Here is a 132,055-nt window from a genome sequence, read left to right as displayed (position 1 = left end):
CACTGTTCCAGGGATGCGGTTATGGGCACTGCTAAGAGGGACAATGGGCAGTGCTGGGGAGGGTATGCAGCTGGCCTCAAGCACAGTTTCATTCTCCAAAGCATTCCTGTGGCCCAGCTCCACTGCTGGCCCTAGGCAGGGACAAGTTATAGGGACATCAATAGTTCAAAAGTGCCTTCTGGTTTGTTCAATTTTTGGTAAGATTTATTATTACTCTCATAAGTATGAATGTTTTGCCTGTGCACACACATTAACTATTTGTGTGTGTGTGTGTGTGTGTGTGTGTGTGTGTGTGTGTGTGCATGCACGGGTCAGAAAACAACAACTTGTGGCATGTGGTTCTCTCCTTCTACCTTGTGGATCTCGGGACTAAATCCAGGTCACCAGGTTCTGCATCTTTACCAGCTGAGCCATCTTGCTGGTCCTCAACAAATACCTTCTCTAGCATGACAGATTTCTTTTCGTTAGAGGCAGGGATTTATGCACAGAACAAAGGCTTTGGGGCGACACTGTTGAGTTCAAGTATAAATGTGTGGCCTTAGGAAAGTTGCTTAGATTCTGGAAGGTCCAATTTCAGTAAAACAGAGTTACTGCAAAGCGCAGAGTGCCCAGCCCTCGGCGATGATCAATGGGCAGCAGACACTTGCGGTAGCAACAGCGCACAGTGGTCTTTGGCTAAAACACTCTTGAAACTCTGGAGACAAATACCCGTTCTCTGTAGGGCATCCCGTGCGTCCAGCTGCTGTGACTTGCTAATCCTCTACGATCCTGTCACACATCCCCACACCGACTCCCAGGAACTGTTCTACTCTGATCCCACACAACCAGAAAGGAGACCTGGCCCCAGCCCTACTGTTCTCGGGGGAACCCGTTCCCTCAGCCTTTTCCGGTCCCCTCATCCCCATCCCAGTACCTTGAAGATCCTGCGTCCCTGGATGCCTAAGGGGTCCTGATTGATTTTGATCATGAGTGGATTCTGAAGAATGTCTATATTCTGGGGGGAGATGGTACGCAGGTCTGTGGACATGAAGAGGGGGGCCGCCATCACTGTCCACAGGGCCATCTGGGCCTGGGATTCATCGAAGCTGAGGCCAAAGTTCCCGATGAGCAGCTGGGGACAGAGGAAAAGAGCAGTCGGTGATGGCCTCCTCAGGCAGGTGGGCTCCAGGGCTGTTGCCAAACATGTGGCCAAGGCAGGCACAGCTTAGCACAGCCAAGGGGCACTGGGACAGCAAGCCACATGCCATTTAGCATCAGCTCCCTCAGCCCTCAGTGCAGAGTGGGGGTGATGGGCCTTTTGTGGTTGACACAGACAATACGATGGGATCCTGGGGAAAGTTTGAGTCAAGAGATGCAGGCTAATAAATACAAGGGTCTGCTCTGGACTAGAGGGAATTCAGGGTTAGCCTGAGCAACTCAGTGAGATTTCTCTCAAAGTAAAAAGCTCTGCCAGAGCCTGAGGCAGAGGTGAATGCTTGCAGCTAACCATCGGACTGAGCATGGGAACCCGATGGAGGAATTAGGGGAAGGACTGAAGGAACTGAAGGGGTTTGCAACCCCATGGGAAGAACAACAGTATCAAACAATCAGACCCCTCCCCACCCCCCCAAGAGCTCCCAAGGACTAAAACACAAACCAATGAGTACACATGGAGAGACCCATGGCTCCAAGTGCATATGCAGCAGAGGATGGCATTATCTGGCATCAACAGGAGGAGAAGCCCTTAGTCCTGTAAAGGTTTGTTTTCCCAGTGTAGGGGAATGCCAGGGCGGTGGATGGGACTGGGTGGGTGGGAGTAGGAGCATCCTCATAGAAGCAGGGGGAGAGGAGGGGAGATGGGAGGGGGGAAGGGGATAATATTTGAAATGTAAATACATAAAATATCAAAAAAAAAAAAAAAAGAGTGAGTGTGTAGTCTAGTGAAGGGTGCTTGCCCAGGGTGTGTAAAGCCTGGGTCTAACCTCAGCTCTGGGGCTGGAGAGATGGTTCAGTGGTTAAGAGCACTGACCACCTTCCAGAGGTCCTGAGTTCAATTCCCAGCAATCACATGGTAGCTCACAACCATCTGTAATGGGATCCAGCGTCTTCTTCTGGTTTGTCTGAAGACAGCTACAGTGTACTCATATACATGAAATACATAAATCTTAAAAATAAAAAACTACAAAGAAAAGACAAAAACAAAAACCTCAGCACTGGGAGAAAAAAAACAACAAAACCAACCAACCAAAAACAAAACACCCAAACCAAGCAAACAACCAAACAAGAAACAGAGGAAAGGCTGGCTGGGCACTGGGGCTCCTACCTTCAAGTCCAGAACTTGAGGAAGAAGCAAGAGGTTCAGACATTCAAGGCCAACCTTGGCTACATAGAGTCTCTACTAAATGAAACTGTCTCAAAAACAAACATGAAAGCACACCTTTAACTCCAGCACTCAAGAGGAGCATGGCCTGTAAAGCCAACCAGGGCTATACATGTCTCAAACAGAACAACATAAAACAAGAGAGAGAAAGAGGGAAGGAGGGAGAGAGAGGTGGAACGGAGGAACGAAAGGAAGAAATACTAGAGAGAAGTGGTAGAAACCAGTCTTAGAGAGCTCCGGTAACTGCCACCGGCCACTCTGTGCCACCTGGACCATAGCGATTCCTGACACTGGCCACCCTTTGCCACATCCACAGCTGGAAGAATAATGGGGATTTCTGATCATAAGCAACCAAATAGTCCATAGTCAAGATGCAAGCAATTGGGGGGCTGGAGAGATGGCTCAGTGGTTAAGAGCACTGACTGCTCTTCCAGAGGTCCTGAGTTCAAATCCCAGCAACCACATGGTAGCTAACAACCATCTGTAATGGGATCAGATGCCCTCTTCTGGTGTGTCTGGAGACAGATACTGTGTATTCATGTACATAAAATAAATAATTCTTAAAAATGAAGAGGAGGAAGAAGAATAATCCAGGCCACCTAGGATTCCATAATGACAGAGACAGAGGGGGGGAGAGAGATAGAGGGAGGAGGTGGGGACAGGAGCCAGGTTTGGACCAGCAGCTCTGAAGCAGGTGACTCAGTTCTCCAGACTGACACCCCCCCCCCCCAACCCTTGTCATTCCTGGTGATGCTTGCTGACTAAATGGGCTGATAATCCACAGGAGTATTTGTATAAGCACCCAAGGCTGTGATCGAGGTCCAAGGACTGAAAGCAGGATGGAGGGCCAGCATAGTAGTGAGGGGGTGGGGCAGGGCTGGGGTGCTTGGAGAGTGGAACAGAGAGGGAAAGGGATGCAGGCAAGCTGGGTGGGTGCTACAGATTTCAGAATGTCCCAGGGAAGTGCCTCACAATGGGTATTCCCAAACCCTGCTCTTGAACATTCCGATATGAAAGAGCGGGGGGGGGGGGGGGGAGCTTAGAAGATTTCAATACATCCAGTCCAGGGACAGTTTACTGTTGATCTAGGGCCTGAAAAAATGGTTCTCTACCTGTGGGCCAGGACCCCATTGGGGATCACAGATCCGATATTTACATTACAATTCATAACTGGAGCAGAATTAGTTATGAAGAAGCAGTAAAATAATTGTATGGTTGGGGGTCAGCACAGCATGAGGAACTGTATTAAAGGGCTGCAAGCATTAGGAAGGTTGAGGACTGCTGCCCTAGAAGAAAGAGAAGCACAGGGTGATACGTTGTAAGAGCTGCAGGGATGGAATGGATGATGGGGCTAGAGACCTCCTCCCCTTTCACGCTGGTACCATGTCTGGGTCATTCCAGTGCCCAGGACCCGCCACGGGCTGCAGGATGTCCTGGTGTTTCACAAACCAGTCCAGAATGGACAGCACGCTCTTCCAGGAGTCCTGGATATCTTTATAGTTGCGCCAGAGATTGCAGGTGCTGGCAATCTCAGTGTAGTTCACCTGAATGTGGGAAAAGGCAGAAGCTAGCATCGGTCGGTCACCTTGCTGCTGGGGCCACCTACCAGCTGGGGAGGCAAACAGATGGAGACTTGGAATGAGGCAGAGAACAGGTTCTCATGAATGTATAGTCTGGGAAGGTGGCTCCACTCTGGGCATGCTCAGTTCTTTCTTCCATATAGGGGAGTGAGGGTGCCCATCACCCTCCCCACCATGTGCCACATACATGATGTGCACTCTCATTTCTTCAGTGACAGTGCCAACACCTGCCTCCTTTAGGTTTGGAGGTCGGAGCCCTTCTGAGGCTGTGCATGACTTTGGCAGCCTTCTGACCCACAGAGAACCCACCCAGGGATTCTGACCACTTGCTGAATTGTGCCTGTGGCTTGCATGCCTTGGATGCATCCCCAACAGCTTACCTGATGACCTGGTCTTAGACTCCTACACATGGGTGTGTTTGGCTAACTATGGTCAGAGCAACTCTAGCTGTGGTGGCAGCCTCCCATAGGCCTGGCACATGGGAGGTGAGGGGGGCTGGCAGTGGGAAGCCATAGCAGATAGAATGGCTTACCTTGGGGGGTAGGCCCCCTTCATAGGCGGGCCAGCTGCAAGAAAAGGCGATGGGACGGCTTGTGGCATTCAGGGCAGCAGACATCTTGGGGTACCCTGTAGAAATTCCAATTTGGTGACTGAGTAGGCACAGGCAGTGCCTCCCTGGACCTTAAGGCTTACTTTCCGGGTTCCGAGCCTTAGGAGGTAGCTATGATGCCATTGCACTGTTAGAAGGCTCTGGGAAGGTTGGAGAGATGGCTTAGTGGTTAAGAGCACTGACTGTTCTTCCAGAGGTCCCGAGTTCAAATTCCAGCAGCCACATGGTGGCTCACAACCATCTGTAATGAGATCTGATGCCCTCTTCTGGTGTGTCTGAGGACAGCTACAATGTACTTATCTGTACCACCGTGTGCACTCAGTGCTCCACAGCTGCCGATCTCTTTCTCTTCCGGCCAGATGTGAACTCACCCTTTGCACGATCTTCTGAACTGGAGAAGCAGCCATCCAGCTTCAGCATGTCCACCTTCCAGTTTGCGAAGGTTTCCGCATCCAGCTCCACTTTGTCCAGCGTGGTGCCAGGGTAACCCATGCAGGTCATGTTGCCCATGTCCGAGTAGATGCCTAGCTTCAGACCCAGAGAATGAGCCTGTGGAGATTGAAGAGACACGGTAAAGTGAGACCCTCTTCACAGGCACCTCTCACAAAGCCCATTAAAACCTTTAGTGGCAAAAAATATCCCAAACCAAACCAACAACAACACTTCTGGGGCTGGGGATGTTGATCAACTGGTAGAGTACTTGCCTAACATTCAAAAAGTCCTGAGTTCTATCCCCACCCACTGCATAAACTGTGTATGGTGGCATGCACCTAAACTCCCAGCACTGGACATGTAGACATGTTTGTTTGTTTGTTTGAGACAGGGCCTCTCTATGTAACCCAGGCTAACCTGGAACTCTCTAGGTAGACCAGGCTGGCCTCGAACTCACATAGGATCTGCCTGCCTCTGGAGCACAGGATTAAACACATGCATCACCATACCCAGCTAGCACCAGAAGTTTAAGGTTATCCTCAGCTACAGAGTGTTGGAGGTCATCCTGGGCTACACAAGACCCGGTCTCAATAAAAAAGAAGAAACTCATAGTGGCTTCCACTGACCAAAAGATAGTCCCAGCAGGCTGGTTTCTGCCAGCTGGTGGCCACTTTTTCTCCAGGTGTCTCTTGCCTTGAGGCTTTCCTATCTCTGGGATGGATTCCACCAAACGCCTCCTGCAGAGGATCTTCTTTTTTGCTAAGGCCCCTTTCCGGCTCTTTCCTCATCAGGCCTATAGATAGTATGTGCTCATTTTTCAGTTTCTGCCATCATGCTGAGTTCTCAGTGGAGACTGTGCTTTGAGTCCCAGGCGCTCACACTAAGGGGACTTACATAGTCAGCCAGGAAGGCAATCCCGTGCGGGAAGCGCTTGGCATCAGGTATCAGGCGGCCTGAGGCATCACGCCCCCCAATCCAGCAGTCATCCACGTTGAGGTAAACGTAGCCCAGGTCCCGCCATCCATCCTGAGCCAGTCTGTCAGCCATCTCCATAAAGAGACGTTCACTAGCAAGGGACGGGAGGATGGTGCTGCTCAGTAGCCCAGGCTGGCCCTCATCCCTGCTCTTTCCCTCTGCTTTGAATTCTGGCTATAAAAACCAAGCCTCTGCTGTCAGCCGAGGCTGGCCCAAGATAACAAGGGTAAGTGATCCTCCAGGAGTAGGATAGGGTGAAAGAGGAGGTCTGGCCTCCAGAGCAAAGGGCAGGATGAGGCCAAGGGAAGCATGTGAGGCCTGTCTGGCATTTTATCTTCTCTCAGTTACCTTAGAGGCCAGGTCCACCCACTGAGGCCCCGAGTAGGTCATGAGACTAGGTGTCAGATGCACCTCAAAGCACTCCAGCCTGCAGTATCTCAAGGCTTGGTGATTCTGACCCCTGCTTCCCCCCCCCCCCCCCCCCGAAGAGTGTCTTCCACCCACGGACTCACTGACCTTATCCTGCTGCCCTGGGTACGCAGACCTTACTCACCTGATGCAGTTCTTCGGGTCCTCATCACAGTCGATGTTACAGCGGAAACGTTCCCAGGCCAGCCAGCCCATGGGTGGCGTCCGCAGGAGCCCATTCTCCAGCATCAGTACCTGGGCCACCAGGGCCAGTAAGAGCACTGAGGGAGGGAGGAGGTAGATGGTGACAGGTAAATGACCCCTCCAGCCCTCCCCTCCCCACTCCAGCCCTCACTTCACTAGGCACAGCCCAGTAGGGTTAGAGTTGCCTCTGCCTGCGAGTGCAGTATGCGGGGAAGGTAAGCGGGGCAAGGTAATGTATTTAAAAAGCCGTTGCTACAAGCCTGGCAATCGACAGAACGGACCCCTGAGGTCCTGTCCTTGATCCACGTGAGACCAGGTCCCCTCTTACCTCCCTACACAGAAGTGGCAATACACTGTGGATTAGGTTTCTGAGGCCTTGGAGTATTTGCTCTCCACCTCAGAAAGCCTCAGAAGGGCCAACGCGGGGCTGGTTAGGAAGGACTCATCCCCAGCTGCTCACCTACATGAGCCCCTTCCTTCCTCTTGGATCTCAGTTTCCTTATATATGAATTACCATCCCCCCATGGCAGGGTTGCTAAGGCAGGCCAGCACCGGGGAGGGTAAGATGGGAACTTCACACAGGAGCAGAGAAAGGAAGTGGCTTCTCTGGAGGGGAAACGATTCTGGGGTGTGGAACATCTCCTTGATTTTCCTGGCTCAGCTCCAAGGAGAGGAACACTTCTCCCCACATACCCACATCAAGAAAGAGGAGGCTGGGGTTTCCTCTCCACAGTCCTCCCCTAAAAGCCACCCCAGTAGGTGAGGGTACCTGTCTTCTGCAACATTGCCTTGGATTCAAATCTCAGGACCCAATCGGATCTGCTCCTATCAGCTTTAAGTGATGAACTGTGGAAGATAACAGATGTTATGTGTCCCACCGGGCATAGTGGCACCAACCTTTACTCCCAGCACCCAAGAGGTAGAAGCAGGAGGATCTCTTTGAGTTCTAGGCCAGCCTGGTCCACATGGCCAGTTTCAGGCCAGCCAGTGCTACTAGGTAGAGAGACCCTATCTCCGAAAACAAACAAGTCGCTTTCATTACTAACACTCCTTCGCCAGCCATTACTTCCCAGAATCTAAGCTCTTCTTTTAGAACTACAAGTAGTCTAGGGCTCTGCCCGAGAGTGGTTAAGACTGGTTCCAGGAATACCAGGAAGAAGGAAGGCTACAGGCCGTGCCCGGTTCCAGATCCCCGTGTGGGCTCAGATTCTCGGTTCTTAAACATCGCAGGCTCAGCGTCCCCCACTTGGTTCTTACCCTCGCGCTCGCTCAGTCCGCAGTACCGTTAAGCCCTGGAAGCCCCCGCCGCGGCTGCAAGTACCTAAAGTGAATGGGGAGGCGGAATGTCACGGGACAACCCTCCCTGAACAACCAATCAGAATCCCCTAGCAACGCAGTGCCCTCCCTCTATGCCCTGCTCCCAGCCTCCATAAGCTCCGCCCATCTAAGCTCACGTTCTGCGCGCCCCTGAGGCGCGCTCTCGTGGGAAGTCGGCTTGGGCGCCCTCTGCGCGCTGTGCCACGGGTCTGGTTGGTGTCCTTCGCGCCCCGCCCCAGAGGGTGCGGATGGTGGCCCCGCAACGCCAGCGCTCAGTAAGTGGCTGTGCAGTGAATTCCCACAGAGGACGAACCGATACAGCCCAGAACCTTGCTCTTAACCGCTCAAAAAAAAAAAAAAAAAAAAAAAAAAAAAAAACGGTAGTGAGAGAGGCTGGGTGGGATTTCAGCTCGCTAAAGGTCAGGAGGCTGCTTCCTCTGCCTGACACCCAAGGGGTTGTTCACCCACCCACTCCCCACATTTATTATTCATTATTTATTCATATGTTGAACATATGTTGGGTGCCAAACGCTATTTCTGGATGCCTTCACGCGGATGGAAATCATAGCCGTCCCGTACGCGAACTTGTGCCATCTTCCTACTATCAGGTAATGGCAAAGCTACTTCTCTGCATCCTAACTTTCTTTCCCCTTGGTCTTCACATGCAATTCTCCAAAAATCCTGTGCTCTCTGCCTTTAAATTCCACCCCTCATCACACACAACATGGCTGGGCTGCATTATTCAGAGACGCTCCTCAAGGGCCTCCTCTTCCCACCTTTACTTTTTCCACAGCAGCCAAGGCAAATCTGAAAACTCAGCCCTATGGGCTGGTAAGATGGCTCCACTCTTGCAGAACACAGAGGTCCAGTCTCCAGACTCACATGGTGTCTCACAACCACCCCTACTCCAGTTCCAGGGGATCTGATGCCCTCTTCTGAACTCTGGGGCCAACAGGCGTTCACATGGTGCACATGCATGCAGATACACGCACACACACTTAAATAATCTAAAAAAACGAACCCAACCCAGCCCTGGTCACACCTCTCTCAAGTCTATGCGATGGCCACTTTTGGAGAAATGGTGTTTCTAAGCCCCACCCTCTACCTTTTCACCTTATCCCCTGCTGTCATCTTCCTCGTTGCCCTCCTTGTGGCCCCTCAAACAGTCTTTGGACCTGCTGTTCCTCTGCCTAGAATGCACTTCTAGATATGGGCATAGCTGACACGCTCATTTCCTTTAATTACATGTCCAAGCGAGGTCTACTCTGCCTGTTCTATTTAAAACAGCAAGTTCTCCCCTCCCCTCCCAGTTCTATTTCCCCAGGCGACCTTCACCTTGTAACATATTTACTCTAGCGGATACTATTAGATGAAGAAAAGTTAGCAAACACTACCACCACCACCCACTGCACCCCCCAGAAAACCATCCAGCAAAACTCAGAATGTAGGGTATGCTTCTCTACATTGTGAAGTCAGGGAGGGAAACTCAGAGCTTAGACCTAAATGTCAAGGAGCTCTAAGTGGGGGTAGGGTGAAAGGGAAGGGCTGTTTGGGCTTCAGGAACTACAAAGCAAGGGTTGAGATGGGAACCCACAAAGCCCTTGGGCAGGCATTTGAACACATTGGCTTTCAGGGCGATGACGGGGAATCCTGGTTTCCTGCCTTAGTGTTTGTTTTCTTGCAGTCTTTCCTGCAAGCCTATGGACAGACTCCAGGTAGAGAGCCTCAGGGCCAAAAGTAGTCTGAAGACCCGCATCGGCGGATGATAGAAGCCGAAATGGCCAATCTCTAGAGGCAGAGATAGGGCTAAGCCAAGGACTTGGCTGAGAACCTTGGCAGGGTTTTGCAGGCTGTGTAGGAGCTTGCTTTAGGAAGCGCCCTATCGGCTGGCTCTGCGCGCGCGGGAGGCGGGGGGTGGGGGGGGGGGGACGGTCGGAGAGAGACAGGATGGGCTGTAAGGGGAAACTTTTTTGGGGAAAAAGCAACCCAAATTTTCCTTCGTGCTGAGCTGGAGTCCCGTGGGGAGCCTGAGGTTGTTTGGGCTCTGGGTTCGAGATCATCCCTCACGGACGAGTCCTGTAGGTCAGGCGGGTCCCCACCTCCAGGGCCTCAGTTTCCCTCCAGTGTGCAAGCCGAGGCTACTTTGCGGATCCGGAGGCCTGGTGGGTACTGGGCGGGGAGCGGCCGGGGCGGTACCCCGAGCCTCCCGGGCGGGGTCTCCCAGCTCCTGCGGCCACGTTCGCGACCTTGGGTGGAGGCGCAGGGTTTGGAGCGAGAGAGCCCAGGGGGCGACGGCATCGCACCCGACCGGCGAGGCCCTCGGGCGCGGGAGGTGAGAGAGCAGGCCAGGCGGGCTCCGGGAAGAGGTGACCAGGAGGGCGTGGCCGTGGACGTGGCTGGAGAGCCCGGGCGGGATCCAGGGACCCGGGCACCAGCAGGGCCGCTCCAGGGAGAGGCCGAGGCCGCAGGCTTGCGCGGACTCAGCCCCTCCTTGGGGCCCACAAAGGGCTGCGGCTAGAACGGCCTTTATCTATTCCAGGCCTGCTTGCTTCCCTCTTTTGGAGCTCTTCTTCTCCTCCCTCCTCCGGGCTGCGATTTCATCATTTACTATTTGATTAATTCATTATTTATTTAGTTGTATCGGCTTATGGCGCGTCTCTCTTGCTGGAAAGTAGATTTCAGGAGGACGGGTACCTAGTTTTCTCTACTGATGCTTTCTCACGAATTCAGCAAGTCTACACAGGGCCGTTACTGGGCAGTCAAACTTAGCCCATTCTAGATGTCCTGCAAATGGGGGTAGTGCTAAATAAAAACATTGGGGCGGGGTGGGAAGGTGGGATCCAAAGGGAAAGCCAGGAAACCTTGGCTGGCAAGTAACTGACCTACCTAGCTAGCCCAAGGATACCCAGAATTACAGTCAAGAAAGAGTCAGTGGGTCCAGACACACAGAGAAGTTCATTTGCCCTAGGGGATGAGCGGGTGATGAAAATGGGGAGGCAGCGCTTCCTGCAAGAGGCTGCCTGTTCACCTGGGGCCCTAAAGTTCGGACAGTTCTCACATTCTTTGAGAACTGTTTCGCAGGCTCTCTGGAAACCATGTAGCTGAGCTGTGTGGTTAGATAAGAGGCCACCCTGTCCCCTTCTGTGGATACTGCTGATAAGTGTGTGTCACCAACAAGGCCCCAACTAGAAGGTTTAAGAACAAGTGCTGACTCTTCATCACATGACCCTGGCCAGTTCAGCTGTATATGAACCTTGGGGCACCAGAATTTAGTGGGTAGGTCTTCAGTGCCCCAGGACACACCACTGGAGTTTACAGAGCAAGTCCCCTGCGCCCCTGGTCACTTCCTCCTGGAGCCCGCCCAGATCACTCTCACCTCCGGTGCTGGTCGGGTGTGATGTAGTTACCCCTGGGCTTTCTCCCTCACTGGTCTGTCCCTCCCCTGACTCCATCTGGCTCTGGAATCATAGGTTCTTATTAAGGTGGGCTGGATACCACTGAGGCTAGTAGGGGCTCAGGAAGGTCATGGGATCCCTGGAGGTTGAGCTCAGGCTAGCAGTGTGTGTGTGTGTGTGTGTGTTCATGTTTGGGATGGTTGAAGCACAAAAGTGTCTTTGGGCTTGAGTTTCTTCATCCATCCCGGGTGTTATTTCATTGGGTTAAAAAAATTTTTGAACGGGAATATCCAGGTTAGCCAGGTATATGGTGAGACCCAGTTTGAAAGCTATGATAGAGAACAGAAAGGCTGGGGGTCAGGGTGCTCATGGCCCCCCCCCCTCCGTCTTCAAAGCCTAGAATAACATAAACTGAGCATTGGGGGTAGGCCTGCTGTCCCAGCAACTGGGGAGATGGGAACAGTCAGCTCATCCATCCTTGGTTACATAGTGAGTTCAGGAGCAGCCTGGGCTACGAGACTCAGTCTTCAAACAAACACCATGCCTGCTACTACTCCTGATACAATTATTATCTTTTCTGTTACAGTTTTTTTTTGATGTCCAGTTTTTTTTTTTTGTTGTTTTTGTTTTGTCTTTTGTTTTTGCGACCCTTATATGACTTTTGAGATGAAAGGCAAGGAAGAATAGTCCTTCAGCTGAAGTCTGAGAGCTGCGGGAACACAGTTCGTAGGAGCCACAGGACTGGGCTGCAGGTCTTCTGAGCTGGGTCCTCCCTGCGGGTGCTACCGTCTCTCTTCCCCACTATTCTTGTGGAAGGCATGAAGCTGAACAAAAGGAGTGTGGCCCACTACGCGCTGAGTGATTCTCCAGCAGACCACACTGGCTTCCTGCGTAGTTGGGGAGGACTGGGTTCCCCACCCACACCCAGTGGCACTGGCTGAAGATACTGGTTTGTTCTCAAGGGCAATCTGCTCTTCTCTTTCGAGAGTAGGGAAAGCCGGGTCCCGCTGAGTCTCGTGGTATTGGAAGGCTGCACGGTGGAGCTGGCCGAGGCTCCTGTACCCGAGGAATTTGCCTTCGCCATTCGATTTGATGCCCCTGGAGTGCACCCACACCTGCTGGCAGCAGATGGGCAGGTTGCCCAAGAGGCCTGGGTGAAGGCCCTGTCCCGAGCCAGCTTTGGCTACATGCGACTTGTGGTGCGAGAATTGGAGAGCCAGTTGCGGGATGCCCGTCAGAGCCTGGCCTTGCATCGCCACACATCCCAGAGGGCTGTTGCCAGCTGCAGTAAATCTCAGGCTCCTGGCCATCGGGCTCTGGGCCCTGAGAATGGGCATTTTATCTCCAGGGACCGCCATTCCACTGGTCCTGTGGAAGAAAGGGCAATCCGGCCAACAGGACAGGATTTGACTGAGTGGGAGTTACAGGGCCCTGCTAGCCTCCTCCTAAGCATGGGACAGAGCCCCGTGTCCCCTGAAACCTCCTGTTTCTCTACCCTGCATGACTGGTATGGGAAGGAGATCATGGAGCTGAAGCGAGGGTGGCAGCAAAGGGCCAAGGGGAGCCAGCCAGAGAGCAAGTCACAGAATAGGCTGTGAGCCAGGGCCCTCTAAACTATGGCCCTGTCCTGCTGGTCAGGATGCCAGGGTCAGAACTTCAAGGGTTAAATTTTGATGTATTTACCAAGTTGCTGTGTGTGGGTGTGTGTCTTGTCCCTGTTGCTCTGTAGACTTTCTCCAGTTTCCAGATCCTCCCTGTCATTGGCGTGAACTGAAAAGTCTCAACTTCCAACCTAGTTTCTGAGGCCTAGAAAGGCCAGGTGGCTGATGGGAAGATAATCTAATGCAGGGAGGTGGTTGTGCTCTCTTGCCCCTGCAGGGCACTCTACCAACACAAGAAGTCCTGGGCATCTCGGTGCCAGAGGTGACAGGATGGGGCTCGAAGAATGACATCCATGTAGCGTGGGCAGGGCTGTCTGTAGAAGGGCTTCGGGTACTAAGGAGGGATTTCTTCCCTCCCCCATGCCCTGTTAATGTACCGTGCTGGGCATTGCCGGCAGAGAGACAGGCAGCTTTTCATACAGGAGAAACTCTCCCTGACCTGTTGGCGTGGCCTCTTGTATGGGCTCTTCTCACCTATTCTGCTTGTTCCTAAGGCTTGTCTGCGGAGGGCTGTCATAGCTACTCTCTCCTGTATCATCCCCAAGTATCTCTTTTTTTCTAAGGCCAAATAGGTGTACAGGGCATCTCTAGATGTAGGGACAGTGGCTGTGGCTCAATAGAGGTACACCCCGTTCCCAAAACAAAATCTGCCTCTTCCTGACCTCCCTTCTTTCCCTATCTGGGGCCTTGGGGCAGCCTGACCAAAACCCGTCGAGGTCTCAAGGCCAGACTTTGCCTCCAGGAGACTGAGTTTCATCGTCTCCCTGGCCAGGGCCAATTCCTGGGATGCTAGCCATGTTTCTCACGCTTGCTTGTGACATCATAGCTGCCGCCCTCGACCTTACACACAAGTACCACAGGCCTTTGCTAATTTTTTTGCCACAGTTGTTAGTGTTTGCTCTATAAATGGTTTTGGTTTTTGGAGACCAGGTCTTTCTTTGTTTGCAAGTGTTGGGTTTATATATAGGAGCACCATGCCTCACTGGTTTTGTTTGTTTTGCAGCAGGACCTGGTGGTGGGAAGGCCTGCTAGCCTCTTCCTTTCCCCTTTGAACCAGAACAGTGAAGTTTGCAGGGTTGGTAGCAAAAAGGTAGAGGAGGATTAGGAGTTCAAGGACATCCTTGACTACACCATGAGGTTTAGGCTAGACTGGGCTATGCGTGAGACCCTCTCACAAAGTTAATATTCATTTTGGTTATTATATTCAGTGTGTTTACAAATGAAGAATCAGGAGTCAGAGCTGCAAAGCCGGTGTCTGAGGCTAGCAACTGAGTTCGAGAACCTGGCTTGGTAGTCTGTATGTGAAGCCCGCTGTCCACTGTACCCGCTGCACCAATGCTCACGGACACTATGGGCTATTTATTGTTAACTCCCCCCCCCTCCCCCCCCCCCCCCCCGCTACACCTTGTAGCTCTGGCTGTCCTGGAACTTATGTAGATCAGACTGGACTTACTGAAATCCTCCTGCCTCTGCATCCCAAGTGTGTGCCACTTCGCCTAGCTTTTTGTTAACTTTTTATTGTTACAGTGTTCTTTTAAATTTTTGTAAGTTTAGATATCAAGTAAAGTTTCTCATTACACATTCCGGGTCCTTAATTAATTCAAGTCTTCCAGAAGTGAGGGGCCCGAACACCTAAAAAGGGAAATCCCTAAAGGTCCCCGCCCTCTGGAGCCCAGGAGGGGCGTCAATCTCATGACGTCAACACGTCAGCCGGACGATAAGGGCTTTCCCACCGCTAAAGAAATGCGTGCTCTACGCAGGCGGGAGGGCGGCGTGGGTGTCGCGAGTCTCGCGAGTTTTGGAGACAGTTTCTGCGAGAGGCCTGCATTGGGTGTGTGGGGTGTGGCTCCCGGCGAGGGGCGGAGCTGAGGATGGCGTCCACGGTGGCTCGGCGGTTGGCCTGGGTATCAGTACGACCTGGGACTCTCTGGAGCGGGCCGAGGGGGAGAAGTGGCGATGTCTACACCGCACCGGGCAGCTCAGGTCTCAGTCAGGTACCGTCGAGGTCAGTCATCGTCACTCGCAGCGGCGCCATTTTGCCCAAGCCGGTGAAAGTGAGTGTCTGCCTAGAGGCGGGGCGAAGGGATTGTGGCCGATGATTGGGGGAGTGCGTGTGACCTGTCGTGATTGACAGGCGCAGAGGCCAATCATTGATATGGACTGGGCTCTGGACCTAGGACTCAATTTGCGCAGTAGGGTTTTGCTGACATTGACAGGTGGAGGAAAATGCTTCCATAAAACCCAGTGTTAAGCTGGGTTCCTGGACACAGAAGGTGGAGGGCAGCAGGGAAATGTGCAATGTCTTATCTTGAGAGACATAATGATCCATCTCTTTAGGACCAGAAGAAGGGCTTTGGGTCGATTTATACAAGTCATGCAATCTTTGCCTCAAAGGTGATGGGATAAAACGGTCCCGAGGACTGGAGAGATGGCTCAGCGACTAAGAACTCTGACTGCTTTTCCAGAAGACCCGGGTTTAACTCCCAGCACCCACAGAGCAGTTCACAACTATCTGTAACTTCAAAATCTGACATCTTCTCATAGACATACATGAGCAGGCAAAATACCGGTACATATAAAATAAAAATAAATAAATTTTTTAAATAAATGAAAGAGTGGGAAGGGAATGCGGAAGTAATATATTTAGTAAAAAGGAAACGAAGGAGAAAGGATCGGGGGCCATGGGAGCAGGACCTTCTGTCCTCTGAGTTTTGTTCAGGTTTTACAGATGAAATCAGGGCAGAGCCCTGGAGCCAGCAGGAAGGTGAAGCTGCTGTATCAAAAGGCACAGCTTGGGAAAACAGCGAATAGCAGTGAAATCCAGTCCATATCGTCTGACTTTGCATGTTTTTAAAGTTTAATGTGAAATTGCTCAGCAGCAGGAACCAATTAAAAGAGAACTGGGTGGAAGAATTCTTCAGTGCACACCTCTTAGTAACTCCATTTTTACTTTATTTATTTATGTATATGGGTGTTGTGTCTTCAGCATTGAAGTACCTAATGCCCAGAGTTCAGAAGGGACTGGAGCTTGTGAGAGGCCATGCGGGTGCTGAGAACCAGAGCTGGGTCCCATGGAAGAGTAGTCAGTGCTCCTAACCACTGGGCCATCCCTCCAACCCCTGAACTCACTTTTGCGTGTAGAGAGCTGGTTACAGCCCAGCCATCCTAATGTTCTCATCCAACTGTGTATAATTTCTTGCAAGGAATTGGCTAGTTGGACTGTGATTTTTAGTTGCTTAGTTTCCTAAATTTAGTTTAGCTTTGTGTTTTTCTTTTCTGATATCCATTTTGATGGCCATAAAACTCACTTTGTCTCTTTGTTGCTCTCAGTTTCTCCAAAGACTTTAAAAATCAAGTGGTGTCTGGGTCTGGAGTCCCTTGGAGGAAATACCCGGGAAATGCCCAAGGGCCTGGGCTTGGGGCACAGCCACCGGTCTCTGGAGCTCACTGAATTCTTTTCTCTGCAGATGTCCTTTGGTCTTCTCCGTGTGTTCTCCATTGTGATCCCCTTTCTCTATGTTGGGACACTCATTAGCAAGAACTTTGCTGCTCTACTTGAGGAGCATGACATTTTTGTCCCAGAGGATGATGACGATGATGATTAACAGGTAATACTTGCCCTTCTTGTAAATGGACAGGCATGAGTAGGTGGATCATCTGATCTGTGATAGTTTGACCATCATGTAGCAGCATTTGGACTCTTAGGGCAGAAGAAGCAGTGGGTTCACCCACTTGAGACTTAGTTTCTCCTAAGTTGGATGACTTACAGATCCACTAGGATGAGGTCTTTGGTGGCCTTTTCAGTGTCCCTGATGGACCTTCAGTCAACTGACATTCTCTTGCTGACCTAATGTGCTTTATGAAGTCATGCAATCTCTGCCTCAGAGATAAAGAGATAAAACAGAATCGTGAGGGAGGGTAAAGAAAGGGAATGCAGAAGACACCAGTAAGAAGGGGATGGGGAAAGGAGTGTCCTAGGATGGCATCCCACAGGAACTCATTTTCTACTTTACATTGTTAAAGCTGCAGAATGCCCTCTCCCCTGCTGTTTATTGAGTTACCCTCATTCTTCTCCAAGTATTGGCCCATCTTCCTTCTACCGTGTAACCCTGCCTCCTCTTCATTGTCTCTGTCATCTTCCTTTACCCTCCTATTTGAAAGTGACTAGTGCAAAAGCCTGGTGTGGGATCGGAGATTTTGTGTTCCCAGCACTGAAGTAGAGGCAGAGCTCAAAGGTAGCCTGGGTTAACAGGAGAGCTTAACACAGAAAACAGAAGGGGAATGCCCCAGGCCTGGTGGCACACACCAGTAATCCTAGCACTGGAGAGGTAGAGGCAGGAACACCAGAACTTCAAGATCATCCTTGGCTACGGTGGGTTTGAGATTACTCTGAACTGTGTGAGGCTGTCTGAAAAGTGACTGATGGATATCTTTTTTACAGGGCACAGGGAGTCCAGGAGAAAGTACTAATGAAGTGGTGGCATGCTCAGCTCCTTGTCAGCAGGAAAGCCCTCAGCCTCACCTCCTCATGGTTTGTGACAACAGACCAGAATCCTGTGCTTTGGGAGGTTCCCTCACAGCTCTCCACAGAGCACTGGAAATAACAAGCAAGCAAATTATGAGTATATAATAAAGGAGTCATGTATAATGAAAGGCTGTTCCCATTTCTCACTCCCAGCAGGCTTAGTTGCACTTTATTGTGTCTTCTGTGTCCAAGAAGCATGATTTAGAGCCAGGATATCCAGCTGCAAATGCAGTTAAGGGGGACTGAGACCTTTTTGCATTTTAAAATGATTTTTAACTATATATCTGTTTTCAGGTGCTCTCAGAGGCCAAAGGCATATGATTCCCCCTAAAGCTGGAGTTAAAGGTCATTATGAATTGTTTGGGGTGGGTGCTGGCAACTAACTCTGGTCCTTTGCAAGAGCAACAAGTGCTCTTAACCACTGAGCCATCTTTCCACACACCCCCTCCCCCAACTTGAAACTTTTTTACTTTCCCCAAGTCCAGCAGAAACTTGCCTCAAAGACACTTAGGCTAACTGAAGCCTTAAGCCTGGAGGAGTTGCATGTGTTGATCCTGCAAAGTTTTGTTACTACTTAGTAGAATATTTTGTCACACTTGGGCCCCTCAGGGAAAAGGGGGATCCCTGGTACTGTGGGGTCACTCAGTAACTAAACCCCGAGACTAAGTACCTTCCTCCAGCATTCAGGACTGTCCAGGGAAGGAGGTAGAAACAAGGAAGTCAGTAATTCAAGGTCATCCCTGGCTACACAGGGAGTTGCCAGGCTACATGAGATCCTGTTTGAACAAAAAAGTGCAGTAGTAGGACAGTTGTGTTTGTATTGAACAGTGTGCTGTGCACAGTGAGAAGGTGGTTAATCTTACTTATGGACCAGTACTCCGAAGTAGTTCTAGCCTTGGAGCAATCAGTTCTGCAGCTGTCCCACAGTGTCCCTCTGATTGGACAGCTTTGGCGCCAAGATGTCCAGTCTTGGAAGCTAAATACATAAGTACTAATACAGTAACAGAGTCCGCCAGCTTCATTCCCACTGTGGGAAGAATCTCGACAGAGCCTCATATCCCTTCCTGCTTCCCCATTCGAGGGTCTGATTCAGTCAGCAGCAAATAACATTCTCCAGGAGAGGGGAATAAACATGATGTGTACACTAAGGCCCCACACTCAGGCAAGAAGAGAGACCACAGGAAAAGGGTTCACCAGTGCAATTTTACACAACCATCAAACAATGAGTTTATTTGTACTCTAAAATACACCTAAATATTAACATGCACCTTCACATCAGGTGACCTCATGGGTCATGGCCGATATAGAACTTGGACAAGAAATCCTTTGGCCTCGGTGTTTCAGTTTCATGGAAGAACCGCATAACATGTGTCCGTTGCTTCCATACTTTAATGGTTTCCTGGAGCTCCATCTTTCCCTGTGTACACGAAGGACAAGGGAGTCAGTTCCAGCCATCAAATGAAGAACACAGCACTGAAGTTCAGTTCTGTGTTGTTTGGCATGGTCTTGCCACTCTGTCTTCCTGTGGTCGCAGACAGGTGTTCCACGGTGGCATCCACAGGAACTCATGCTTCCTACTTTACATTGTTAAAGTTGCAGTGTCCCCTCTCCCCCTGCCCCAGGCCTCCCCTTCAGTAATCTCAAGCTTATTTGGGGGCTGAGGCAGGAGAATGTCTAGTTTCAGCCCAGGCTATAAACTGAGACTCTGCCTCAAAAGTGGAGACCTCCAAGTGGGTATGGTGGTGCACACCTTTAGTCAAGGCACTTGGGAGGCAGAGGCAGGTGGATCTCAGGGCCAGCCTGGTCTACAAAGCAAATTCCAGGACAGACAGAACTAGAGATCTTGGCTTTCAAAAGAAAAAAGGGGACCTCCAAGTTGAACTTGGAAACACTGCAGCTGCTGAATCGGCAGTTGTTTTTTAATGGAGGTGGTATATACTTGAAGACTCAGAAGCACAGGACAAGCCAGCAGATCTTTTAAGTCTATCAGAGAGGGTCAGTTACCTTAATGACCAGAAGATCAACCACTCTGGGGTCTGTGACGTGGGCATTCTTCATGAACATTTCTCGGACTTTATCCCGTCCTTGTTTCACGGTGATATCCAGCTGCATTAAGTGCACTAAAGAGGAAACACAACGGTAGAAATCAGACCTTTTAAACATACTTTTAGAAGCTACGTCAGTGGGTGACCACTGGATATATACAAGTGGCTCAGTTACTTTATGCCAGAGCCCAACCCTCAGCCTGGATACATGTCTTACTAAATTGCCCAGCCTGAGCTCAATGCTCTTGAATGGGCCACTTGCTTTTTGTGTATGGGCAGAGCAGGCTGGGATAGAATTTAGGACCTTGCACATGTTAGGCAAGGGCTTGATCACTGAGGAATATTATTTTTATATGGAATATATAAAATATCACCATATTATTTCTATATGGAATAACCAGCAAAAATAAAGGCACCAGAGTTGAAATGTGTAAAGAAATGTAGTGTAGGTTGTAAAGTACTGAGTTTGGGAGCCGAGGGGTACGGCTAACGGTTTGCGCAGGGAGGGAAGGCTGTAATCAGACTACCAGACAGCCAGGAAAGGACAGACTCCAGGCCTTAACTGAGAATGGAACAGTAACCTATGACCGCAGACTGCCACCGAGGAACCACAAGCCATGTCATCCTGCACCCCCAGCCCCATATAAGGGACTGAAACTTAACACAAACTTCTCTTCCCTTAAAATGGGGGTGGGGAGGCTGGAGAGGTGGCTCAGCAGTTAAGAGCACCGACTGCATTTCCAATTCTGAGCAACCATGTCAGGCAACTCAAAAACACCTGTAATTCCAGCTCCTGGGACCCACATGTGCCTCTGGCCTCTGCCCATTCACCTGCACCCTCCCACACACATACATACACACAAACAAAGGATTTAAAATACACACACACACACACACATAAAGTCACAATATTGGCCAATCGCAGTGGCACAAACTCAAGTGACTGAACTTAAAGTGCCACATGGGTGTCCTTGGAGATTAGGTTGTAAACTGGACTTAGTAGTAACAGGTCTTGCAGACCCTACAAGGTGGAGGTTTGCCATGTGCTGTATGGTCCTATGGTTCCACAGCAAGATCTTGTTTCGAAAGAAAGAAAATGAGGTTTTAGTCACTTTCATACCCTGACACTGAGCCTTTGGCAGATTTGCTGAGGACATTAAGGATACAGAAGGACCACTAGGTGTTAGATGGAAGGAAGGTAACAGAGACAACATCAAGAGTTTACAGGCATTCTGGCTACAGAGGTCAGTATATTCATTTAATGAGGATACTTTCGCTTTGGCCATTCTTATGACATGTCCACTCTGATCTATAAATCTGCAATCAGCCAACCATGGTGGTACATGCTTTTAATCCCAGCACTGAGAACTCAGGCTGACAAATCAAAGGATTAGGCATAATCCTAACAAAACAAAAAAGCACAGAGGCAGATGGCTCTTTGAGTTCAAGGCCTGCCTGGTTTACTTAGCAAGTTCCAGGCCAGCCAATGCTACAATGTGAGACACTGTCTCAGAAAATCAAAACAGCAAAAAGTCAAAAACATACACAGGCCAAATCATGCTGTGTCTAAATCAGGCTTGAGTCTTTTGTGATTCTCAAATTCAGTGACTGCAGAGATGGTAAACACTACCTTAGGTTCTCAGAGAGCTGGTCACCAAGGTCAGCTTGTGCCACACTGAGACAAATGCAAATTGATATAGAACCCATTGTTCAGAATCTTAGTATCTGTGAAGCATCAGGACCAGAGACTCAAGTGTGCAGTGTTATAACCGCTGTCAGGTGAGCATGGGCCTGAGGCTGGCGTAGGTTTTTTCACTCCCGTCTGTGTTCTAAGAACTAGGAGGCATCTTCTCCCCATCAGTGCCTCCTCCAAGTTTTATGTCAGTTACTATAGTAACCTATTTAATACAGTAACTCCCCGAAGAAGACAGTATTATGGCCACTTCACAGATGAGCAAATACCGATGAAAAACCTTACCCATGGTCACACAGCTAATAAAGGTCAGAACCTAAGGACAGCGTGGGTGCCTCTCTGCAGTGCGGAGGTGTGCCCTGGAGCTGTCACTCACTGGAAAATGCCTTTCCCCCAGATCAGCTGTGGTGGTTCAAGTTAAACACAAGTCTACTCAACAACCAAAGATGCCTCTGACATTTGTAGGACATTTGAACTCTCGCTCACCCTCTTTTTAAAACCCACTACAGTGGCAGCCTTGAGGGAGATAACCAAGATAGCAGACTCTCACTCACCACTCAGGTGAACAGATTAGATTCTCCGCCACCTAAGGGGGAAGGGGTGTTTTGCAGCAATAGGGGTTAGACTTTAAAATTCTGGAGCAAGCTGATGTAGTGAGCAAGGTTAGGGAGACTTGAGAGGGCATTTCGTCTGGAGGATTCAAAAGGCAGCAGGAAGCTACTGCATGACCTTGGCCAAGTCTTTTCCCTCTCGTGATGCAGTTTGTTCTCCAGATTGGGTAATGGATAACTACTAAAGCCCTTCGTCACTTTAGCTACAAAATCTAAAGGGCATCTGGAACATTTTCTGGAACTGTAAAGTTGGGTTCCAGAAACACCCGGGGCTAGCTCGGGACGGCGGACGCATCAATTCGTCTCTCAGAGTCTCTGCTCGCCCCTCCCTGGGGCTCTGTAAGAAACACAGGAACAAAGGCCACCAAAGCGTCAAGGGCGCTCGGAAGCCCTGTCTCAGGGTGGGGCACTCTGGCTCGTGTGACCCCTTCCCCCGAAGCCCAGGGCTCGTTTCTGTCCTAGTAGGTGACCTCAGCTCGGCACCTAGGACAGGTGGCTCCGGGGCCCTGAATGCACCCCTGCCTCTCACCAGTGTTCGGCACCTCCCGATACCAAGCGCGGTAGAGCTCGCGCACCCTCCGCTTGGCCTCGTTCAGGTCGCGACTGAAAATGGGCTTCACCGCAGTTCCGGCTGCACCAGCAGCCTGCCGCAGGCCGCTGGCCGCCATCTTGCCAAAGGAGCACCGCCTCCTCAGCGCGCGCACGCGCGGTGCTACGGGACTCGCCGCCGCACCTTCTGCGGCACTGTGGGCGGGGAGGACTGACCGGACCGGGGCTCTCTGATTGGCTGGAAGCCTTTATACAGACGGGCTCTGCCATGCGCATGCTCTACCGCGGAAACGCTGATCCCTGGTTGGCTCCTTTGCCAGCGGCTCTGAGGAACCACCAGGGGGCGCAGCGTCGAGGCTTCCGGCAGCGTCTGAGGCTCGTCGCCCGCTTCTTTTCAAAAGTTTGTTCCTTCAGCCCCGCGTCATTGTATTTCGTTGTGGTCTGATTGCGGTTGACCTGGAACTCACTTATGTAGACCAAACAGGCTGGCTTCAGAACTTGCAGTGATTTCTCTGCCTCGGAAGGTTTGTGCCCGCCGCACTCGCGGTTGCTTTTTTGTAAATAAATGTGAATGGATGCTTTGCATGTTTGTATGGCTGTGCACTACGTGTGTTTTTGGTGTCCAAGGAGGCCAGAAGAAGGCGATGGATTCCCCAGGGACCGACGGTTTTGAGTGGAGCTGGGAATTGAGTCCAGGTCCTCTGGAAGAGCAGAGTGCTTACTCGTTCACCGAGTCCGCTCCAGCCCCTGTGGTTACATTTGGCCTTGCATTCAACAATCCCACTGCCTCAGCCTCCTTAGTACTGGGTGCTACTACACCTAGCTTAATCATTTCCATTTTAGACAAGGAATTTTACATCCCAAACCGTGGAAGCTAGAAGAATCCTTAAGTCATCCGCCTAGCTCTGGCTTTGCTGGCATGACTCACTAAGGTTCTCAGTGGACATCAAGTGCAGCAATTCTTCAGCTGAATTATATAGCATAGAATATATATATGTACATATATATCATAGAATATAGATATAGCACGGTCATATATAGAGTGTCACTGTATACACTGGGTCTGTGTCTGTGTGCATGAGGGTAAGAATCAACTTCCGATGCACTTGATGTACAAAGCAGAGTCTTATCATCCCCCAGGCCCCATCTCCCTTCCAGCCATTGGCCAACTCTCCGTGGTAGTGGCCCAAACAATTCCTTTCCCTGGTGCGTGTGAGAGGCTTTAGAATGTGGTTCACGTTCATAGCTCAGTAAGGTAGCTGGTGTGACCAGGAGGACGCCTGGCTGGGATTAGAGTCTCCTTGATGTCCTAGATACAAGAACTTGAGGCAGAACATAAACTTCAATGTGGCACTGAGAAGAAACAAGCACTAGGGGTGTGTGAGTCCCCAGGCATAAGAGGGCACTTGGTGCTCAGTACATTTTTCTCTCAGCAAGTGATCACAGGGCCCACCTGTTTGTGTTTTAGAGGCCCGGGAGCTGAGTCCTGCATTTTCTGAGCAAGTTCTGGCTGGGGTGGCTTCTAGTGCCCCCCATCCCCAAGGTGAGGTACCACAAATAAGAAAGGATCCATTAAAGTCTGTATCTGCTGCTTTTGAAACCCTAGCTGGCTTCTTTTCGGGTTCCCAAGGCTGCCTTGGGATATTCATCCCTCCCAACAGCTGCAGGGGCATACTTCCTGCTCCCTAATCTAGAGTGTACTCTTCAGTGACACACAGGGGCCCAGGCCAGCCCTTTGATGACACAGTGCTAGAGTTCAGATGTTCTGGAACATGAGTTACACACACACACACACACACACACACACACAGCATATAATTGCTAGGGCCCCCGAGGGGCAAGGTGGGGCTGGCTGCAGCTTGTTAGTAGTCCTGCTCAAAGAAGAAACTAGAAAAAAAAGAAGTTAGATTCAGAGATCTCTCTCTCCCCTCTATCCTTTCTCTCCTATCTAGTGATAGGGGGCGAAGCCAGGTGGATGAAGGGTGGGAAAAAGAAGAACCCACGAAAGCAAAGACTGGCTGGCTACAGTGTGGTACCACAACAAGGTTCAAATGGTTTCTTCTCACGTGCACAAGCCACTACCACTGTACTTTGCTCCTCTCACTGATGATGGGCCCCAAGGTTGACCCTTTCCTGTGGCAGGCCTATAGCCGTTAGGATTCAATCCCTGTCTTCCCAAATGTTAGATGATAGAGGGGGAGGGGGAGAGAAGCAGGGTAGAAAGAAAGATGTGATCTGACCATAAGCAGGACCATGTTTATTCCCAGCGAGGGACATCTTGTCAACCATATGTGTGGATAGCCAAAATGTCTACAGAAGATGGGGTTTAGTCTCTTATAGGGTGAAAATGACTTCTGTAGTCTGCTGGGAAGGCCGGAAACCATCATTTCAGACTCTGAGAGGATATAAAACACAGGGCAAGGTATTGAAGCTGTTTTCTGCTGAGGAGGGTTTTGTCGCAGGCATTGCTGCCTCTGTGCAAGTTCCCAGGCCTGAGTGGTACTTTCTTCATGATGTTGGCTGTGCTGAGGCCTGGGGGCCTGGTTCTGTGGGCATGAGTTCTATAGGGTGGGGGACAGGGCTACATTGTCTCCTTAGCATTAATAGTTTGACAGATCTTATTTTTTGTTTTTTATAGCTAGGTTGGCAGTTGGGCTATCAGGGTCCTGTAGTAAGAGCTAGAGGTAAAAGCATCAAAGGCCCAGCTATGGCCTGAAGTTAACCAGGGAGGCCAGGAGAACGCAGACTGGTACTGGCTGATTTTGATGTCTCTCCCGTCTGGTTATTTTAAGGGTATTTGTATGTTTTGATTAAAGGTCCCCTCTCTCTGTACTTGGTAGATAGGTCTCCAGAGATGACAAATCAGCTGTCTACAGTGCTGGCCAGAAGTCTAGCTGTACCCTGTTACTCATCCACCCGTTCTTTCCCATCCCCCAATCTGAACTGTTTTTATTCTTCTCTCATATATTACACCCTGACAGAAGTTTCGCCTCCCCCCCACCCCTCAAAGGTTATTTTTAACCATGGCTAAATCCTCTTAATTAGCTCCGATTGACTGCCATAGAAGCAAGAGATTTTTATTTTTTATTTTTCTTACTATTATATGCAGACTTCCTTGTCTCATAAAGAGAAAGCCCAATCCTCTTCATTTTGAAGAGAAACCTCAGCTAAAGAATCTAACCTGGCTTTCAGGCTGGGAGCAGACTTTTCCGGTGGCTCAGGTCTGTTACTTGAGTACTGATTATTAAAAAAAAAATTTCCCCTATAACTAGGGCTGAAGTTTCAACTGCAGCAGAGCCCATGATACCGCCCCCCACCAACAGGGGGATGGGGACAGCTTGTTGTGCATGGGGAAGCCTAGAGTCTAGATTTAAGAGGGCCCCAATGGTCACCATTGTCATAGCAACAGCCACTGCCCATGAGCCTGAGGGAAATTGTGGGTCATGTGGGGAGGGACAGGGGTCACGGGGATAATGGTGGGCAGAATTGTTCTGTTTCCACTTTAGGTGTTTCTCCAGTCCACAGAACTGACAGCAACACACAGAAAGATACATATAAAGACAACTCGGGATGACCACCATACACTCATACACCTGAACAGACCAGGGGAGTCTGGTAATACCTCACCTGGATCCCAGACATTGGGTCGGCCATCCTCCTTTGTGTCCTAAACAGGAGGACACAAAACCTCTGGAGGTGGCAGACCAGGCAACTTCTGAGTTTGTTTCTTTTGGGGATACAGTGTTAGATCCCTCTAAAGCTTTAGGCAGCAGTTGATCAAAGGGAGTCCTAAGGCCCTGGAAAGCCTTCAGGTCGCACACCTCCTAGAATTCCCTTGACTACCACATTCTTCTTGGCTCCAAGGGGATCTGAGATCCATGGTATCTCTAGGTCTCTGGGGATCTTGATGGAACCTTTAGAAATGTGTAGTATCTACCAGAGAAGGTTACACAGATATGGATTTAAGCCAATGGAAGGTCTTTATTACATGGTTGGTGACTACACTGGGTCTTCAGGATCCTAATGTAGTTCTGAGCTGTTCTCAGGACAAGTTTTTACCAACACCCATTCCCTGGGTTGACATTCTTCAGTTAGCAAGGACAGTTACCTAGAAAAACGACAGAAGCCAAAAAGCAAGATTAGTACTTTTAGAGACGTTCCGAGAACTATGGAATTTGATGGTTAGGTCTTTGTTTTCATTACAAGAGGAACTGCTGTCTACATGCTGAGTTTTATGGCCCAAATGGTACTTCCAACATGGAATCAGTTATGCTAAGGTCTGGGGACTTCCTAAAGTCTGGGAGCCTGTTCCAACACCAAAATTGCAGGTCCTACCAACCCTGGTTACAGAGTCACTTTCTTACTGTGGATGGCCCTGGACACCAGTATCCTTGTTGGGTCATGGAATTAGTGGTGACAAGCTTAGGTGGTAACTGGACTCCTATGAAGCCATGTAGGGAGGCATGTGGTATCCAACAGGTAACAATGTGGTACCCAACAGGTAACTTTGGGCACTTAACCTGCATATCATTTTTAGCATCCCTGACTTCTCTACAACTCTGGGATGTCACATAAGAAGTTGTGATGATGTTGGCTGAACAGTTAGCCTTGGTTGTGTAGTGGGTCTGAAATGGGGGCATCTAGGAGAAACATCTACAGTGGAAAGAGAAGAATCCTGCCCACCATTACCTCTGTTACCCTTTCCCTCATCTATGTAACTTATGCTGCCAAATCACAACAGTCCTTCTGACCCTCCTTCTACATGTTGGCACCTGTGTATAAACATTATCAATTTGGGTGAAAATGTGGGGGCAGGGGTAAAGGCAAGAATGGCTGTCATTTCTGAGGTAACAGCAATCCTTCCATTGGTGTCAAATGGTCAAGTAAGAGTAAGTAGGGGATATGGATGTCCATGGGAAGGCTGCTTAGCTTTCTCACGACTTGGAGGTCTCACGAGGATGATTTAGTTTAGAGTAAAACAATTTATTGCATGGGGACCCCAGGAAGCACAGAAAGTGAGATACTGTACCTCCTCTTAGCGGGGCAAAGCACAAAGCTGGTAGGGTCTTGGGGTCGTTAGAGCACCAAAGACACCATGGTCACTGGGCTGGGGCTGTCCTTCGGGCACGGAGAAGGTAAAGCGCTGCAGGAGGCAGGTGAAGAAGAGGAAGAGCTCCATGCGGGCCAGGGGCTCCCCCAGGCATGCTCGGCGGCCTGTGGGTGTGAGAGGGCTCAGTCAGTCTGGGGCCTGATTGGATCTCCACCCAACAGGGCAACCTGAATAGAGACAGGGAACTAGGCACCCCAAAGGTACCTGCTGAGAATGGCATGAAGGCCTCATGCTTCACAAAGTGGCCCTGGGCATCCAGGAAGTGTTCAGGATGGAAGCGGAGGGGCTTCTCCCAGACAGTCTCATCCTTCAGCACTGAGGACAGGTTGGTGATAAGGGTCGTCCCCTGGCGGGAGACACATGGTATGAACATAGACTGAGGTAGGGCCACCTAGACCCTGGTCACCAAGTTCACATACACAGTTTCTACCTCATACACCAGATCCTTTCATGTAACCCAAGCTCTAGAAAGTTCTCAGCCATCATTAATGCTATGACAGGAATATGTGACAAGTGACAGATGTGCACCTACTCTCACCTGTATTTATAGGTAGTGGCGGTTATAACTACACCTGCCATATTTTACGTTGCTTGCCTTTCTAACTGGGGATTCTAGTGTACATTTCTTGCTCTTGTTTCTCTCCCCATACTTACGCAGGGGAAGTTGGATCTGTGGGATTGAGAACTGGGTTGCCCAAATTACAGTTCTAAACTGGGCAGCTCAAGCAACTGTCTGGCTGGCAACACTGACTAGACACTGGAGAGACCCAGGCTTACCTTAGGGATAAGGAAGCCCTGCAGTTCAATGTCACGAGAAGTCTTGTGAGGCACACCCAGAGGGAGAATGTCTGCAAAGCGCTGCACCTCATGAACGACTGCATTGGTGAAGTGCATGCGTGCCTGGTCTGCCATCTCAGGAGGCCGCACCTGCCCTATGACCTCATCGATTTCCTGTTGTACTCGGCCTGGAAGGACAGTATCTCCTCAGTTAAGGATCCCAGGAGGGTGCCCCTTGTCCCTGTACTACCTCTATGGTAAGGACTGGTTCCATGGGAGAAAGATGGCCATCATCCTTACTGGAGTCTGGGTCAAACCAGTGCTGGAAGCCACAAGCATCCCAAGGAAGCTCAAGGAGGGTGCCTCTACCCTCCCCCTCCTTTCTTTCCAACCGCAGCCAGGCTCACGCTGCACATCTGGATGCAGGATCATGAGCAGAAGGGCCCAGGTCAGTGTGGTTGAGGTGGTCACCATCCCGGCCATGAACAGGTCACCCATCACCACGCGAAGGTTCTCATCATTGAAGCTGCTCTCAGGATTCCCCTTGGCCTGGGCCAGGCAGAAAGGGTGGGCTCAGGAGGGAGAGGAAGTTCTACATAGCCTCCCATTGTCCCTAGAGCATCCCAGGAGCTGAGGTACTTGGTGATACACAGGACCCTACCCTTCTGGCCTCACAGCTCACAGGACCTCAGCCCATAACCCTTTGCTACCTCTCCTGGAGCTGCCAATCACCTTCTCTATCTCTGCCAGGAAGGCATCAGTCAAATCTCGGGGAGGCTGGGAGGGGTCCCAGGTCATCTTGTGCTCGGTCAGCAGCTCATCCAGCAAGGCAACAAAGGCTTTTTTTCCAGCGAACACCTTACCAAACAGACCTGGGATGCGTAGGAGCATCGGGAACACGTTCAGGAACTGTGAGCAGCAGAGAGGGACCAATGGAGCGGCCTGGGAGCCTCCTTCACTAGTGGTAGCCCCAGTTCCAATGTCCTCTAGGGTAGACTAGTGACACAGTCCTTCCCTGCCAACCTCTGTCCTTCCTTTTTTGCCCTGAGCTTGGAGAAGAGCTATCATTCTGTGGAAATGTTACAGACATGTGTGTGTGTGTGTTTGTGTGTGTGTTTGTGTGTTCTTGTGTGTTTGTGTGTGTGCTTGTGTGTCTGCCCCATGAATGGGAAGCACAGACAATCACCATTTCCAGGACTTGACCACAGCCTACCTCCTACACTCTCACTGAAGTTTGTCCTTCTCTTCCCAGAATGCCCTCTTCCTGTCACTCGTGCATGTCTGTCATCTCTCCCCAAGAGACTCCACTGTATGAAGTCACTTGGGTCCAGTCACCCCAAAGCCCTGTACCATGGGCAGGAATCCAGATTCCTCCTCAAGAGCATCCTTCAACAAATCCAGTAGCCTGATGAAGCGAGGGTCGTCATACTCAAAGCGGCAGGCATACAGGAGGGACGCGATCACGTTACACACTGCTTTGTCCAACAGAGCAGTAGGGCTGAAAGGGCCTGGGAGTAGAAATGCCAGTCAGGGTGTAGGTTGTCTATCCCCACGTATCCCCACCAGTCTGCCACCTACCAGTATGGGCAGCGAAGGCAGCACAGAGGCATCTGGCCTCCTCAGTCACCCACTGCTCCAGTGACTTCTTGCCCAGGCCAAAGTGACGCAAGGTGGACACAGAGAATCGCCGCTGCTGACGCCAGGCAGGTCCATACCGGGCCAGGACCACACCTGGGGGGCCACACTTAGGCCTGAGACCTAGCCCTATTTGCTGCCCCTGTCCTACTTTATTGCCACCACAGCCCTTCACTACTCTGAGATCCGTTGTCCACTCTTTAGCCATTTCCCTTCACTGTCTTTTCTCTGTTCCCGCCCCTCCCCCACCTCTACCAGGTCCCAAACTGCCTCTAATTCCTGAACCATCTCTAGACCCCATTTTCTGACCCCTCCCACCACTGTCAGCATTTGCCTTGAGAGTGTGGTCCAAAGCCCAGCTGGTCGTTGAAATGCAGAGGTGGCCGGTCAGAGGTGTCCTCGCTGTGTCTCACCAGAGCCTCTCGCATGACCGTCAGCCCGTTGAGTACAATCACTGACTCAAAGGCCAGCTGTAGGCTGAACAGGTCCCCAAAGTGGCTCCGCAGCTGTAGGCAAGAGGTGAGTGCACTATGGACACGCCTAGATTCTTGCACTGAGCCAGACTGGATAGAATTGCAGGGGAGACGCAGAGTGAACCCCACAGAAGGAGGACATCTGTTATTTGTCTGGGGAACCTTGGACTCTGTCAATCACCCCATTGAGACCTTGCTGGTGTCACTCATTTGCCAGTTGGTCCCACTAGCATTCCCAAGTCTAGATAAGGAAACTAAGCCTTACAGATGTACAGGATTCTGAAAATCCCAAATATCAAAAGAATGGAAGCAGGTACTTCCTGTTTTTCAACTTTGAGTCTATGACAGAAACATGTTTAGGATCAAGTCCAGTTCCACAATTTTTAAAAAAGACTTTATGTATATGAATATGTACAGACACACCAGAAGAGAACATTAGATCTCACTACAGATGGTTACAGCCACCATGTAGGTGCTGGGAACTGAACTCAGGACCTCTGGAAGAGCAGTCAGTGCTCTTAACCACTGAGCCATCTCTCAAGCTCTTTCTCCCACATTCTTGACACAGTTCCCTCTGTGGAATGAAAAAGAATGTGAAGCCTATCTGAATTGACTTCGTGTATGTGTGTGTGTGTGTGTGTGTGTGTGTGTGTGTGTGTATGTGTGTATGTGTGTGTAACTTTGTCTTAGTATGTAGCCAGGGCTGGCTTGGAACTTTCTATATAGGTCAAGCTGGTGCTGAATTCACAGTGATCTTTGTTGGTGGCTTTTGCCACCTCTGAATGCTGGGATTAAAGGTCACCACCATTGCATTGGTCTTTTTTCCTTTTAAAATGTTAGATTTCATTTTTTTAAAACAGTTTCATTATGTATCAAGGGCCTGGAACTCAGTGTGTTAGACCAGACTGGCCTAGGACGTAAAGAAATATGCCGGCCACAGCCTCTTAAATGCTTGTCTCAGAGGCAAGCGCCTCCACAGCTGTCCCTTCAGTCTCTCTTTGAGACAGTTTCGCTCTGCAGTTTAAGATGGAATTTATAACCCACCTACTTCAGCCTCAATCACAGGCATGCTGGAATCAGAATGAACCCCAGCACTACCACTAACCACTATCCTGTTCGCTGGATCTCAAACAGGCTGCTAGATCCCACCCACCTCCTAGCTATTGCCTTTGGGAAATCCAGCATGTCCTTGGGTCCTGCACACTCTCCTCAGGGGGAGCCTCCTAACCTGCTTTCTCCTGGGGCCAGCTCTCTGTCCAGCATAGAGTTTCCCCACCACCCACTTGTTCTGATAAGGGGTCACCATGGCATTTTCTGCCCTCCAACAATTCACTTACCTTTTGAAATCCCGCTGGCATATTCTGGAAGTCCATCTGCAGCAGGTTCCCAAGCACAGGCCACGGCACAGGGCCTGGAGGATAGCGGGCAGTCCAGCGCTGGCGCCGGTGCATCAGGTCCACCAGAAACAGGAAGATGACTGTGAATATGGCTATGGGCCACAGTTCAGGCCCTGTCGGCAACCTCATGGCTACCCTGCTGCTCTTGGAGTTTCTTTGGAAACACCTCTCAGTCCTCCCTAGGACAAAGGAACAACAATATTATCAGACCCTGGGCACTTCTGGCCTGGGCTGGACTATTGTAAAGGAGCAGATACTGCCCTTTATCCACTATCTTAAGCCTACCTGCTGCAGAGTGCAAGGAAGGGTCAAGGTGGGTCAAGGACAATGGCCTTAGAGGTCCCTCTAAGTCCTGTGCATGCGTGCATGAGTGTGAGTAAGAGTGTGTGTATGTGTGTATGTGTGTGTAAGTGTGTTTTTATGTGTGTGAGTATAAGTGTGTGTGTGTGTATGTGTGTGTGTGTTTGTGTGTGTGTTTTTATGTGTGTGTGTCTAAGTGTGTGTGTTTATGTATGTGTGTGTTTGTATGTGTGTATATGTGTGAATGTGTGTGTGAGTGTTTGTGTATATGTGTGTGTGCTGCATCTCCCCAGGAGCAACATCTCTTCAGTAGGTCAAAGGCAATAGCCATTGGTGGTGTGTAGAGAATTGGAAAGCCATGATTAAGGGTTTGCCTCCCGAGCAGGAGATTCTGTCCTTGGATGTCTGTGACCTTACCTAGATCGAGGGTTTCCCCAGAATTAAGGAGAACAGGTAATATGAACCGAACCATGAGATAAGCAGCAGTCTGGCTGATATCCCTGTGGTGTCTCCGACTCTCACAGGCCCTATTTCATGTTGCCAGACACTTCTCATCCAACCGGATGGCCAAAAGCCTGCAAAGACCTGTCTCATAACCTTAAATTGTGAGCAGTTGGCAAATGCTAGCAACTGCACGCGGCTGCAGAAGGCTCCCGATCCCTCTAGCTCATCTAGCCATCAAAATTTAAAGAGAAGACTCTAGGCTTTCCCTAGTGACACAGACCAATCTCTGTCCACTGCAGTTCCATCACAGTGAAGGTCATAACTCTCTGAACCATCTGCACAAGTCTGTGAGTCAGCGAGTTTAACATTAGCTTCTTATATTACTCTAACCTAAAAACTTTGCAGCCTCTAAGCCAGACTGTGGCTGTCTGCAACCAAGATCCAGTCTATTGGCTTGTTATGAAAACGCCTTTGTTTATGGGCAAAGACCCAAACAGGAAAAAAGCATCCTTTGTTGAGTTCCAATCAACATCACTGAGTGAAAATCACAGTGCCACTGGGGAGAGCTCAAGTCTCCCTACCCATTGTGTCCCCACCCCTTCTCCTTTGTTTCCAGACAGCTGCATTATTTGGCAACTTTGAGGAAGTCACTTAGAAACTCTGGCTGCTTTCTTAGCTGGGAGAACTGTGTCTGTGCCTCAGTCTCCCTGGATGATGGGTAGGTTCAGAGCACAGGTGCACTGCACACAAATCTCATTCTGGGTCCCCTAAAGATGAAGTTGTTGTTCTTCATTCATTCTCTTGCGAAATAATAACAGGACAGAATTCTTCTGAAATCCAAATCAAGGAGAACCCACTATCTATTGTACAGATGTCACCTGCCCTGTCCTCTTTCTGTTTTAAGGGAAAACTCAAAACAGGAACTAGATTTGGCCTCAGTGGGGATTAACAGTTACAGAATACATCACACACACACACACACACACACACACACACACACACACACACACTTTTTTGTTCAAACACTTATGGTGCCTTCTTATAGTCACAATGCCTGCTGCTATACCACCCAACAGACAGACAGACAGACAGACAGACAGACAGAGAGACAGGGGCTTATGGCACTCTTATCTACGACATTCCAAAATGGTGACAAGAAATGTGTTTGGGAAGAAGATACGACATTACCAAAAGGCTTCCATGAAAAAAGTGGGAGTGTCGTTGCGTGGTTACATGGTCTCCCAATGCTGTCACTATGTTAAAGGCAGGGAATGAGTGCAGTTGGCCCAGCAAGCTCATCTCGTCCCCCCCCCCCCCCAACCATTATTCTTCACCTGTCACAGATTTGGCCAGCAAAGCTCTGGGAAGGTGCCTGCCTTGTCAGCAAGTTTCAGAGTGACAGAGTGGGGCTGCTTATGTGATCTGTGCACCCTAAATCTAGGTGGCATGGTCCCATAATCTGACTTTTTAACAGCAGAGTGTTGCCTGCTGAGTTCTGGGTCAGACAGTGAGAGGACAGGGCAGGGTGGACACAGGCTCAGTGTGGTCTGCAGCAATGGCTTCCCTGGGTCAGCAGCCCTGCCTCATTGAGGAGCTAGCTGTTCCTTCTGCTGAGCGGCACAGTATTCCAAAACTCCAGGCAAAAAGAGGCTACATCTAGGAGACCTCTGATGGGTCAGTGAAGGGGCAGAAGTCTGTGTGGTTCTTAGAAATAGGAACACGTCCTTTTGGACAATCTATTCAAGCAAGTACCCTTGTTCGAGTACAAGAAACTTCCAGGCACAACAGAACAGGCCCTCTAATGCCCACTTAGTAGGACCACAGTTTTCCATTTGGTATCCTCTTCCAGCAAGAGTTGCCTTCTCACAGCCTGTCAGGATGCAGGCAGCAGCACAAACTGCTCAAGATTCGAACTGCCACATATCCTGACTGTATATTCTGTGAATAAAAAGGTGACCCTGCCCTTTGACCAGCATTTCTGACAGTGGAGACAAATCTCCTGGGGCATGTCTCTTCTCTCCCCCTCAGACAGCTGAATAGGAAGAGGGGTGGGTGGTTTGTAGCTGAGTGAAAACAAACTCGGACCCAGCCGTCTCAAAGCCATAACCTCTAATTCATCATCAGCGTGAACTTGCCAACTGTGCCCTAGAGCTTAGAAATCACACGTGGAAATGGCAGGCTCAAACCGGGCAAGCCAGCAGTAGGAAGTCCTAACACAGCGCGGAGGCTGGTGACCCACTTCAGTCACAATACAGCCCGCTGAGGCTTTTGGAAAACATTCCATTCACTTTTTCGTGAAACATTTTGTCCCATAGGAATTATTCCAGAACATTTTGTTCTTTGAAGTGCTATTTCCGTACTCCATGTCTGTTCTTAGGATCAAGCTCATGTGGTGGACAGTGGCTTTGCAGTCCTCCTTGGGAGCCCCGGGACAACTCTTTATAGACCCTGTAGTCACTCCCTGCAGGAAGACCCTCCAGTCCTTCACACATTCAGAGCTGGGAGGTAGTAATCCTCGAAGAGCAGGTGGTAGCTACTTGTAATCCCAGCCTTAGGGAGGCAGAGGCAGCTGGAATTGCACCAAGTTCAAGGCCAGCCTGGGGTACAGTATGAAATCTGACTCAAAACCACAAAACAGCTACCAAGGAAGCCAAATCTCGGCAGTCAGTTAGTTAACAGAGGCAAGACTTGTAGGACGCTAGTTGGTGTGAGGAACACTTGGCTGGCACAGAGAGACTAGGCCATGTGTGCTGCTGCCCTGCTGAGTGAGGATAACCATGGTAGAGTACAGAAAGCCATTAACCGTACATTCTCCTTCGTGGTCTTTTGGCGATTACTGTGAAATTCCTTGTATGTGCAGTGTAGAAATTCCCTCCCCTCATCATTCCTTCATTGGTTCACTTCTTCCTTCCATCCTCCAATTCCTTCCTTCTTTCCTTCTTCCTTTCTTTCTGTTTGTTTTGAGACAGTCTCACTAGGAAACAGTGGCTGTTTTGGAACTCACTAGGTAGACATGAAGACCAGGCAGTCCTGGAATCTGACAGAGATCTTCCTGTTCCTGACTCCCAAGTGCTGGGATTTCATGCCAGCTCAGAGTAATATTTTTTCTAGTGTTTCCTGATAAGATGGGGGTGGGTCCTCTAAGATAGTCAATCACTGACAACAACATCCCAGACACAGAGAATGCAAGCAGGGCTGGCAGGGTCCAGGGTCCACTCACCCCCATCCTCTCTTCTCCACCTTCGTGAGTCCCAAAGGGCATGAGGGTTGGTCCTGGGTACTGCCTATCCCCAGGAAGCCCAGAACACATTCCAAAGGCCAGCTTATGCAAAGGTCCAGGGTCAGGCTCCACCCTGCTCTCTATAGGGCAGAGATCTTCAGGCCTGAGGCCTGGCTACAGGCTGGTTCACCAACTCTGTGACTTCTGGTGTGAGCTACCCTGAATCTGCCCTTTATCAGATGCTAGGTGGTTCTGACATGTTAGCCTTAGCCTTGAACAACCAAAAACAGCTTACTCCATCCTCCCTCAATTGTAAGAGGCCCCAGGGTTCCCCTATGTCCACTCTAGCCCCGCCCAGAGGGGAGGGACTGCCAAGGTCCAGTACTAAAGTAGCCCTGGCTCAGGGATTGGGGTTCTCAGCAAATGGGCAGACATGCAATCCTTCCCTTTACCGGTTCGTTCTGAAACTCCTTCCAGGAGAGGCAAGAGTTGTCTGGAGCCTCGCAGGACCGAGGAGGAGCTCTGAGGAAGAAGAGCTACTCAGAGGAGGATCCACTCTGAGGTGGAGGGGGAGCTGTGACAAGCAGCAACTCTGAAGAGGTTGTTAGCACATTCTGAGGAGGAGGAGGAAAATGAGGAGGAGAAGAAGGAGGAGGTAGGAGAGGTGGAGAGGAGGGGCAACTCTGAGGAGGAGGATCCACTCAGGGAGGAGGCTTCCAAGCTGAGCAGGAGGGGCAGAGCACTCTGAGGAGGCATTTCCACTTTCAGGAGGTGGGACAGATTTGAGGAGGAGGGGGAGGCCTTCCTGGAAGGGGGCTCTGAGGAGGAGGCTTTACCCCCTGATTGGTCTGAGGTCAGAATCTTGCCATCTATCTTCCTTAGGGACTTCAGCAAGCCACAGATGGTTTTTGGGGACACAGAAGCCAGAGGAAACTGCAGTGAGGATTTAAAAAGCAGTGTAGAGCATCCATTCTCCCTTTACACACAAAGGGACCATACTGAGACTAACAGTTAATTTCCCATCAGAGACCATAGAGATCGGAAGACAGAAGCATGACACATGCAAATCCCGAAGAACGTCATTCATATTTTCTTTGTTAAGAAATAAAAATGATATCCTTCAGGAATTAAATAGAAAGCAGGTCATTTCCAGATAAAAGTTGAAGGTAATTGTCTGTGGACTTGGCATAGGAGGCACAGTAGAGGGAGTTGCCCATGCTGAAATGATGGGACACTAGCCAGTTAACTCACAGCCACAGAAGAAATGAGCACAGTAACAACACAGTGCAATTGATAAAGTGCTTCGGGTTGCAAGTCCTTTCTTTTTGCCTGTATGCCTGAAAACCAAGGCATAAGACACCAAAGCCAAGTCTGTGTTCACCAGTATAAAGTGTGTGTGTGTGTGTGTTTGTGTGTGTGTGTGTGCTATCTGTGGCTTGTTATTATAGTGGAGAAAGGAGAGAGGGGAGACAAGATACGCTGTGCCTGTTTAAGACTGATGGTAACTTGTTATTTAAATAAGGGGTTTGTAAGTTTAAGGTGTTGGTTTTTGCCTGGAAGCTCCCTGGCCAGCTCTCCTGGAATGTGTCAGTAATGTGGCAGAAACAGCAAGGGAGACTCTGCCTCAGCAAAGAGGAAGATGAGAAATGAATCTCCCATATTGTCCTTTAACTTCTCCCTATGGGCTCTGTGGCATCTCCTCCAACCCCATGTACACACCCTAATGATGAGTTTTAAAAGATGTTGACTTGATCCCCAAAGGAAATAATGGAAATCAAATCCCATGTACAGATAGGAAAGGAGGGTCAAAGAGGAAGAACCATGTGAGAAAGGCAAACGCTGCTTTTTGCTTCCTATTGGTTCCTTATGGATACTTTGTGGGTTCTTCTTTTATCTGTCTCCTCACAGTATCTTTTCTGGCTCAGCTCAGCTTCTGTTGGCTCAGCTGTCACCAAGTAGCTCCTTAGTCTGCTAGCCTGATTCACTTACAGCTCTTCAAATACCTCTTCTCCTCTCTAGCCCTATTCAGTCTTCCTCCTGCCTACATCAACTGTCTTCTTTGACTCTACTTTCTGTCCTGGGCCTTCCTTCTACCTACTCCCCAGTCCTAATACTCTCTCTCCTGGGACTATTCTCTCCAGCTCCTTACTCTCTGCTCTACTGTACTTGAAATCTAGCCTCCTGTTCTCCCTAGCCACAATGGTGGCCACATGTCTTTCAATGTTTCTTTTTCCATCAAACTGCCTGCCACATTAGGTGCCAAATATAGCTTTTTGTAAATGCTTCTTTTTGTACTTTAATTCCTTTTTTTCCTTTTTGACAGCTACTCTGTGTGCTAAGAAGATCCATTCTAAAATACCATCTTCCCTCTGCATAAAGAGCCCACTAGGGGAATGAGTAAAAGGCAAAATAGCCAAAATATAGTCCAGTTTGGAATCTAGGCAATCAAAATATGAACCTTGTAATCTCTTTTCTACTAAAGTTAACCCTTTCTCTGCTTCCTTTGTTAGCTGTCATGGAGTGTCTAAGTCTGAATCTCCTTGTAATGCTTGAAACAATTTACTTAACTTATGAGTAGATAATCCAGTGGGGTGCTGTATCTAATTAACATCTCCCATTAATATTTGAAAATCATTAAGAGTTTGCAATTGAACTCTTCTGATCTGTACCTTCTGTGGTTGATTTTTATTTTTTTTTACTTATTTTATAACCTAGACAGTGGATGAAATCTCATCTCATCTCTCTCTCTCTCTCTCTCTCTCTCTCTCTCTCTCTCTCTCTCTCTCTCTCTGTCTTTTAGAAGCAATCTGCAAACCCCAACAAGGTAAAATACTTTTTGATTCACCAAACATTTTCTCTAAAGCATCTGTACATCCATGCTGTTGCACAAAATATTGATATAAATTTGGACTGTTTAACATCCTCGTGCAAGAACGTTCCACTGATATCTTTCTTAGGTTGTGTATTACATATGTAGGCACTGTGAAGACACATTTTTCATTATCCTGCTCTTGCAAAGGGACAGGAAATCAGCAATCTCAAACCACTTGTTATCATATGCCATGCCTTGGGTGGGAAAGGAGGCAAAGGAATTCCAGGCTGTAATGGACCCAGTGGTTGGATTATTCTAGTCACCACTTTCAAATCTGTTAACACCCTCCATTTTTCCGATTTCTTTTTTATAACAGACCCGGGGGGAATTCCATGGCTGGTAGACTCAATTGTTGAGCCTCCAGCTGTTCTTGTACCAACTGCTCAAGTGCCTGTAATTTTTCTTTAGTTAATGCCATTGCTCTACACACACAGGCTTGCTAGCCAACCATTTTAAAGGTAGGTTGTTGGTATAATTTGAGTAGTATCTCCCCCCTCCTATAATTTGAAAACTCAATTCCTGTTGCATCCTGAGTTTAGACAACTGCACAGTCTGGATTGTCCTGCGTCACACTTTTCAGTACCATCCACTGAAGCATCTTATATCTCACCCTTTATTCTAGGCATTGTCTCTGGGATTGAGGGATTATTAATCTGAATTTCCCACTGCTGTAATATATCTTATCCCCATAAATTTATGGGCATGTCAGCCAGTAAAGGCCTTAACCTTCCTATTGGCCTTCTGGTCTCACACATTTATCCCACCACACACTTTGTTTTACCTGAGGTAAATTCCAAGTTCTGAGAAACTGGGTAGAACCCTTTTGAAGTAGCCATTCTGAATTCCAAGATTTTTTTTTTTTTTTTTTGTGTGTGTGTGAAATTATAGTTATATTATCTCCTAAATCTAGCAAACCTTCTAATTAAATGTCATTCATGTATAACCTTAATTTTGGCCTCTGATCTTTAACAACCATTTCCCAGAACATCTTTGCCTTAGATATAGGGAAACAGTTACAGCTGAGATATTTTACCACCTGTGTTCAATCTCATCTCTCATTGCATCTCTCGCTCTCTCTCTCTCTCTCTCTCTCTCTCTCTCTCTCTCTCTCTCTCTCTCTCTCTCTCTCTCTCTCTCTCACACACACACACACACACACACAAGCCAGTATTTTGATTTCTCTTTTGAAATCTTCATATATAATTTCCGGATGCACAATAAATCCTGGGAAGTCAAACTGCTCCTTCCCAGGACCATTCCTACTGTCCCTGAGGACAAAGGACCATAATAAACTCAGTAGATATTTTATAACAGGGCTTTTGGGGCTAATGTAAGGTGTTAATCTATGGCCAAGTCCAGAGCAGCATTGGCTTTAGTAGCATGAATTAGATCTGCAATACTTAGTTGAGTATTTTTCTGCTTGTTATTTCCTGCCTGACAAGGGGGAAATGGTTCATGCTTTTTGCAGTGGGGCCTCAGGCTAGGCAACCCCATATCATTTCCTAATGGCAAGCAATTGCCTTGTATCTCTCTTTAGGATTTATGTTCATTGCCACGTTATCTGCACATTTCTAGAAGCCTGGACCTGCGTTTTGATCTATATTTTGAAGAACCATTGCTCTTAGCAAAACATGTTCACAATTTCATTCCAAATGTCCATATTTCTCACAATTAACACACGAGGCCTTCTGATATAGGGGACCTCTAGCTAGAACTTGACCTATATTAGCCTGTTATACATTAGGACCAACATCTGCATTCTTTATCCATTCATCTTTGGGCACTGCCCATGCCTTCAGTGGTTTTATGACTTGTTAATTGTGCATTTGCATTTTCAAATGCTAGGGTCTCTATCAACACCTGTCCAGCATCTGGGTCTGATATGGTCTTATCTACTGCTGAGATCAGTCTTTGTAAAAAATCAGTGAAGGCTTCTCCAGAGCCTTGTATAATTTTTGTAAATGCTGTGGACTTCTTTCCTGGCTTCTCATCGTTGTCCCAAACACTTGAAGCAGCCAAACAACATTGTTCTATGATTGTATTTTCAAAGTGAACCTGTTCTTGTATATCAGCATAACAACCTATATGATATGTTCACACAGGAAACAGGTAAGGTAGACAAAGACACCAGACATGGACTTCTGGCTCCTATGAGAAAATGTATACGTGAACTCCCATAAATGAACACATACAGATATGGACACACCAATGCACACACACATGATACCCAAAAGAGATAATTATAAACCCATAATCAGAGCAGCATCATTAACACTGGTTGAAGGAGGAAACACAAGAATCCACTGACAAATGAGTGGATCAAAAAAGAAGAAGCAAAGAAATAAAAGGAAACAAAATATGACCTTCATTTTGTGACCCCCCCCGGGGATGCTTGAAACAACCCCAAAAATCATAAAAATCCATTTAAAAAAAGATTTATTAGAGTTTAAATTATGTGTCCCTGTGTGTGTCTCACGCCATATCTGTATAGGTGCCTAGTGACCCCTGAGGCCAGAAAAGGCTGTTGGATCCCCTGTAGCTAGAGTTACCTTTGCCTAAGAGTCCCCAGTGTGGGAGATGGATCTTGGATCCTCTGGACAGCAGTAAGAGTGCTTCACCTCTATAGGCTTTAAAAATATATACACAGCTCTGACGTTCACTGTATAAATTGGGGGCATCAAGAGTTAATGGCAATGACAAATGAGAGAACAGAATACTTTCATGGAAACCTTGGAACGGGAGCCTCCTCTCAGCCACCTCGTGATTATCCACTGTAATTGGAAGCAGAGGAAGACCATTGCATTCTGGGTGAGCGGCGCTCACTCCTACCTTCCAACTATACTGAGCTAGTGTGCCGCAAGCTGAACATGAAGGAGCCTTGAAGGCTTAAGTCAACCACAGAAAGATAGTGCAGGACTGCCCTCTGTCAAGTCACAGAACAGAAGGCAGACTGATGTGTCCTGGGGCTGTGCCGAGGAGAGCAAGAGGAGCGACTGTCCTGGGTTCAGAGTGCCACCTTAGCAGACAAGGTGATCTGGGCACACTGTGGTAGTGCTGCACACTAGGGACGACTTGCAGTGAGCTGAGAGGGCTCACTGGCATTGATGCCTGAGCGGGAGCCTTGGGGTCCATTCCCAGCACCACAGGAAATACAGTGGTGATGCTCGCGAATGTTAGCAATGTCTGACCAAAATAAACCCAACAGACGCTCAGACAAACACATCAACTGGCCTGGTATGGAAGGAGGGTGGCCAGGCCATAGAGCTAGCTCGGCTTGGGGACTTCTGTCCTGCACATTCCAGGACAAGGGTTTGAGTCCTGTCAGGCGGTGGCAGACCTTGCCTGACAGCCGGAGACATGCTGGTAGCAGTGTCTCCTTACAGCTGGGGCTGAGGGCCTGTGGCAACATTTACACCAGCAACAGGGTTTGGGCCAGTGGCCTCAGACTGCCTGAGTGTGACTTGGCCTGTGTGGAGATGGGCAGACATGTGTGTGCTCCATTTCTAGGACACCTACTAGCCCCTGGACAGTGAGGCTCTGTGAGCTTCTCTGTGAGCTATGTCCTCAGCTAAGTCACTCTGGTGACTGGGAGTCCCACCCTCTGACAGGTCTGACAGACAGCTGGGAGTGTGCCTGAGTCCTGAGCTCTGCTGTCACTGTGCCCTCTGCTGCTGTTCTCTGTCACTTCTCTGCAGTCACCACTGTGAAGACAGCAGGCTTCCTGTCTCTGGGAGCTTTTCCAGTCATTCATGGCACCACAGGGTCTTGGGGACCACCATGTCATGTCCCCAGAAAGGAGCCATGGTAAGTCTTAGTGGAAGTCTGATATACCTGTCCTAGTACCCATGGAGACCTGGACTCTGACTGCAGTTTGTCAACAACCTGGTCACCACTGATGGGCCTTAGAGGTGACACCAGGTCTGCTGTCACTCCTGAATACAGCCTAACTTTTTGTTCTCTACCTCCCTCCTCTCTTTCTTCTGTCCTTCCTTCCTGTGCATCCTCTTTGTAGTTTGGCAGTAGTTTTTACCAGGCACAATCTCCAGGTTGTATAGCCCAGGCTGACTTAGTCCTTGCTGAATATCCCAGGATAGCTCCACACATAAGGGCCTCCTGATCTGGGCTCCCAAGAGCTGAAACTGCAGCCCTGTGCCCATGGTCCAGGCTCAGTACACCCTTTAATCACAGCAGTCAAGTTGTGTCTTGGAGAGGATGAGGTAGGCGGAAAGGTTGTTTGGAGACTGTTGTCTGAGGACCCAGCAGAGACAGGGTTTTGAAGCAGAAAAGAGCAGCAGCCACAAGACTTGTTTATTGTGCATGGCTCAGACTGTCCTCAGAGCAGGACTAGAGTTAGTGTCCTTGCTCTCTCATCACAACACAGAGCTGGAAAGGGGAGGGAGCAATTGGAATACCAAAGACAGGATGGTCACTGGGCTGGGGCTGTCCTTCTGGCACAGAGAAGCTAAAGCGCTGCAGGAGGCAGGTGAAGAAGAGGAAGAGCTCCATGCGGGCCAAGGGCTCCCCCAGGCATGCTCGGCGGCCTGTGGGAAGAGGGGAGACAGTTCAGTGAGCCACAGGCCTGGCTTCACAATTCAAGGCATTCTGGGAAGGGGAAGGGAAGCCAGCATCTCCCAGGCACCTGCTGAGAATGGCATGAAGGCCTCATGCTTCACGAAGTGGCCCTGGGCATCCAGGAAGTGTTCAGGATGGAAGAGGAGGGGTTTCTCCCAGACAGTCTCATCCTTCAGCACTGAGGACAGGTTGGGGATGAGGGTCGTCCCCTGGCAGGAGGCACATGGTATGAACATAGACTGAGGTAGGGCCACCTAGACCTTGGTCACCAAATTCACATGCACAGTCTCTACCTCATACACCAGATCCTTTCATCTAACCCCAGCCCTAGAAGGTTCTCAGCCATCATTAATGCTATGACAGGAATTTGTGACAAGTGGCAGATGTGTACTTACTCTCACCTGTATTTATAGGTAGTGGCGGTTATAACTACTGCCATATTTTACGTTGCTTGCCTTTCTAACTGGGGATTCTAGTGTACAGATCTTGCTCTTGTTTCTCTCCCCATACTTACGCAGGGGAAGTTGGATCTGTGGGATTGAGAACTGGGTTGCCCAAATTACAGTTCTAAACTGGGCAGCTCAAGCAACTGTCTGGCTGGCAACACTGACTAGACACTGGAGAGACCCAGGCTTACCTTAGGGATAAGGAAGCCCTGCAGTTCAATGTCACGAGAAGTCTTGTGAGGCACACCCAAAGGGAGAATGTCTGCAAAGCGCTGCACCTCATGAACGACTGCATTGGTGAAGTGCATGCGTGCCTGGTCTGCCATCTCAGGAGGCCGCACCTGCCCTATGACCTCATCGATTTCCTGTTGTACTCGGCCTGGAAGGACAGTATCTCCTCAGTTAAGGAGCCCAGGAGGGTGCCCCTTGTCCCTGTACTACCTCTATGGTAAGGACTGGTTCCATGGGAGAAAGATGGCCATCATCCTTACTGGAGTCTGGGTCAAACCAGTGCTGGAAGCCACAAGTGTCCCAAGGAAGCTTAAGGAGGGTGCCTCTACCCTCCCCCTCCTTTCTTTCCAACCGCAGCCAGGCTCACGCTGCACATCTGGATGCAGGATCATGAGCAGAAGGGCCCAGGTCAGTGTGGTTGAGGTGGTCACCATCCCGGCCATGAACAGGTCACCCATCACCACGCGAAGGTTCTCATCATTGAAGCTGCTCTCAGGATTCCCCTTGGCCTGGGCCAGGCAGAAAGGGTGGGCTCAGGAGGGAGATGAAGTTCTACATAGTCTCCCATTGTCCCTAGAGCATCCCAGGAGCTGAGGTACTTGGTGATACACAGGACCCTACCCTTCTGGCCTCACAGCTCACAGGACCTCAGCCCATAACCCTTTGCTACCTCTCCTGGAGCTGCCAATCACCTTCTCTATCTCTGCCAGGAAGGCATCCGTCAAATCTCGGGGAGGCTGGGAGGGGTCCCAGGTCATCTTGTGCTCTGTCAGCAGCTCATCCAGCAAGGCAACAAAGGCTTTTTTTCTAGTGTACACCTTACCAAGAAGCCCTGGGATGCGCAGGAGCATCGGGAACATATTCAGTAACTGTGAGCAGCAGAGAGGGACCAATGGAGCAGCCTGGGAGCCTCCTTCACTAGCAGTAGCCCCCGGTGCCAGTGTCCTCTAGGGTAGACTAGTGACACAGTCCTTCCCTGCCAACCTCTGTCCTTCCTTTTTTGCCCTGAGCTTGGAGAAGAGCTATCATTCTGTGGAAATGTTACAGACATGTGTGTGTGTGTGTGTGTGTGTGTGTGTGTTTGTGTTTGGGTGTGTGCTTGTGTGTCTGCCCCATGAATGGGAAGCACAGACAATCACCATTTCCAGGACTTGACCACAGCCTACCTCCTACCCTCTCACTGAAGTTTGTCCTTCTCTTCCCAGAATGCCCTCTTCCTGTCACTCGTGCATATCTGTCATCTCTCCCCAAGAGACTCCACTGTATGAAGTCACTTGGGTCCAGACACCCCAAAGCCCTGTACCATGGGCAGGAATCCAGATTCCTCCTCAAGAGCATCCTTCAACAAATCCAGTAGCCTGATGAAGCGAGGGTCATCATACTCAAAGCGGCAGGCATATAGGAGGGACGCGATCACGTTACACACTGCTTTGTCCAACAGAGCAGTAGGGCTGAAAGGGCCTGGGAGTAGAAATGCCAGTCAGGGTGTAGGTTGTCTATCCCCACGTATCCCCACCAGTCTGCCACCTACCAGTATGGGCAGCGAAGGCAGCACAGAGGCATCTGGCCTCCTCAGTCACCCACTGCTCCAGTGACTTCTTGCCCAGGCCAAAGTGACGCAAGGTGGACACAGAGAATCGCCGCTGCTGACGCCAGGCAGGTCCATACCGGGCTAGGACCACACCTGGGGGGCCACACTTAGGCCTGAGACCTAGCCCTCTTTCCTGCCCCTGTCCTACTTTATTGCCACCACAGCCCTTCACTACTCTGAGATCCATTGTCCACTCTTTAGCCATTTCCCTTCACTGTCTTTTCTCTGTTCCCGCCCCTCCCCCACCTCAACCAGGTCCCAAACTGCCTCTAATTCCTGAACCATCTCTAGACCCCATTTTCTGACCCCTCCCACCACTGTCAGCATTTGCCTTGAGAGCGTGGTCCAAAGCCCAAAGGGTCATTGAAATGCAGAGGTGGCCGGTCAGAGGTGTCCTCGCTGTGTCTCACCAGTGCCTCTCGCATGACCGTCAGCCCGTTGAGTACAATCACTGACTCAAAGGCCAGCTGTAGGCTGAACAGGTCCCCAAAGCGGCTCCGCAGCTGTAGGCAAGAGGTGAGTGCACTATGGACACGCCTAGATTCCTGCACTGAGCCAGACTGGATAGAATTGCAGGGGAGAAGCAGAGTGAACCCCACAGAAGGAGGACATCTGTTATTTGTCTGGGGAACCTTGGACTCTGTCAGTCACCCCATTGAGACCTTGCTGGTGTCACTCATTTGCCAGTTGGTCCCACTAGCATTCCCAAGTCTAGATAAGGAAACTAAGCCTTACAGATGTACAGGATTCTGAAAATCCCAAATATCAAAAGGATGGAAGCAGGTACTTCCTGTTTTTCAACTTTGAGTCTATGACAGAAACATGTTTAGGATCAAGTCCAGTTCCACAATTTTTAAAAAAGACTTTATGTATATGAATATGTACAGACACACCAGAAGAGAACATTAGATCTCACTACAGATGTTTACAGCCACCATGTAGGTGCTGGGAACTGAACTCAGGACCTCTGGAAGAGTCAGTGCTCTTAACCACTGAGCCATCTCTCAAGCTCTTTCTCCCAAATTCTTGACACAGTTCCCTCTGTGGAATGAAAAAGAATGTGAAGCCTATCTGAATTGACTTCGTGTATGTGTGTGTGTGTGTGTGTGTTATGTGTGTGTGTGTATGTGTGTGTGTGTGTGTAACGTTGTCTTAGTATGTAGCCAGGGCTGGCTTGGAACTTTCTATATAGGTCAAGCTGGTGCTGAATTCACAGTGATCTTTGTTGGTGGCTTTTGCCACCTCTGAATGCTGGGATTAAAGGTCACCACCATTGCATTGGTCTTTTTTCCTTTTAAAATGTTAGATTTCATTTTTTTAAACAGTTTCATTATGTATCAAGGGCCTGGAACTCAGTATGTTAGACCAGACTGGCCTAGGACGTAAAGAAATATGCCGGCCACAGCCTCTTAAATGCTTGTCTCAGAGGCAAGCTCCTCCACAGCTGTCCCTTCAGTCTCTCTGTGAGACAGTTTCGCTCTGCAGTTTAAGATGGAGTTTATAACCCACCTACTTCAGCCTCAATCACAGGCATGCTGGAATCAGAATGAACCCCAGCACTACCACTAACCACTATCCTGTTCGCTGGATCTCAAACAGGCTGCTAGATCCCACCCACCTCCTAGCTATTGCCTTTGGGAAATCCAGCATGTCCTTGGGTCCTGCACACTCTCCTCAGGGGGAGCCTCCTAACCTGCTTTCTCCTGGGGCCAGCTCTCTGTCCAGCACAGAGTTTCCCCACCACCCACTTGTTCTGATAAGGGGTCACCATGGCCTCCCCTGCCCTCCAACAATTCACTTACCTTTTGAAATCCCGCTGGCATATTCTGGAAGTCCATCTGCAGCAGGTTCCCAAGCACAGGCCACGGCACAGGGCCTGGAGGATAGCGGGCAGTCCAGCGCTGGCGCCGGTGCATCAGGTCCACCAGAAACAGGAAGATGACCGTGAATATGGCTATGGGCCACAGTTCAGGCCCTGTCGGCAACCTCATGGCTACCCTGCTGCTCTTGGAGTTTCTTTGGAAACACCTCTCAGTCCTCCCTAGGACAAAGGAACAACAATATTATCAGACCCTGGGCACTTCTGGCCTGGGCTGGACTATTGTAAAGGAGCAGATACTGCCCTTTATCCACTATCTTAAGCCAACCTGCTGCAGAGTGCATGAAGGGTCAAGGCGGGTCAGGGACAATGGCCTCAGTGGTTCTTCTAAGTCCTGTGCATGCATGGGTGAATAAGTGTGTGTGTGTATGTGTGTGTGTGTCTATGTGTGTGTGTATATGTGTGTATGTGTGTGTGAGTGTTTGTGTGTGTATGTATGTGTATATGTGTGTATGTGTGTGTGAGTGTTTGTGTGTGTGTGTGTGTGTGTGTGTGTGTATGTGTGTGTGTGTGTGTGTGTGTGTGTGTGTGTGTGTGTTGCATCTCTCCAGGAGCAACATCTCTTCAGTAGGTCCAGGGCAATAGCCACTGGTGGTGTGTAGAGAATTGGAAAGCCATGATAAAGGGCTTGCCTCCCAAGCAGGAGATTCCGTCCTTGGATGTCTGTGACCTTACCTAGAGCGAGGGTTTCCCCAGAATTAAGGAGAACAGGTAATATGAACCGAACCATGAGATAAGCAGCAGTCTGGCTGATATCCGTGTGGTGTCTCCGACTCTCACAGGCCCTATTTTACGTTGCCACAAACTTCTCACCAAATGGGATGGCCAAAAGCCAACAAAGACGTGTCTCATACCCTTAAATTGTGAGCAGTTGGCAAATGCTAGCAACTGCACGTGGCTGCAGAAGGCTCCCAAGGCCTCTAGCTCATCTAATCATCAAAATTTAAGAGAAGACTCTAGGCTTTCCCTAGTGACACAGACCAATGTCTGTCCACTGCAGGTCCCTAACTCTCTGAACCATCTGCAGAAGTCTGTGAGTCAGCAAGTTTACCATTAACTTCTTATATTACACTAACCTAAAAACTTTGCAGCCTCTAAGACAGAATGTGGCTGTCTGCAACCAAGATCCAGTCTATTGGCTTGTTATGAAAACGCCTTTGTTTATGGGCAAAGACCCAAACAGGAAAAAAGCATCCTTTGTTGAGTTCCAAAAACAGCACTGAGTGAAAATCACAGTGCCACTGGGGAGAGCTCAAGTCTCCCTACCCATTCTGTCCCCACCCCTTCTCCTTTGTTTCCAGACAGCTGAATTATTTGGCAACTTTGAGGAAGTCACTTAGAAACTCTGGCTGCTTTCTTAGCTGGAGAACTGTGTCTGTGCCTCAGTCTCCCTGGATGATGGGTAGGTTCAGAGCACAGGTGCACTGCACACAAATCTCATTCTGGGTCCCCTAAAGATGAAGTTGTTCTTCATTCACTCTCTCCACGAAATAATAACAGGACAGAATTCTTCTGAAATCCAAATCAAGGAGAACCCTCTATCTATTGTACAGATGTCACCTGCCCTGTTCTATTTCTGTTTTAAGGGAAAACTCAAAACAGGAACTAGATTTGGCCTCAGTGGGAATTAACAGTTACAGAATACATCACACACAGACACACACACACACACACACACACACACACACACACACCTTTGTTCAAACACTTATGGTGCCTCCTTATAGTCACAATGCCTGCTGCTATACCACCAAACAGACAGACAGACAGACAGACAGACAGACAGACAGACAGACAGACAGGGGCTTAGGGCACTCTTATCTACGACATTCCAAAATGGTGACCTGAAATGTGTTTGGGAAGAAGATACGACATTACCAAAAGGCTTCCATGAAAAAAGTGGGACTGTTGCTGCGTGGTTACATGGTTTCCCATTGCTGTCACTATGTCTAAAGGCAGGGAATGAGTGCAGTTGGTCCAGCAGACTCAGCTCCCCCCCCCCCACTAACCATTACTCTTCACCTGTCACAGATTTGGCCAGCAAGGCTCTGGGAAGGTGCCTGCCTTGTCAGCAAGCTTCAGAGTGACAGAGTGGGGCTGCTTATGTGATCTGTGCACCCTAAATCTAGGTGGCATGGTCCCATGATCTGACTTTTTAACAGCAGAGTGTTGCCTGCTGAGTTCTGGGTCAGACAGTGAGAGGACAGGGCAGGGTGGACACAGGCTCAGTGTGGGCTGCAGCAATGGCTTCCCTTGCTCAGCAGCCCTGCCTCATTGAGGAGCTAGCTGTTCCTTCTGCTGAGCGGCACAGTATTCCAAAACTCCAGGCAAAAAGAGGCTACATCTAGGAGACCTCTGATGGGTCAGTGAAGGGGCAGAAGTCTGTGTGGTTCTTAGAAATAGGAACACGTCCTTTTGGACAATCTATCCAAGCAAGTACCCTTGTTCGAGTACAAGAAACTTCCAGGCACAACAGAACAGGCCCTCTAATGCCCACTTAGTAGGACCACAGTTTTCCATTTGGTATTCTCTTCCAGCAAGAGTTGCCTTCTCACAGCCTGTCAGGATGCAGGCAGCAGCACAAACTGCTCAAGATTCGAACTGCCACATATCCTGACTGTATCTTCTGTGAATAAAAAGGTGACCCTGCCCTTTGACCAGCATTTCTGACAGTGGAGACAAATCTCCTGGGGCATGTCTCTTCTCTCCCCCTCAGACAGCTGAATAGGAAGAGGGGTGGGTGGTTTGTAGCTGAGTGAAAACAAACTCGGACCCAGCCGTCTCAAAGCCATAACCTCTAATTCATCATCAGCGTGAACTTGCCAACTGTGCCCTAGAGCTTAGAAATCACACGTGGAAATGGCAGGCTCAAACCGGGCAAGCCAGCAGTAGGAAGTCCTAACACAGCGCGGAGGCTGGTGACCCACTTCAGTCACAATACAGCCCGCTGAGGCTTTTGGAAAACATTCCATTCACTTTTTCTTGAAACATTTTGTCCCATAGGAATTATTCCAAAACATTTTGTTCTTTGAAGTGCTATTTCCGTACTCCATGTCTGTTCTTAGGATCAAGCTCATGTGGTGGACAGTGGCTTTGCAGTCCTCCTTGGGAGCCCCGGGACAACTCTTTATAGACCCTGTAGTCACTCCCTGCAGGAAGACCCTCCAGTCCTTCACACCTTCAGAGCTGGGAGGTAGTAATCCTCGAAGAGCAGGTGGTAGCTACTTGTAATCCCAGCCTTAGGGAGGCAGAGGCAGCTGGAATTGCACCAAGTTCAAGGCCAGCATGGGGTACAGTATGAAATCTGGCTCAAAACCACAAAACAGCTACCAAGGAAGCCAAATCTCGGCAGTCTGTTAGTTAACAGAGGCAAGACTTGTAGGAAGCTAGTTGGTGTGAGGAACACTTGGCTGGCACAGAGAGACTAGGCCGTGTGTGCTGCTGCCCTGCTGAGTGAGGATAACCACGGTAGAGTACAACAAGCCATTAACCGTACATTCTCGGCGATTACTGTGAAATTCCTTGTATGTGCAGTGTAGAAATTTCTTCCCCCCATCATTCCTTCATTGGTTCATTTCTTCCTTACATCCTCCATTTCCTTCCTTCCTTCCTTCTTCCTTTCTTTCTGTTTGTTTTGAGACAGTCTCACTAGGAAACAGTGGCTGTTTTGGAACTCCCTAGGTAGACATGTAGATCAAGCTGTCCTGGAATCTGACAGAGATCCTCCTGTTCCTGACTCCCAAGTGCTGGGATTTTATGGCAGCTCAGAGTAATATTTCTTCTAGTGTTTCCTGATAAGATGGGGGTGGGTCCTCTAAGATAGTCAATCACTGACAACAACATCCCAGACACAGAGAATGCAAGCAGGGCTGGCAGGGCCAAGGGTTCACTCACTACCCCCATCCTCTCTTCCCCACCATTGTGAGCCCCAAATGTCATGAAGGAAGGTCCTGGGTACTGTCTATCCCCAGGAAGTCCAGAACACATTCCAAAGGCCAGCTTATGCAAAGGTCCAGGGTCAGGCTCCACCCTGCCCACTGTAGGGCAGAGATCTTCAGACCTGAGGCCTGGCTACAGGCGGGTTCACCAGCTCTGTGACTTCTGGGGTGAGCTCCCCTGAATCTGCCCTTTATCAGATGCTAGGTGGTTCTGACATGTTAGCCTTAGCCTTGGACAACCAAAAACAGCTTACTCTATCCTCCCTCAATTGTAAGAGGCCCCAGGGTTCCCCTAGGCCCACTCCAGCCCCGCCCAGAGGAGAGGGACTGCCAATGTCCTGTACTAAAGTAGCCCTGGCTCAGGGATTGGGGTTCTCAGCAAATGGGCAGACATGCAATCCTTCCCTTTACCGGTTCGTTCTGAAACTCCTTCCAGGAGAGGCAAGAGTTGTCTGGAGCCTCGCAGGACCGAGGAGGAGCTCTGAGGAAGAAGAGCTACTCAGAGGAGGATCCACTCTGAGGTGGAGGGGGAGCTGTGACAAGCAGCAACTCTGAAGAGGTTGTTAGCACATTCTGAGGAGGAGGAGGAAAATGAGGAGGAGAAGAAGGAGGAGGTAGGAGAGGTGGAGAGGAGGGGCAACTCTGAGGAGGAGGATCCACTCAGGGAGAAGGCTTCCAAGCTGAGCAGGAGGGGCAGAGCACTGTGAGGAGGCAGTTCCACTTTCAGGAGGTGGGACAGATTTGAGGAGGAGGGGTAGGCCTTCCTGGAAGGGGGATCTGCAATGAGGAGGCTTTACCCCCTGATTGGTCTGAGGTCACAATCTTGCCATCTATCTTCCTTAGGGACCTCAGCTAGCCACAGATGGCTTTTGGGGACATGGAAGACAGAGGGAACTGCAGTGAGGATTTAAAAAGCAGTGTAGAGCATCCATTCTCCATTTACACACAAAGGGACCATACTTAGACTAACAGTTACTTTCCCATCAGAGACCATAGAGATCGGAAGACAGGAGCAGGACACAGGCAAATCATGAAGAATGTCACCCACATTTTCTTTGTTAAGAAAAAAATAATATCCTTCAGGAATTAAGTAGAAAGCAGGTCATTACCAGGTAAAAGTTGAAGGTAATTGTCTCCAGACTTGGCATACCAGGCCCAGTGAGGGAGTTGTCCATGCTGAAATGATGGGACACTAGCCAGTTAATTCACAGTCACAGAAGAAATGAGCACAGTAACAACACAGTGCAATTGATAAAGTGCTTCGGGTTGCAAGTCCTTTCTTTTTGCCTGTATGTCTGAAAACCAATGCATAAGACACCAAAGACAAGTCTGTGTTCACCAGTATAAAGTGTGTGTGTGTGTGTGTGTGTGTGTGTGTGTGTGTGTGTGTCTGTGTGCTATCTGTGGCTTGTTAGTATAGTGGAGAAAGAGAGATGAGACAAGATACACTGTGCCTGTGTAAGACCGACGGTAACTTGCTATTTAGATAAGGTGTTTGTAAGAATATGGTGTTGGTTTTTGCCTGGAAGCTCCCTGGCCGGCTCTCCTGGAATGTGTCAATAATGTGGCAGAAACAGCAAGGGAGACTCTGCCTCAGCAAAGAGGAAGATGAGAAATGAATCTCTCATATTGTCCTTTAACTTCTCTCTATGGGCTCTGTGGCATCTCCCCAAACCCCATGCACACACCCTAATGATGAGTTTTAAAAGATGTTGACTTGATCCCTAAAGGAAATAATGGAAATCAAATCCCATGTACAGATATGAAAAAAGGGTCAAAGAGGAAGAACCACGTGAAAAAGGCAAATGTTGCTTTTTGCTTCCTATTTGTTCCTTATGGATACTTTGTGGGTTCTTCTTTTATCTGTCTCCTCACAGTATCTTTTCCGGCTCAGTTCAGCTTCTGTTGGCTCGGCTGTCACCAAGTAGTTCTTTAGTCTGCTAGCCTGATTCACTTACAGCTCTTCATTCAAATACCTCTTCTCCTCTTCAGCCCTATTCAGTTTTTCTCCTGCCTGCATCAACTGTCTTCTTTGACTCTACTTTCTGTTCTGGACCTTCCTCTATGGGCCTTAGTGGGTGACACCAGGTCTGCTGTCACTCCTGAATACAGCCTAACTTTTTGTTCTTTACCTCCCTCCTCTCTTTCTCCTTTCCTTCCTTCCTGTGCATCCTCTTTGTAGTATGGCAGTAGTTTTTACCAGGCACAATCTCCAGGTTGTATAGCCCAGGCTGACTTAGTCCTTGCTGAATATCCCAGGATAGCTCCACACATAAGGGCCTCCTGATCTGGGCTCCCAAGAGCTGAAACTGCAGCCCTGTGCCCACGGTCCAGGCTCAGCACACCCTTTAATCACAGCAGTCAAGTTGTGTCTTGGAGAGGATGAGGTAGGCGAGAAGGTTGTTTGGAGACTGTTGTCTGAGGACCCAGCAGAGACAGGGTTTTGAAGCAGAAAAGAGCAGCAGCCACAAGACTTGTTTATTGTGCATGGCTCAGCCTGTCCTCAGAGCAGGACTAGAGTTAGTGTCCTTGCTCTCTCATCACAACACAGAGCTGGAAAGGGGAGGGAGCAATTGGAATACCAAAGACAGGATGGTCACTGGGCTGGGGCTGTCCTTCTGGCACAGAGAAGCTAAAGCACTGCAGGAGGCAGGTGAAGAAGAGGAAGAGCTCCATGCGGGCCAGGGGCTCCCAGAGGCATGCTATGCGGCCTGTGGGAAGAGGGGAGACAGTTCAGTGAGTCACAGGCCTGGTTTCACAATTCAAGGCATTCTGGGAATGGGAAGGGAAGCCAGCATCTCCCAGGCACCTGCTGAGAATGGCATGAAGGCCTCATGCTTCACAAAGTGGCCCTGGGCATCCAGGAAGTGTTCAGGATGGAAGACGAGGGGCTTCTTCCAGACAGTCTCATCCTTCAGCACTGAGGACAGGTTGGGGATGAGGGTCGTCCCCTGGCAAGAGGCACATTGTGTGAACGTGGACTGGGGTGGCGCCGCCAAGACCCTGGTCGCCACATATCACATGCATAACTTTTCCCCTACACACAGAGGATTCCCTCATTTCCTCAATTCCAGAGCCTCTTGGCACCTTGGAGGGCCCTGTAACAGATTTCCTATTGTGGTCAACCCAGCAACCAATCCTCGTTCAATGCTCTATAACATGTCCTTTGGCCATTTTCACTTGACAGTTCTTTTTTTTTTTTTTTTTTTTTTTTTTTTTTTTGAGGAATCTCAATAGCTGCAGCCTGCATGCACTCCGGTTCTTTGAGCATGTTAGGAATAGAATGTGGTGGTCTTGACCTCAGCTGTCATGATGAAATAGTAACAGGCCCAGGCTTACCTTGGGGATAAGGAAGCCCTGTACTTCAATGTCACGACTCGTGATGCGTGGCATGTTCAATGGAGCAATGTCCCCAAAGCGCTGCACCTCATGGATGATGGCATTGGTGTAGGGCATAAGGGCCTGGTCTGCCATCTCTGGATGCCACGCATGCCCTATGACCTCATCAATCTGGTCTTGGACTCTGCCTGGAGGGACAGCATTCCCTCAGTGAAACATTCACAGGGCACTTCCCTGTCTTACAGCCATGTTAAGAGTTGAATCCATGTGAGAAAGACACCAGCAAGTGGCACTGGAGTCTGGGTTAAGTTAGTCCTGGGAGCCACAAGTGTCTCAAGTCGTCTGGGGCATGGGCCTCTTCCCCCCCGCCCCCCGGACCCAGCCAGGCTCACGCTGCACATCAGATGCAGGATCATGGGCAGAAGGGCCCAGGTCAGTGTGGTTGAGGTGGTCACCATCCCTGCACCAAACAGGTCACTCACCACCATGCGCAGGTTCTCATCATTGAAGCTGCTCTCAGGATTCCCCTTGGCCTGGGCCAGGCAGAAAGGGTGGGCTCAGGAGGGAGAGGAAGTTCTACATAGCCTCCCATTGTCCCTAGAGCATCCCAGGAGCTGAGGTACTTGGTGATACACAGGACCCTACCCATCTGGCCTCACAGCTCACAGGACCTCAGCCCTTAACCCTTTTCTACCTCTCCTGGAGCTGCCAATCACCTTCTCTATCTCTGCCAGGAAGGCATCAGTCAAATCTCGGGGTGGGTGGGCACGGTTCCAGGTGGTCCTATTCTCAGTCACCAGGTTATTCACTAAGGCCATGAACGTCTTCTGAACTCGGAAGACCTTGTCACCCAGTCCTGGGATGCGCAGGAGTATCGGGAACGCGTTAAGAACCTACGAGGGACACAGAGAAAGTCTCAGAGCTTTCTCTTCATAACATTATTAGTGAATCATGTTCATGTTTGGGGTTCCCATGCCACAGTGTGTGGGAGACAGTGATAGGACAATGTGTAGAGCCCATGGTTTGTTTTCTGTATGGGTCCCAGACTTAGCTCAGGCTTGCTTGGCTGGCTCCTTATTCACTCACCATTTGTCTGGCCCCTTGGTGCTAGTGATGTTCAGTATCCAACTGGACCCAGCTCAGTTACCAGCCTCCTTGACAACGAACCCAGAGCCTCTTTGTCCCCCGCCTGTCACCTGCCTCCTTCTCAACTGTTAAATTTGCAACTGCAGCCGTAGATGACTAGAAGGAGTATTCTACCCCAGAGATAGACACAGGCTTTGCGTCTTCCATGCAAATGGAAAGCCCATGTTCTCTCCCATTCTGGAAATCCTGATCATGGTCCACTTCTCCCCTCCTGTCATCAAACAGTTGTCAACAGGCCCATACTCCTGTAGTTGAACCACAGAAGGCCTCCCCCACAGCCGTGGCACACATGTTCCCCAGGGAAACCTGGATCGCACCGATGTAGCTCTGTAAGCTGCCCTGAACCTCCTACCTCAGGAATGAAGCCAGAGACTGTTTTCAAACCTTCTTCTATTACTTTCAGCATCCTGGTGAGGTCAGGGTCTTCATATTCAAAGCGGCGGGCAAAAATGAGAGATGCAATCACATTGCACACGGCTTTGTCCAGAATGGTGTTGGGACTGATGGACTGTCCTGGAAGCAGAGATGGAGTGGAGGTGCAGGCAAATCAATGGACTGCCCATGTCTCCCTGTGCCCAATCCCTTACCCATCACCTACCGGCCTGGATGGTGAAGGCGTCACAGAGGTGGCCAGCCTCCTCTGTCACCCACTCCTTCAAAGATTTCTTGCCCAGGCCGAAGTTTCAAAGGGTGGACACAGAGAATCACCTTTGCTCTCTCCACTCAGGCCCATAAGATGCAAGGACCACACCTGCAGGCACATCTGTGTGTAGCCAAGGGTGCCTAGTGATGCTGCCTCCTGCTTTCATCAGTTCTGTTCTCCTCTGGGTTCCAGCCTGGCCGTGGATCTCTCAAACCCTTGCTACCACAATCCAACACATGACTTCTGGGTAGTCACCCTGGATTTCAGTGACTCTCCCTCAAATTGTGGGACCACATTACAACCCCACATTCATGCTTCGTGCTTACTTTGCTCATGGTCATATCTCAGAAGACATCTCCAACCCTCCACATGGCCCTTTACCTTGGGATCAGGGCTTGAAACCCAGGTACTCAAAGATGGGCACTGGAGGGCGGTCAGCAGTGTCCTCTCCACAGGTCACTAGCACTGCCTTCAGTTAGTTGATCACAACCATAGGCTTCTAGGCCATCTGCTGGCTGAATACGTCACCGTAGCGGTTTTGAAGCTAAAGTAGAGGGACAGAGCACAGAGGAAGGTGAGTACCCAGAGATCATAGAACCAGGCTCACTGCACAACCATTGTCAAAGTGTGAGTGTGCACAGTCACTTTCTGTATGTGTATGTACATTTTTATATATGTGAATGTGTGCGTGCATATGTGTATGTGTGTCCTTGTGTGTATACATGTATATTTGTGTGTATGTGTTAATTGTTATCATACCTTGGTCCTCATATATTCTGGGAAAATGTTCTTCACTGAGCTCTGTCCACAGCCTGAGCATGCCTACCACAGTGACATCTTATCTTTTACGTTCAGCAAAGGAATCACAGTAGATGTGACCACTGGTTTGTGACATTGGCAGAATCACAAAACTGTCCTGGGGTCCCTTAGCGTTTCCTCACACATGAAGAATCTCTGGTTCCTTGAGATGGGCAGTGAGGCCACAGAGCACACAGCAAGAGATTCAGGCAACCACAAACCTTCTCTCCACTTGGTATCCTGATGGACTTGGTGCAGTAAATCCCACAACAGGTCAAGATCTTGTCTTTGTCAGGATCATAAGGGACTTTGGACCTCTGTGCCCGCTGCCCTGTGCAAACAGGCTGAACCCTGCTCTCACACCCTGCTTCACCTCCTAGACTTTGTTCCCCAAAACTTTTGACATAGAAATTCACAGTGGCTGCCACCAGAACATTGCTAAGCCTGTCCCCTCTTGGGGACCCTGTCTGACCTGTGGCTCAGTCCCCACTATGTGCTGCTTCTGACACTATAACCTCAGTCACCATCCACCACTAAGGCACTCACCTTGTACAGGCTGTATGGCATGTTATATAGGTCCAGCTGCAGCAGGTTACCCAGCACAGGCCATGGCACAGGCCCTGGTGGGTAGCGAGAAGTCCAGCGCTGGTGCCGGTGCATCAGGTCCACCAGTAATATGAAGATGACTGTGAACATGGCCACAGGCCAGAGACCAGTCCCTGTCAGCAGCTCTATGGCTGCCCAGCTGCTGCCCAGGCTTCTTAATGAATAATGAACAAAACTCAATGCAACACCTAGGTTCAGGAAACCCTAAGCATGGAGCCTGCCACCTGATAAAAAGTGCCAGCGTCGTCCTTTGTTCTCTGCCTCCAGCCCCAATCCTGTGTTTTATTTGGTCAACTTCAGGCGGGGCCAGTGATGGTCAGTCCCTCCCAGAGCTGAGCATGCTAGTCTGAGCATGGTAGGCGGATGCCCAGTGGGTCCCTCTTCAAGATGGGTCATCTGCTCATTCTATGGAAAACCATCTGCTATGCTACCCATGCAAAGTGTGGGGCACTAGAGGACATTGCTTCAGAGAGGACTGAGACCTCCCAGTGCTGCATGGAACACTTTGTTGACAGGACATGAGGGGTGACTGGCATCCAGTCAGTGGCTTCTGTGGGGGTGGGAGCAGTGGTAAGATGTCTCCTGCAGTTGGAGGGAAGAGGCTGGATTCCTTGTGGGCAAAAGAAGGGTAATGGGGAAGGGAAGGTGGAGTCTCTGTGGGCGACTCAGGGGGAGTGGGGGAACGCAGCTGGAGCATGTGCCATCTTCAGGACAGGTCTGTGGTCACCCAGTTGAACAGGAAGAAACACATACAACATGGGATGTGTCAGACTCAGTCTGAGGAAGCTGGGAAATGGCCTGTGAAACTTGTGGGGGGGGGCACTAATGTGGTTCAGGAACTTGTTATATGCTGGCCTCTGTCTCTTATTCATCCTCTGTTTCTTGGTGGATCAGTCTCATCAGGAAAACGTTTTAAACATGTAATTGGGTAAAGCAGTTTTCTGCACATGCGTAGAGCTATGGCAGGGTAGGCAGCCATGAAGAAAACAGAACGATGACTCCCGAGTCTTCTAAGAAGTGGTGCTTGTGTGCTGGGCACTGCTGGGCACAGCGCACATGGCAGATCACCATCCAAAGCTTAAGGGAAGGTGTGCTCACTGTCCTTGCTGGAGACCCAGACCTCTGAGGATCTAAGGCTCAGGAGCCCTCATGGAATCTAGCCAGGTTCTCTCTGCTGCATGGTCAGTGTGGCAGAAGAGTGGCTATAGCTGAGCTGAGACCACAGCAGGCAGCCCCATCGCAAAGACTACACACAGGTCTCCTGTCAGCTGCCTGGGTTTACCCCTGTATTTACTACTTCTTAGGCCTGTGGGTGACTCCATGCTTATTGCTAGCCGGAAGCCTCCAAGTCTGCTCCTCTCTTCCTGTTCATGATTCTTGGCCCCGCCCCACCCAGCTCCCTAGAATGGAGCCAGAGTTTGGGCAGAGGTCGTTCTCAAATCCTATCTGACCTGAAAGGAGACCTGCATGGGAGTCAGGACACCAGCATGGTTCCTGGTCAGAAAGGGGATATGGGAGATAAATGCTCAGGCCAATGACAGACTCAGGCTGCTTGGTTCCTCCTGATTTGCTCCAGAAAACTTACACAGTAACTTCTGGAGCCTGGTAACTTCAGATGCTTCAATGGGCATGTCACTGTTAGGACAACACATTCAGCCTCTAGTCTCCAACTCTCTGTGTCACACTTGACATCACCAAAGAGCTTCAGCTGTGTTGATGGTGTGCTGGCCTCAGTGGGGGATGGGTTGATTCAGGTGGATTTTCCTCAGGTAAGTGAGCCCCTGTGAGGTAAGTGCACAGACAGGTGAGGGATGTCACACACTGTGTGCACTAATGTGTTCCCCTATATCTATAGCTCCTGGGAGAGACCTGGGTGTTCTGCTGACCACCTGCCTGGTGGCTCTGTCCACTGTCCCCTTCATCCTCTGTCCATGTGCTCTCAGCCATGGGAACAATTGTGGTCTGTCAGGATCATGTGACTTTAGGGGCTTTGGGGTCTGCAGATTCATGTCAGCAGCACAGTGGTGCTGTGTCAAAAACAGGAAGCTGAGTCCTGGTCATCGGGGGGCAGCTGGTCTCCCAGGATTGCAATTCTCTGAAGTCATGTGTATTGATAATTGACTGCTGTCCTTTGGACTTCCTGGAAGAGGACACAGAACCTGAGCACATTGTTCCAGTACTCTGTGCTGTGTACTGTTTATTTCCCCTTCTAGCTTTTGATATTTTTGTTTTGTTGAAATGAGGGCCAGCAGTGAGCCTCAGAGCCACATTCAGGTCTTCCATTTAGGTCAGTTCAGCTGGTAAGGAGTGTTCCAGGCTTGGAACAGATCTTAGGAAAGGAGCACCACCAGTCACTGCCAATCTCTAAGGTCAATTTTGTCAAGAGCTCTTTTGGAGTTCTATTCATCCTTTCTACTCGTCTTGAAGTCTGGGGACAATATGCATGATGCAGTTTCCAATTAATCCCCCAAATCTTAGCAAGTACCTGACTTACCTGAGATAAGAAGGCAGGCCCATTATCTGATCCCATTAACTTAGGTGCTCCAAACCCGGGAAAATATCTTCTAGAATCTTCTTTGCCACCATGGTTTGCCACCATGAGACCTGTTTGGTAAGGAAGGCCTCTAACCATCCTGAAAAGGTTTCTCCCAAAACTAGTAAGCATTTGTCACCATACTTTGTAACCACACTTGGCCTTGGTAAAGTCCACTTCCCAAAAGATACCTGTCCTGCTTCCCCTGGGTCTTTTTCTTTTCCTGACCTTGGTGTGGCAGGCATTTACGTGTTGATAAACCTGGCAACTTTCTACCACTTCTTTTGCTGGGTATCTCAGGTTTATGATGAATACTTGAAAACCTTTGCCTGCTTCCACTAGTTTCTTAGCGTACAGATGAGTCTATTGGTGCAGCTCGGTAAGGAGGTCTCTTGCTTGGACCTGAGGTAAAATAACCTTTTCCTCTTGTGTCTTTTCTAAGGTAATAGTATGGTAACCAGAGATTTGAACTACTTCCTATGGGGAGTACTGTAGAAGGGGCCAGACCTTAGTCCAGTTTTCCACCCCCTTTACTTTGTCTCTATTAGTTGGGCCGTAATGGTGGCTGGGTTTTTAGTAGCGATATCTTTCACTGTTTTATCAGCAAAGCTGTTTCCCCTAACTATGAAATTCTCTCCTTTTTGGTGGCCTGGGCAGTGGATGATCCCAAGTGTGCCTTGATCTCAGCTTTGTTCTTAATCTCCCTGCTGCTGGTTGTCAGGAGCCCCCTTTTCAGGGGTATTGCCCCATGGACATGAACAGTGGCGAAAGCATACCTGCTCTCTGTATAGATGTTGCTCTTTTTGCCAGCTCCCAGATCTAAGGTCTTGGTGACTTTGATCAGTTCTTCTTTTTGGGATGATGTTCCGTTGGTGGGGCAGTCGCCCAGAGCACTTGTTGCCTATCTGCTACAGCTGCTCCGGCCTTGTCATGCCCGTCTAGGAGATAGCTGCTGCTGTCAGCGAACCAGGTAACCTCAGTATTGGGCAGTGGTTTCTTGGAGAGATCTTTTTGCTACCCCTGTTCCTCTGCCAGACATGCAGACAGTCATGGGCAGGTACCTTGAGATCATGGTCAGTTAATAGCATAGCTGTGTTGAGGGTCACCAGAGGTTTATAAGTAATTTGTTCTGAGTCCAGCAACAAAGTCTGGTAGTGAGTTATAAAAGCATTCATGAGACACCAGTCAGGGTGTTGGCATATCACACTCTTGAGGACATGGAGGGGCTATTACAGTCAAATTCTGTCCCATGGTCAGCTTATCTGCATCCTTGACAGGATTGCCACCTCTGCCACCACTATTATCCTCAGACAGGCAGGCCGTCCAGTTCCCTCTGGGTCCAGTTTCTTCGACAGGTGTCTTTAGTCAGGGTTTCTATTCCTACACAAACATCATGACCAAGAAGGAAGTTGGGGAGGAAAGGGTTTATCCAGCTTACACTTCCATATCACTATTCATCACCAGAGGAAGTCAGGACTGGAACTTAAGCAGGTCAGGAAGCAGGAGCTTATGCAGAGGCCATGGAGGGATGTTACTTACTGGCTTGCTTTCTCTGGCTTGCTCAGCCTGCTTTCTTATAGAAGCCAGGACTACCAGCCCAGGGATGGCACCACCCACAATGGGCTGGGCCAGGGATGGCTCCACCCACAATGGGCTGGGCCCTCCCCCCTTGATCACTAGTTGAGAAAATGCCTTACAACTGCATCTCATGGAGGCATTTCCCCAACTGAAGCTCTTTTCTCTATGATAACTCCAGCTTGTGTCAAGTTGACACAAAACCAGCCAGTACAACAGGTAAGCAATGGGGTGTTTCCACGGACCCAATGGTTGGGTCAGCACCCCCTTAGTCATCTCCTGGTTTTTGGCCACAAGTAGATAAATAGGCATGCTGACATCAGGCAGCCTGAGCACTGGTGCTTCCATAAGAGCCCCCTTAATGGCATCGAATGCCTGTTTCTTTCCCCTCACCCCAATGAAATGGTTGTATGGTCTTAGTCAAGGAGTAGAGGGGTGCTCTACTAGCTTGCCAAACCTGGGAATCCATAACCTACAGAAGCCATCCATCCCCTCTCCCCAAATTCTCACACTTGCTTGGGGGATCTTCTAGGCAGGGTTATGAGGATGGTTTCTTTCCTGGCCTCTGATAATCAGTGCCTCTTGTCTTCTAACAGGTACTTCAGGTAGCTCACTTTACGCTGGCAGATTTGGGCTTTCTTGGCTGAGGCTTCATAACCCAACTTTCTCAGCTCTATCAGCAGCTTCTTAGTGCCCGTGAGACAGTCTTCCTCAGATTCTGCTGCAATTAAAAGTTCATCTACATATTGCAGAAGGGTGACCTGTGGGTTAGACTCATGATAGATGAGAGGTCATGATGTAGGGCCTCATCTCAGAGAACTGGTGAGTTCTTGAACCCCTGGGGCAGCCTGATCCAGGTGAGCTCTCCTATGATTCCCTTCTTGGGATCTTTCCATTCAAAAGCAAAGTATTCCTGGCTTTGGGAATCAAGGTTAGACATAAGAAGGCATATTAGATATCTGAAATTGTGAACCACATCCTGGCAGGTGGTAATGAGCTCAGCAGGGTATACAGATTAGATACTTGGGGCATATCTTGGCCATTCACTGATTTACCTCCTATAGGCCCTACACCGGGTCATAGTCCTGTGTGCCAGGTTTCTTGATGGGCAGGAGAAAGCCAGTACTTTACAGTTCAAATCAATCTCAACAACAACATTTAAAAAATTCTTACTAGCATAGCCCATTAAGCCCACTCAAATCATTCCACTGCTTTCCAAATCCAAAATGCCAAAATTCACATTCTCCCAGATAAAAGCGTGGTCAGGTCTATCACAGCAATGCCCCAGTCCCTGGGACTAACTTCTCTCTTAGGCTTTTACTTCTGTGAACACACAGTGACCAAGGAAACTCTTATGCAGAACAACATTTAATTGGGGCTAACTTACAGGTTCAGAAGTTTAGTCCACGGCAGTGGCTGGGCCAACATGGTGCAAGTAGAGCTGAGATTTCTTTATATGCTTTAATCTTTTTTTTTTGTTTTTATAGTCCAGGCTTTATTCTCCTCCAGATCCACCCTCTGACTGACCCTCATCCAGTTTTCTCCCTTTGTCTTCAAAATAATGTCCCCACTCACAACTTCTAGTCTACTAGTCTTCTCCACTCTCTGGGGCCTCAAGTCTCTTGAAGGTTAGGTGTATCTTCTCTCTCACTGGGTTTAGTTTAGGTATCCTCTGCTGCATATGTGCTGGGGTCATTATATTAGCTGGTGTATCCTGCCTGGTTGGTGACTCAGTCTCTGAGCAATCTCGGGGGTCCAGGTTAGTTGATACTATAGAATTTCCTTCTTCATCAACTTCTAGCTTTATCCTAATTCAACCACAAGGGTCATTGGCTTCTGTCTATTAGGTGGGTGTAAATACCTGCATCTGACTCTTTCAGCTGCTTGTTGGTGCTTTTAAAGGACAGTCAGGCTAGAATCCTGTCTGTAAGCACACCATAGCATTAGTAATAGTGCCAGGCCTTGGGTCACACCACCTTGAATTGGTTACCAATTAGGACCTGTCCCTGGACCTCCTTTATTTCAGGATCTTCTCATTTTTGTCCCTGCAGTTCTTTCAGACAGGAATAATTCTGGGTCAGAGTTTTAGACTGTGAGATGTCAACCTCATACCTCCACGTGATGAATTTCCCTGTCTCTCTACGGGAGGTGGACTATGGAGAGCTCTTGGTGACTCTTCTAGAAATTTGGCAAGCCCTTGTCACCGGACTCAAGGAAATAGGCAAAGATAAAAAATATTCACATATGAGCTAATACAAAGCTCAAGGTAAATTTAGCCTAGGAATATGTAGCATTCTTTTTATCTTGGTCATCCTAATGAGCCCCTAGAAACAGTGACTAGGGGCTTTGTTTGTTGCCTTGTTTGATCTTTTTGTTTATTACCTTGGTTGATTGTTTTGTCTTTGATCTAAGATCTGACCCTATTCTCTGCAAGAACCTAAAATGGTATAAAAGCTGACTGAAAAAAAATAAACCTGTTTCGGTTTCAGCACTGGCTGAAGTCATGTTATAAGTTGTCTAATTGTCTTTTTCTTTTCAAACCTCCCTCCCTCCCTTGATACCCTGTTGACTGACTGACCTGACTTAGTCAGATGGCACCTCAATATTGGAGCTCAAGTAAAGGGGATGCAGTGAAGGACAACTCTGGAAAAAGGAGCACAGGCAAAGGAATGAAAAGAAGATTTGAGCCAGTGGTGAATAAGCCTTGTAAACGTGGGACAAGGTGATGGTAGAAAGTTTTTTGTGCATGTGTTTATAGATATTCAAAAGTCTAGAGGAGCAAAGGTAATTCAGTTCATATAGACGGTTTCAATCTTTGGACCCTGATTAGAGAAATCTTAGACCCTAGACACAAGAGAGAATGAGTTTGAGAAAAGCAGTCCTTTTTCCTGTCCAGGATGCCTTGGTGAAAGAGAAGCTACATGATTATAAGTTGTTCCAGAGCTCTTCTTCAGACAGGAGGTCAGGAGACATCCTGCTTCCTCTCCAGCTCATGCTGTACAAATGCTCAGTTTTGCTTCTGGGTCCCTTAGGTAGGATATCTGGGTCCCTTTGCTCTTTTCCCTCTCTGTCTATTGTTTGTTGTTGGTGTGCCAATCGGTCTATGTCTTGTCAGTTTATGTCTGTGTTTTCATTTTGTCGCTTTATTGTTGCTTTGTGTTTCATGTTCAAAAGGGGAAAAAATGGTTAAAACTTTATCTGCTGGCTGTTAACTTCTATATTTAGTTTTGAATTATTTAAAAAGCAGTCTCTATTTTGCATGACAAAAATTGATAAGTTTTTTTGCACTTGTAGCTAGGAGGCAAGCACAGTTGGAGAAGTCCTGCCAGGGGCTGATTGTCTTACAAGTTGCTCTTAAAGGAGCCAGCAGCTTCTCAGTTTCTCTAGACAGGAAGCTGGTGGTTGTTTCGCCTAGGAAAATATTTGTGATCGTAATTATTGGGTTCAACAGGTGAGAAGGTGCTCCTCCCTTGAAATTACAGCTAGAAAAAAGTAAGAAAGTTTTGTCTAGTATAAATATATAAGATGTGGGTGCCCACTGACTTCATTTTTGTTTCTGACTGTTCTTAAATGTGTAAATATGTTCTGTATGTCTTAGTTACAATGATTGGTTCATAAGTTATTAGGAATGATTAAAATTTTGTAACATTGGTAACAGAAAGGTGCCTTAAAAGTGGTAACTCAATTGGAGTGTTTCTAGATAACAACACAGGGCATGAGCCAACCTAAGGAAACAGGTCTCTTAAAGATACCCTAAATTTGGATAATATTTATGTAACTCTTGTTCTAGAAACCAGACTGTTAAAAGATAGGATTTAAAGCAATCTGGCATTAGAAGCTGCACTTTCAGGCATTCATATATAAGAACTGACTTCCAAACTTTGTAACTTGAAAGTAGTGAACTTGGTATTGATTGTCAAGAGATTGGACATTGTTAACAATTGACTTTTCTTTCCAAAATTACGGTTATGCTCTGATATTGCCAGAGAAACTTAACCATTAGAGTTAAACTGACAAAGTTCCGTTCACTCCAATTTACAATTTAATCGGAAGCTCAACATTTTTAACTCGGCATTTTTATAATTAAGAAAAATATCAAGCAAGTGGGGGTTATTGCAAGATTTACAAAAGGTTAATGAAAGTAGGAACTTACGGGAGCATTACAGCCTGACTGACCTACTCCAGCTGTTTCTCCAAGAAATACATTTAACTTTATAATAGATTTAAAATATTGTTTTTATACTATTTTCTTTTTATCTTGATGCTTGTAAAAGGTCTGTATTTTGTGTGCTTGTAATTTTAAAGAGCCCAGGAAGTAATAGCTATCACTAGAAAGGTTTGCCTCCAGAAATGGCTAATAGCCATATATTATGTTGAAAATTTGTTGCTGCTTCAATATAAGAAGTTAAAACTTTGGTATCCTTATGTGTTTATTATTAATTATATTTTATTAGCTGATCCCTCTGAAGGAGTTTTACTGCAACCTTTGCTCTTATACAACAAACTTTAAAATCTTGGGGATTAGTTGTTGCTCCAGAAAAGATTCAAGGGCAACATCCTTTCCAACATTTGAGACATCAGTTATATCCTAAACAATTTGTGGCACAGAAAATAAATATTAAAAAAAGATAGTTTATTTACTTTAAATTATTTTAAAAAGCTGTTAGGGGATGTTAATTGGCTAAGACCTCACCTTAAACTCACCAGACAAGGACTTAGGCCTCTGTTTGATATTCTCAAGGGGGCATAGAAATCCTAGTTCCCCTTGAGAACTAACTGCTGAGCTTTGCAGATAGTAGAGGAAGATATTAACCAGATACATTACATAGACTATGACCAATTGCTGGCTGTTTGCTTTCTTGCTACTTCTCATGCACCCACAGTAGTTCTCCGGCAAAAGGGACACTTGATGTGGATTCATTGCCGAAGAAAGTTTTAACACCTTACAATGACACTATTGCTATATTAACTCAAAATTGTAGGATAGAATCAAGAAAGTATTTTGGGAAAGAACCTGATGAAATATTTATTCCTTATTCCAAACGGCTATTAAATTAGTTATTACAAAATAAGGATATTTAGCCCATGGCATGTGCTAACTTTTCAGAAAAATTGATACTCATTATCCAAAAAACACATTGTTACAATTTGCCTCAATGCATAGTTTTGTATTTTCTGTAAATTTATGCTTATACCCAAAAGAGACTGTGCTTACTGTATTTGCAGATGGCTTATGTAATGAGAAAACAGCATATGCAATTGTATTACATGTTTATTCTCTTGAGCTTCTACCTGCTTCAGCTCAAATAATTAGATTACATGCTGTACCCACTGTTTTTTGAAATGTTTACATATCAAGATTTGTATAGTGATAGGCAATATATATAGCTCACGGTTTGCAACTGCTTGCAACTGTTTCTTTTTAAAGATACTGTTAATTCTCAATTTTTCAATTATTTATGCAAATACAGCCCAACTTAAGAGAATGTACTGTCCTTACTTTATAAGATACTTAAGAGCTCATACTGGATTGCCCAGACCACTCAGCGAGAGCCATGCATACAAGTTTTGCATACCAGGCGGATTATAGGCCTTACACAGGAACAATTAGCCAACATTCTCATTCTTTACACCATCAAAATAGTAATAGCTTCAGACAACAATTTGGTATTTCTAGAGAATGTGCACATCACATTGTAAAGACTTGCTCGGAATGTACTCAGTTTCTTCCTTTACCACATAATGGTGTCAATCCTGGAGGACTCTAACCTAATCAGTTTTGGCAAGTAGATTCTATTCATATTTCTCATTTTGGAGAAGTAAAATATGTACATGGGCAAAAGTTTTGGATAGCAAAGTCCAGGAGGTGAAGCAGGATGTGAGAACAGGGTTCAGTCTGTTTGCACAGTGCAGCGGGTATAGACTTCCAAAGTCCCTTATGATCCACACAAAGACAATGTCTTAGCATGGTGCAAAGTCTACTATAGCATTTCAGTCAGGACACGAAGTCCAGAGAGGGACTGTGGCTGCCCGAGTCTTGCTGCTGTGTGCTCTTTGGCCTCTCTGCCCATATCAGGGAACAAGAGTTTCTTCATGTGTTCTGGGATGCTTAAAAGGACCCAGGGCAGTTTCTGACTCTTCAAAGGTCACAGATGGGTGTCACATTTACTGTGATTTCTTTGCTGCACTTAAAAGATAGGATAGCACAGTAATAGGCTGTGGATGGAGCTCAGTGAAGAACATTTTTCCACAGACACACACACACACACACACAGACAGACACACAAATGAGAACACACATACATGTGTGTACATACAAATATGCTCTCACACATGTATGCACTGGAACCTGCATGTGCACACTGAACATTTTTTTCTATGCAGAGCTGCTCCTTTCATGTCCATCTTCCCAGAGGATGCTGTAGACAGGAGATTTGGAAAGGAGACATCTAGAAATGTCAACCACAGGAATGGAGTCAACAAACCTGCAGCAATGCGAGGGGAGTCGTGGACAAGGTCAGGGCTTCTAGAAGGTGAGAACATCAACTCTCTGCCTAAATGAAAGCCACCATTGACTGTGAAATCTTCCAGGTTAAATATTCTTTTTTGTACCATGGGGCGGCAAGAGTCTGAACACTAGAACTAAGGAAGTGCCAGGTGATGGGTGGGAACAAATAGGACCTGTGTCCATCATGGAGGAGGCTGGAAACTAAGACTGGTGTCCACTACCTTGTGAATAACCCAGTGACACCCAAGTATAACCGCCTGGAGTCATCAGGAGGGTATTATAGGACATCCAGTCTCTACACTGTTTCTCTCTGATCCAGGCCAATGGGAACCCTGAGAGTAGCTTCAATGATGCAAATCTACGTCTGGTTGTCTTTGACATATTTGGTGCTGGGAATGTGACCAGTTCCATCACTCTGACCAGGGCCCTGTATTCATGATCCAACATCCAGATGTGCAGAGTCAGCCTGGCTGGGGCTGGGAAGAAAGAAGGAGGAGAGTAGAGGCCCAGGTCATATCTTGCTTGGGATACTTGTGGCTCTCTGTACGGGTTTGGTCAGACCTCAGCAAGGATTATGGCCATCTTACAGCCGTGGACCCAGCCATTAACAGAGAGGGAGCAGAGGGACAAGTAGCACTCAGTGATGTTCCTTAACTGAAAGAATCCTCTCTTGCCAGACTGAGTGCAAAAAAAAAAAAAAAAAAGAAAAAAAATTGTCAAGGTAATAGGGCAGGTGTGACGTACAAGGGATGACAAACACACATGTCCTTAACCAATGCTGTCATTCATGAGGTGAAGTGCTTTGCAGACATTATCAAAATGACCTCGCCACATAAGAATTCTCCTGACACTGAAGCACAGGGCTTCTTTATCCATAAGGTAATGCTGGGTCTCTCCAATGTCTATGACAATGTTACCAGCCACCAGTGTCCTGAGCTGCTCAGGTAAGTAGGGCTGTGATTTAGTCAACCAAATTCTCAACTCCAGAGAAGCAACTTCTCTTGGGTAACTATGGGAAAAGAAACAGTAGCAAAAACTGTACAGTAAGAACTGGAGCTCGAAAGGCAAGCGATGTAAAATGTGGGGGGGGGGGGGAGTTGTTCTAACAGCCACTACCCACAAATACAGGTGACATCCTGTGTACACATGTCACTTTTCAGATATGCACAACAAAGCATTAATGAGAGGGTTGAGGTTACAGGAAAGGATTCAGTGAGCAAGGTAGATGCCTCAGTTGCAATTAGTGCCCCAGGACTGACAGAAGTGTTTTGGAGATGCCAGCACTATGAGATGACCACCAAGAACAGCAGCAGCAGTGGAGAACAGGCAGGTGAAGCCCAGAAGACAAAGTCTGTGCTACAAAGGGCAGAGCTGGAGAAGTGACCCAAGCCCTTGGAGGAGCCCAGAAGCTCGTGAGTGGATCATAGACGTTGGATGGTTAGTTTGATTTTGCTTTTCATTGTGACCTGATATTTTTCCCTCTTGAAGGAAGACGTGGAACCCACAGTTAAGAGACTTTGAATTGAGCAAACACTTTTGAATTTTAAAAGGAATTGGGTATTTTAAAGGTATTGAAGTTTTAACATGTAAGATTTTGTAAAGACTGTGGGACACTTACAGTTATTAAGATCTTGGGGATGAATGAGAAAGTAGGGGTTGAGGCTTAATACTGATGTGTTTGTGTGTAAAGTTGACAAGGGGTCAATTGTACTGGCTGGTTTTGTGTCAACTTGACACAAGCTGGAGTTATCACAGAGAAAGGAGCCTCCCTCGAGGAAATGCCTCCATGAGATCCAGCTGTAAGGCATTTTCTCAACTAGTGATCAAGGGGGGAGGGCCTAGCCCATTGTGGGTGGTGCCATCCCTGGGCTGGGAGTCCTAGTTCTATAAGAAGCAAACTGAGCAAGCCAGGGGAAACAAGCCAGTAAGTGACATCCCTCCATGGCCTCTGCATCAGCTCCTGATTCCTGACCTGCTTCGGTTCCAGTCCTGACTTTCTTTGGTAATAAACAGCAATGTGGAAGTGTAAGCTGAATAAACCCTGTTCTCCCCAACTTGCTTCTTGGTGCAGGAATAGAAACCCTGACTAAGACACCACCTTCTAGGACATCTCAGATATGACCTGGATGCTGTGACCTTTGGAGAGTGTAGAAACTGCTGTAAGGTCTCTTAGCATCCTCCTATAAAAATGAAATCAGATGTCTTGAGGCAGCAGTGAGGTCCAAGACTACACAGCACATTTCTCCCTTTGACTTCTTGACTAAAATGCTACATTAGACCCTAATCCCTCTTTCATAGTCTCAAGACCTCATTCATTGCTGAAGCAGAAGTCAGTTGATTCTCCATCCCTTCTGCCTTGTGCAACTATAGGCAAAGTCAGCTGCCATGTTCTGCCTCACTTCCTGGTCTCTCTGTTCACACACTGCATTGAGAAAGAGGCTCCACAAGGAAACTGCTGAACCCGCTACTTGTGGGTCAGCTCCCCGTCTGTCCTGTGGCTTCAGCACCACTGTGTGTTGCTACAGGTCCAGTGATATCTTTTGCCTTTCATTACCTCCTCTCTTTGTGTGTACGAACCACACGGCATGCTCTCTAAAATCACACATGCATGTTGTCATGGTCTGGAAGAAGCTAGAATGAAAGAACTTGCATTTGTGCCTCAGGTGACCAGAAGGAGGAGGGTGTCATGAACATGAGCCCAGTTCATCTTCAGTCAGTTACCTCATGGGTACGTCACTGCTCATAGGTCTTTCTGGAAACATCTTTTATCAACCACCACAGCCAGCTAAGATGGAGACCTCTTACTGGAACCTGGCATCTGGTCCCAATAAGGGAGGAAAGGCTGTCTTTTATCCTGTGCCCTGGGTTAAGCTCCTGCTTTTTCTCTCAGTCTGGATGCTAGGAGAGGTAAGAATCCTCTGGGAAGATTTGACTCCTGAATTCCCTCCTTTTCTTGCTCCATCCTCCACCTGGTGCTTACTCACTGGAGGGCATGAGATACAGAGCAGAGTCCACAGGAGATGTGTGGACTCAGTCTTTTCACATGACACTGTGAGAAAGGGCATAAGTGTCCAGTGAACCCCTGCTCCAAAGTGAGAGTCCACAGGAGGTGTGTGGACTCAGTCTTTTCACATGACACTGTGAGAAAGGGCATAAGTGTCCAGTGAACCCCTGCTCCAAAGTGCAGGACAGTGAGCCACTCATCTGACATACTTCTTAGCTTATGCTCAATCACCAGTTCATCCACCATGGTGAGAAATAACTTTTGTACGGGGAAAGACTTTGTCAGCCAATCCTGGGATGTTCAGGAGAATTAGGAACGTCTTCAAAACTCCAGCGCCATGCTTGCCTGGGAAAGTCCTTTACACACTGACCATCTCTCTGACTCTTGGATACATGGGCTTAGTGTTGATCTCAACCAGTCTTAGTTTCCAGCCTCTTCCATGATGGACAGAGACCCATCACCTAACTCCTCCTTAGTTCTAGAATTCAGGATTTTGCAGCCCCATGGTGGAAAGACAAATACTCTACACAGAAACCAAAGAGTCAATTTGGGCAGAGAGCCCATGATCTCATCTTCTAGAAACCCTGAACTCTGTCTACCTCTCTTTTCATTGCTGCCTGCCTGTGAGGCTCCAGGCCCTTATTCCTGCAGCTGACAGTTCTAGATGTCTCCTCCTCATCTCCTGCCTACAATCTCCTCTGGCAAGGTGGACATCATGGAAGTAGATGTGTAGACTAAACTTTACCCTCCTACCTCAGGGATAAAGCCTATTCGTTCTGTTGTGCTCTTTTTCAGTATATTTAGTATCTGGACAAGGTCAGGATCTTCATACTCGATACGACGGGCATGAGTGAGAGATGCAGTCACATTGCACACGGCTTTGTCCAGGAGAGCAGAAGGACTGAGGGGGCTTCCTGGGAGTGGAGAGGCAAGTAAAAGTCGAGAGACTGTTACAGTCTTCCTGTCCCCACTTGCAGTCCACACCCATCACCCACCAGCCTTGGCCTTGAAAGCATCACAGAGGTGGCGGCTTCCTCAGTCACCCACTGCTCCAGGGATTTCTTGCCCAGGCCGAAGTTGCGCAGGGTGGGCACAGAGACTCTTCTCTGCTCTTTCCACCCTTCATTTATCTCCTCCTGTGGGGTCGGTATCCCTCATAATCATACCCTCCTCCCCAAACCTCTACCAGACTCCACAATGGACTTTATGGACTTGTTGTAGGATTGCTTAGGTCCATCTCCACCTGCGTCATTTTCCATCCTTCCTCTGCTCACTGCCCCCCTTGTCTGGCTCTGATGCTATCTCTCTCCTCACACGGTCTTTTGCCTTTAGCTTTTTGCCCATAGCCAAGCTGGGTACTTCTGGGTGGTCAGCAGTGTCCCCAGTGCTTCCTTCACAGCCTTCAGTCCATTGACCACGACCATCTGCAGACTGAACACGTCACCGTAGCGGTGTCGCAGCTGAAGTAGAGGACAGAGCACAGGGGAAGTGGAGTTCTCCAGAGATCATACAACCATGCTCACTTCGAAAACATAAGCAATGTGAGAGTGTGCACTTGTAGATTCCAGTGTGTATGTGTGTGAGAGCATTTTGGTGTGCAGGCACATACATGAGTGTGCACTTTTGTGTGCTCCTGTTGGTGCACTTTTTTGTTTGTGTGTGCGTATTGGTGTGTGTGTGTGTTTGTGTGTGTGTGTGTTTGTGCGTGTGTGTTCGTTTGTGTGTGTGTGTGTGTTTGTGTGTGTGTGTTCATGTGTGTGTGTGTTCGTGTGTGTGTGTTTGTGTGTGTGTGTTTGTGTGTGTGTGTTTGTATGTGTGTGTGTGCGTGTTCGTGTGTGTGTGTGTGTGTGTGTGTTTGTGTGTGTGTGTGTATGTGTGTGTTGCTAATTATTGTACCTTGGTCATCATAGATCCTTAAAAAAATGATCTTCTCTGAGCTCCATCCCATATATGCGAATGCTTACCACTATGGCATTGATTTTTTAAGTTTAGCAAAATAGTTACAGTAGATGTGACACCCCAGTTATAACCTCACTAGAGCCAAAAAAATGTCCTGGATCCTGTTAGCATTTCTTCACACATGAAAAAATTCTGGTTCCTTGAAATAGGCAGTAAGGCCTGAGAGCACAGGGTGACAAGTGACTCAGGCAGCCACAAACCTTCTCTCTACTCAGTGTCCTGACTGATTTTGCACCATGCTAAGACCTCATCTTTGACAGGATCATAAGGGACTTTGGACCTTATGGCTGCTGCTCTGTCCAAACAGACTGGTCCCTACTGTCATATCCTGTTTTACCTCTTGAATTTTGTCCTCCAAAACTTTTGCCCTATTAAGTCCCAGTGGCTTCCACCAAAAACTTGCTAAGCCTGTCCCCTCTTGGGGTCTCAGATCCCCATTTGACCTGTGGCTAAACCCCAGCTATGTTGGCTTTTGACACCATAACCTCAGTCACCATCCACCACTAAGGTACTCACCTTGTACAGGCTGTATGGCATGCTACATAGGTCCAGCTGCAGCAGGTTACCCAGTGCAGGCCATGGCACAGGCCCTGGTGGGTAGCGAGAAGTCCAGCGCTGGTGCCGGTGCATCAGGTCCACCAGTAATATGAAGATGACTGTGAACATGGCCACAGGCCACAGGCCAGTCCCTGTCAGCAGCTCTATGGCTGCCCTGATGCTGCCCAGGCTTCTTAATGATCAATGACCAACAGTCAATACAACACTTAGTGATCCTAAGTTTAGAGTGTGTCACCTTATAAAGGATTCCCAGAGATGTTCTTTTTCCTCTGCCTCCATCCCCAATCCAGTGTTTGGTCTGGTCAAGTATAGGGAGGGGCCAGTGATGTTCCGTCCCTCCCAGAGCCGAGCATTCTGATTCTGTTGGGCTGAGCATGGTGGGCAGATGGCCAGAGGACCCCTGCTTTAAGATGTATGATCTGCTTTTTGCGTGCAGAAAAATCCTTTGGTATGGTAAGCATGCGAAAGTTTGGGGTCTTGAGGACATGCCTCAGAGAGGAATGAGATGTTCCATACATTCATGGAGCTCTTTGTTTGTAGGCAGGACATGATGGTGGAGTGGAATCCAGTTGATGGCATGTGTAGGGGTGAGAGCAGTGGGAAGCTTTCTCCTGCAGTTGAGGAAAAGTGGCTGGAGCCCCTATTAGAGAGGGAAGGACAGTAGAGAATGCAGGTAGAGTTCATAGGGGTGGGACTCAGGCAGTTGGGGAAGGAAGCTGGAGTCCCTGTGGGAGAGTGAGGTCCAGTCGGGGAACACAGCTAGAGCAGGTGCCATCTTTGGTACAGGTCCTTGGCCATTCAGTTGACCATGTAGCAAGGCCTCATTTTACGGGGCTTTCCTCAGACTCTGACTGAGGTAGCTGAGAAATTGTCTAAAAGTTTTGGAAGACCTCTAAGTTGGGTCAGGTTTTTGTCACATGACGAGCTCTGTCTCTTGTTTACTCTGTGTTTCTGGTTGGTCAATCTCATGGCAACAGTCTTCCATATGGAGATAGGTAAGGCATTTTCCTGCTCATGGTAGATTGTTCAGAGTGACCAGCCATGAGGAAAACAGAAAGATGACTCCTTAGTCTTCCAGAAAATGGTTCTTTCGTGTTGGGCAGTGCTTTGCCAAGGTACCTTCCAGCTCACACTTCACTATGGTCAACAAAGGTCAGTTACTTTCTTTGCTGGATCCAGACCTCTGAAGATCAAAGGCACAGAATTCCCAGTGGCATCCAGGCAGGCTCTGTCTGTTGCATGTTTAGTGTTTCAGAAGAGAGTCTGGAGCTGAGCTGAGACATTGTGCAGCCACAAGGCAAGTATACACATGTGTCATCTTCTTCCTGGTGTCCATGCCACCCCTGCACTGGCCACCTCTGGGTCACTGGAACTCCATGGTTATTGCTGGCCTGACGCCTTCAAATCTGCTCCTCTCTTCCTCTTTATGATTCTTGGTCCTGCTCAAGCCAGGTCCCTAGAAAGGAAACAGGTTGAGGCAAAGACAAGGGCCTTTCCTGATCCCAATCTTGGGATTAAAGAAGGTCTGTGTGGGAGTTAGGACACTGATATGGTTCTTGTTCAGAAAGAGGTTTACGGATACAACTTGCTCAGGTCTCTAACTTACTCCAGCTCGTGGGCTCCTCCTGGCTTGCACAAGAAAACTTGCAGAGTAACTTCTGGTGCCTGATGTTTAAATCTGTGTGTCAATGGGGGGACACAAAATTTAGACTCTAGTCTTCATCTTTCCGTGTCATACATGACACTATCAAAGGAAGCAGTTGTGTTGAATGGCTGCTGGCTCCAGTGGGGGATGGGCTGACTCACACTAGTTTTTCCTGCATCAGGTAAGTGAGCCCTTCCGGGGTAAGTGCACAGACAGGTGAGGGATGTCACATACTGTCTGCTGTAATGTGTTTTCCTCTCTGTCTACAGCTCCTAAGAGAGCCCCAGGATTCTTTGCTAATGATTAGCCTGGTGGCACTGTCCACTGTTCCCTTTATCCTCAGCACATGTCCTCTCAGCCATGGGAACAACTTTGGTCTGTCAGGATCATGTGACTTTAGGGGGACTGGGCTCTGGATATTCATGTCAGAAGCACAGGTGTGCCATGTAAAAAGAAGAAAAGCCCTTCATCATCATTGTGTTCCCAGGATTGCAAAACTCTGCACACACGTGTACAGATACTTTATCACTGTCCTTTGGACTTCACTGCAGGAGGACAGATTGAGCTTGGACACATCTCTCCTGCACTCTGTCCTGTGCAGTTTACTTTCTGTCCTCCCATTGATCGGCCTCATTTCCTTGTAATGACAGCCAGCAGTGAGTCTCAGAGCCATCTGTAGTTCTTACTGCTTTCCATAAGCATTGTATGATGTGTGATGAGACTCGGCAGGATGACGGTGACTCTGGAGTGTTGTCTACTAGGACCTTGAGTGAGACCTTCTAGGACCATTACAAATGGGAAAGAGGAAGGCTGTAGAGATCACGCATTAGTGAAGAGCATTAGTGAAGCCAGAGAACGAGGCTTGACTTCCATTTCCTACAGGATGGTTTACAACTGACCACAACCAGGTCCCTGAGGATCTGATGCTCTATTTTGTCCTCTGTGCACACTGCACGAATGCAGGCAAATACCCGGGCCGATACAATAACAATGAGGTGGAGGGGGCAGAGATGGTACGAAGAAGAGTGGCCGGTAAAAACGTGTGATTATTTCTGTAGGCACAAGGTGGGGTTTGTGAATATACTTCCTCCCCACGATGCTTGGTCCTGTATATTCTCCAATGGAGTGAGTGGCTAGGGAGGAGCTGTGAGGGGAGCATCCTTAACATTCCTACAAAAATGGCCTCGTCTAAGAGAACATTTAATTTTTCCAATTAACATCCCATAATGGAATTTTAAAATAATTTAAAGTAAGTAAATTTTTTTTTAATTTTTATTTTCTGTGCCACTAATTGTTTAGGATATAACTGATGTCTCAAATATTGAAGAGGATGTTGCCTTTGAATCTTTTCTGGAGCAACAACTAATCCCCAAGATTTTAAAGCTTGTTGTATAAGAGCAAAGGTTGTAGTAAAACTCCTTCAGAGAGATCAGCTAATAAAATATAGTGAATAATAAACACAGAAAGATACAACGTTTTAACTTCTTATACTTAAGTAGCAACAAATTTTTGACATACTCTAAGGCTATTAGTCATTCCGTGAGGCAAATCTTTCCAATGATGTCTATTGCTTCATGGGATTTTTAAAATTTAAAGCACACTGAATACAAACCTTTTACAATCATGAAGATGCAAAGAGATAGTATAAAATAATACTTTAAACCTTTAATAACGTTATATATACTTATTGGAGAAACAGCTGGAGTAGGTCAGTCAGGCTGTAATGCTCCCATAAGTTCCTAGCTTCATTAACATTTTGTAAATCTTGCAATAATCCCCACTTGCATGATTTTTTTCTTATTTAAAAATATGCTTAGTAAAAATCTTGAGATTCTGATTGAATTTTAAACTGGAGAGAATGAAATATTGGTATAGAAACTTTCTACCATCCCTCCTGGTCTGGTACTGGATGGAGAACTGGAATGAGCTCCAGGGATGCTCACACTACTTTTCAGTAAACATAAAGTCAAAGAAACTTCAGACCTTGTGTGCATCTGAATGGCCAGGTTTTGGGGTCAATTGACCCCAAGAGGGGACATTCAATCTCCCCATAAGCATGACAGTCAAACTTAAAATCCTCAGACTTGTATTCAGATCTGCCGGCCACCCAGATCAGGTCCCCTATATATAACCATCTGGAAAGAGCTTATAATTACCCCCCTGCTTGGGTTCCTCCTTTTCTGCCTAGCAGAGTTCTGATTATCAAGACTCAGTCTGAGCCACCCACCATCTGTCTCAGGGAAGAAGACAGATGTTCTTCAGGAATCTGGAACTGCAGATCTTCTCCTCCTTGATCCTTGTCCCTTGTATCCACCGACACTTGCCCTAAGCGTGCCACGGGAGCCCCAAGCAGAAGCTGAGGCTCTATTGGCCCCGGATCCTGTGACCGTGCCCCACAGTGGAGGACACATGTCCTACCATGTGAACATGAAGCCTTAGGTCTGAATCTTCTCACACCATTCTGACCTTTGAGCCTGCAGACACAACAGGGAATCAGGCCATTCAATACTGGCTCCTTTCCACCTCTGATCTCTATAACTGGAAAGCTCAGCACCTGCCCTTTGCAGATGAGCCCAAGGGCCTCACTCACCTAATAGAATCCATTCTTGTCACACACCAATCTCCTTGGGATGACTGTCAGGGGAAGAAGAAAGCAAATGAAGAGAGAGAGGGAGATGGGGAGAATGAAGGAATGAAGGTAAAGCCATGGCTTCAATGGAGCCATATCAGGTGGGCTGGATTCTCCATCTATATGCAAATACACCAAGAACAATTTGGGGTCTGTGATACTGGGGACTTGACTGCAGTCTACCCCAACACCTGTGCCGCCTTCATAATGCCTCGGTCTATCTGCCCCAGGACAAGCCTTCCAGGAGAGACCAGCACAGGTGTATTTGGTGGTTGACTCCTTCTAATTGGTAAGAATCACCCAGGTGATACTGGTTTTGAAGGCATGAAGGGCTCATGAGCAGCAGCTGAGGCTTGGCCCTGTGGGAGTCCGTGGAAGGCCATTGGTGAAGGTGCAGCCTCAATTGCAGTTAATGGCCCAGGACTGAATGCAATGATGTTGAGGCTTGGCACCAGGAAGAGAGCCTATGAGAGGCTATTGGTGAAACCTAGTTGCAGCAGACGACCCCAGTGTGTTGGAGATGTCAGTACCATAGGATGATCAATAAATAGCAACAGCAGTGGCATGGGTCAACCGGAGCTTAGAGTGCTACACAGGCCAGAGCTGCAGAAATGAGGCTAGCTAACCCTTTGGAGGAGCTTCGGAGATCTTGTGTGAATCAGACACTGAAACAAGATGTAACATTGATGTTTCCTTGAAGACACCAAGATATTTGAGATGCCATAGTCAACGACTATATGCAGAATAAAGCTTCTAACTGGGAGTGGAAGCAGCCCAGGAGAAAGAGGTTTGTTGTAGTCAACAAAGGTGAAAAAACAGTTTGAAATCTGAAGACTTATTTGATAACAGACATGGAGATGTTTGGAGTTTGCCCAGCTGGTTTCTGGTCTTGCCTTTGGGATTACAGTTAAGTGATTGGATGAATCTCAGAAGAGACTTTGACCTTTGGACTTTTAACCTTGTTGAGACTGCTATATACTATGGAGAATTTGTAGGTCGGATTTATTGTATATATTTATGCTATGTTTAGGTATGGCTTCCATAGACTCATTAGTTTTAACAAGCTTATGAGGTCCAGGAAGTGGAATGTTATGGTTTGTATATGCTTGCCAATTTTAGAAGGTGTGGCCCTGTTAAAGTAGGTTTGTCACTGTGGGTGTGGGTTTTCAAACCCTCATCCTGGCTGCCCACGAGTCAGTCTTCTGCTAGCAGCCTTCAGATGAAGGCGTAGACTTTTCAGCTCCTCCTGCACCATACCTGTCCAGATGCTGCCATGCTCTCTCCTTCAGGATAATGGAATGAACATCTGAGCCTATATACCAACCCCGATTAAATGTTCTTTATAAGAGTTGCCTTGGTCATGGTGCCTGTTCACAGCAGTAAAATGCTAACTAAGACACATGTCCACACCCTTCAGCCCCATAGGAAAAGCCACAGAGTGTTTTATAGTTTAGTTCTCTTAGCCATTTTAGAGTGGTCTTGTAGCTTACTGCTATAGAATACCATGGGAGAGGTGAAACACCACTCTCCGTTGTTTGCTTGACTGTCAGTCATTGCATACTTCTGAACCATGTAGCTATGGGCATGGATGTCTAATGACCCTTCTGGGAGCCTCTGGGATTCCTGGGTGATAGCCTCTTTAGTATCTTTTTTTTTTTTTTTTTTTTTTTTGAGAAATACCTATACAGCTGTCCACTGTGCCAACTGACTTTCTGCTGCACTGGAAGGCTGTATATCTTAGACTGTTTTGGTGAAACCACAAAGACTGGTTGTTGCCTCATTGTTCTAATAATAAGTGATGGTGAACACTGTTAATGTGCTTGTTGGCTATTTGTTGAGTTTGCACAAATACCTGTGCAAGCCTTTGGCTCATTCGATTCACCTTGTCCACCCTGTGCAACGTCCGCCTGAGCAAGATATCCTTGGAGCGGTGGGTTATGGAAAAGGCCAGCTACCTCACAGATGCCCTCACCACTAGGGCTATTGGGTGATGGGTGTGGAATGCGTGTCGGGACAAGGAGATGGGAACAGTATCTTTACTTTTACATGCATCTCCACTCCCAGGGAGTCCCCTTTATCCTTATACTTTCTATATCAAATCTTTATGCAGCGTGACTGCATCTCTCATTTATGCCTGTTCTTTGAGTATCAAGATCCCGACTCTATCAAGATGCTAGAAGTAGTGAAAGAAAGCTTCAGACAGAATATTGACTTGTTTCCTGAGGTATGATGCTAATGGCAGCCTGCACAGCTGCTTCATGTATGTCCATCTTCCCACAGGATACCGTAGACAGGTGATTTGGAAAGGCGACACTTAGAAATGTCAACCACAGGAATGAACTTGCCAAGCCTGCAGCACAGAAAGGGGAGCAGTGGACCAAGGTCAGGGCTTCTAGACGGTGAGAACCTGGGCTTTCAGCCCACATGAAAGCCAACATCGACTATGAGATCTTCCAGGTGGAATATTATTTTTATACCATGGTGCTGCAACAGCCTAAAGGCTAGAAGTAAGGATGACTCAGGTGATTGGTGGGAAGCAATAGGGGCCGCGTCCATCTTGGAAGAGGCCTGAGCCCTCTCCCACCCACGGCGTGTCCAGAATACCAAGAGGAGCCCCTGGTCTGCATGGAGCTCTTCCTCTTCTTCACCTGCCTTCTGTAGAGTTTTATCTTTTCTGTGCTTTTAGGATAGCCCCTTCCCAGTGATTATATCTACTCATTGTAAGCCCTACCTGCTCTGTGCAGTGGTTTGCTAGCAGGGGAAGGGGTTCCATCCTTCTCTACAGTTTGGCCTTATTGATGTCCAATCTGTGTCTGCAACTCAGATTCCTGGTCCAAACACCATCCTTGTCTCAAAATTTCCCTAAGACTACAGTCTACAATCCTTATTGCCCTTCTGCCTCACTCCATATATGGAGGACTTTAATGTGGTAAGAAAGTAAAATATGTACATGTGACTTTTGATACCTTCTCAATCTTTCATTTGAGAAGCAACTAAAAATGAAATTATCCATTGCCTGCATTGTTTTGTTTCTCCATGCTGGGTTTCTAAATCAAATTAAAACCAATGAGGGAACTGGTTATTGCAGTCAAGCATTTGAACGTTTGTCAACAATTTAATGTTACCTGTATTAATGGGATTCCTTATTATCCTCAAGAACAAGGAAGTGTGGAACAGGCCCATGGAACTAACTATAAAATAATATTTCATAAAATAAAAGAGGGGAGATTATATCCCCGTACACCTCAAGCATATTTAAATTGTTTTCTTTTTATTTTAAAATTTTGGTGCCAAAGAACTCTCTGCTGAGTGTTTATGGCACCGTACACACACTTGTGCCTACGGGAAATGGAGGGATCCACTCACTGGCTTATGGCATGGTCCTGACCAGGTATTAATACGGGGAAGAGAGCATGTTTGTGTTTTTTCCTCAGAATGCTGAAGGAGTGTGGTGGCTGCCAGAGTGATTGGTGACATGCTGATGCTGGGACAAACAATGATGCTGAATGTGAACTGCTGAGTGCCCTGTCAGTGGTGACAGGAAGCTGTATTGGACACATGTTCCTGATCCGCCTTTGTTTGCCTCTTTCCCAGTCTGGAAAACCTGCCTCTCCTCAAGCTTTTGGACCTTGTGGGAAAGAGAACATGAAGACTGTAGAAACTGCCCACAAAAATTGAGTCAAATAGAGAAGTTATAATGGCCCTTCTCTTTCCTTTAATATGACCAGTTATTCTGACTCAATCATGGACTGGTCTGAAAAAATCAACCCAAATTTTTAAAAAAGAAAATAACAGTCTGCATTTGAAAGGCTGGTTCTGGACATTTTCAGAGACATATTTGAAAACTGACAGCTGCCTTGTATGAGTTTACATTTGCAGTAGATGAAATTGGAACAGGATCTGAATTAAAATCTGGCATGTCTGTTAGGGTGGTCTATCAACCAGCTTTTTTTTTAGTGCCTGAGAGTATGACAGGACTTGGTATTCTGTAAAAACAGCTTATAGAAACTGGAAGAAATGAATCAGGCTTTAAAGAGATGGAAGGCATAGTGGGCTTGATTGTTGCTGGTATAGCTGCTGTAATTACATTAATAGCTGGAATCACTGCTTTGCAATGGCTATGACATAAGAAGAAAGATAGATACTTATGTTACTCATTTAGCAGAAAATGTTACTAATGCTCTGAGTCTTCAGGAAGATTTAAATAGACATTTGGTACAGTGGACTGATGCTCTTTATAATACTATTCAAATGATGGAAAGGAGGTTCAGAATTTAAGAGTAAGAAGGTATCTTGAGTGTCACATTAAATATCAATGGATTTGTTTTACTTCTAATTGGGAAATTTGTGTTACTTCTACATCTACTACAATTGAAAGAATATTGAAAAACATTTGCAGGGTATTTGATATAATTTAACACCTCTCTGGATGTTTTAACTTTGCATATTGAGATTATGAATTTATAGGATGCTGCTCTGCTGAGTTTTGATGCTGTGGATATTGCTGATAAAATTAATTATGACTTAAAGTCAGTATTTCCATCTTTGGTAAGCTTCAAGAATGGCTTATATAGCTTGATCAGGTTAGAACACCTTGTCCTGAGAATACTTTTATTCCTGCACAATGTAATAAAGATTGGATTTAACAACATCATGTTGAGGGCCGTAATACATAGCTTGAAACTAAAAAATGAATCCCCCAAAAGAGTTATTAATTTAATAGGCTGGCAGCCAAAGATGGGTAAGATTATGATGCACAGTCTTACCAACCCAAGATTGTATAGCATTTCTTTTGAAAATGCATATTCTAAGATGGGTAAGGAAGGCATGCTTGTCAGAACAACCTAAGACAGACAGTATTGTTTACAAAATAAAAAGAAGGAGATTTGGAGAACTTGGGAGACTGCTTCTATAAAATTGACCAGCACCTGTCGCTATGCTCAAAGAGGTATGCTCAGATAAGAATATTCACATTTGGGCTAATACAAAGCTCACGGTCCATGCAGCATTGGATTCTGCGGCATTCCTTTTATCTTGGTCATCCTGATAAGCTCCTAGAAAGAGTGACTAAGGTGCTTTGTTTATTGCCTTGTTTGATCTCTTTGTTTATTACCTTGGTTGATTACTTTGTATTTGATCTATGATCTGACCCTATTCTCTGTAAGTACCTAGAATGGTATAAAAGGTGAGTTGGGTAAATCAGTTTAGACTCAGTACTAGCTGGAGTCATGTTATAATGTTGTCTAAATATCTTTTTCTTTTCAATCCTCATTTCCTACCTTGAGACTGTTAGCTGACTGAGATTGTTTGGCCACTCCCTTAATTCAATTTAATATTTTTGCACACAGGATTCATCCGCACATTACTTCCTATTGACACTTTAATACTCAAAACATATATATTTTTCTTTTGTCAGATTGATAGACTAGTTTAAAATGTGTGCTCATGGTGGGATTAAAAACTGGGCTTCTAGTTTTTATCTTTTGGTGTCATACATGACATCATCAAAGTGAAGATGTGTTGACTGGGTGTTGGCTCCAGTGAAGGATGGGCTGACTCACACTGCATTTTCCTGCAACAGGAAAGTGAGTGCACAGACAGGTGAGGGATGTCACACACTGTCCATGTTCTCTCATCCATAAGACCTATTTTTCTGTCAGGATCATGTGATTTTAGGGGGACTGGAATATGGATATTCATGTCAGAAGCACAGGTGTGCTATGTCCACAATAGGGAGGCTACTCCCTGGCCATCAGTTAGCATTTGTGTTCCCAGGTTTGCGATTCTCTGCACACATGTCTACAGATACTTGATAACTGTCCTTTGGACTCCACTAGAATAGAACAGATGGAACCTGGGCACATCTCACCCAGACTCCATCTTTTCCTATTATTTGCTCCACTGGCTTGTTTTGTGTCAACTTGACACAAGCTGTAGTTATCACAGAGAAAGGCTTCAGGGTCCTCTGGCTCCCTATGTCTTGCCTTTGGGATTACAGTTAAGTGGCTGGATGAATCTCAGAGGAGACTTTTAACCTTGTTGAGCCTGCTATAGACAATGTGGACTTTAGGAGGGAGAATGATTGTATATTTTTATGCTATGCTTAGGTATGGCCCCCATAGACTCGTTTGTTTGAACAAGCCTATCGGGTCCAGGGAGTGAAATGTTATGGTTTGTATATGCTTGGCAATGTTAGAAGGTGTGGCCCTGTTAATGTAAGTGGGACACTGTGGGTGTGGGCTTTAAGACCCTCATCCTGGCTGCCCATGAGTCAGTCTTCTGCTAGCAGCCTTCAGATGAAGATGTAGAACTTTCAGCTCCTCCTGCACCATCGCTGCTCAGAAGCTGCCATGCTTCTCTCTTAACAATAATGAAATAAACCTCTGAGCCTATAAGCCAGCCCCAACTAAATGTTGTCTTTTATAAGAGTTGCCTTGGTTACAGTGTCTGTTCACAGCAGTAAAACCCTAAAAAGACACGTGTACACTCCCTTCAGCCACTTAGGAAAAGCCATGGCGTGTTTTATAGTTTGCTTGTATCAGCCATTTTAGAGTGGTCTTGGAGTTTACTTCCATAGAATACCACGGAAAAGGTGGAACACTACTGTCCAGTATTTTGACTCTCAATCATTGAACTCTTGTGAACTGTGTAACTGTGGACATGGATGTCCAATGAGCCTTCTGGGAGCTTCCTTTGCCTTCTGTACGTATTCTCAAAGGGAATTCCCGGGTGATAGCATTGTTAGTAGTTTTGTTGAGAAATCCCTGTACAGTTGTCCTCAGTGCCCATTGACATTCTGCCCCAGTGGAAGCCTGTGTATCTCAGGAACCACAAATATGGTTGTGGCCTCATTGTCCTAATAATAAGTAACAGTGGGCACTTGTTAGCTATTTGACTGTTCACTTTGCACAAATACCTGTGCAAGCCTTTGGCTCATGCTTGCTACAGGTACATGATGTATCATTTTATTTCTGGTTCTTTATGTCACGTCAGACCTTGGAATGGCCATTAGTTTCTTCCTCCCATGGTTTGTTTCTCTTCCTTTTTAACAATGTCCCTGTTACAGAACATTTGCTTTATTTATTTATTTATTTATTTATTTATTCCTTATTTATTTATTTATTATTTGGGTGAATATGGCAGTGTGTGCCGTGTGTGTATGCAGATGGAAGAGGGAGTAGGCTACACTAAAACAAGTTGGAGCACTCCTTCCACTGTGTGGCTCCAAGAGCTCCAACTCAGACTATTGGTCTAGGGGCAGATGTTTACCCACCAAGGCATGTCAGCAGCCAGCAAGTGACCTCTGACATGGATGCTTTTAACTATTGAAAAACCCAATTTTGCTTTAGTCCTTTGATGCTTGGGCTATATTCTTTGTCAACAGAAGTCTATTTGGATCTGAAAACAGTTGTACAAACCCCACCTACCTCTTCAGCGATGGAGGTGGACATGGAGGTTGTTGAGTGTGATGATCCTGCTCAGACGTCCCCTTTGTGTGCATTTTAGGGATACACAAAATACTATTCCAGGAATTATACATATTGTTGATTCTCAATAATTTACATTCCTTTACATGTCAACTGTGTTGTCTGAAGCATGAGTTCTGTGATTTGAGATTGCATAGTTTACCCACCATGGTAATGGACCACAGTCCCACTGTGGCCTTGCACCATGAGAGGTACAGTAACTATCCATGGATGGAAGTGTCACCAACCTTAGCCAACCTCGGCCATCCTTTGCCCAAACTAAGCTTCCCCAAGGCGACACTCAAGAGTCACAATCATCATAATGAGTCACTTCCCACTTCTGAGAATGCTTAGGGAAAAAAGGAAGACCTGAAAATGGCTCTGATGCTTCCTACTGGCCATCCTTTCAACAAAACAAGACATCAAAAGCTAGAAGGGGAAATAAACAGTACAGAGGACAGAGTTCAGGAGCAATGTGCTCAGGTTCTGTGTCCTCTTCCAGGAAGTCCAAAGGACAGCAGTCAATTATCTGTAGACATGACTTCAGAGAATTGCAATCCTGGGAGATCAGCTGCCCCCAATGACCAGGACTCAGCTTCCTGTTTTTGACATAGCACCACTGTGCTGCTGACATGAATCTGCAGCCCCCAAAGCCCCTAAAGTCACATGATCCTGACAGACCACAATTGTTCCCATGGCTGAGAGGACAAGTACAGAGGATGAAGGGGACAGTGGACAGAGCCACCAGGCAGGTGGTCAGCAGAACACCCAGGTCTCTCCCAGGAGCTGTAGACATAGGGGAACACATTAGTGCACACAGTGTGTGACATCCCTCAGCTGTCTGTGCACTTACCTGGTGCAGGAAAATTTAGCCTGTTTTGGCACATCCCCCACTGGGAACAACACTCAGTCAACTCAGCTGCATCTCTTTGGTGATGTCACGTATTACACAGATAAGTAGAGACTAGAGGCCAAATGTTTTGCCCCACCACTGACGTAGAGATTTAAGCATCAGACTCCAGAAATTACTCTGCAAGTTTTCATTCGCAAACCAGGATGAACCCAGCAGTCTGAGTCTGTCATTAGCCTGAGCAATTGTCTCCCTAATCCCCTTTCTGACCAGGAAACAAGCTGGTACCTGTCTCCCATGCAGGTGTCCACTCAGGTCAAATTGTACTTAACTAAGACCCTTGTGATCTGCTCCAAACTATGTTTCCATTCTAGGGAACTGGGTTGGGCCAGGACAAGAATCATTAGGTTATTGGGAAGCCTGGACAGCCATGGAGCTGCTGACAGGGACTGGTCTCTGGCCTGTGGCCATGTTCACAGTCATCTTCATATTACTGGTGGACCTGATGCACCGGCACCAGCGCTGGACTTCTCGCTACCCACCAGGCACTGTGCCATGACCTGTGCTGGGTAACCTGCTGCAGGTAAACCTGTGTAACATGCCATACAGCTTGTACAAGGTGAGTGACTTAGTGGTGGATGGTGACTGAGGTTATAGTGTCAGAAGCACATAGTGAGGATTGGGGCGCAGGTCAGACAGTGATCCAGGTCCCCAAGAGAGGATAGGATAATTAATGTTTTTGTGGCAGACACTGGGAGTTTATAGGGACAAATTTCAAAGGGCAAAGACCAAAAGTTGAAGCAAAGTATGAGAGCAAAGTTCAGTCTATTTGTACAGGGCAGCAGGTATAGACTTCCAAAGGCCTTTATGATCCTGACAAAGACGAGGTCTTAGCATGGTGTAAGGTCTACTACAGCATTTCAGTCAGTGCAGAGAGGGGCTGTGGCTGCCTGAGTCTTGCTGCTGTGTGCTCTTTGGCCTCACTGCCCATCTCAGGGAATGAGAGGTGCTTCATGTGTCCTGGGATGCTTTAAAGGACCCAGGGCAGTTTCTAAGTCTGACAAGGTCACAGCTGAGGTGTCACATCTACTGTAATTCCTTTGCTCGCTTAAAAAATAAGATGCCACAGTAATAGGCAGTGGATGAGCATTTTTACCAGAATATATGAAGACCAAGGCTCAATAACAAGCAACACAGACACACAGACACACAGACACACAGACACACACACACACAAATGAGAACACACATTCATTTGTGTACACACAAATATTTTCTCACACACGTATGCACTGGAACCTGCATGTGCACACTGAACATTCTTTTCTATGCAGAGCTGCTTCTTTCATGTCCATCTTCCCAGAGGATGCTGTAGACAGGGGATTTGGAAAGGAAACATTTAGAAGTATCAACCACAGGAATGGAGTCAACAAACCTGCAGCAATGCGAGGGGAGTAGTGGACAAGGTCAGGGCTTCTAGAAGTTAAGAACATGGACTCTCGGCCTACTTGAAAGCCACTATTGACTGTGAGATTTCTGTGCAGAATTTTTTTTTCTACTATGAGGCTACAAAAGCCTAAAGGCCAGAACTAAGGAGTCAGGGGATTGGTGGGAACAGATAGGACCTGTGTCCATCCTGGAAGAATCTGGAAACTAAGACTGGTTGAGATCAACACTAAGTCCATGTATCCAGGAGCCAGAAAGATGGTCAGACAATTTCCAGGCAATTATGGCGCTGGAGTTTCCTTTCTCGAAACACTTACTAAGGTGAGAACTGATTCTATATGTTTACCCCAGACCTGCACATCTTTGTTGTGGTAATAGCACTCCTCACATCATGCATACGGGAACACACATCGATGTTATGATGATGATGATGATTATTAGTAATCTTATCTACTCACCTCATTAAATTAAAGGCAGCAGAGAGGCCTACCACTTTATATGGCTGTTACCGGTTTTGAAAATGTTCCCAATTTGTTGCGCTCAACCTCGTCCCGCAAGGAAAAGATGCAACACGGCCAGGTTCTTCTCTCAGCGGTTTATTCAGGATTCCTTTCCTGATGCTTTGATGGGTCCGGGGAGCCCGTTACCCGGGAGGCTCTCTCCTTTTATTTTCCTCGCCCATCCGCCAGCTGATGTGTCTTATCATAATTGGTCAGTAACGTGGTGTGATACAGGTGCATGCGCTCTTGGGGTGTTTACTAATTAGAGAGGGCGGACACCGGCGCCATCTTAGGGCACGGCTCTTTGTCACAAATCCAATACAGCTCCCTATACCAATTCTCCTGTGTATCCCAGGGTTGGATGACAAAGGACATTTCTCACCATAGTGGATAAGCTGGTGACTGAGCACAAGAAGAGCTGGGACCCTGACCAGCCACCTTGAGACCTGACTGATGCCTTTCTCACTGAGATGGAGAAGGTGAGAGACTATGGGGTGTGGTGTCCACTGCATTGTGAATGACCCAGTGTCACCCAAGTCATCAGGAGGGTATTATGGGGTGTCCCAGTCTCTACACTGACTCTACTGTCACTCTCTGCTCCAGGCCAAGAGGAACCCTGAGAGTAGCTTCAGTGATGCAAATCTCTGTCTGGTTGTCTTTGAACTATTTGGTGCTGGGATTGTGACCAGTTCAATCATTCTGATCTGGACCCTGCTGCTAATGATCCTGTATCCATATGTAAGCCTGCCTTGGGCTGGGAAGAATAGAGGAAGAGGTTAGAGGCTATCTCACTTGGGACACTTGTGGCTTTCAGTACTGGTTTGACCAGATCACCAGTAAGGATTATGGGCATCTTACATCCATGTACCCACCCAAGAACATAGAGGTAGTGGAGGGACAAGGGACATCCACTGGTGTTCCTTAACTAAGAGAATACTGTCTTTTAGGCCGAGTACAACAGGAAATTGCCAAGATCATAGGCCATGTGCACTATCCAGAGATGGCGGACCAGGCCTGAATACCCCTCACCAATGCTGTCATCTCTGAAGTGCAGCACTTTGTAGACATTATCCCAATGACCTTGCCACATAACACTTCTCATGACATTGATGGTCAGGGCTTCCTTATTCCTAAGGTAAGCGTGGGTCTCTCCAATGTCTATGACAGTGGTGCCAGCCAGACAGTCTTGATCCGCTCAGGTAAGAAGGGCTACAATATAGGAGACCAAATTCTCAACCCCACAGAAGGACCTTCACCTGGGTAAGTATGGGAAGAGAAACAGTAGCAAGATCAATACATTGAGAATTCAGCTAGAAAGGAAAGCAAGGTAAAATGTGGGAGGAGTTGTCCTACCAGCCACTGTCAACAAATACAGGTGACAACCTGTGTACACATGTCACTTGTCACATAGTCATAACAAAGCATTACTGATAACTGAGAAGCTTCTAGGGTTGCGGTTACAGTAAAGGATGTGGTGTGTGAGGTAGAGATTCTGCATGTAAACTTGGCGGCCAGGGTTTAGGCAGCCCCAGTCAAGATCATGTTTACACCATGTGCTCCATGCCAGGAGATGACCCTCATCCCCAACCTGTCCTACATTCCAAAGGATGACTCTGTCTCTGAGAAGCATCCGGCTCCCGTCCTGAAAACTTCCTGAATGCCAAGGGCCACGTCGTGTACCAGGAGGCACCTATGCCACTCTCAGCAAACACCTCTGGGTTACCTGGCTCCATGTCTCTTCCCACAGTGCCTGGGAGTGTAGAGCACAAAAAAGGGGACACACTGACTGAGCCCGCTCCCACCCACTGGGTGCCGAGCATGCCTGGAGGAGCCCCTGGACTGCATAGAGCTCTTTCTCTTCTTCCTCTGCCTCCTGCAGAGCTTTAGATTCTCGGTGCCTGCATGACAGCCCCAGCTCAGCGATTATGGCATCTACACATTGCCAGTTAGTCCAGATCCCTACAAGCTCAGTGTAGAGGTTTGCTAGCAGGAGCAGGGCCCCATCCTTCTCCCCAGTTTAGCCTGACTGATGTCCAATCAATAAGTTCTGTGTCTGCAACTCAGATTCCTGTTCCAAACACCACTGTTGTCTCAAAGTTTCCCAAGACTACAGCTTACAGTTTACTGACGCCCTTCTGCCCCAGTCCATATATGAAGGACTTTAATGTGGTGAGAAAGTAAAACATGTACATGTGACTTTTGATACCTTCCAGGCTTTCTTGTTGCTTTAGCAGCAGAAGAACCTAATAATGAAATTAGTCGTTGCACACACTGTTTTGTTTCTCCACACTGTGTTTCTAAATCAAATTAAAATTGATGATGGGACTGGTTGTTGCAGTCAAGCATTTGAGTGTTTTTCAACAATTTAATGTTAGCCATATTAATAGGAGTCCTTATTATCCTCAAGAACAAGGTAGTATGGAACTGGCCCATGGAACTAACTATAAAATAATATTTCATAAAATAAAAGAGGGGAGATTATATCCCCGTACACCTCAAGCATATTTAAATTGTTTTCTTTTTATTTTAAAATTTTGGTGCCAAAAAACTCTCTGCTGAGTGTTTATGGCACTGTACACACACTTGTGCCTACGTGAAACGGAGGGATCCACTCACTGGCATATGGCATGGTCCTGACTGGGTATTAATACGGGGAAGAGAGCATGTTTGTGTTTTTTCCTCAGAATGCTGAAGGAGTGTGGTGGCTGCCAGAGTGATTGGTGACATGCTGATGCTGGGACAAACAATGATGCTGAATGTGAACTGCTGAGTGCCCTGTCAGTGGTGACAGGAAGCTGTATTGGACACATGTTCCTGACCCGCCTTTGTTTGCTTCTTTCCCAGTCTGGAAAACCTGCCTCTCCTCAAGCTTTTGGACCTTGTGGGAAAGAGAACATGGAGACTGTAGAAACTGCCCACAAAAATTGAGTCAAATAGAGAAGTTATAATGACCCTTCTCTTTCCTTTAATGTGACCAGTTATTCTGACTCAATCATGGACTGGTCTGAAAATCAACATAATATTTAAAAATTAAAAGTTACAGTCTGCATTTGGAAGGCTGGTTCTGGACATTTTCAGAGACATATTTGAAAAATTGACAGCTGCTTTGTATGAAGTTACATTTGCAGAAGATAAAATTGGAACAGGATCTGGATTTGAACAAATATTACTGGATATATTAAGTCTCCTAATTTTTTATTAATTGGTCATGTTTAAATTACTTTTTTTCTATGATGTTTCATTCAAGTTGTGTTGATTGTAGACTTTCTAATTGTGTTAGTTATTAAAATCTGGCACGTCTGTTAGGGTGGTCTATCAACCAGCTTTTGCTTTATTGCCTGTGAGTATGACAGGACCTTGGTGTTCTCAAGAACAACTTGTAGAAACTGGAAAAAATGAGCTTTAAACAGAAGGAAGACATAGTGGGCTTGATTATTGCTGGTATAACAGCTTCAATTACATTAATAGCTGGAATCACTGCTTTGCAATGGCTATGACATAAGAAGAAAGATAGATACTTATGTTACTCATTTAGCAGAAAATGTTACTAATGCTCTGAGTCTTCAGAAAGATTTAAATAGACATTTGGTACAGTGGACTGATGCTCTTTATAATACTATTCAAGTGATGAAGAGGAGGTTCAGAGTTTAAGAGTAATAAGGTATCTTGAGTGTCACATTAAATACCAATGGATTTGTGTCATTTCTAGTGGGAAAATTTGTGTTGCTTCTACATCTACTATAATTGAAAAAAAATGAAAGGCACTTGCAGGTTATTTGGCAGAATTCTAACACCTCTCTGGATATTTTAACTTTGCATCTTGAGATTATAAATTTTAGGAATGCTCCCCTGCTGAGTTTTGATGCTGTTGACATTGCTGATTATAATTTATAGCTTAAGGTCAGTATTTCCATCTTTCTCAAGCTTCAAGAATAGCTTATATAGCTTGATCATGTTAGAACTCCTTATCCTGGGAATACTTTCATTCCTGGACATTGTAATAAAACTTGCTTTTAACAACATCAACATCAACATGTTGAGGGCCATAATACATAGCTTGAAACTGAAAATGAATTCCCAAACAGTTATTACTTTAATGAGCTGGCAGTTAAAGGTTGTGCACAGAGCCTTACCAAACTAAGACAGAATAGCATTTCTTTAGGAAGTGCATATTCAAAGATGGGGAAGGAAGTCATTCTTGTCTGAACAACCTAAGACAGACAATCTTGTTTGCAAAATAAAGAGGAGGAGGTATGAAAAGCTTTGGGCACTGCTTCTAGAAAATTAGCCATCACTTGTCACTGGGCTCAAGGAAGTTCACTCAGATAAGAATATTCATATTTGGGCTAATACAAAGCTCAAGGTAAGCTCAGCCTATGATTCTGTGGCATTTCTTTTATCTTGGTCATCCTGGTAAGCTCTTAGAAACAGTGACCAGGCATTTATTGCCTTGTTTGATCTGTTTGTTTATTACCTTGGTTGATTACTTTGTGTTTGATCTAAGTTCTGACCCTAGTCTTTGCAAGTACCTAGAATAGTATAAAAGCTGAGTGTAAAAAATAAACCATGTTTAGTCTCAGTGGCTGGAGCCATGTTATAATGTTGTCTAAATGTCTTTTTCTTTTCAATCCTCATTCCCTACCTTGAGACTCTGTTGACTGACTGAGCTTGTTTGGCCACTCCCTTAATTCAGTTTAATATTTTTGCACACAGGATTCATCTCTATTTGACTTCCTATAGACCCTTTAATATTCAAACCATATATTTTATATTTTTTTCTTTTCTCACTTTGATACAATAGTTTAAAATGTTCTTGATGAGATGAAATTTGAGAACATAGTTTCTGCTGGGCTTTTTAAAGATTTCCTTTGTCAATGTGTATAATATAAATATTTTTACTAGCCTCAGGTAGACTCTTCAGACAAGGACATAAAGGAGCCATATTCTTCACCAACATACCACAAAAAGTCTCTAGGCCACATACTGAAATCCTTCTCCACTGAAACCCCTTAAGCCATGAATGGTCAGTTCAAATCAATCTCAGCAATAAGCTTTTTCATAATCTTACTAGGATATCCAATTAAGCCCACTTAAATTATTTCACTGCTTTCCAATTCCAAAGTCCCCAAATCCACATTCTTCCAGACATAAACATGATCAGACCCATCACAGCAATACCCCACTCCTGGTACCAACTTCTATCTTGGTTAGTTTCTACTGCTGTGAACAGACACCATGAACAAAGCAACTCTTATACATAACATTTAATTGGGGCTGGCTTACAGGATCAGAAATTTAGTCCAGTTTCATCAAGGCAGGAGCATGGCAGCATCTGGGCAGGCATCCTGCAGGCAGAGCTAATTGTTATTTTTTTATTCTTTAATCTTCTCTTTTACAATCCCGGCTTTATTGCCCTCACAGTCCACCTTTGACTGTTCCTCATCCCACACCTACTATCCTCACTCTCCTAAAAAATGTCCCCAACCACCAACATTACCACCCTACCAGACCTCCCCATGCTCTGGGGCCTCAAGTCGATTGAGAATTAGGTGCATCTTCTCTCACTAAGTCCTCAGATGAGGCAGTCCTCTCATATATGTTTGTTTGGTCCTCAGATTAGCTGGGGTATGCTGCTTGGTTGGTGGCTCAGTCTCTGATGAATCTTGGGGATCAAGGTTAGTTGATACAATAAGGTCTTCCTATAGGCTTGTCCTCCTCCTCAGCTTCTAGCTTTCCCATTATTCAACCAGAAGGATCACTTCTGGGTGGGTGTAAATATCTGCATCTGACTCTTTTAGCTGCTTGTTGGGGATTTCAAAAGACAGGCTAGGCTCCCATTTGTAAGCACACAATAGCATTAGTAACAGTGTCAGGCCTTGGGGCCTCTTCTTGAGATGACTCCCAATTTGGACTTATCAGTGGACCTCCTTTTCCTTGAGCTCTTCTTCATTTTTTTTCCATGCAGTTCTTTCAGACAGAAACAATTCTGGGTCACAGTTTTTGACTGTGGGATGGCAACCTTATCCCTCCACTTGATGCCCTTTTTTTTCTACTGGAGATGGGCTCTACAAGTTCACTTTCCCCAATGTAGGGCATTTTATCCAACATACCTCCCTTTGAGTCCTGAGAGTCCCACCTCCCAGGCCTCTGGTACTTTCTAGAGGGTTCTCCACCTCCTACCTCCCAAGGTTGCCTGTTTCCATTCTTCTAATAGCACTCAGGGCTTCAGTCCTGTTCCTCCACCCAGTACCTGATCACTCTCTTCTTCCTCTCCCTGTCCTCTTTCCCACCCAGATCCCTACCTACTCTACCCACCGCCATGATTGTTTTCTTCTCCTTTCCACATGGGATTGAGGCATCCTTACTTGGGCTCTTCAGCTTGTTAACCTTCATGAATTCTGTGAATTGTATCCTGGTACTTCCGTATCATTTTTTTTTTTTTTTTTGCTAAAATCAATTTCTTAGCCAGTAAATATCATGCATGTTCTTTTGAGTCTGAGCTACCTCATTCAGGATGTTATTTTCTACTTTCATCCATTTGCCTACCCAACTCATGATATTATCATTCTTAATAGCATAGTTGCATTCCATTGTGTAAATTAGCCACATTTTCTATATCCATTCTTCTGTTTTGGACATCTGGGTTGTTTCCAGCTTCTATCTGCCCTTATAGTAGAATTGGGCAACTTTTGGGTATATGTCCAAAAGTGGTATATCTGGCTCTTCAGGTAGATCTATTTCCAGTTTTCTGAGGAACCTTCATATTGATTTCCAGAGTGGTTGTAATAGTTTGCAATCCCATTATCAAATGGAGGAGTGTTCTTCCTTCTCCACATCCTCCACAACATGTGCTATCTCAAGAGGTTTTGATCTTAGTCATTCTGATTGGTATAGGATGCAATCTCAGGGTAGTTGTAATTTGCATTTTCATGATCTTTAAGGACACTGAACATTTCTTTAAGTGTTTCTCAGCCATTTGAGATTCCTCTGTTGTGAACTCTCTGTTTAGTTCTATACCCCATTTTTTTTCATTTATTTAGTTTCTTTGGTGGTAAGTTTCTTGAGTTCTTCGACTATTTTGGATATTAGTCTTCTATTGGATGTGGGGTTAGTGATGATTTTTTTTCTCAATCTGTAGGTTGCTGATAAGATCCATACCTAAACATAATAAAGGTAATTTACACCAAACTAATAGCCAATATCAAATTAAATGAAGAGAAACTTGACATAATCCCACTAAATTCCAGGACAAGGCAAGGATGCTCATGTTCTCAATATCTATTCAATATAGTACTCAAAGTTCTAGATAGAGCAATAAGACAAAATAAAAAGAGATCAAGGGGTTGCAAATTGTCAAGGAAGAGTCAAGGTATCACTATATGCAGATGATATGATAGTATACCTGAGCTACCACAAAAATTCTAACAGAGAACTACTACTATCTCTGACAACTTCAGCAAAGTGCCTGGATATAAAATTAACTCAAATAAATAAGTATCCTTCCTTTATATAAATGATAAACAAGCTTAGAAATAAATTAGACAATACCCTTCATAATAGTAACAAATAAAATAAAATATCTTGGGGTAACTCTAAACAAACAAGTGAAGTATCTGTATGGCAATAAACTTTAAGTACCTCAAGAAAGAATTCAAAGATCTCAGAGAATGGAGAGATCTCTCATGCTCATGGACTGGCAGAGTTAATTTAGTGAAAATGGCCCTCCTGCCAAAAGCAATCTACAGATTCAAAACAACCTCCATTAAAATCATTACACATTTCATCAAAGACATGGAAAAAGCAATTCTCAAATTCATCTGGAAAAACAACAAAAAAAAAAATCAGAATACCAAAAATAACTTTTAGTAATAAAAGACCTTCTGAGCTAATCACCATCCCTGACCTCAAGCTATACTACAGTGCAATAGTGATAAAAAGCCATATGGTATTGATACAGAGACAGACATGTTCACTAATGGAATAGAATTGAAGACACAGAAATAAAACCACACATTTACAGACACTGGATCTTTGACAAAGAAGCCAAAATTATACAATGGAAAAGAGAACACATCTTCAATAAGTGGTGCTGGTCTGATGGGCAGTCTTTCTGTAGAAAAGTGAAAACAGACCCATATTTGCCACCTTGCACAAAGCTATAGTACAAGTAAATCAAGGACTTCAACATGAAACCAGAAACACTGAATCTAATAGAAGAAAAGTGGGAAAGAGCCTCAAATTCATTGGCACAGGGGTAAATTTCCTAAACAAAACATCAATGGCTCAGGCTCTATATGAAGAATTGGTAAACTAGGCCAATTCACGCAACATGTAGGCTTCTTTAAGGCAAATAACATAGTCAGAGAAAAAATTTCTATATCATCTTCTGAAGGCTGCTAGCAGAATACTGGCTTCCACACACTAGGATGAGGGTCTTAAAGACCACAGCCACAGAAACCACCTACTCCAATAGGTTCACACCTTGTATTAGTACCACTCCCTGGGTCAAGCATATATAAAACATAGCAACGTGTAAGAAGATAGGAGGCTATGCCTCCTGCCTTGCCCACATCTGGTTCCTGTCCATACAACTTACCAGGCCAATTGGTAAAGTTGGCAAGAGACAGGAGGACAGTGCGCCGAATCTTCAGTCATCCACTGTTCCGGTGAGTCCTTGCACAGTCGTGAGTTGACAGCATCACCATTGCTCTCACCATTTAAGCTCATAATGTGGGAAGATGACACATGCACACTTGCAGTCTGGAAGCAACCAAGGAGACCCAGTTCTGTCCTCTGTTACCCACATTCCTCCAATTGACTGGGTTCTTATGGGTCCAGTTTCCCCCCTGAGTTCTCCATAATTCTGCTGCCACACAACAGCACATGTCCCTCATGTTCTAACTTGAAATCAATGACTTTTGCTTGATGACCAGGTCACATAGCACCACTACTAGACAGTGACCTCTTGCTCCATATGTCTCACACCTATCTCCTACCAACACTGCCTACATGACCTCTTGACTTCAGAGCTGTGCACAGAGCCTAGGTTGTCAACTATGGAAACCGGCAGATGGTTTGCACCAGTGTCTTCTGCATTTCCATGATCTCTAAGGACAATGTTCATTGACCAGAATCCACTTTAAAGGCCACATGTGAGAGAGAAACACATCTGCAGTGTTGTACCAAATGGAGCCAGGGGTCATAAAATCTCCAGAGGAGAGGCACCGCAGATATCAAGAATTAGGTTTAGCACACAAGTTCCATGTGTGTTTAGCACTTATGGGTGTTGAGCAAATGATCTATCACTGATCTACATTCACAGCCTGAGATCTGGACCTTGTGGCTAGGAGTGTCACATCTTCTAGGTTATCTCAGATATGACCACCCAGCTGTGACCTTAATGGAGCATGGAAACTGCTGTTGGGCCTCTTAGCTCCCTCCTATGAGTAAATAAAGTCAGGTGTCTTAAGGCAGGCAGTAAGGTCCAAGACTAAGCAGTACATTTTCCCTTTTGATTTCTTGACTAAAATGCTACATTAGACCCTAATTCCTCTTCCAGAGCCTCAAGACCTCATCCATTGTTGAAGCAGAAGTGAGTTGATTCTCTAAGCCTTCTGCCTTGTGCAACCATAGGCCAAGTCAGCTGCCATGTCTTGCCCCACATCCTGGTCTTTCTGTGCACACATTACACTGAGAAAGAGGTGCTACAAGGAAACTGCTAAAGCTGTTTGCAGGCACACCTCTCTTTCTGTCTTGTGGCTTCAGTATCATTTTGTGTTGCTACAGGTCCTGAGATCTCTTTTACCCTTCATTCTCTCCTCTCTCTGTGTATATAAATAGCATGGCACACTCAATGAAATCACACACTTGTATGTTGTCATGTGTGTTTTGGCATGTGTCTTGGAAGCAGATAAAATCACAAAACATCTATCTATGCCTCAGGTAGACCAGAAGAAGGAAGGTGTCATGAACATGAGTCCAGTTCATCTTCAGTCAGCTACCTAATGAACACTGCTCATAGGTCTTTCTTGAAACATCTTATATCTACAACCTCAGCCACCTAAGATGGAGACCTCTTACTGGAACCTGGCATCTGGTCCCAATAATGGAGGAAAGGCTGTCTTTTATCCTGTGCCCTGGGTTGAGCTCCTGCTTTTTCTCTCAGTCTGGATGCTAGGAGAGGTAAGAATCCTCTGGGAAGATTTGACTCCTGGATTCCCTCCTTTTCTTGCTCCATCCCCCACCTGGCGCTTACTCACTGGAGGGCATGAGATACAGAGCAGAGTCCACAGGAGGTGTGTGGACTCGGTCTTTTCACATGACACTGTGAGAAAGGACATAAGTGCTCAGTGAGCTCCTGCTCCAAAGTGAGAGTCCACAGGAGGTGTGTGGACTCAGTCTTTTCACATGACACTGTGAGAAAGGGCATAAGTGTCCAGTGAACCCCTGCTCCAAAGTGCAGGACAGTGAGCCACTCATCTGATAATACTACATTCTGGGCTTCAAGGAGCTAAAGGACATTACTTCAGACTAGAATAAGACCAATCAGCACCTTTAGACAAAGGAAAGAAAAGGGCTGTAGAGAACATTCAACAGTGATGAGAAGTGGGTGTTCTCTCAGTGCAACCAGGCTTGACTTTCAGAGTCTACAGGATAATTTACAACTAACCGGACTGTAGTCCCTTGGGATCTGATGCTCTATTCTGTCTTCAGTGCACACTGCACACATGCAGGCAAATGCCCATGCAGATACAATAACAATAAAGGGGAAGAGGTGGGACAAAGAGGAGTGAGCACTTAGAAGGTGTGAATATTTCTGTAGGCAAAAGGAGGTGTTTGTAAATATAGCTTCCTCAGCATTGTGTTTGGTCCTGTACATTCTATAAACGATTGCATGGTTACCGAAGATGGGGGGGGGCATCCTTAATAGTCCTATGAAAATACAGTCTGTGGCAGAACATTTTCTTTTTCACAAAAGCAGCATCAAAGTCAATGTCTGCACAAAACTGTGTTTCAAGGCAGGTCAAATAGATCAGGGCCTTGAGTTGCTGTAGACTGGTCTCAGACGACATGAAGTCTAAAATGAGCCTTGTGGAGTGTCAAATGCCTCTAATACTCTTCCCTGGTGCCATCACACCCCCACACTTTCAAGACTCCAAAACACTTGACCTTTCCTACTGAGTAACATCCCATCAATCTGTCACATGTGGTTGTGGTAAGGACTCATCTGGGTCTGGACAGGTGTTCCCAGAGAGAACAGAGGGATCCTGACCATTTTTGGAGTCTGACCTGTCCCTTTTGGCTACAGAGAATTTCTTCCACATCCTTTGATCCGAGTGTGAAAACAGCCATGTCTCTGGTTGTGAAAGCAGTCTTTACCACTATTTGTAGCTCTTAGGATGTTGGTGACCTGTGTCACCATTGTCACTAGAACAAGATTTGTGCAAATTTCATTTCATCACAAGCCACTCAAAAAAAAAAAAAAAAAAAAAAAAAAAAAAAAAAAAAGTCACTGAAACCACTGAGTCTAAATAATGTTTGCGGTTTGTGACCAACACAGCAGCCACTGATGGGGCTTTGTGTGTCATATAGGGTCAAGCACTGAACGTCCACACAACTGCCTCTCCTCCTACTTTATCTAGATTCTTTGCTCACTCTCCCTTTTCATTCCCTTCCTTCCTGCAGCATTCCCTGATGACCACCCGACCCACACCTGTTTTGGAGACTGTTTCTCATTAGTAGTCCAGCCTGTGCAGCCCACGCTGGCCTTGAACTTCCATCTGTTTGCATCATCCTCCCGTGTGCTTTACGGATGGCCAAGGCTCCTGGAGTAATAAACTATTCTCACCACATTAAATTCGTCCATAGGATGGATGAGGAAGAGGGCACTAAGAATTGTAGACTTTGTGTTGGGACACAATTGAGAAAAGATGGGCATTGGACTGGGAATTTGATTTGAAGACAAAGAACTGGCTGTGCTGTCCTCTCCCTCCTTCTTTTTGTCCCCCACTAAGGTCTGTGTCTACCATAACCTCGAGATTCCTCCCAAAGTCAGATCTACCACCCTCCCGCATGCTAAGAGGGCTCCAGAATGGATTTCAGAGAATTTTTGTTGGATTTCTTAGCTCCATTACCACATGCATCATGCCCTGTTCTTCCTCTGCTCACTGTTCCCATTGTCTGGCTGTGATGCCATCTATGTCCCCACACAGCCTTTTGTCTTTAGCTTTGTGCCCACAGCCTAGGTGTTGAAAGATGGGCATTTCAGGGAGTCAGCAGTGTCCTCTCCACAGGTCCCCAGCACTTTCCACTCAGCCTTCAATTCATTGAGCACGACCATGGTGTTCCAGCCCATCTGCAGACTGAACACGTCACCGTAGCGGTGTCGCAGCTGAAGTAGAGGACAGAGCACAGGGGAAGTGGAGTTCTCCAGAGATCATACAAGCATGCTCACTGCGCAAACGTAAGCAAGGTATAGAGTGTGAAAATGTGGTATGTGTGTGAGAGCATTTTGGTGTGCATGCACATACATGAGTTATGCACTTGTGCATGCTTCCCTGTGTGCATGTGTTTGTACATGTGTGTGCTCACATGTGTGAATGTGTGTATGCACGTGCATATGTATTGCTTGTTATTGTACCTTGGTCATCATATATCCTGAAAAAGATGCTCTTCACTGAGCTCCATCCCAAGCATGAACATGCCTACCACTGTGGCATCTTATTGTTAAGTTCAGGAAAGGAATCATAGTACATGAGACACCTCAGCTCTAATATTGCCAGAGCCAGAAAAATGTCCCATTAGCATTTCCTCACACATGAAGAAACTCTGGTTCCTTGAGACAGGCAGTGAGGCCAGGGAGCACAGAACAGCAAGAGATTCAGGCAGACACACTATTTCCACTCAGTGTCCTGACTGACAAGATGCAATAGACCTTGTATCGTGCTAAGACCTGGTCTTTGACAGGATCAAAAGGGACCTTTGACTTTATGGCTGCTGCCCTGTTGAAACAGACTGAACCCTGCTGTCACATCTTTCTTCACCTCCTTTAATTTGTCCCCCAAAACTATTATCCTATAAAGTTCTAGTGGCTCTCACTAAAAACTTGCTAAGCCTGTCCCCTCTTGAGGACCCAGATCCCTATCTGACCTGAGCCTCAGTCCCCACTATGTGCCGCTTCTGACAACAGAAGCTCAGTTACCATGATCACTAAGTCACTCACCTTGTACAGGCTGTATGGCATGTTATATAGGTCCAGCTGGAGCAGGTTACCCAGCACAGGCCATGGCACAGTGCCTGCTGGGTAGTGAGAAGTCCAGCGCTGGTGCCGGTGCATCAGGTCCACCAGTAATATGAAGATGACTGTGAACATGGCCACAGGCCACAGGCCAGTCCCTGTCAGCAGCTTTATGGCTGCCCTGCTGCTGCCCAGGCTTCTTAATGATCAATGACCAACAGTCAATACAACACTTAGTGATCCTAAGTTTGGAGTGTGTCACCTTATAAAGGAGTCCCAGAGATGTTCTTTTTCCTCTGCCTCCATCCCCAATCCAGTGTTTGGTCTGGTCAAGTATAGGGAGGGGCCAGTGATGTTCTGTCCCTCCCAGAGCCGAGCATTCTGATTCTGTTGGGCTGAGCATGGTGGGCAGATGGCCAGAGGACCCCTGCTTTAAGATGTATGATCTGCTTTTTGCGTGCAGAAAAATCCTTTGGTATGGTAAGCATGCGAAAGTTTGGGGTCTTGAGGACATGCCTCAGAGAGGAATGAGATGTTCCATACATTCATGGAGCTCTTTGTTTGTAGGCAGGACATGATGGTGGAGTGGAATCCAGTTGATGGCATGTGTAGGGGTGAGAGCAGTGGGAAGCTTTCTCCTGCAGTTGAGGAAAAGTGGCTGGAGCCCCTATTAGAGAGGGAAGGACAGTAGGGAATGCAGGTAGAGTTCATAGGGGTGGGATTTAGGCAGTGGGAAGGATGAGTGAGGTCTAGAGGGTGAATGAAGCTGGAACATGTGCATCCTAGCACAGGTTTGTGGTCATCCAGTTGACTATGCAGCAGACATACCACAGCAGACTAGTCTGAGGAAGCTGAAAATGGTTATTGTCTCATGCTGGGCTCTGTCTGTCATTCACTCTATGTTTCTGGTTGTGTCAATCTCTCCTGGCAACAGTATTCCACATGGAGACAGGTAAAGGCATTTTCCTTCTCATGGCAAATAGGTCAGAGTGAAAACAAAAAGATGAGTCCTGAGTCTTCCAACTAATGGTGCTGGTGTGTTGGGCAGCGCTCTTCCCAGGCATATTCCAGCCACAGCTAACTATAGTCAATGGAGGCTTAGTCCCTGTCCTTGATAGATCAAGACATCTGAAGATCAAAGGCTCAGAAGTTCGAGTGGAACCCAGGCAGGTTCTCTCTGCTTCACCTTCATCATGCCAAAGGGAGGCAGGAGCTGAGTTGAGACACTGTGTAGCCCCACGGCAAGGATTACAATGGGTCCCCTCCTATCTCCTGTCCATTCAAATCCTGCACTGGCCACCTCTGTGTCACTGGAGCTTCTAGGTTAGGTGATTCCATGCTTATTTCTGGCCTGAAACCTCCAAGTCTGTTCCTCTCTTTCTGTCCATGATTCTTGGTCCTGCCCAAGCCAGGTCCCTATAATGGAATCATAGGTTGGGGTAAAGACAGGGGTTTTTCCTGAGCCCAAACTTGGGATTAAATGAGGTCTGCATGGGAGTCAGGTCACTGATTTGGTTCTTGATCAGCAAGGGGATGAGGCAATCAAATTGCTCAGGTCTCTAACTTACTCAGGCTCTTGGGTTTCTCCTGGTTTGCACCAGAAAACCTGCAGAGTAACGTCTGGTGCCTGATGTTTAAACCTGTGTGTCAATGGGGGTGGGGGACACAAAATTTAGACTCTAGTTTTCATCTTTCTGTGTCATACATGACACCATCAAAGGAAGTTGTGTTGACTGGGTGCTGGCTCCAGTGGGGGATGGGCTGACTCACACTGGATTTTCCTCAGGTAAGTGAGCCCTTCTGAGGTGAGTGCACAGACAGGTGAGGGATGTCACACACTGTGTGCACTAATGTGTTCCCCTATGTCTACAGCTCCTGGGAGAGATCTGGATGTTCTGCTGACCACCTGCCTGGTGGCTCTGTCCACTGTCCCCTTCATCCTCTGTCCTTGTCCTCTCAGCCATGGACACAACTTTGGTCTGTCAGGATCATGTGATGTTAGGTGGACTGGGGTCTGGATATTAATGCCAGCAGTGCAGGTGTGCCATGTCCACAACAGGAAGCTGGGACTGACTCCCTGGCCATCAGGGGACAGCAGGGCTCCCATGTTTGCACTTCTTTGCACACATGTCAACAGATACTTCATCGATGTCCTTTGGACTCCACTAGGGGAGGACCAATGGAACCTGGGCACATCTCTCCCGGACTCTGTCCTGTAGATGATTTTCTACAATGGCTGTTTTTGTGTCATCTTGAAGCAAGCTGGAGTTATCACAGAGGAGTTTCAGTTAAGAAAATGCCTCCATGAGATCCAGCTGTAAGGCATTTTCTCAACTAGTGATAAAAGGGGAGGGTCCAGCCCATTTTGGGTGGCACCATCCCTGATCTAGCAGTCCTAGATTCTATATGAAAGCAAGCTGAGCAAGCCAGAGGAAACAAGCCAGTATGTAACATTTCTCCATGGCCTCTGCATCAGCTCCTGTTTCCTGACCTGACTTCCTTTGGTGATGAACAGCAGTGTGAAGAGTGTAAGTTGAATAAACCCTTGCCTCGAAAACTTGCTTTTGGTCATGCTTCTTGGTGCAGGAATAGAAACCCTAACTAAGACAGCTCCCTTTCCTGCCTTCCATGTGCCTGGTCTCCTATAATGATGACCAGCAGTGAGTCTCAGCAATTTCTATATTCTGCTCCTTCCCTAAGCATTGTGGGAAGTGTGATGTGACTAACCCGCATAACTGTTACTCTTGAATATCGTCTTCAAGGACCTTGAGTAAGACCTTCTAGGACCATCAGAAAGAGGAAAAAGAAGGGCTGTTGAGATCCTTCAAAATGAAGGGCACCGGCTTCTTTTCCAGAATACCAAGCTTGACTACCAATCCAACAGGATGGTTTACATCTGACCACAACTCAAGTCCCTGTATTCTGTCCTCTGTGCACACTGCACTAGGAATGCTAATACCCAAGTATATACAGTAACAGTAAAGGGGGAGAGGTGGGAAAAAGAGGAGTGTGCGGTATAAAAGTGTGATTATTTCTGTAGGCACAAGGATGGAGTCTGTGAATATAGTTTCTTCAAATTCATTTGGTCCTGTAGATTCTAAAAACCCATGTGCCTCGTGATGAGATGTGGGGAAGGGCACTTAATCGTTCTATGACAATGGTCCCTTTAGAAGAACATTATCTCTTCCACAAAAGCAAAATCAAAGTGGAGGGGAAAAATGAAGTCCCTGTGGATGTGTGAGGTCCAGTGAGAAAAGGCATCTGGAGCATGTGCCATCTTAAGCATAGGTCTGTGGTCATTCAGTTGATTGGGTAGCAAGACATACAATATTAGATATCTGAGACCCAGTTGGAGAAAGCTCAGAAATGGTCTGATCATCATGCACTATGCTGGACCAGGTTATGGTCACATGCTGGCCTCCGTCTCTTATTCGCCCTCTGTTTCTTGGTGGGTAAATGTCGCCTGACTACAGTCTTCCTCATGAAGATGAGGAAGACAGTTTCCTGCGCACGCCTGAGGCCAAGGTCAGGCTGGACATCATGAAGAAAACAGACAGATGACACCTGAGTCGTCCAACACATGTGCTTATATGTTGGGTAGTGCTTTGCTGTGACCAATGCCACCTCATTCTTTGCTATGGTCAACAAAGGATCAGTCACTGTCCTTGCATAATATAGACCTCTGAAGAGCAAAGACTCAGAACTCCCAGAGGACTTCAGGCAGGCTCTGTCTGCTGCATGTTCAGTGTGTCAGAAGAGAGTCTGGAGCTGAGATGCCACACAGCCCACCAGCAAGGAGTACACATGGGACCCCACTTCTCTGATGCTCATGCCACCACTGCCCTGGACACCTCTGTCACTGGAGCTTGTAGATGATAATATGTTTACTGCTGGCCTAAAACCTCCAAGTCTGCTCCATCTTCCACTCCATGACTCTTGGTCCTGCCCAAGCCAGTTCCCTAGAACGGAACCATAGGTTTGGACAAAAACAGGGGTCATTCTTGACCCTCAACTTAGCCAGAAAGAAGACCTCCATGGGAGTTAGGATACCAGCATGAATCCTGGTCAAAATGGGGATTAAGGATACAACTTGTTCAGGTCACTGCCAGACTCAGGCTGCTGGGTTCCCCCTAGTTTGCTCCAGAAAACATGCAGGGTAACTTCTAGTGCCTGATTCTGTATGTAAGTGGTGGGACAACACACTTGGCCTCTCATCTCTACCTGTCTATGTCATACATGACATCATCAAAGAGAAGCAACAGTATTGACTGGGTGCTGGCCCCAGTGGGGGATAGGCTGACTCACACTGGATTTTCCTGCATCAGGTAAGTGAAACCCTGTGAGGTAAGTGCACAGACAGGTGAGGGATGTCACACACTGTGTGCAGTAACGTGTTTCCTCTGTCTACAGCTCCTGGGAGAGAATTGGATACTGTGCTAACCATGTGCCTTGTGGCACTGTCTACTTCTCTTCATCCTCTGTCCATGTTCTCTAATCCAAAGGAACAACTGTGGGCTGTCAAGATCATGTGACTTTAGGAAGACTGGCTTCTGAATATTCATGTCAGCAACCCAGATGTGCCATGTCTACAATTGGAAGATGAGTCCCTGACTAAATGGGCAGCAGTGCTCCCAGGATTTTAATTCATAGAACACACATTTACAGATACTGATCACTGTCCTTTGGACTCCACTGGAAGAGGATAGATGGGATCTGGGCACATCTCTTGTGAACTCTGTCCTGTGCATCATTTGGTCCCTTTCCTGCCTTCCATCTGCCTGGTTTCCTTGAAATGAAGACCAGAAGTGAGTCTCAGGGCATTTTTTAGGCTTCGCCCCTCCCATAAGTGTGATTTGACTAACCTGGATAACTGTTACTCTTGAGCATTGTCTTACAAGACCTTGAAGGAAGACCTCCTAGAACCATCAGAAGGGAGAGAGAGGAGGAATGTATAGATCATTCAGCAGTGAAGGGTCCTGGCTTCTCAGAGAACTGGGCTTGACTCTCAGTGCCCACAGAATAATTTACAACTAACTAAACTCAAGTCTCTGGGTATATAATGCACTATTCTGTCATCTGTGCGCACTGCACACATGAAGGCAAATACCCAGGCAGATACAAAAATAATGAGAGGAAATGATGAGATGAAGAGGAGTGGCCAGGAAAAATGTGTGATTATTTCTGTAGGTACAAAGAGGATTTAGTGAATATAGTTTTCCCAGCATGCACTTTCATTCTATACATTGTGCAAATCTTTTGTGATAAAAAACTTATGAGATCCTACTTTTAACTGTCCCATCTTACCTACAGGAGCTCTCACTCCAGGGAACTAGTCCAGTGGGCTGCCAAAAACAGTACCTAGGTGGATAGTTACCAGGCCTCTCACATGCACATATCATTCTCTGGGCCCTGTACCAGGTCTGTTCACTCCAGCTGCCTCTCTGTCATTGCTTTAACACACTGTCCAATAGGCCAGTAAAAACATGAATCAACAATAACTTGTCAAACAGATTTATATATTAAATTCTCTAATTACAATCCTTCCACCCAATAAGTTTACAATCTTTTGACAAAGACATTAACTGCCACCTAGATAAGATAAACTGACCTATAGCAATCCATTCCTGGAAAGTATACATATCTACCCATGGCTACTCGGAATCACGTGGAGGAGATGGGTCATCCTGGTGTTCCATCTTGAATCTCCCACTTTCTCTTCCTCTTACACCTTACCAAAACTTTGTTCTCGTCCACTCTTTACTGTCTAATCATGTATTGCCTTGACATCAATCTTTACAAATGAGCATGTTGCTAGTGATGTGCTGTGGGGGAAGCATCTTTAATAGTCCTATAAAAATGGGCCCTGTAGGAGAACATTTTCTTTTTCAGAAAAGCAAAATCAAAAACACTGTCTGCATACAACTGGGTTTCAAGGCAGGCCAACATGTCATGGCCTTGGGTTTCTATAGGCTGGTCTCAGATTATATGGAGTCTCTAAAATGAACATTGTAGAGTGTCTCATTCCTCTAGAATTCCTGGGCCCACTACACCCACACACTTTCAAGTCTCCAAAATAGTTGAACTTTTCTACTGAGTAGCATCCAGTATATTTCTCACACATGGTTGTAGGCAGGACTCAGCTAGGTCTGGCCAGGTGTTCCCAGACAGAATAGTGGGACCCTGCCCATTTTTTGAAGTCTGCCTGTCTCCTTTTGCTACAGGGGATTCTTCCACATCCTTTGACTCCATCAAACATGAGTGTGAAGACAGCAGCTTTTCTGGTTGTTAGAGCAGTCTTAACCACCATTTGTGGCTCTTCGGAACCTTGGAGACCTTTGTCAACACTGTTACCAGAACAAGAATTGCGCAGATTTCCAGCACAAGCACTCACACATCCTCACTATAAACAGAGTCTGACTTCTGTTTTCAGTTTGTGACCAACACAGCAGCCATTGATGGGGCTTTGTGTGTCATATAGGGTCAAGCACTGAACATCCACACAACTATCCCTCTTACTACATTATCTGAATACTTCTCTTTCTTCTTCCTTTTGTTCCCTCTTCCTTCGTCCCTTCAGCTCTTTCTAATGACCACCAACCTACTCCCCTTGATGAGAAAGGCACTCCCCTTCATGAGAAAGGCTCTAGTTAAATAGTCCAGGATATGTAGCCCACGCTGGTCCTGAACTTGTCAACTGCTTGCATCATCCTCCTGTTTGCTTTAGGAAGGCCACTGCTCCTGTTTCCAGGCCATTAAAGGTACCTTGTTTGGAATTGTCCTTTCCATAGGCAACGTTACACAAGCTGCTTCAGCAGAGATCAAAAATTACAGTTTCTAAGATCGCTTACACAGCAGAAAAAGCTAGACAAACCACAAGTGAAAATAGAATATGCTGAGACCCTTCTTGGGAACATGTAACCTGGCAACCTCTGTTGGGGGCCTGACCTCTTCTCAAATCCAAAGTCTTGCACCTGCAAACCAAAGTTCCTCCAATCTACCTCCCCCCCATTTCCTACTCACCCCCTATAATACTGGCATGAAAAAAGATTAAAGTTATCAGCTTGATCAGACCTCCTGTCTTGCTGTCATTCTCTCTAGCATCTGCCATAGCCTCCTCTTTCTCTCCTAGGTGGTCCCTGGTCCCTGTTGACAGTCCCGAGGGTTGGGGCAACTGGTGCCCAACGTAGGGCCCTGAGGGGTCACCTGGGAGTGGAAGTCGCACATCCAGTTTGCAGGATCCTTCATTTTGGCCGAGACGTAGACTAGAGCTACTACACGACTGACCCACTGGTAAGAGCTCAGTGGTGATCATCGCAGTGCAGGTCCTTTAAGGTAAGGTGATGGGACAGGCCATTTCTCAACAGTCCCTTTTCACCTCGGGGTTTAAAGATTCTGTTCAGATGCGAGGAGTCCAGGTAAAAAGAAAGACTTAAAGAATTTTTTAGACTTTGTAGGCACAGCTTGTCCATGCTTTCCCCAGGAAGGGGTGATTAGTGATCACTTGGAAGAGAGTGGGAGACTGTCTTAAAGATTATCATTAAACCTTTGGGCCAGAAAAGGTCCCGTCACTGCTTTCAATTACTGGAGTCGTATTAACGACACTCTCCAGACTAGTACATGCTGGCCTGATCTCCAAGATCTGGTCACCAAGGGTGAGAAGACCCTCAAAGAGGCCACTTCGGAGCTCCCCTCTTGCCTTGAAAAAGAAAAGCACTATGCCCCTGCATCAGTAATTATTGAGGTGGAGGAGGGCAAATTACAGAGTTCCCAAGATAATTCAGGGGACCTAAAGAAATCTGTCAAACCATTATACCCCTCCTTGACTAATCTCTTTTTGGGCTCAAACAGTGGACCTCGTTGTCTTAATGATGACCTCTCCCCTGAGGAGGAAGCTGAACTGGAAGTAGAGGCTGCAGTCTGTGAATCTGACCGTTATGGCCCTAATAAAGGAAATGGTTTCACCATCTGCCTAGCCTCAGCTCCCCCTAAGGGGTCAGGGACCCCTTTCCCTCCCTTTTGTCCTCCTCCATATAGACCCCTAGATGCTGTTTTTTACACCTCCGTTTCTTGCTGCAGCTCGACAGACTCTGACAGCAGAGATGGTTTCTCTTCAGCAGATGGTGGCAACTAGGCAAGAACAGGTTCAGCTTCTTTCAGCCCTTAGGGACCTAGATCAAGAGCTGGCCACACTTAGACTCCCGGCTTCAGTGGCCGAGTACTCAGGAAAAGCTCAATGCATCGACTCAGTTGGTGCAGGAACAACTCACTTCGGGGCATATTGAGCCCTCCTCTTCACCTTGGTACACACCTATTTTTGTTACTAAAAAAGAAATCAGGAAGGTGGGGGCTTCTTCAAGACTCTGAGAAGTTAACAAAGCTATGGTTCCTATAGGGGCTTTACAGCCCGGCCTTCCATCCCCGGCTGCCATTCCCGATGGACTCTTCAAACTAGTTATTGATTTAAGAGATTGTTTTTTTCACTGTTCCCCTGCATCCAGATGACCCTTATCACTTTGCCTTTAGCCTCCCCCAGATTAATTATCAGGGTCCAGTGCCTTGCTTTCAGTGGTGTGTCCTCCCCCAAGGTATGGTAACAGTCCCACTCTAGCCCAGAAATATTTTGGCCAAGTCATCCTTCCAGTCCGACAGGCCTGGCCTCAGGTTTATATTCTTTATAGATGACATCCTCTTGGCTGCACCAGATAGGTCACAGGCCTTTGCCTGCCTCAAACAACTACAGGATGTTCTTTCCATTAGGGAACTCTAGGTAGCCCCCAAAAAGGTTCAGGTCCATGATCCTTAATCTTATTTAGGGTATACCTTGGAACTAGGACAAGTTCAGACCCCAAGGATCAAGATTCACCTCTCCTCCCTACATACCTTGCATGATTTTCAACAATTATTGGGAAATCTCCAATTTTTGCACCCATACCCCATACTCAAGATTCCCACCTGAAGACTTACTTCCCTTTAATGACCTTTTGATTGGGGATTTTCACCCGCTTTCTCCATGCGAGCTCACCCCTCCAGCCCTTATAGCTTTCAAATGCATTAGCCATGCCATAACCTCCCAGACAACTTTTCAGTTTTGGCCCTCTACCCCCTTGTTTGTGCCACCCCCATTCACCAACTGGAGTGTTCTGGCAAAAGGATAGTGACAGCTCCCTTAGGGGTCATCCATTGTTGTGGACCTCTCTCAGTTCATGCCCCAGCAAAGTTCTGGCTACCTACCCTGCCCTAATTGCAGCTTTAATATTAAAGAAGAGATGGATGTCTAGGATTTATTTCGTAAAGGATCCCGATGTTCTTATCATCCCTTATACTGCTGAGGAGGTTGATTGGCTTTTTCAAACTGCCCAAGACTGGGCTATTGCTTGTGCTTCCTTCCCTGGTTCCATTGATAATCACTATCCTAATGATCCCTTAATACAATTTGCCAAACTCCATTCTTTTACCTTTCCCAAGGTTACTGCCTCAAAAGCTCTGAGTGGGGGAATTTTGGTCTTTACAGATGGCTCCTCCATCGGTCGAGCCACATATGTTTTGGGTGACAAAGCTCATACCATTCAGTCTCCCTATACCTCTGCTCAGTTGGTAGAATTGTATGCTGTTCTACAGGTTTTTCAAAACTTGCCTGCTATTACTTTTGATTATATACTGACAGTGCCTATGTTACACACTCCCTTCCTTTGCTAGAAACTGTTCCATATATAAAACCCAATTCTACAGCATCACAACTATTTTTAAAAATTCAATCTCTTATTATTTCAAGATCCACTCCCTTCATTGTGGGGCATTTACAAGCCTACACTGGGTTTAGTCGGCCCTTGTGGGAGGGCAATAACAATTAGGCTGGTATTTTAACAGCGGTTACTGATGCTTCTAACAAAGGGTCAGCAGGCACATGCCTTGCACCACCTGAATGCCTCTACCCTCCACCAGATGTTTAAGATCACCAGAGATCAGGCCAGAGAGATTGTGAAGTCTTGTGGCACATGTGTGACCTTCCTTCCAGTTCCACATTTAGGGGTGAACCCCCGAGAACTGATTCGCAACAAGTAATGGCAGATGAAAGTTACTCATGTCCCTTCCTTTGGAAAACTCAAGTATCTTCATGTCACCATCGATAATTGTAGTGGTTATTACATGCTTCTCCCCTCTCTGAAGAAGCTTTTAAGGATGTCATTGCTCATACCCTCCATAGTACCGCCATTTTGGGCAGACCTCATACTCTAAAAACAGATAATGGCCCTGGCTATACTGGCACTAAATATCAACAGTTTTGTGAACAGTTTCAAATTAAACATACCATAGGAATCCCTTACAATCCTCAGAGATAGGGATCACCAAACGCTTAAAAATATGTTACGTCACTAGGAAACTTCCACTGGGCCCACTCTACCCTCAACCTCAAGAAACCAGCTCAACCACGCACTGTCTGTCCTCAGCTTCCTTTCCTTAGACCATCAAAGATGAACAGCTGCTGGTAGACACTGGCATCCTGCTCTCAGAGTTCTTATGCTTTGGCAAAATGGAAGGACCCTCTCTCAGACCATTGGAAGGGTCTTGACCCCATTCTTCTGTGGGGCAGAGGCTCAGCATATATTTATGATCAAGAAAACTCAGAATCCAGATGGCTGCCAGAAAGATTGGTGAGGATGACTAACCCATCACAGTCCAGAGTGGAGTCAACCCCTCCTCCTGAGACATCCTCTACCTCCCTTACAGATGCTGTAATGGTAATACCCTTCTGGATCATGGTAATAACCTCCAACCTACCTCCTACCAAACCCCCCTCCAATAAACACATGCCCTGGAATTACACTTGGGTTGTTCTCTCCAAAAGAAAAGATCCAATCTGGTCGGTCTCCAAGGTGTCTGCACACATCTGGTGGCCAGAAATTGACCCCGGATTTGTGTAAATTATCTCTCAGAGCTGGAACCCCTTGGGGTCTACAAGATACTCTTAATGCCAGCATAGCCCCAGAGACTGGCGTCAAGGATGAGCTTGCACCTAATGTACATGGAACGATGCAGCTCGACACTGAAGCCCACTCCCCTGGCTGTGGTAGTGCCCGACAACACTCCAACCTGAGAGGTCTTGACTTTTACATATGCCCAGGTCTACATCGACCCTGAAATTTGCCCCATAAATGTGGGGAAATGAATAATCTTTACTGTGCATCCTGGGGTTGCAAAACCACAGGAGCTACTTATTGAAGTCCATCCTCCTCATGGGATTACATTCAGGTCACCCATAACTTTACTCACCCATCCTTCCCCTTAAGGATGGAGCAATCCTGTAAAAATACAGATCCCATAACACGAGGATGGTGCTTTCCCCTAGCCATAAAATTTACCCAAAAATGAAGAGCAGCAGCCATAGATAAAGCTGCTAAAAGTTGAACCATCGGGTTCGACTGGGGCCTTCATCTGTATCAGAGTGGCTCAGATACAGGTGTCCTTTTCTATATCAAGCTCCTTAAAGAACTTGTTCATTATTCACAACCAATGCCTGAGGGACCTAATCCTGTGATGATTCCCCATCCACGTCCCCAACCAACCAAAGCCACCTCACCCTTTTCCCCTACCTCCTTGACAGGTCCTTCCATCTCCAAATTAGTCACACATTCACCTCCCCTGCCTAACTCTCTGTCACCTCCACTCCTGGACTCAACAAAAGATCTTGTATTTACTCTGGTTAATCAAACCTATCTGACACTTAATGCCACTAGCCCTGAGGTGGCTGATGATTGTTGGCTCTGTTACCATTCTCAGCCACCTTTCTATGAGGGCATCGCTGTGCTGGGAGAACAGATGTATACAAACCATTCCCAGCACTGCCGATGGCATCAAGGTGCTTCCCATGGCCTCACCCTCTCCCAGGTCTCAGGCCTGGGGTTGTGTGTGAGCCGACAAAGCACTCCTGTACCTAAAAAGTATCTCCATCTCTGTAATATGATGATGTCCTCTGACCGTCATCATGCCCTAGTGGTCACAACCAATAACCCCTGGGGGGCCTGTACAGAGGGGCCTCACCCTTGCATCTCCACAGACATTTTTTTCTGATGCATACTCAAAAAAACCCTGAATTTAGTATTCTTGTTCAGATGCTGCCTCACATGGCATATTATCATTCTGAGAATTATTTCCATCTCTGGGTCTCAGAAACAGATGGCCCCACCTCTCTCTGAAGGTCTCGTAGGGAGCCCATTTCTGCCTTGACCCTTTCAGTACTCCTGGGCCTCAGCGCAGTTGGCACGGGAACAAGTATCTCTTCTTTTGTTCTTTCTAACACTAGGTATGCTGAGCTCAGTGCCACAATGGATGAAGATCTCCAGCGCCTCCAATAAGGAATTGATGATTTAGCTGACTCCTTGTCATCCCTGGCTGAGGTCATCCTCCAAAACAGACGAGGGCTAGATCTCCTCTTTCTAAACAAGGAGGCCTCTGCGCAGCACTTAAATAAGAGTGTTGTTTTTATGCTGATAAGACAGGGTTAGTTGAAGATAGCATGAAAGGGGTGCAAGGAAGCCTTGAGAAATGAGAGAGAGAGAGGAAAGCTGGTAAGAATTGGTCTTCAACCTCTCCATGGTTATCCACTCTCCTGCCTAGTCTTTTAGGACCACTAGTAGGGTTGATCCTGCTCATAGCCTTCAGCTCCTGGGCCTTTATTAAACGAACTTCCTTCATTAAGCAGCAGATAGATAAGCTGGCAGAGAAGCTCATTCAGGTTCATTACCATAGACTGGCCTTGGAAGATCAGCTTGACTCAGAGGTCAAGCTTCCTCTGCCCATCTCCACCTAACATAAAAAAATGAGATACAGTCTCATGGAAGAGAGATTGTTAATCTCCTCAACCCCAGTCAGGGGACCAGACAAGGTCTCCCTGGGGAAGAGGAAGAAAGCCGCTCAGAAAAATGGATTACCAAAGATGAGCAACTTCCTGGATGCACATCCACCTAAGACAGGAAATCTGGTGACTGGCAGAGATTCCCAGAAACAGGCAAGGATGATGGAGTATTCCAGGATGATCCTAAGATGGGTACCATTTCCGTAGAGCTCCTCATCAAACTCTCCTTCTTTAAAAATATTATGGTCGAGAAACTTCTCTCTTTAGAAAAGTAACGAAGGAGATGCTGAGAACTGTCCTTTCCATAAGCAACGTTACACAAGCTGCTTCAGCAGAAATCAAAAATCACAGTTTCTAAGATCGCTTACACAGCAGCAAAGCTAGACAAACCACAAGTGAAAATAGAATATGCTGAGACCCTTCTCGGGAACATGTAACCTGGCAACCTCTGTCTGCGCCTGACCTCTTCTCAAATCCAAAGTCTTGCACCTGCAAACCTAAGTTCTCCCAAACTACCCCTCCCTATTTCCTACTCACCCCCTATAATACTGGTATGAAAAAAGATTAAAGTTGGCAGCTTGATCAGACCTCCTGTCTTTCTGTCATTCTCTCTCGAGTCCGCCATACCCTCCTCATTCTCTCCTAGGTGGTCCCAGGTCCTTGTTGACAGTCCCAGAGGTTGGGGCAGTACCTCATTAAAATGGAGATTTATCTTGATCCTATATGACCTGTGGTCATGGCCTCTACCTATGGACGGTTCTTAGGGCATTGCCCTTACATAAATGATGGTCACAAATCTATGGAGGGCTGAGGCAAGTGACAGGAGCCTTGTTTTCCAGGAGTCAGATGAAATGCCTACCATCCCTTCAGGGTGACCCGGGTTTCTAGTCTTAGCTCAGCTAGGAACCAGGCTGCCTTTCACAGTCCCACAGAATAGTAAACTCTATTCTTGCAACATTTAAGTTGTTCATGGTTTGTCTGAGGCAGGTGGGCAATAAAGATTGTAGACTGTTGTCTTGGTATATATGATAGTTGGCATATGCTTGGTCCAGGGAGTGGCACTATTAGAAGGTGAGGCCTTGTTGCAGGAAGTGTGTCGATGGGGACTAGGCTTGAAGACTTTCCTCCTAGCTGCCAGAGGATGCTTAGGCTGTTCCTGGCTTCCTTTGGATGAAGATCTAAAATTCTCAGCTCCTCCTGTACCAAGCCTGCCTGGATGCTATCATGCTCTTGTCTTGATGACAATGGACTGCACCTCTGAACCTGTAATCCAGCCCCAATTAAATGTTCTTATTTTAAAACTTGCCTTGGTCATACTTTCTGTTTACAGCAATAAAACACTAAGACAGGATACAATTGGAGCCTTTGTGGTTATTGGACCAGGATTCTGATTTACAGGCACAGAACTTGTTTATTGGACATCAATCAGGCCAAACTGGGGAGAGGATGGAACCCCTGCCATGCTACCGAGCAACTGCACAGAGCTGGTAGGGCTCTGGAGTAACTGGCAATGTGTAGGTGCCATAATCACTGGGCCGGGGTTGTCCTTCGGGCACGGAGAAGGTAAAGCGCTGCAGGAGGCAGGTGAAGAAGAGGAAGAGCTCCATGCGGGCCAGGGGCTCCCCCAGGCATGCTCGGCGGCCTGTGGGTGTGAGAGGGCTCAGTCAGTCTGGGGCCTGATTGGATCTCCACCGTACAGGGCACCCTGAATAGAGACAGGGAACTAGGCACCCCAAAGGTACCTGCTGAGAATGGCATGAAGGCCTCATGCTTCACAAAGTGGCCCTGGGCATCCAGGAAGTGTTCAGGATGGAAGCGGAGGGGCTTCTCCCAGACAGTCTCATCCTTCAGCACTGAGGACAGGTTGGGGATGAGGGTCGTCCCCTGGCAGGAGACAAAAGTATGAACATAGACTGGGGTAGGGCCACCTAGACCCTTGTCACCAAGTTCACATGCACAGTCTCTACATCACACACTAGATCCTTTTATTCACCCTCACCCCTGGAATATCCCAGCACCTTCTCTAATTCCATTTAAGGCCCTGCAGCAAAGCTCCCATTTCTAGTGTTTCCTAAAACCCCTGAAGCTCATTTCAATGGACATTGTCTTCTCCAGAAAATCCTGGGCAATGGCAGCAGTGTACTCACACCCATGTTGATCCTGTCCCCAGGTGGAAACCCAGGGTGTGGTAGTTTTGCACTTTATTACCCTTGTTTGCCTATTGTGAATTCAGAGAAGAGGGTGTCTATGCCTACCTTAGGGATGAGGAAGCCTTGGAATTTAATGTCTCGGGATGTCATATGTGGTACATTTGTTGGGACGATGTCTGCAAAGCGCTGCACCTCATGAATGACTGCATTGGTAAACGGCATGCGTGCCTGGTCTGCCATCTCTGGACGCCGCACCTGCCCTATGACCTCATCGATCTCCTGGTGGACACGGCCTGGATAGATAGCATCACGTGTATGAAAAAGCAGCTCATCATTCTACCACTGGGTTAATAAGACAGATAAGACTCACATCAGACTCATGGGAGCCTGGCTCAAGCTAATGCTGGAGCCACTAGTTTCTCAAATGCCTCTATCTTTCTTCCCTTGCCTTCCCTCCCGGCCACAGCCAGGCTCACGCTGCACATCTGGATGCAGGATCATGAGCAGAAGGGCCCAGGTCAGTGTGGTTGAGGTGGTCACCATCCCGGCCATGAAGAGATCAATCACCACCATGCGCAGGTTCTCATCATTGAAGCTGCTCTCAGGATTCCCCTTGGCCTGGGCCAGGCAGAAAGGGTGGACTCAGTAGGAAGAAGTTGTCCCACAGTGGCCTCTCATAGTTCCCAGGAAGCCTAGGGGCTGAGTTGCTTGGTGATGCAGAGAATACCACACATCTGATCCCACAGCTCACAGGACCTCAGCACACAACCCCTGGCCACACCTCATAGAGCTGCCCATCACCTTCTCTGTCTCTGCTAGGAAGGCATCAGTCAAATCTCGGGGTGGCTGGTTAGGATCCCAGGTTGTCTTGTGCTCAATTAACATCTTATCCACTAAGGCTATGAACAAATTCAGCTTGGGAAAGGCTTTGCCAGGAAGCCCAGGGATGTGAAGAAGAATTGGGATTGCATTCAGCACCTGTGAAAGAAACAAAACAGGGTCGGTTGCTTTTATTTCTAATTAAGAATTTGTCATTTTATTTGTATGTTGGTGTGTGTGCACACACTTGCACATGTATATGCATGTGCTTGCATGTACATTATCGCACATGTATAGTGGCTCATGTTTGGGAGTCAGAGAACAACTTATAGAGTAAGTTCTATCCTGATATGGGATTCAGGGATCCAGCTCAGGTCTCCTGGCTTGCTTGGAAAGCATCTTTACCCACTGACCATCTATCTCTTTTGCTGTTTCTGCACAATGTTCGCCTGGACCAGTCACAGTTCCCAGCTTCTTCCACAATTGACTCGATCTGTTTGTACCTACCCATCACCTGCTTCTTCCTCAGTTCTAGCCTCATGCTCTCTTGTAGCACAGGGTGAGGGAAAAAATTCTACCTTTAAATATAACAGGCTGTGTGGTTTCCCTGCACACAGAGGGCAGAAGCTTACCCCCTCTCTAGAGCTCTTGGTCCACCCCTCCCCTCTGGTTATCTGAGGTTTGTCAATGTCCAAGCCTTTCTCTCTGCACTTGACTATCACACCAGACCCCGACACCAACCACCATGAATTCTTACTCTGTTAGGATTTATAGCATAGAAGTGGCCGTGTCCACTGCTCTGAGCCACATACCTCTGCAATGAAGCCAGTGTCCTCTCCAAAGCTTTCCTTCAATGTTTTGAGCATCCTGTTGAAGAAAGGGTCTTCATATTCAAATCGCCGACAATAACAAAGGGAGGAGATCACATTGCTCACAGCTTTACTCAGGAGGATGCTGGGATTGAAGGGATGTTCTAGGAACAGAGATACAAGCAAGTCATGGTGTTGCTTATCAGTCCCTGCCCACATTCTGCATCTCAAACATCACTCACCAGCCTCCTTGGTGAAGGTGTCACAGAGGTGGCCAGCTTCCTCTGACACCCACTGCTCCAGAGATTTCTTGCCCAGGCCAAAGTCTCGCAGGGTGGACACAGAGAATCTCCTCTGCTCTCGCCATTCAGGACCGTAAGGTGCAAGGATCACACCTGCAGGCACATCTGTGTGTAACCAAGGACACCTGGCTGTGCTGTCTCCCCTGTTCCCAACATTTCCCTTTGGTTAGTCTTGGCAGTCAAGGCCCCACATTTTCCTAGCACACATTGGCACTTTCCATTCCACAGACTCCCCTCTCCATCCCAGTGTCTTTCCCTTGCATTGCCTAACCACATCATCTCCATTAGACCTGCTCATCTTCTGCTCACCCCTCTCAAACCCTATTCTCCCTGCCTTGCCCACGCTATAGCACTTTGCCTTTTGATTTGTGCCCATAGCCCAGGTGATTATAGATAGGCAGTAGGGGCCGGTCAGCAGTGTCCTCTCCATAGGTCACCAGCAGTTCCCGTACTGCCTTCAGTCCGTTGATCACAACCACAGGCTTCCAGGCCATCTGCAGACCGAACACGTCACCATAGTGGTTTCGAAGCTGAAATAGGAGGATAGAGCAATTTAGGAAGTAGATGTCTCTACAGGGTGTAAGATCAAGGTTCCTCACACAAGTCTTTCTCTGCCTCTCTCTCTGTGTGTCTCTGTCTCTGTCTCTGTCTCTGTCTCTGTCTCTCTCTCTCTCTCTCTCTCTGTGTGTGTGTGTGTGTGTGTGTGTGTGTATACATACGTATGATACTTATTGAACCTTTTTTCTAACATACTAGGCAAATGCTCTATCACAGACTTACATCCCCAGCCTGTGGTCGGGGCTCCTTGTGGCTTGCCAACCATATCTTCTCAACTCAGTAAAGAACTCAGAGCAAATATTATAATTCAGCTGAGACCCAGCCTGAGCAAGGTTCTTGGGCTCCTTTATACTCCATCATACAACAGGGAAATTCAGGTTCCTGAGATGGACAGCCAGGCTTGAGACTAAACAGCAGGAAGAGACTACTGTGCACACAGCCCCTAACACCACTTTGTTTTACCAACAACCCTTTTTCCTCTTTGGGGCCATCTTCCTGTCTTCCTTGTGGCTTGAGCACCACCACATGCTGCCTGGGGTACTCTGACCTCTACTGTACTCCACCACTACCTCTCCCACCTTGTACAAGCTGTATGGCATGTTCTCGAAGTCCACTTGTAACAGGTTTCCCAGCCCAGGGAGTGGCACAGGGCCCGGAGGGTATTCGGCACTCCAGAACTTGCGCCGGTGCACCAGGTCCACCAGAAGCAAGAAGATGGCTGTGAATATGACCACAGCCCATAGATCATCTCCAATCAGCAGCCCCATGGCTGTCCCACTGCTTCCGGGCGTTTGAAGGATTACTCGTTCCAGACACTTAGAATCAGAAAGATTTTCTTATGTCAGACTGGGAACCTGGTCCCTTATAAAGAGGTAAGGCTGCACTTTGTTCTGTGCCTTGAGCCAAGTAGCTGTGTTAATGTTTAAACAGAGCCTGTATAGGAGAAGGGGGTGTCAGAAAAGTTCAGGGAAAGTCAACATCAGATGTTCCTGCCCTTTCCTCTCTCCTGTGGTGCTTATCCAGAGGAGTGACACTGGTATCTCCACAGAGAGCTGCACAGTGGTTATGGTGAGCTGGACACCGTGAGCACTACAGGCACATAATGTGGACCCTGCCTCAAGGTGCAGGGTCATAGGCTGATTTGCCACATGGGCAAAGATCTGAGGGGCCTGAGGGCATTGTTTGTCTCAGATTGGAGCAGGACCTTTTGGAGGCTTCATGGAACACTTGGCTAGTAGGACATGAGGTCTGAATGACACCATGGGCACTATCACTGTGCAGCAAGGGCCACTGAAGAGGCCTGTGTGGCTAGGTGATGAGGGTGAGGGAGAGGCAGTGTGAGGAAGGTAGCTCCAGCCTGTGGAGCCTTGAGTACAGGTGGGAGGCCACTCAACTCTGCAGGAAGCCCAAATTCAAGACCTGGGGACTTCTTAGCTCTCACCCAGGAAAGCTGAAAGGCCGTCACCAACTGTCAATAGAATCCTGGAAAGGCCAGCTAGATGTCCAGGTGGTTGTCACCTGGAGACCACTGTCTAATTTTACTCACCCTTGACTTCTTGTTAGCCCAAGCCCTGTGCTAACAGTCGTCTTAAGATCTCTGGAGAGGTGTCTTCTTAGTGCTATGTGGGCAGTGTTTTAGAGATATTTGTGAATACTGTCACACACTGGGTTAAGACCATCCTGGAGGCTCTAGGAGCATGTTGTTTTTAGGACACAAGGGACTTACAGGCACTGCAGGACACAGTGCCCGGCTGAGAGAGCAAGTGCCACAGACTAGTTTTGTGGTCGGGGCAGTGGGAAGAAGGTGGTTGTAGCTTCTGGATTCTTGTGTTCAGGTCTGAGGTTACCTAGCTGAGGAGGAAGGCTAGACTCAGAACCTGAAAGAATCTTTGGTCAGATCTGAGAAAGCTGAGAAACTGTCAACAACTGTTGAGAGTCCCAGAGGCCTGTAGGTTAGACCAGATACTTCTTACATGGTGGCCTGTCCCTATTTCATCCTTTGTTTCTTGGTGGACTAGTCTTTCCACTGACAGTCTTCTACATGGAGATAGGTAAAGTAGTGCTTCCCTCATGCTAGAGGCCTGTGGGCTGGGTAGGCAGGTTCCCTTCTCATCCCCCCACCCCCATCTCACTGCATGCCCCTGCCTATTTCTCTTGGCCCTGCTCAGCTGAATTATAATAAGATGGCAACTTGGATTGAACTACAAACAAGGTATGGGAGTAGTAATTACATGTCAGCAGTGGGAGATGGGAGCCAACTGAGATGTCGTTACTGAGCTTAGGCAGGTAGGTTTCTTTTGTGATGACACAGATCAGGTAAGACGAGAGCATGGAGGTTAATTCCAGGACCATTCCTCTCTGTAGCAATTTCTACCTTTTTGGGGTGTCATATATGGTGCTGACTGGGTGTTGGCCTCCAGTGTGGCATGGGATAACTCAGGCCTGATTTTCCTGCTACAGGTGAGCCCCTGTGAGGTAAGTGCACAGACAGGTGAGGGATGTCACACACTGTGTGCACTAATGTGTTCCCCTATGTCTACAGTTCCTAGGAGAGACCTGGATGTTCTGCTGACCACCTGCCTGGTGGCACTGTCTACTTCCCTTCATCCTTTGTACCTGTCCTCTCAGCCATGGGAACAACTTTGGTCTGTCAGGATCATTTGACTTTAGGTGGACTGGGTTTTGGATATTCATACCAGCAGTGCAGGTGTGCCATGTCCACAACAGGAAGCTGGGACTGAGTCCTGGCCATCAGGGGACAGCAGGGCTCCCATGTTTGCACTTCTCTGCACACATGTCAACAGATACTTCATCGCTGTCCTTTGGACTCCACTGAAAGTGGACAGATGAAATCTGAGCACATCTCTCCTGGACTCTGTCCTGTGAACCATTTTTTCCCTTTTCTGCCTTTGGTCTTCCTCGTTTTATTGACATGAAGACCAGCAGTGAGTCTCAGAGCCATCTCTAGGTATTCCTTCATTCCCTAAGTATCCTGAGAAGTGACTCTCTGGGATGACTGTGACTCTTGAGTGTCGCCTTGGGAAAGCTTAGTTTGAGCAAAGGATGGCCGAGTTTGGCTAGGGTTGGTGACACTTTCATCCCTGGGTGGTTACTGTACTCCTCATGGCGTGAGGCCACAGCTAGACTGTGGTCTATTACCATGGTCTACTACCTATAAAATCTCAAACCACAGCACCAATGGTTGAGATGATGTACTTGGTATGTAAAGAAATATAAAATATTGAGAATCAACCTCATAAATAATACCTGTGCAAGTATTTTGTGTATTCCTAAAATGCACACAAAATGGACTGCTGAGAAGGATCATAACACTGACCAACCTCCATTTCAACTTTCCTTGCTGAAGAAGTAGTTGCAGTTGGCAAAACTGTTCTGGGACCTAGATAAGCCCTGTGACTTATAGTCACAAAGAACATAGTCCAAGGGGTTGGGGTGTAGGGCCATGCCTGGCAATCACTGAATCAGGTTCTGCCATGGCACTGTTTACTTGTAGGTAGAGCAGGGTCATCAGTCTCATAAAAGTCTGAAATCAAATGAAATATGACAGTGGGCACAGCGGAGGTTCTTGGTTCTGAGTGTAGAGGTGTGGGCACATCTCACCTGAGACAATAGATCTCAAGTAGGCAGGAAGAGCATGATTTTTGACCATAGATGATATAATTGTGCATGCAGAAAACAGGAAGGTTTCACAATACCATCTGAAAACATCAAACAATTTCAGCAAAGGTAAAAGGTCAACACAAAAAAACAAAACAAAACACTTGTTCTTTTCTAATTTAACAATGAATGTGCTATATGAAGTAACAATTAACTAAACTATAAGGGGAACAGAATGACAAGCAGTATTATACATAAACTAGCATCAAAAAGACAAGTATTTTCAGGCAGGGCAGTGGCGCTCACAGTATGGTGCTGGCTGTGTAAGCATGAGTTCATGTCCTAGCATAGAGATACTCCAGCCACTTCTACAACCCCAGTGCTAGGAAGGTAGGAAAGGAAGGATGGTCAGAGCTGCTGGTGAGTCAGTCTACCTCAATGAGTGGGCTTCAAGTGCAGAGCAACATTGTCTCAACTAATAAAATAGAGGGACTAAAGAAGACATTCACCTTTGACCTCTGGCTTCAACACAGAAATGAGGATGTGCACACATGTGTAATTCATTTTCCTATGAAGAATTACACACACACACAAAATGAATAAGTTAAAAAACATCAGAAGTCACTGAATAATATGTAAATGGAATACATCAAAGAAGTAAAAACATTTTTGCTTTGTTATTTTTGAGACAGGGTTTCTCTGTGTAGTCCTGGCTGGCCTGGAATTCACTCTATACACCAGGCTGGCCTTGAACTCAAAAAGATCTGCCTACTTCTGGAATGATGCAGAGTTTGAGAGATTCATCCTTGAGATGCTGGGGCCAGCTGACAGTTATAACTAGTCTCTGACCATCATCCCCAGGGGTTCCTACTCACACTGTTAAGCTAAGAGGGTAACAGTGAAAATCTGGAGTATGCACAGAGTGTGTAGTATGTTCTTATGATCTCAGTACTTAAAGTTCTGAATTAAGAATTTAAGAAATTACCCATAACTGCCTGGGCAACCTAGTGATACATCATTTCAACAAACAAAACAAGTCAAACAAGACTAAAATGTATGAGAAGTGGTTACCACTGATAATTTTTTTATATAATTCAGTCACAAAGGCCTGTCACACCAATGTTCTGGATTATGAATATGACCCTTACCATAGTATTATTATGCAAAGAAGGTATATACCAAAGGAGACCTCCTAGAAATCAGCCCCAGGGATAGTCATGTGACCCATAAGTGTCTTCCAATGAAAGGCCACATACATATGGTATTATGACAAGACTATAATGGTACTGAACTCTTTATCTCCCAGCCTCACAGTACTCATACAGTTCATATCTGACTACAAAATTCCTCAAATTTGTATAGAATATCAAGAGATCACCATTTAAGTTTGAATTAGTAAGACTCTGTGAATTGCATTAGGAAATTGCCTAGTGTACTTTCCAGAGTGAGTACCTGGTGTATGGTCAAACGATGAGCCCTAACACTGTTCCACACAGAAGACAGTTTTAGCAAGAAAACAGCACTGGGGAACCCAATAAGAATGAAGCTTGGCCAAAAGCTAGTACCACAAACAAAAATGAGGTTTAAATGCATCTAAGATCTGAAGGTATGTACTCACCTGTAAACTCCTAGAAAACGCCTTGAAAACTCCAGAAGAGTGAGTTGGTGGTGGTTGCTTGCGTAGGACACAGTGGCACATGCATCAAAGAACTGAAGACAAAGTGAGTGAGTGTTTTGAAACAGGGTTTCTCTGTGTAGCCCCAGCTATCCTGGAACTTCATCTGTAGACTAGGCTAGCCTGAATTCAGAATTGCCTCTGCCTCCCACATGCTGGCATCAAAGGCACCACCACTGCCCAGCTATCTCCTTCTTCCTTCTCCTTCTTCCTTCTCCTTCTTCCTTCTCCTTATTCCTTCTTCTTCTCCTCCTTCTTCTTCCTTCTTCTCCTTCTCCTTCTCCTTTTCCTTCTTCATCCTCCTCTTTCTCCCTTCTTCTTTTTCCTTCTTCCTCCTCCTCTTCCTCCTCCTTCTTCTAATTTTTAGTAGCTAAAAACTTCTGTGTGTCACAAGTCACTGCCTGGCTGCTGAGATGACTTGGTGGGTGAACGTCTGCGACCCAGTCCAACAATCTGAGTTTGATCTCGTGGAGCTACATTGTGAAAAGAAAATTCTATTTTCTTCCGGTTGAGCCAACTTCTCCTTACCTCTGCATGCACATGTGGCACACACACCTAAATAAAAAATAAATGTTCTTTAAAATGGCCATTGTCAAAACAGGGAAAGAGAAATCGTGGATAGGAGAAACTTATGACAATCCAGGTGTGCCAAGACAGTAATACTCAGAAATAAAAATATGCATCAGATATCTGAATCAAACATGAGCCAAAGGCTTGCATAGACATTTCTGCAAAGCAACAACCAACAGGCACATAAACAATGACCACTGTAGTTTATTATTAAGACAATGAGGCCATAACTATACTGTCACATTCATTAGTGTGGCTTCTATCAAAACAGCCTTAGAAACACTTTCAGAGGGCAGAGCTTGCAGAGCCTGTTCATTCTTCATAGAGTATTAATGGGCACTGAGGATAGTTAAACAAAACTAAGGATGCTATCACCTGGAGTTCCTTCAGAGAATCACACAGAAGGCTAAGGAGGTTCCCAGAAAGGGTCATTGGACATCCATGCTCACAGATACATAGTTCACAAGTGTCCATTGACAGATGAACTAACAAACAAAAAACATGGAGCAGTAGCGGCAGTCCCCCTTTTCCATGGAACCAAAGACCTTTCCCAAGACCACCCTAAAATGGCTGATAGAGCTAAACCATAAAGCATACTATGGCTTTTCTTATGCAAGTGCAACTATAATAACAATCAAGTGCTACATTATTAAGGCAATGAGAGCTCAATAGTATTCACAGAGCAGCGATGGCAATAGAGATAATGGGAGGCTTTGAACGTGGTCTCTCAAGTTGCTTCAATGCTACACACACTTCTCATAGAATGATGGGAGATGACACGTTGTCCGGGCAATGAGGTGAGAGGAAGGACAAGGCACTGTGATGTGGCATTTGTTCTCTGCGGCTTTATTCCTTATGTGCAGACACTGTGATCCCAATATTAAAGGTCTTAACAGAGAGCCCTCTGTAAAGTGATTATCTGTTGGAGTGACCAGTAATAAATACATCAGTATGCTGTAGAAGTTGAAAAGTTTGGAAAATGCATCATTCATGTACATGGTGTGACTAAAGAAGTCAAATGCAAACATATATTATTGTGGTTCAAAATCTAAAGCTGAAAATGTCTCAAATTTTCCATGTAATATTTTTAGATGGTGGCTCTCCAATCTTAACTAATTAAAATGAAGGAAACAAAGAGTAGATTATATATTTATATAATAGAATGTTATTTTACCTTAAACAAGAGTACTGATATCAGCTACATACAAGGTGAATGAACCTAAGGTGAAATAAACTACTCACAAAAGAAAGAAAAATATGGGATTCCACTATGTAAATTCAGAAAAACACAGTGGTCATTGGCAGCTGAATGGAGTAAGGAATAGAGAACTACTGTTTAAAAACAGAGAAGTTCAGGGTATTTTTCCTTTTAAATTGATTTCTGCCCACAGCTGATTCTCACCAACCCAGCAGCTATTGATGGGTGTCCATGAGGGTTAGCTGTCACTTGGTGGACATCAGCACAGGTCTCTCTCTTCATCCTTCTTGCTTCCCTCTATCACTTACTGTTACTTATTATGTGTATGAGACACAGGCAGCTCTTGAATTCTCTATACAGCCCGTTAGCCTCACGTACTGAATGTCACTGCTCTTGCTCATTTTCATATCATCCAAGTCATTTGTTGCAGAGGGATGACACAGTTGGGTGTTGATTGTAGATTGTTGTTTGAGAGCCCAATAGACATGAACTGAAGCTAGATCAAGAAAGTAAACGGTTGTCTTAATAGTTGCTTATTGTACATCTGAATTCTTATCCCTGCTGGGTGTATGACTGTACACAACTGGAATTGAGCTAACTGGAAATGTTGAAGTTGCCATGATCACTGTGTGGACTGTCCAGTGGACACCAAGAAACTAAAGGAGGGGCTTCATGTTAGCCAGGGATGTCAGCCTGAAGCATGTAAAGCAGCCTGGGAGTGAACTCAGTTTGGGATCTGGCTCCATCCTCCAAGATACCCTAGGAAAGGCATAGGGATCCAGGCACCCCAGAGACACCTGCTGAGTATGGCATGAAGGTTCTTGCTTCATAAGGTGACCCTAAAATGTTCAGGATGGGGGAGGAGGGAGGGCATTTCCCAGGTGCTCTCATCCTTCAGCACCAAAGACGGGTTGGTGTTTCCTGGAAGGTGTCACTAAGTTCATCTGCACCTAGAAGCTTCCTGCCACTGTAGAAGAGCCCTGTAGTTCTCCTTGCCCAACCCCTTGTCTATGCTTTCTAAAATCCTGTCACTTGCTTCCTTTTGTTTTCCCACTTCCTTGGAAACTGTGGGAAATGGCCACATTGTACAAACACTCATATACATATGTTCAAAATTCAGAACAAGGTAACCTTTATTTAGTGTGGCTATGCTAGAGAAGAGAGTCCATGCATAATTTAGGTTTGAGAAAGCCCCTCCCCCATTTTGAAGACACGATTTCTCTTTGTAGCCCTGTCCTAAAACTTGCTTTGTAGACCAGGCTGACCTTCAACTCAAGACAACAGTCTGCCTCTGCCTCCTGAGTGCTGGGATTAAAGGGGTGCACCACCACCACCACCCAGCTGGACACCAAATATTTCACAAATGTCACATGGGACAAATTCACTAGTATTATATTTCCAAAGTGTTGTGCCTCATAAATCATAGCATTTGGTAAAAGGCATGCAGGTCTGGTGTGACATTTGTAGAGGCCACACCTGCCCCCATAATACCGTCAGTGTCCTTTTGGATATGGCCTGGAAAAACAGCATATTGCCTCAGTGGATTCATACAGGAGACTTCACCCAACAGTCTATTACCATGTTAAGGATTGATCCATGTGAGAAAGATGTCTATCACTTTGGTAGAATTCTGGTCAAGCCAATGCTAGGAGCCACAAGTGTCATGTCATTCAGGGTTTGCCGCCATACTTTTCCTTCCAGCTCTAGCCCAACATCATATATCTAAGTGTAGAATCACTTGTAGCAGTATCCAGGCTAGCAGGGCTGAGGTGGCCACCATCCCAGGTTAACAGTCACTGCACGAACATTCTGGTGAGGCTCTAGGTGCATGGAGATTGCTCTACATAAGACACCAGTAACCATGGTACTTTGCAAAAGAAGCCAACTTCCACCTTCATGTTTCTTCCAGCAGATCCAGCATCCTAATGAACATGTGACATCAGTTGTAGATGAGGGATGAACCACACTAGTTTGGTTTAGGATTAGGACATTCTTCTATCTCTGTTGAGGGGCTGATCCATGTAAGGATTATGTTAGGGCTAAAGAGGTGTCCTGGAAGTGAAGATGTGAGTGCCTCTCCCCTCCCTTCCTTGTGTCCTTCAGTCCATCACCCACAGGCCTACCAGCTAGAACAGTCTTAGTCATCCACTACTCCAGTTATTCTTTTGTTCACACTGAAGCTATGGAGGGTCAACACATAGTCTCTGTCGTTCCTGTCACTTCTGGTCTGTGAAATAAAATATGTGCTGTGCATGTAAGCAAGTTCTCTAGACAGTGCACTCTACTCACAGTAACTTTCCTTCTCTAATTTCAGGACCATCCTAAGGTCCTGCCCCCAGTTCCTTCTAAATACCATGTCTCCCCCATGGAATTCAATGATTTTTACTGTATTGCTTGACTACATCACCACTCCCATTAAAGTGCCTGTCCTGGTCACTGGTCCTTCTGTGCCATCTTTGCTGCCCTATATACACACTCAGCCCTTTGCCTTTGGATCTGTACCCTCATGGTTGCTTCCTGGACTCTTTGAGGACACCTCATAGTTCTTAACTCTAGTCACTTATGATAAAGGAAATATTAGTATTGTCTAGGCACTTAGTTCCTTATAAAGGAGCCAAAGCTGCCCTTTGTTGAACCAAGCTGTTAACTTGCATGTTAGAGCAGCAGTTCTCAATCTTCCTAATGCTGTGACCCCATTAGCACTGTAGTGACCTCTGACCAAAAACCATTATTACTAGCTCATAACTGTAATTCTGTTGTCATGAATTGTATCTGATATGTGACTCCTGTGAAGGGTCATTTGACACCTCACACACACACAAAGGGGTTGCGTCCCACAGGTTGAGGACCAGGTGTGCTAGAGTATGAAGGTGGGAGGAAGGAAAAATAAGCTGGGCAGGCTGGACTCCATGGCCCAAGCATCACTGGTCCTCTTGTTTGCCGAAAGTGAGGGGCTGATGGGAAGTAAAGGCTAAGTTGTAACAGCGAGTACTAATAGAATGGCCTGTGTAACCAAGCAAAGGACAGGGAGAAGGTAGCTAGAGTCTACATAATCTTTAGAACAAGTGTGAAGTCATTCAGCTGATTAATAAAGCAAGACTCACAACTTGGGGACTTCTTAGATATTACTGTGGAATGAAACTTCGGGTCACTGTCAGAGAACTGACATCTAAAGGATGGTCCAGGTTCTTTTCAAATGGAAACTAATCGTCATTTACCTTTACTTTTTGTGTGTCAAGCCTGCCTCCAAGTCATTTTAATGGCAAATGGAGAGTGGTATTCCTCTTATGCCAGAGGCCTGTGGTTAGGATAGGCCAACCACAAGGAAAATTAAAGAGTGTGCCTTCCAAGAATTGGTACTTCTGTGCCAAGCACTGCTGTTCCCACTGCATGCCAACTCATCAGTCCTCCCCAGGGTCCTCAGAGGCAGGTGTTTTCATGATACAAGAGCGTAAGTGATAGCAAGTAAACATGTGCACTGCACTGAATGCTACTTGCTCAGAGCTGCAACTCTGCACTGCTTGCACATGACAGTCTATTGATGGCCAATACTGATTCATGGGGTTAAATGTACAATGTACAGGTGGGCGCTCTGGACATTGTCACAAGACACTGATTCAAAATACTGTAGCTATAAGGTGGATTAGGTCTACACTTGAGCCCTAGAGGCTCCAGAAAGCCCTACATGACCCAAAAACTTTGAGAAGTCAGCCAGTGTAGCTCTAGTAAGAGGAAGGTTTGTTCATTTTTATAACAGTTCTTTTTCTTTCTTTCCCCTCCCTCTCCCCCTCCCACTCTTTTGGAAATAATCATGACATTGAAAGGAACTTCCAATTCCCAGCTTTTCCCCCAAGAGTGCCAAGGTCTAGCTTAAGAAATGGGCAGCCTCTGGAGCTGCAGTCCCAACAAACATCACTGGGGGGAGCCAGAGATTACAGGCAGTGTAAGCTCCAAACTCGTAAGTTGTTTAATGTGAAGTTTCTATTTTGCAAGATGAAAAAATTCTGGATCTTAGTTGTAAAACACGAAGAAAATATTCACACTTCTAAAAAAAATCACAACTCTAAAATTTTAATATGCATTTAAAAGAGGGGCTGGAGAAATAACTCAATGGTGAAGAGTGCTGGTTGATCTTTCAGGACTAAGGTTCAGTTCCCAACACCTACGTTGCCAGCTGACAACTGTTCTGTAAACCCAGTTCCATAGGACCTTCTACAGGTACTAGGCACACAAGTAGAACAAAGTCATATATAAATAAAAGTATATATAGTTTTTAGAGAGTATTAAAAATAATCTACTACATACATACCTATTAGCATGGCCAACATAAAAAATATCTCCAGATGCTGGTGAAGATGTTAACAGGAACTCCCATTCATGGATCATAACAATACAAAATATTGTACACACACACACACACACAATTTTGAAAGGCAGTTTAGCAGTTGCTTACAAAACTTTACCATATGACATACTTGTGCTTACATAGAAACCTGCACAGTATTTATGGCAGCTCTCATAATTGCCCAAATTGGAAGCAATCAAGATGTTCTTTGGCAAACAGGAAGTAGGAAAAACTGGGCAGATTTAGACAATGGAGTATCTTTTGGCAGCAGAAAAGAGCTGTGTAGCCATAAATACATGAAGGAACCATAAATGGGTATCACTAAATTGGAAACAGCACCCTGGAAAAGGCAAAACTATGGAGATGATATAAAAGACCAGTGGCTGTCAGGTTTTAGAAGGGAGGAGCAACTGGCACAGTTGTTTTAGGGTAGCAAACTGTCCTGTAAGAAACAGTAGTGGGGGCACACACATAGGTGTCATAAATTTGTGTAAGCCCATTAAGTGTACAGCACAAGGAGCAAACCCTGATGTAAAATGCAAACATGGCAGGTGATTATGAGGTATCATGTAGGTCTATCACAAGAACGTGCTATTTCAGGGGGATGGGCTGCTCATGTATGGAGGATGCAGGTCCGTCCATATGTGCTTATCTTTTGTCCAAAGCTACAGTGAACCTAAAAACTGCTCTCACAAAACCTATTACAACACACATGCACTGACCTTAAAACCGCAGGAGCTGAAAGGCAGAGTCAGCCATGGTACTTGTGACTTAGGAGTCAGGAAACTGCCATCAAGAGGAACTGAACAGAGCTACTACCCACCTCAAGTCATTTCTGAATCTCACCAATGAAGCTGTGCTCAGGTACCACCAGCAAACGGAAAGGCACAAAAGAACAGAAGGGAAAGTGACAAACATCGGCAGTCAGGAAAATATTTTCCTCAAGATACCCATTTTTCAAGTTTTATGGCTTAGTCCATGACAACTGAAATCTATCAATCTCATTTTAGCCGTGTTAATCCAGGTTATCAACAAGAGATGCTAACCAGCTCAAAAGCCATAATTTCTATTCAGGTCTTGTCCAACTGCCTGAGCACGGTCCCACAGCTGACACAGCACACCCTGACTCTGCTCAAAACTCACATCACCATCCACATGGATATGATGAGAAATGGACCACACTTCTGGATAAAGGCATTAAAGCAAAATTAACCTGCCATTTCTGCAGCCCAAAATTGATGAGCACACTAGAACTTAGAATTGCTTACTTTCAACTCAAAACAGTATTTATAATACTTGTTTTCTTTTTTGTTAAAGTGCACTAGCATTGGAGTATACCTTTACAATCCTCAAATTAATTCTGGTTGAGAATATGTCCTCATGTCAACTTCAGAAAGTTGGAATGGCCCCAAAGGAAGCAAGAACCTTGGGGTTTGGTCTCAGGCTTCAAAGGGAAAGGGAACAAAG

General features: G+C 46.8%; 7 protein-coding genes and 1 pseudogene across 13 annotated transcripts in view; 3 read left to right on the top strand and 5 right to left on the bottom strand.

The window, feature by feature from the left end:
• The window catches only part of NAGA (alpha-N-acetylgalactosaminidase), a 9,544-nt gene extending 1,447 nt beyond the window's left edge, over positions 1-8,097 (bottom strand). The window contains exons 1-9 of the mRNA XM_080939047.1: positions 8,023-8,097; positions 7,826-7,889; positions 7,338-7,414; positions 6,510-6,645; positions 5,876-6,047; positions 4,921-5,098; positions 4,472-4,566; positions 3,742-3,903; positions 914-1,111 (exon numbers count right to left, since the gene is read on the bottom strand). Coding sequence (XP_080795173.1) covers positions 914-1,111; positions 3,742-3,903; positions 4,472-4,566; positions 4,921-5,098; positions 5,876-6,047; positions 6,510-6,645; positions 7,338-7,353 — 957 coding nt within the window. The 5' untranslated portion in view covers positions 7,354-7,414; positions 7,826-7,889; positions 8,023-8,097. The remainder of the gene's footprint in view (positions 1-913; positions 1,112-3,741; positions 3,904-4,471; positions 4,567-4,920; positions 5,099-5,875; positions 6,048-6,509; positions 6,646-7,337; positions 7,415-7,825; positions 7,890-8,022) is intronic.
• A 2,045-nt stretch (positions 8,098-10,142) lies between these two features.
• PHETA2 (PH domain containing endocytic trafficking adaptor 2) lies at positions 10,143-12,878 on the top strand (the record flags this gene model as incomplete). The annotated part of the gene is given in 3 exon segments (XM_080939734.1): positions 10,143-10,217; positions 11,867-12,218; positions 12,222-12,878. Coding segments are annotated over 2 exon segments (777 nt in total). The 5' UTR covers positions 10,143-10,217; positions 11,867-12,098.
• A 1,852-nt stretch (positions 12,879-14,730) lies between these two features.
• SMDT1 (single-pass membrane protein with aspartate rich tail 1) lies at positions 14,731-17,594 on the top strand. The gene is made up of 3 exons (XM_080939929.1): positions 14,731-14,995; positions 16,409-16,549; positions 17,383-17,594. Exons 1-2 carry the CDS (start codon positions 14,813-14,815, stop codon positions 16,544-16,546), a joined length of 321 nt encoding a protein of 106 aa, XP_080796055.1. The 5' UTR covers positions 14,731-14,812; the 3' UTR covers positions 16,547-16,549; positions 17,383-17,594.
• Positions 17,595-18,655: 1,061 nt separating this feature from the next.
• Positions 18,656-22,553, bottom strand: NDUFA6 (NADH:ubiquinone oxidoreductase subunit A6). Its single transcript, XM_080939222.1, has 3 exons — positions 22,345-22,553; positions 19,471-19,586; positions 18,656-18,883 (listed from the first exon to the last, which is right to left on the bottom strand). Exons 1-3 carry the CDS (start codon positions 22,481-22,483, stop codon positions 18,752-18,754), a joined length of 387 nt encoding a protein of 128 aa, XP_080795348.1. The 5' UTR covers positions 22,484-22,553; the 3' UTR covers positions 18,656-18,751.
• Positions 22,554-26,333: 3,780 nt separating this feature from the next.
• On the bottom strand, positions 26,334-51,827 carry LOC308438191 (cytochrome P450 2D4). 6 transcript variants are annotated; one of them, XM_080939481.1, is made up of 20 exons: positions 51,661-51,827; positions 47,235-47,473; positions 45,764-45,935; positions 45,373-45,525; positions 45,145-45,302; positions 44,534-44,710; positions 44,209-44,350; positions 43,802-43,989; positions 43,232-43,373; positions 43,005-43,133; positions 31,697-31,935; positions 30,221-30,392; positions 29,830-29,982; positions 29,602-29,759; positions 28,984-29,160; positions 28,659-28,800; positions 28,252-28,439; positions 27,679-27,820; positions 27,394-27,578; positions 26,334-26,472 (listed from the first exon to the last, which is right to left on the bottom strand). In XM_080939481.1, exons 2-19 carry the CDS (start codon positions 47,421-47,423, stop codon positions 27,400-27,402), a joined length of 3,000 nt encoding a protein of 999 aa, XP_080795607.1. In that variant the 5' UTR covers positions 47,424-47,473; positions 51,661-51,827; the 3' UTR covers positions 26,334-26,472; positions 27,394-27,399. The 6 variants fall into 6 exon arrangements, with proteins under 6 accessions (XP_080795607.1, XP_080795609.1, XP_080795608.1 ...); XM_080939483.1 differs by lacking the exon at positions 28,984-29,160; XM_080939482.1 differs by lacking the exon at positions 44,534-44,710.
• A 1,942-nt stretch (positions 51,828-53,769) lies between these two features.
• LOC308438375 (cytochrome P450 2D10-like) lies at positions 53,770-101,997 on the bottom strand (the record flags this gene model as incomplete). Its single annotated transcript, XM_080939733.1, is given in 12 exon segments — positions 53,770-53,960; positions 54,059-54,200; positions 54,589-54,776; positions 54,981-54,992; positions 54,995-55,121; positions 55,305-55,481; positions 56,087-56,247; positions 56,759-56,765; positions 56,769-56,846; positions 100,759-100,845; positions 101,677-101,890; positions 101,954-101,997. Coding segments are annotated over 12 exon segments (1,428 nt in total).
• On the top strand, positions 86,939-90,111 carry LOC308438101 (cytochrome P450 2D3-like; annotated as a pseudogene). The gene is made up of 5 exons: positions 86,939-87,142; positions 88,779-88,933; positions 89,058-89,192; positions 89,269-89,340; positions 90,022-90,111. The product of its transcript is annotated as a cytochrome P450 2D3-like (transcript).
• Positions 101,998-116,007: 14,010 nt separating the features above from the next.
• Positions 116,008-119,949, bottom strand: LOC308438193 (cytochrome P450 2D26; the record flags this gene model as incomplete). Its single annotated transcript, XM_080939488.1, has 9 exons — positions 116,008-116,186; positions 116,287-116,428; positions 116,800-116,987; positions 117,171-117,312; positions 117,496-117,672; positions 118,326-118,486; positions 118,565-118,717; positions 118,983-119,154; positions 119,761-119,949. 9 exons carry the CDS (start codon positions 119,947-119,949, stop codon positions 116,008-116,010), a joined length of 1,503 nt encoding a protein of 500 aa, XP_080795614.1.
• Between the last annotated feature and the right edge of the window lie 12,106 nt (positions 119,950-132,055).

Source organism: Micromys minutus, assembly GCF_963924665.1.
Source record: "Micromys minutus genome assembly, chromosome: 27".
Classification (NCBI taxonomy): Eukaryota; Metazoa; Chordata; class Mammalia; order Rodentia; family Muridae; genus Micromys; species Micromys minutus.
Note: the sequence above shows the minus strand (reverse complement) of the source record. Positions and strands in the feature narration are given on the sequence as shown.

Coding starts and splice junctions, on each gene's coding strand:
- LOC308438191 (XM_080939481.1), bottom strand. CDS start 47,423: ATGAGGTTGCCGACAGGGCCTGAACTGTGGCCCATAGCCATATTCACG. Junction 28,440..28,658: donor CCTGCATCCAGATGTGCAGC/GTGAGCCTGGCT, acceptor CTGTCCTTCCAG/GCCGAGTACAACAGGAAATC. Junction 27,821..28,251: donor AGGGCTTCCTTATCCCTAAG/GTAAGCCTGGGT, acceptor GTCTCCCGCCAG/GGGACGACCCTTATCACCAA.
- SMDT1 (XM_080939929.1), top strand. CDS start 14,813: ATGGCGTCCACGGTGGCTCGGCGGTTGGCCTGGGTATCAGTACGACCT. Junction 14,996..16,408: donor TTTTGCCCAAGCCGGTGAAA/GTGAGTGTCTGC, acceptor TTTTCTCTGCAG/ATGTCCTTTGGTCTTCTCCG.
- NDUFA6 (XM_080939222.1), bottom strand. CDS start 22,483: ATGGCGGCCAGCGGCCTGCGGCAGGCTGCTGGTGCAGCCGGAACTGCG. Junction 19,587..22,344: donor TCGGGAGGTGCCGAACACTG/GTGAGAGGCAGG, acceptor TTTCCTCTTTAG/TGCACTTAATGCAGCTGGAT. Junction 18,884..19,470: donor TTGATCTTCTGGTCATTAAG/GTAACTGACCCT, acceptor TCGTGTACACAG/GGAAAGATGGAGCTCCAGGA.